At 37.5% G+C, this 144,179-nt stretch overlaps 3 protein-coding genes across 4 annotated transcripts; 2 read left to right on the forward strand and 1 right to left on the reverse strand.

Annotated features, from left to right (window-relative positions):
* Positions 1–8,797: 8,797 nt before the first annotated feature.
* Positions 8,798–73,469, forward strand: ERR (estrogen-related receptor). 2 transcript variants are annotated; one of them, XM_089237606.1, is made up of 9 exons: positions 8,798–9,113; positions 60,560–60,877; positions 61,822–62,077; positions 63,665–63,781; positions 65,615–65,719; positions 65,833–65,994; positions 66,216–66,300; positions 70,551–70,744; positions 72,463–73,469. In XM_089237606.1, the coding sequence occupies exons 2-9, from the start codon at positions 60,683–60,685 to the stop codon at positions 72,714–72,716; spliced, it is 1,368 nt and encodes a 455-aa protein (XP_089093732.1). In that variant the 5' UTR covers positions 8,798–9,113; positions 60,560–60,682; the 3' UTR covers positions 72,717–73,469. The 2 variants fall into 2 exon arrangements, with proteins under 2 accessions (XP_089093732.1, XP_089093733.1); XM_089237607.1 differs by lacking the exon at positions 8,798–9,113 and adding an exon at positions 51,117–51,507 and having other exon boundaries at positions 72,463–73,039.
* Positions 73,470–96,964: 23,495 nt separating this feature from the next.
* Positions 96,965–108,111, reverse strand: LOC149080919 (inositol-tetrakisphosphate 1-kinase-like). The gene is made up of 10 exons (XM_089237608.1): positions 107,680–108,111; positions 105,760–105,784; positions 104,795–104,902; positions 103,979–104,096; positions 102,855–102,950; positions 101,607–101,650; positions 100,702–100,861; positions 98,951–99,018; positions 97,931–98,099; positions 96,965–97,623 (listed from the first exon to the last, which is right to left on the reverse strand). Exons 1-10 carry the CDS (start codon positions 107,766–107,768, stop codon positions 97,097–97,099), a joined length of 1,404 nt encoding a protein of 467 aa, XP_089093734.1. The 5' UTR covers positions 107,769–108,111; the 3' UTR covers positions 96,965–97,096.
* Positions 108,112–109,395: 1,284 nt separating this feature from the next.
* On the forward strand, positions 109,396–127,175 carry LOC149080920 (integrin-linked kinase-associated serine/threonine phosphatase 2C-like). The gene is made up of 8 exons (XM_089237609.1): positions 109,396–109,568; positions 111,550–111,726; positions 112,699–112,816; positions 113,658–113,764; positions 119,286–119,467; positions 121,611–121,732; positions 122,788–122,989; positions 125,042–127,175. Exons 1-8 carry the CDS (start codon positions 109,538–109,540, stop codon positions 125,177–125,179), a joined length of 1,077 nt encoding a protein of 358 aa, XP_089093735.1. The 5' UTR covers positions 109,396–109,537; the 3' UTR covers positions 125,180–127,175.
* Positions 127,176–144,179: the final 17,004 nt, after the last annotated feature.

Genomic DNA, 144,179 nt, shown 5'->3' on the forward strand with positions numbered 1-144,179 from the left:
ACCACTTAAAAAGCCGCTTTGCCCGGGGACCCATGATGCTCTTAAGACTGCACTGTCATGAGAATAAACTTCTAGGAAGACCACGTGAATCCTTTTCCCGATCGAGTTCTGTATAAAGAACTAAGGTAATACATAAACTAAGGTAACACTATACTAGGTAATACTAAGGTAATAAATAAATCAAGGTAACACTATACTAGGTAATACTAAGGTAATACATAAATCAAGGTAACACTATACTAGGTAATACTAAGGTAATACATAAATCAAGGTAACACTATACTAGGTAATACTAAGGTAATTCTATAACTAGGTAAAACGATCAAGTTCTAGGATGATCGAGAGAATTTAGTCTTTGGAAGATCGTTTTAATCAAGTTCTATAGCGATGAGAATTTTTGTTTTCGAAGACCAACGGGAATAGAAGGGAACACGGAAGCAGGGCCATGTGAACAAAATATGACAAGTTAACACGGCCACAACTAGATGCTCGATCAGCCGAACAAACAGGGCCGTCTTTAGAGCATCATGGGCCCCCGGGCCAAGTGATTTTTCTGAGGCCCTGCCTGGCAAATTCTCAAAAATTTCAAACGGCTAGCATTTTTGTGAGAACCCGGGACGTGCCCGGGTAGGCCCATGCGTTAAGACGGCACTGCGGACAAATACGGTTTTTAATGCCCCTGTTAATGTTGAAGAATAGGTAAAATTTGAAATTTACGCCCCTCCCCCGATCCAGTGCCCGGGGCAACAGCCCCACCTGCTCCCCCCTAGTTGTGGCTCCGATGAAGGACCGGAATCAGTATCGAAATGAAGATTGATCTAAAGTTGGCTTCTCGGAGACTTAAGAAGGAGGGAGGGGAGAGAGGAGACGGAGAATTAGAATGGATCACGGTACGAATTTCGAAACTGTTTACGGGGCAGCATGTCGCTAAAGAGGAGCCCAATAAAGCACGTGAAATTGCGCCAAGCGATTTGAAGATATGGCCTTGCGATAACAATGTGCGTACTAAACTTTAGGTGCAGGTCCAGCACTTTTAGATTCAGAACGGTAGTGGCCATCCAAGTATGCAAACAAGAACGAAAGTGGCCAGCGAACGAGAATGAAATTTGCTGTCCAGGTTTTCGAACGATAGTGACCGTGATTGAAATTGTTATCTCGACCCGGAAACAACGGAAATGGCAGTCTTTTCAGTTTCGGACTATAATGCGGTTCCTTATAACCGCAAATAAACTGGGTGACGTTGCTGCAGCGAATTGTTGGTTGCCGTGGGGCTTCATTTCTTTAAAACTAAGTGAAAATGCCTTAAATTTTTGTTACCCCTTTAAATGAAGGTTGATCTGAAGTTGGTTTCTCGGCAACTAAGGAGGGGGGAAGGACGGAGCATTAGAATGGATCATGATACAAACTTCGAAACTACTTACGGGGGCAGAGTGTCACTAAAGAGGAATGCAAGAAAACAAATTTCGCTAAGCGATTTGAAGTTGTCGATTGTATTAAAACAAGCCGCTGTTGGACTTGCGCTAACAATACGTATTGAACTTTAAGTGAAAGCCCGACACTTTTAGATTCAGAGCGATAGTGGGCCATTCAGGGCCCGCCAACAAGACCGGAAGTGGCTGACTGGGAATGTACATCCAGGCCCACAATACGAGAGAAAGTGGCCGCTCGGAAACAAGGTTGCTGACCAGGCCTTTTAAACTAATACGCGGCATTACCAAACCGCATATAAGCTCAGGTTTATTCAGTGTATTTGATATAGGAAATGGTATACCTTTGTCACGGCAAATTATGGGTTACCGTGGGGTTTCGTTTCTTTGAATTAGAACGAATATGCCTTGAGTTTTTGTTTCGAGCAACCCTCCTCCAAATGAAGATTGATCTGAAGTTAGCTTCTCAACCAGTTTTCTGCCTGGGATCTCGTTTTTCAGGGATCTCGCACCTAAAATGCATTGACTCGTCCATCATCGCCACCAACCACAAGGTGTAGGCCTACACGAGAATCATACCCTACCTATCAGGAGATGTGTACATAGCAGAAAGACCACGAGAACCATAACCTATCAGTCTACTAACAAGGCATTAATAGGGGGAGGGACCACGAGATGTCGTTCCACAAATAACGGGTAACTCATCATTTTTGTCACAACGCGGTCATTTTCTGCACACGAGGGCTAATTAGACCGGGACCTACAATTTATTGCCGATTCCGAACGGCAGCCTCATTTTTTATACTGATCGAGAGGTTGGTGCGCTAACCCTTAGATGTCAGACTCCAGGGCCGCAACTAGGGGGAGCAAGCGGTTCTCGTGCCCCGGGAGCTGGACCACGGCGGTCGCAAAATTTATTATCAAACCTCTCCTTCAACATTACAAGGAGGCGCCAAAATGCGCACTTGCCCCGGGTGATTAAGCATCTAGTGGCGGCCCTGTCAGACTCCCTACGGTAGCAATCTTCTGTGATCATGTCGCCGTTTCTGTTGTACCCCTGCGTTCGGAAAGTTTCTGACAAGGACGAACCCCGGGTATTGAACTCGCGACACCTCTAAACATCTTTTGGTACTTTAGGCGAGTATCTCATCGACCTGGGCTACCGCGCCCACAGGTAGCGGGAGCAGACGGGTTTGGTTTCCCAGGCGCCAGACCAGAAGGGGGAGTGAAAATTTTACTCATTAATTTCTCTTTAACATTATAGCGGTGTCAAAATGCGTAAATGTCACCCCCCCCCCCGGCAAACCAAACATCTAGTTGCGGCTCTGCTACTAGGGTTATCTTAGGGGGGGTGGTGGCATATGAGGTTTCGCACCCGGGCAGCAGGTGAGCTAGAGAAGTGTTTCTTAACCTTTTTTTGCCCGTGGCCCCCTTTGAACCATATTTTTTTTCTCGCGGCTCCCCTGTCTTACCCAGAGTTTTCGGGGTAATCCTTTATACGTATTCAATTGATTTTTTCAGTGAATTTATACTGAACGAAAATTTTGCAAATAAGATTGGCCTCCAGACCACTGGCCTAGGATTTATTGAGCTCCCCACTAGTCGGAGTTCTATTCGGGGGCCGTCTCAACATCATGGGCGCCTTAGGCAAAGTGATGCTATGGTAGTCCCATACTTAGCTGGAAATAAACACCCTACATATTTCCAACTTATTTTCAAAATTTATTGTACTATGCAAAATATCATAAGTTGGGGTCACTTATGAGACCCCCGGGCATGTCCCCTCACAAGAGTGGGAGTGACAGAGCTGCAGCCCGGGGTCTAATATGGCTTGCATCATTTTTTCGTTTTTCACACTATAAATTTAATATGGAGGAGGGGTCCGTGAAAAATGTAGCCGGAGGCCTGTGAAAAACCCCATCCTAGGCAACCTGCTCTGAAATGTAGGTGGTGAGGCCCCGGATAGGTGCATGCCCTAAGACGGCCCTGGTTTTATGTGTGGTTTTGTTAAATTCTGTAAGTGTATAATGATTGATATAAAAACTTTATTTCTTCACACCATAATTTTTCTTCTCAGCTCTCTGCAGCCCTCCAAATCACCTGTCATGACCCATTTCTCCATTTTCTTCCGTGGCCCCCTTGAAATATCTAAGTACCACTAGGGGGCCATATGGCCCCCGGTTGAGAACCACTGAGCTAGAGCCTCCCATGCTTACACTTCACGAGCTAACATTAGGGGTTGTTTAAGTGTTCCCGATCATGTCAATTTACATAATAAATAGTTGATTGCAAGGATGAAAATACAGGAGGATTGGAGTGCCCCGTAAGTCAGTGCCGTCTTAAGAGCATCATGGGCCCCCCGGGCCAAGTGATTTTTTTGAGGCCCTACCCGGGAAATTCTTGAAAATTTCAACCAAATCTCATTTTTGTGAAGCCCCCTTATCTCATGAGGCCTCCGTGCCGTCCCCGGGTGGGGCCCATTCCTTAAGACGGCACTGATGTAAAAATTTTTTTTTATATAACCAAGTCCCCCCCCCCCCCCGTTCCGCATTCTATAGCGGGGTCCAATTGGTTGTGATCTCTCACAGGCACAAATGACAGATTTTCTTATTTTTTATAGTGCGAAAAAAAAAAAATCTGTAAGACTCCCCTCCAAGCTGGAGCCCTGACCGCCTCACCCTTCTGTAGGCCATGCAACATATAAGAATTTAAATTGAGCGCTGGTACTTCAGATTTGTTACGGAGGAAACCCTTTTTCGTCTTAACGCAACGGCCAACCCGATCACGGCCCAGGGCCGTCTTAACAGCAACATAGGTCCCCCGGGCCAAGTGATATTTTTGAGGCCCTACCAGGCAAATTCTCGAAAATTTCCACCAAATCTCCCTTTTATGAGGCCCCCGGGCCGTGCTAAGGTGCACCCATGCCTTAAGACGGCACTGTCACGGCCCAGACGTCTCAAGTGCAGAGATCCCCCTCCAGGTGAAGTGATTTTTTGGGGCAACTATCTAGCTGAAAGTGTCTGCCAACCAATTCACACGCTTACTTATTCCCTAAATTATTAAATCATAATGCTGCATTTAATAAGAACAAGTTCCTTCTATTTATGCACTTTCCGGACCCCCCCCCCCCAGCACCCATGTTCAGGTTGCTCCCAGTGCCATCTTAACACATGGGTCTACCCGGGCACCGTGCCAGGAGGGCCTCGAAAAATAAGAACTGATCTAAATTCGTGAGATTTCGCCATGTAGGAACTCGGAAAAATCACTTGACCTGAGGTCCACACACACACACGATGCTCTTAAGACGGCCCTGGTTGGCCCACGTCTTAAGACGACATCGCGGGCCTCGTGAAAATAAAATCAGATTAAAATTTTCGAGAGTAAGCATTTAAATAGATAGGCTTGATGACCAGCTTCACGAGTGTATTCAACTAACAGCCCGTTTGTTGATTTTTTGAATTCAAATATCTAGGCGAATATTCCACTTAGTAACGTGATGATTTTTTAGCTTCAGTAGAGAAAAGGCAACAACTTTCTCTCTAATTGGGTGTTTTAGGACAGAGTCCATATAAAAATTTAGATTTTTATTACAGAACGACACACTGTATTTTCACTCAAAAGTAGTACAGGGTGATTTTTGAACACATTTTAAGCATTTTTAAATTTGGACCATTCCTGTACAGCCAATGGTTGATGAGATAAAGCGGGGGGGGGGGGGTTCTTAACCTTTTTCAGGCGTGACTCAAAAACAAGATCAACTTCACGAACTATGGGACTGTTTGTTTTTCGAAATTAGTGAAGCCAGTAACCCAATAAGTGAAGTTGTACGACTCATTTAGGAAGCACCTGCGAGTCAAGTTTGGGCCGTGACCCATAGCTCGAAAATCCCTGGTTACAAGTGGATTTGTACGATCCATCTCGAAATCCCTGCGAATCAAATTCGGATCGTGACCCATAGCTGAAGAATGTCTGGCTGCAAGTGGATTTGTACGACCCATCTCGGAAGCCCCTGCGAATCAAATTCGGATCGTGACCCATAGCTCAAGAATCACTGGCTACATGTGGATTTGAACGACCCATCTCGGAAGCCCCTGCAAATCAAATTCGGATCGTGACCCATAGCTTAAGAACCCCTGGCTGCAAATGGATTTGTACGACCCATCTCGGAAACCCCTGCGAATCAAATTCGGATCGTGACCCATAGCTCAAGAATGCCTGGCTGCAAGTGGATTTGTACGACCCATCTCGGAAGCCCCTGCGAATTAAATTCGGATCGTGACCCATAGCTCAAGAATCACTGGCTACATGTGGATTTGAACGATCCATCTCGAAAGCCCCCCGTTTGGTCGCTACCCATAGGTTAAGAATTCCTGGGATAAAGGCCGAATGAGGACTTACAGGACACACTGCATACAGGCAGGGCCGTCTTAAGAGCATCATGGGGCCCCCGGGCCGAGTGATATTTCTCAGACTCCACCAGGCAAATTCTTGAAAATTTCAACCAGATCTCATTTTTGTGAGGCCCCCGGGCCGTGTCCGGGTGGGCCCATGCCTTAAGACGGCACTGCATACAGGGCCATCTAAACCAGTGTTGCTCTAGCGCCAGGTCCCGGCATCAGTTAAACCGGGCATGAGTGGTTCACCATTTTATTTTTTCCCGTTTATATCTCCATCAGTCATGTGTATGACCGGGCTTTCCACTCACAAGACAAAATCAACCGGGTCGAGGGCTTCCAAACGTTGATAACCACTGGTCTAAACAGTATCAAAAGTCATCCGGTACATTTAGCGGATGTGTAATCTGCCTCGGCTACGGGATCCCGTATTTTGAATATGTGAATTTGCGTATAGTTTTGAATTAAATGATTTTGATCTCTCAGCTCTGGGATCAGTAAACCCACCACCTCAAAACCCGGCACCACCTGGCACAGTGACTAGAAGACACTAGTCCGTGTTACCATTGCCACGACGCTGTTAAGTGTAAGTGGCTGAGCAACTGACCTCCAATGATGCGAGAGATATTCGAGAACACAAAGGGTTCTCGACTCAACCAGCCAGGAGGTCAAGAAACTCGGTACCGCGCTGATCCACAGAGCTGAGTCCCATCTAAAAGGGAGGACAACGAGCCACAAAAATGTCAAACGAAAACATTGGGACATCCCTCCAAAGCTCTCTAACCATGTCAATCCCCACAAGCAAGCCCAAGAAACTGTTATACTTACTTCAGTCTAAGTTAGACCTCAAAGAGAGAAGCCTTTCCTTGGAGGCCAGACCGCACGCGTCTTACCGGAGTGAAATCTGCAATTCGAATGATCTTCAACAGACGTTTCAATACTACAGTTAGCATTGTAAGATATATATTTGTTGAATAACATTGTTGCTGTCACCAGCGGGCTATAGCCCTATGTGGCAAGTTCCAAGAGGCGGAAAATTAGGATCACAAACACTTTTTTTTGTGTGTTAATTTATATTTATTTAGGCCCAAAAATTTTAAGCTCGGGGCTTAGTGGGCTATAAGTATACCCAGGGCGGAAAGTTCCGAGGGGCTGAAAATTTTCACTAAAGTGTGGTCAAGAAAATTAGCAAATTGGGAAAAGGGTGGCAAACTTTTATTACAGGTGGCCAAACCATACTAAACAGCAAGGATTTAGGTCAGTGAGTGGCCAAACGAGTTACCTAGAGGATTTGCAAGCATAAGTAACCAAAACAGTAAAGACCAAGAGAGAGCAAGGTCAGTGAATGGCTGAAAGAGTGACCTAGAGTGTTTGCGACCAAAATAATGAGCAAGCATGTGAGTGACCAAGACAGTTTTCCAGCATGTGAGTGACCAAGACAGTTTTCGAGCATGTGACTGACCAAGACAGTTTTCGTGCATGTGAGTGACCATGAGGTTGTGGAAAGAAAGGGGAGGGGACTCTCAGAAAAATTTGTTTGGCCCGGGGGCCTATGATGGTGTTGAGACGACTCTGGGCTCAAATCATGGAAATTGAGTGAAATCTCCATCCAAAAACTGAGCATTAACGTACTTGCTCACATTCAACTTTGTTTTTCTGTTTTTCTGGCACCCTCAGTGCCGCAACTAAAAATGAAAATTCACTCTGTCGCTTGCGGGGGGGGGGGGGGGGGCGGCTGCATCCATTTTGGCACCCCTTTCCCGTAATTTTTAACGGAAAAAGAATGAAATCAGCGCCCTCAGTAGGTCCAGCGCCAGGAGCACCCCCTACTAACACTAAACTATAAATATTTATATTTAGTGTGCGTGAAATACAATATATTTAGTGTGGTGTTGTCCCTACTCCCTTGGTTGAGGGGTCCTGTCAACTTTTTGATAAAGATCTTCAACTATACAATAAAATGCTCCCAAAATTTCAGTATTTTTTTTACCGGATGGTGGATCCTGGGGGAAAAATATGCATTTAAAAAAATATATGTACAATTTGATCATTTTTTGTGGTGCCCTTTTTATCAGGATGCCCTAAGCACGTGCTTATTTTGCTTAATGGCCAATTCGGCCCTAAGGGTGGGGTTGACCGGCATCCGAGAGAATGCTTATTGTTTTTCACCCTATAAATTCATTATATAAGGGCCCATGAAAAGTCTAACCTGGGTGCCTACTAAAGATCGCAGCCTAGGAGCAGGGCTGTCTTAAGAGCATCATGGACAACCGGGCTAAAAGTGATTTTTCTGAGGCCCTACCAGGCAAATTCTTGAAAATTTCAAATTTCAACCAGATCTCATTTTTGTCAAGCCCCCTTTCTCTTGAAGCCCCAGCCCGGGTAGACCCATGCCTTAAGATGGCACTGCCTAGGGGTTCTGCTACAGGAGAGGGGACGGGGCATGAACTCACATATGCAAGGTCTCCTCCCCCAGACTTTGGCAGGCCCGAAAGCCAGACTTTTCATGTCTCTCCATAATTAATTAATAGCGTGAAAAAAAACTAAAAAATAACGAGAATCGTCCCGGCCCCAGCGCTGGAGCCCAATCAATCCCATCCTTGTGCCTGAGTACGCATACGGGAGCGCCAAAAACACGGAAAAATTAGGAATATGTCCCGTAAAATATGGTACATATGGTCAGTCATATATAGCGCAGTCCTGCTTTAGGCTGTAGTTTGAAAATCAATATTTCTTTCTAACAACTAAAAATCAGGTGATCTGACATCCGTTATATTCATATTTAACTGTTTGCAAATATGTTTTTCTTTTGAAAAATCTCAATTATGCCAATAATATAGAGATCAGATTGTTGTAAAATTGTCCAATCATTCTACAGCTCATATTCACCAGAAAGAAACCGTTCTTCAATATCCAGCTTCTGATTCGTCAGTCGCTGGATCGCACACGCTACAGAAACGGCTCGTTCCTATACCCAGTGTTGCCGAGAGACAGAGAGAGAAGTGAGGAAGAAGAAGAAGACGAGCAATTGTTAATTTTTTCTTCAATGGTCGTAGAAGTGGGTCAGTGGTTTCTCTCTCTGTGTTGTATGTAGTAGTATTCTCTGTTGAGCTTTCTTTTTCCTTTTTTTCTTTTTTTAAATTTTAATTGCTGTCCCACCGGAGATTATTGTTGACTTTATATTGTTGGCTTTCTCTTTCTCTGGCATTGTTTGTTGTGTTTCGATAATGGAGTGGACTTTAAAGTGACGTACAATCGGGGGTCGATCCATGCGTTTTTGTTTACGATGCCGGTAAGAAATTAGTTGTTTTTTTTTTACTTTAAAGAGAGGGGGAAAAAAATTGTTTTTTTATTTTACTTTTCTCATTCAAACAATCAAATTTGTTATATACTGGATTATTTATTATGTATAATTATTATAATTATATTTGATAATTTTTTTCCCCCTAACTAATGTGTACTAGCCGATATTTTTTCGCTAATCCCCTTCCTTTAACAAAACATTAAAGCTCCAATGGAAACGGTAATCGCGTGTGTGTATAACGATATTACTCACCGGACCCGGCGTACTTCCCGTACTGCGTATAATCCGTATATAACGATCAATTCCGTTATAAAGGTACTTTCCACACAGGCTCTTGAGCGTCGTTGTATAGAAGGTGCAATTTGTATTAATGTGAAAAGAAAGTGGTGTTTCAGTTGAGATATTTTCCAAGTCCCTCGTTATTATTGTGTATAGATTTACTTGAGAAGCTGATTATATGGCCATTAGTAAATCAATTTAACCCTCCGTGGTGTCCTGTGTATAGGTTATGGTGAAAACTCGAAGACTGGGGGAAAACCTAGGTTTTACTGGTAAGACCTATGTTTTACCAGGAAGCTCAAAATACGTTTATAAACATTTTTGTTTCAGACTTTTATCAAGTCAAAGCGTGTTTTCAATGAAGCGATTAACACATTATGAACTTATTAAAAATGTGTTTCGTTCCTGCCACTGAAAGATAATTAATTAACTATCAAATTAACCAACCACCTTTAACTCATTAGTTCTTTATGCTAAACAATTATACTTAATGATAAGTACTATTTATCATTGAGTATACCTGGTAAAAGTTCAAAATGAAAGTATAGGGCTATATATTTCAGGCTTTTACCAACTCTCGTTTTACCAGTCTTTGGACTTTTACCATAACATGTATACGGATATCACAGCAGGGTTTAAGCTGGATAAAAAATTACTTTCACAGAAAAGCGAAAATGGGGGGGGGGGAACCTTTAGCAAAATGCTACAATGCTAATATAATGATTGATGGTTGGATGTCTACTCGTTTCGTACCTCCTGTATGCATTTTTGCGAAAGTGCTATTACTTCTTTCACATTCTACGATTTTCTTTTGCATTTTGCAAAAAATGCAACCATAGCTTAAACCCTGATACACAGTAAGTACATGGTCGAAAAACATTTTTTTTCATCACACTGATCATGGCCCACTGCTGTGTCTCTATGAAGAGATATAGGTAGAAGAAGATCTGGCACTGTGCTTGAGGCTGTGTTTGTATGTGTTATGAACCTAACGTGAAGTTTGTTTCTGTGTAATGCTTGTTATGTGTAGTTATGCCATCAGTTTTTCTAACTGAGTGATGAGTAATGATTGAATAATTTTACCGTTGGGGAGGGGTGATCTCCCATTCACATTTTGAAGTTGGGAACCACACACAGAAAATCAACTTCAGCTGAGCACCACTGTGGTGACGCTGGGCTTCAAACCTGGGTCATTGTGATGCAGACTTGCATCACACATAGACAAAACTCTACTCTAATTAACCCTAGAATACTAACTCAACGTCTCCGAAACGTAGTAGGTAATATAGGTAACATGCAGTTTTTATTTTAGGGTTAATTGTGAATTGCTGGGTGGATGTATTGTTTCAATAAAAAATATTTCTTTCTTTCAACCAGAGCACAACTCATGTCTATCGCCATGGGCAACTTACTAGCTAGTGAGTTGTGCCGGAAGTGTGAGTGTGTGGTGTATACCTAACAGAGTCAGAGTACCTATATAGTGTTGTCTGGTTTTTCACTGCTGCCATCAATATTTCAGAAATGAAGTGTGGTGATTGAATATTTTACCATTTGTAGGCATGGTAACTCTCTGTGGTGAGACTTTGCAATGGGGGAGATCAGCTCGCACTCATGCCTCAAAGTTGGGAATCTCAGAAAACCAACTTTAGCCGACTGCCATTGATACTGGTGGGCTGAAATTGGACATTGAAGGACCGTACACATCCTGCTTACCATCTTAGAGAGATATCAAAACGTTCTCGGGAGGATGGGTGTATACGGAAGTTCATTGCTTTATGTGAAAATAACAAACAATAATATTTCATATATACGCAATGAGAGGAAGAATAAATATTGTGATCGTAACATCGTCCACAGTTAATCAGTCTGTGATCGTATCATTATCCTTATATGTAGATAATTGCTCAATAATCTTGTCTTGTATATGATAGAATTTGGAATTGAATTTATCCGATCTAGAATGTACCAATCTCATTGATTTTCAGTATAACCAATCACGATGTAATAGGATAGCAACATTGTCGTTTATATGGCTGGTGCTTCCATTTCACACCCTCCCAGTAGTGGATGAAACAGCTGACGCTTGTCTTCTTGGGCGGGAAGTGGGGTAAAATGAAAAATGTGCAAACAGAACCAATTTACATCTGTTTAAAAAAAAAAAAAAATTCAATGTTTTAATCGGGATGAACCATAAATATCTTTCGGCTGTTAAAAATGTTTACTCTGTTTTTATTTGAACAAGAGTGAAGTAAACTACAAATTGATGTAATCAGAGGATTCAATCAACAATAATCGATGTATGCTGTGAAACTTCCTAATATATTTTGATCTACACCAGTGTTTTTTGACCAACGGTCTGCGAAGAGATTTGAAAGTTTGATTCTAATTTAATAACAAATGCATACAACTAACTTAATATTAGTGCCGTATATACTCATGTATGAGCCGACCTCTAAAAACCAGCGCAGTTTAAGGGAAAAAGAATTTGTATATTTCCATGCAATAAAAGTTAGAATGAAAAATGATTTAAACTTCTAATCTATTTCTTCTGATTCCCCAAGCTCTACTTTTAAAAAAAAAAACCAAGGCATCAATATGGTGTAGCACCTTTGTTTTCATCTTTGATTGTGCTGTCATCCCCATCCATCGCTTTCAAAGATGTCGTCCTCGGTTCTGTCCATCGCGTTACTAATACAACACTTTTTTAAAGGATTTGATGGTAATTTCGGTAGAAACACAATTGTTCCATGCCTCGTGAACCCACTGGCACACTAGGCCATTGTCAGGTTTCTTTAAAGCACTGCTTTTTGTTGTTTTTCTTCAGAACTCATCCATTCGGTCCATAAACTCCTCAAATAATCGTTAAAAGACTTGGTGATGCTCACATTTACAGATTGTAAAATTGACATTAGTCCAATCGGGGATCAAAGCAAACCATGTTTTTGCTTTAGTTTCAACATCATCGGTTCTATGGGGTTTGAACATAGCTACGAAAACCACTATACTGATTAGTGATGCTGTGTGAAGCAGTTCAATGACAGTGCAGAGCTTTGAGCTAGCCCTGCTTAGGAAATGTAGTTATATGATTTGCTAAAGTTGGGATAGATATTTTCTCATTAAAAACTGACCCGTGTCAATAAGCTGTCCCCACAATTGAGGAACAAATTTTTCAACAAAAAATTCCACATATATAAGAGTATATGGATTCGAATGAAAAATCAGACCCAGATAACGACATCCCTAACCAGATAACATCACTAAAAACTTGTGCCCAAGACTAGATACACACTCACATACACAAATTTTTAGGCGCCAAAACATTTTTCTACCCGAAGGAAAAGGTCCAAAAATAAGGCTTTTTTTGACTGCCTCAAAGGAGAATGTTCTCCATTGAGCCCTCAGCCGATTTGAAATGTTCTGCAGTAAAATTTTCCTCAATAGTGTTTCCTATGCTTCCCTTAAAATTCTTTGAGATTGTTCTGCAATTTGCATCACAGTTTATGGCATATTCTGCTTTAGGGGTCCTTCTGCAATAAATTCTAATAAAAATTGTGGTACACTATCGTCCCCCCCCCCCCCATATGCTAGAAGCATGAATGTACAAATTTTCAAAACTCTGGGAATGACGTTTGCGTTTGATGTTTACTCTACCATGATGTTACTCTATGAGTGTAATTTACCCAAAATGCTTTGTAACATGCTTTCCAATAGGGAGTTAAACATTTGCATTTCAGGCAAAACTTCAAGGCATAGCAGGAAGGGGAGACTTTAAGGGTCTGGTCCCTCTTCGAATGAAATTTTTGGCTACTGACCTGATAAGAGATCCAACTAGTCGATAAACCCAAAAAGTGACACATTCATGATGCATTCATGTTTCTGGCATAAGAGGGACATTATTGTTATTTCTGTAATATCATGAATGTTTTTGAGCTTGAAACCAAGAAAGCTATAGTACTATCCCTTTAATCATCTTTAGAATAATTTCATCACAAAATTAACAATATTACAGCATTAGAATTAAAATAATAAAAGTCACTGGCCACCGACCAGTGAATGCAAGAACCCACTGGTCCACTAAACGATGCTCTGAATAATAATTCATTTTCTCCTAAATATATTGCAAGTGTTATTCATATATTACAAGTATTACTTTAAATATATTACATGTATTACTTAGAAGAATGTGTGTGAGATATACCACCAAAGGGTGCAAAATGCCATAAAAATCAATTAGAACTGCAGTAAATCATTCGCTGTATCTGTGATTCTCACATAGGAGATTCTTTCGTGATTGATGTATCATTGTGGAAGGAGGTGAGACAAAAGTTTCCACTACTGGTCCCGCAGACCGCCACAATTTTTTTCTCTGTGGTCCAATTGTTTAATCATTCGCGTTGGACCAGAGGACCACCAATGATTTCGAATGCTGTAATAGGACTATGAACATAACAAATGTGTGATAAAATACAGCAAAACCTGTCTAAGATGGACACTGTATGAGACAGAAACCTGTCTTGAACAGAGCAGAGAAATAGTCTAATGCAGTGTTTCCGAAAGTAGGCAATGGAATGGTCCAGGCAGGGGGGCGATAGAAACTACAAGGATAACACATAGAATCTTATGGGTTCGCTTGAGTCGGGGGGGGGGGTGATGAGAGAAATATTTCTGCAGAAGGAGGCGTTGGAACAAAAAGTTTGGGAAACTATGATCTAGTGAATAATTAATACTTTTATGGAAAATCTCTTTAAAATGGAAACTGCCTAATGCGGAAACAGAAGGCATATTTGGTCTATTTTCAGAAAAAAACCTTTGAATGGGGAAAAAATTAAGTCATACTGATCCCCTTTTTTTGTTAGGGAATTCTTTTACTTCTTGGAAAAACGATGATGAACTTATTATTCTATCTGAACTGGTTCTGTATGTAAGGGATTGGGTTTAGATGGAAGCAGATTTTGCTATCGAAAATTTAGAAAAATCTTGTTTAGCATTTCATTTATGATGAAAGCGATGACTTTTGTTAGAAAAATGTTGATAATTTCCATTTAAGCTAGTTCGGGAGTAAAATAGGGGAGGGACACTGAATTATTATTCACAATTTAAGAGATACCATTTTTTTAGCATTTCATTTAGCTTAAAGATGGTCATTAGAGCCAAGTCATGGATTTGAACACAAAACTGCAGGTCATAGTTTTCTTTGAGGAAAAAAGTGTTAATGCCTCGGATCAGAATATGATGAAAACCACAAAGCATCATATACAGAAACCTGTGACGTACATCACAGAACAATGTGGAAGAATTTTAAGAAGGGTGCGGAAGACACTATCACCGAAATTTTTACTGTAGAACATTTCCAGTCAGCCAGGGGCTCATTACAGAACAATGCAAAACATTCTGCTTCAGGACTGAAAACTGTGGCATACTCCACAGAACAGTTTATGTAGGAAAATATTATTGTGGAAACATTTTCAGTCAACTTGGAGATTTTTGTAGAACAAAGCTGCTCATTGTGGAAACATTTTTGATGGTAAAGCGCAAGATCTCCTTAACCTTAGAATACTGACTAAAAAAAAGCTGATGAAGACTACTACTTAACCGAACATGTACCTCGTACACATTCCTTTTCGGAATTTCTAACGAATCGACACATGCCGGAATGCGTGTTCTGAGTGTATGCTTGGCCCTAACATATTTATGTTGTTGAGTTGCGCTTGTTTCGTGTTCATGCTGCCATCTGGCTTCCATTTTCTGAAGCAAGGATGGAAATGCTTGAATTTTCATGTTTAGTGAGTACCGTGTTGTAGGCCTGCCTGCTCTCTGCAGAGAGACATTTTCAAATGGGAGATCGGCTCACAGTCGTGCCTTGAAGCTGGAAAACCGCAGAAAACCAACTTCAGCCGACCACCACTGTGCCGTCAACAGGGTTCGAACCTGGATCCTCGGGACGAGAGTCCAGCACGATGCCCACACAACCTCACAGCGGCGGCTGATAAAGACTGCATGTTAACTGCCTCTATGCCTCTGACACGTAGAGTTAATATTCTAGGGTTAACTACAGTTCGCCCTGCTTATTTGGGTAATGGATAAATGAATATCACACATACAAACTTTTAGTAATGAAACCTACTGGAACTGATATTGATCCCATAGAGGCAATATTAAAGTTCCCTGTTCATTAGAGTAATGACTGACTTACTAACCGAAATGGCGACCTAGTCCATATTCCAAGGAATTTCCGGTCCATATTCCTAACTGCCAGGTCAAATAATAATTCCACTGAATAATGTCATAAAGGCATTGGCCACTTTTATGTTATATGTAATAAAAACAGAAAAAGGTAAACTGAAATATTGTAAACGAGTGGAAAATATTTCTCATGTCAATCATTAAAAAAAAAATTCTGGTAAACTGGAAGAATATCTAAAGAAATAGAAACTCAGAAAGAGAATGGAAAAAAACGTAGCTTTGGCAATGTCTAGATCAAGTTGAACTGGAATGATTTTATGATTAAAGCGTATCAAAGGTTCCGTGATCGTGTTAAAAAGTAGAGGAAATTGCGAAAAGTTTTCAAAAAAGTTTTCTTTTTTTAAAGTTGAAGGGATGTTTATTTAGATGTAAGCAAAGGAATAATAGAATGTTTGAGACATTGTATATGGAAACTGATTACATGGACATTGGAGAATCAGTTCAGTGGACAATAACGTTGTGATAAATTTGTGTTCAGAAAACAGGGAATCCAGTTCTCATTGAGCACAACCCAGAGGGCATTTTCAAACATTATTTAAAAGGGGACTGTTGCTGAAAAAAAAGAGAAAGTTAATTTAATTTTGAAGAAATTTTTCTCATTTTAATTCTTAAAGATGATAAATAAGCAAAACGAAGATCGTGTGACATTGTTTCTATGTGCAAATAAATAAGGAAATAAAAGTTACAGCCTATATATTTTAATTTGCAGTGTGTGTGAGAGTGACTACCCTCCTCCTTTCATACATCCAATCTGAATACCTTCAGATGACAAGTAACATTGAAAAAATGAGCTCATACAACTATTCTTCAATATGAAAACATGGTGTGTGTGTGTGGGGGGGGGGGGGAGAGAGAGAGAGAGAGATTGGGGTTTTTTTATAAACAGTGGCGAAATAATTTTAGATTTATATTTTCATTTCTTCTTGATGTGAACTTAATTTTTTTGTTGCAAAATTACACTACTGGTTTTTCATTAACTATCAATTTATATTAATGGTATAAAATAGCAATTCATGGGTTTCCCCACTTGATTAGATATTGTGTGCTGGAATTGTGGATTTTGTTTTTCATTTAAGCAAGACTGACTGAATATGCCATTCAGGTTGCTTTTGGGTGCGTTGCCAATAGGGTTGGCAAAAAAACCCGGGTTTTTGTGAATATGCTGTTTGCAATGTTACATGTCAATGTACATATCAAATAATAAATATAAAACTAGTTTGTATACATATAATTAGATGTATATACTTTGTAATTAATATTTTAATATCATGCTAAGTAAATTTTGATATCAAATAAGTATTAGTGAGATTGAGCTACTTTTATAATGCCAAATCTTCATTTGTTTACAACGTTTCTGAACTTTTCTGTACTTTGCATATATTATGGCAACATTGTCTCTTCTCTCATGCCAAAAAATCTTTGTATTCAGCCAGTAATTTATTTACTAATTTCTTTAGAAAGATTGTTTTGCTAAAGACTATGGTGGGGGGGAGTTTGCAGTCTAACAAACAATTTTTAGCTAAAAAACCCAGTGCGTTTTTGTGGGTGGGCTTGTACTTTATACAGTGGATACCACTTATAAAATTTTTAAAAAAACAATTGTGAAAAACACATAATTAGGAAAATGCTATAAACTGGAAGTGTTAATGAGAATTTGTTGGAGTCATGGGAACATGAAAATAAGTTATATTAAGCAGGAAAATGTTCTCTAAATGGGAACATTATAAGTGGAATCGACTGTATATGTTAAAGAATAAAATTTGCTTCCCTCATGCAAAGAAATTGTATTCAATTGGCATAAAATGCAGTGAAAAAAAATAGTAAAGGGACCGGTGGAACTTATATACTGTTACAGATGGAATATATTAAGACTCAAAAGTGCACCAGAATCCGGGAGTAATATTGTTGTATAGGTGATTATTGTTACATCAGTTGTTATATCACATAGGCTTTTCGTGTAACATGACATGTTTCTTAAGCAAAAGGCTTGAGGGAAATACAAACCATACTGATGCCAACTCCCTCAGATGCTCATTCTATTAATTTTGGGGGGGGGGGATGTATGAAATGTAGAATTGAACAAATTCTTTTTTCACAATCGATATTGCAAAAGCTTTTTTAAATTCCAGGGTAGTATTGATCTCCTACCCATCTCTGCTTTTGAGTCAAAAAAATGCTTCAATTAAAGATGCAAAATTTCTTCAATGTAATTTATAGGCTAGCTATGAATTTTTTAAAATCTTATGAATATCAATTAGAATCTCTTATGAATCACAACAGGGATCGATAGTTAAATATTAAAAAGTAATAAAAACATAATGTTTTTTATTTTCATACTTGGTGAAAGATAAAGTTGAGATCAATGTTATTGCATGGCTATTCAACTCATAAGTAGGTCCAGAGCATATATTTTTAGAAATAATTTTTTCAGCTTATCTCCATGTATATTCAAGAATTTGAAAACAAAGAATTCAGTTTTTAAAATTAATGATGTGGGGTAAAACTCCAAATTCCTATATTTCCACTGTGAAATATGCACTTTTAACATTGATTTCTGAGGCAATCATTCTGAGCTTATCCAACAAGGTGATGCGGATGATTATTATGTGAATAGGCTCATAGGATTTTCAATTAATTTCTATATAGGTTATAAAAAAATTAAGGCTAAAAAAGGTTTTGTCGTTTTGCTAAAGACTATAAATAAGTGAGATTTGTGCGCTAACATACGATTTTCAGCTAAACCCACTTTCTAGCAAAACCCATTTTCTATCAATGTAGGTGGGCCTGTACTTTGTATACAGTGACAATTTATTCTTCCGTGCAAAGAAATCACATTAAGCTATATAACATTAATTTCTATTTTAAAAAATAACTAAGACTTAAAATTAAAAGGTAAAGTTGTTTTGCTAATGATAAATGTAAGTGGGATTTTATATGCTAACAAGTGATTTTAGCAAATGCCCACTTTTGAGCAAAAACCTGACAGGTTTTTGTAGGTGGGCCTATAGAAATACCTGTCCGGGTTTTTCTGGGCAGGCCTCATGGCCACCTGGAATTTTTCAAGCCCAGTTTACTAGTGGTAAAAGATTTAAAATAAAAATATTTCTTAAGACGTTTCCGAAATACCCATACATCATGGTGATTTTTTTTTTTTTTTGTTGAACTTGTCAATAAATGTACATTTTAAATGAATATGATTAATTACTAGCTATAATACCCAGCATTGCCCGGGTTTTCTTTAATTATTGGCAGAATTAAATAAGTGACAAACCATTGTAAAGGCATATGCATGTCTGAAATGCATTATTTGAGAACCACAGTAACCAAAGTAAACATTCCAAAAGTTATTGTCGAGTTGTGAATCCTTGTTGCTCAACAGTTTTTACCCATTTCATGCATTTGCCCATCTCTGACAAACTTTTTAGTAGCCTATCGTTCAAGTCAAGTCCCATTTGGTATATGTACACAAAATTTGGCGATGATAGATTTAAAATTATAGATTTGTATAGAAAACAGACACACACATACAGAAAATCAGTTTTATGTATGTAGATTTCTTTGTCTGGTGAATGATGATTGAAAAAAATACACTTAAAAATTTCTAATTCCTTTCCTCCAAAATTACTTTCCCTTTTCCGATTTGCATGAAATCCATTGGTTGTATTTAGAATCAGACAAATTCTTCTCTAGGCTTCTATCTAAAAAATAGCACATTTTGATGTTTTGCATTTCAATTATGAAAACCAATTTAATTTGTTGATTATACAAATACAAGGCCACAACAGGCAAAATGCCCAACGAGGTGGCTTGCAGTTATAAGCCCATACGCTGAAAAGATTTAAAAGTTATGAATTACAATTGAAAATTGTAAATTTTCTGTAAAAGTTGATCTTATTTTCAAAAAGGGAACATTTCCACTATTAATAAATTTACTGTAAAAGTGAAAAAAAAAAAAAATTTTTCTCTCGAATGGACTGCTTTATAAAATTGCCCAACAATTTGAGAATAGTAAAAGAATATTTAAAAACTATGTTTCTTGATCAACATTCATTTTTACTGTCCTTTCATGAGTAACACAAGAAAGCCTATCATTCTACGGTGGAACCTCCTACAATGGGTACTCCCATTAGCAGACATTTTTTTGAATTGCGGCCATGGTACTCAATGTATTTTACTATTTTATTAACAGACGCTCCTCATTAGCACGGTGCTGGACCTAAGAGGAGGGGGGGGGGGCAACTGCACTGGTCAGCAATTTTAGGTGATTATAAAAAATCATCAAATTTTATAGTTGTAGGGATAACAAAAATTCTAGTTACGGCCATGCATTAGCATACAAAATTTTTGGTCCCTTGGTCATCCATTGCTGAGAAGTTCTACATTTAGTATTAATTTTCCCTGTTCAAATTAATTTGAGTTGTAATTATTTATGGGTTTTTACCAGTGAACAATTATTTTATCATTACAAATGGTTATGGTCAGTGCTTGGGAAATATTTGGTCACATGATTGAAGTATGTGATTACTAAATTTAAATGAGAGATATTTTGGGTGGACAAATATATCAACAGAAGTAATTAGGACAGTGATTCCCAAATAATGTCACTGCAGCTTAGGGCACTGAAATTGTGTGATTTAAAATAGAGAAAGGATTCATGAGATATTCAAAATGATAATCTGATTCTCAAACATACACAAAGGTACATTGGTCTTGCATTTGAATCAGGTTTGTCTTTTTTTTTTAACTTTTTGGCAACATCGAAATGCTTATTTCATTCTGGGGGGGGGGGGGTGGTTACAAATGTAAAAAGTCTGGGAATTCTGAATTTGGATGAAGTCCAAGTTTGTGATAATTCATTTGTATGATTGAGGGAGATGGATGGACGGCTTTTTCTGAGCCCAATATACCAAGGAAACATATTTTCTGGATTTACTGCGGAAGTGAATTCCGAAAGAAAAGTCAACTGGTTTCTGCCGGGGACTCAAACCCAGGCCCTCTTGTATTCCGGGCAAGCATGCTACGATCTACACCACTGGAGACACAATTCTGACTTTTCTTTCCAAGTTCATCTTGGCATTAAATCCAGAAAATATGTGTTTCCTTCATCTATATGATTGCCTTTTTCCTCCTAAAACATTAATGACTAGATAACTTTCTTTACCTTTTTTTTGATAATTATAACCGTTTTAAAAGCTTAATTACATATATGTTTCCGAAAAATAAATAAAAAATGATTATTACTCTGAGAGGCAAAACCCTGTCAAAGGCGTGTCACACAAACCAGAATATATACTTGTGAAAAACTGTTGAGTAGTTTAGCTTTAAAAGTAATCACCTAGCCTACATTTTATAAATGCTTATTAATTACATTTTTTAAGTTAAATAATCAAGTTTGGGGCAGGGCTTGACAAATCAAAAAAAATATTTAGGCGCCAGTGTAGTTTCCGAGGAGCCGAATATGATTTTTCCTCATGAAAAAGTCTTAAATAATTTTTTTTCGATTTTTCTGCTTAATGGTCTCTTCTTATGTTGAAAGACAGACACATACACTGCAATGAAATCAGAAAATTTTGTTCAATCTTGTTACTGTAATTTAGTAATCACTTGCAGAAAATTTTCGGAGCCACTGCTACAGTCACATCCCGTTATAACGAACTGCGAGAGACCCGATAATTCACTTCGTTATAAAGGAATTTCAGGTTTTTCCATTGTTCTTATGTAAACTTATTTAGAGGATTAGAAAAGTGTTCGTTAAAACGAGATTTTCGCTATAACAGTATTCGTTAAAACGATATTCCATTGTAGTTTTCTAGTTGCCATGACGAGCTGGCGCCTGGGATTTGTCAAATCCCAAATTTTAGGACCCTGTAGGTTGAAATTAAATCAGAAAGTAATTTAATGTCATTGTAATTTAATTCAAGAAAAGAAAAGGTCATAAATTTTTTTTAAAATAATTTGTGATTTAATTTAAAATTAATCATTTTGTGCAATTTGTCTGTTGTGATTTCTTAAAATTCTATTTGAAAAAATTCTTTATGTAATTTATCGGGTAAATTCATTTTAAGATGAAACACACAAATATGAGGTATAAAAAAGAATTTAAGAAATTGCTACAGAAAGTGGTGTTCCATGCTATGAAGATTTCTCTGTTATTATTGTACCAGAAATGTAAATGGTTCCGGTTCCAAATACTCCGAGTGCCGGGATTTTCTTTCCTTTCTCTCCCACAGAGCGTTCATTTACCCAAACTCGTCTAGTAGAACATGATCATAACTGGAAGTGTTTATAAATAAAACATGCTCGGAGCTCTTGATCGATCTCGGGAGAGACTTGCAGGTGGATTCTGTCGAAAATAGATTTTTTCCAAGGCCTAAGTACGAACCTATATTCAAAAATATAGTATATTGTTTTTTTTCCCTCCCCTTCTCTCCCAAGTGCTTGGCCTTTGTACGCTGTTAGCATTAAATAAATAATAATAAAAAAAAAAAATTAACACACAAGCGTCTTTAAAAGTTATTTTCGAATGATCAGAGGATGGCACCTTATCTCCCAGAAAGTCTCTCAACTATAGGCACCGTTATTGTAGCTCTTGGCAAGGCTGCTGAGAGTTTTACTTCTTTTTTTATTATATTGGTGGGAGGGGAAAAGCTCCATACCGAAAGTAAGTTGGCAGTCTTTATCTTTCTCACAGAAAGGAGGAATTAATCGTTTGGCCAAGAGAATTTTTCCCCCCCACAAGTGTGTATTGCTTACGGTGCAGTTGGAAAATGTGAAAGGGGAAGATGGAAAAAAAACCTGTTGAGTGGCATTCTGTATTTTAGATTGACAGCTATTGTCTTTAGTGGCGTTCTTACTTTATAATTTGACATATTTTTTTCCTTTCTCATCACACAAGTTGATGGCCGAATGGTTAGAGAACTTATTTTTCTGGTTTAGGTACCCGCTCGGCGCGGGTACATAAAGGATCTATAGAAATCTGCTGTATACAAAGAGTCCCGCTAATAATAATTCATACTAGACTTGAACACGCTTGAGATCTTGGAAAATAGAATTCAAAAGCTTTGACCACCTTGAAGTTTTTCATTGAACACAGTGTCTTTACATATTCATTTAATTTTCTACTGCGTCTTGTATGTTGTTTTTCAATGATAATGTCAGCGTTCTTCTACTCGATCAAATTTAATCTTTTGCACTTTCCCGCATTTAATTCATTGTCTTTTTAGACAATTGGAGCCAACCATCAAAATCTCCGATACATCTACAAACTCGGATAAGCACAATGCTAATTCTGAAATGAAACCTGAATGTTATGTTTAATTCAAGAGTCGATCTCCGAGAGTGGGAATAGGAAATGGAATGTACGTATTGGGCACTCTAAGGTGGTTCAGTGAGCACTACTGTGCTCGCGAGTTATAGATACAAAATGCCTGGTTAAAACATGTACATAGGTTTTTTACTGGTGCTTTGCAGTATCGAAACGTTGTAAATTTTTTCATGGGTGTTGTCTATACCGTTGTCCATCATCACCATGAAGATATTGACAAATGTATTGAAATTGAATTCAGTTCTTGACAATGTGTGTGCGTGTATTTGGTGGTGGTTGTGTAGGAATGCAAAGTAATTCAATATATATATTCCTGACCCGGTTTTCAGGGACTGTACTCCTAGATTAGTCCTAGTCTCTAGACTTTAGCTATAAGGGGAAAGGGGGTGTTCAGAAAACAAAGGAAATTTGTTTTATGCTCGTTTAACTTCTGTATGCACCTTCATTTAGTGGGACCGTTGGCTTCAATACAAGATTCGTACGAATGTCTGGCTTTGTGAAACCGAAATCCTCGCACTTTGTGTAAAAAAAAAAAAAAATGAATAAATTAAGCCATTTAAATTTTCACTATTGAATAGAAATGAAAGAAACTGTCAGCACACCTATTCCGAACAGCCGGCACCGAAATAGTTTTTCCGGAAGTCGTAGATAACTTCATTGGAAATTGTTCAAGCGAGAGTTTATTGTTGTCTGGTGCACTGTTTAGGAACTATTATCATTGCACTACACGATTGTTCAGATCTACATCTGAAGGTAGGGGTTGTTGGCAGCGGTGTTTGAAAAATCTCTGCTTAACGGCGAAAAATGACTGTTAAGGATTTTGAAGATTTTCATTTTGAATATTATTTAGAAAAAAATTTAACATCGATTTTGATAGGTATTCGATTTTTATAGCTCAAGAATATAAGACAGTGTTTTTCGAAGTGTTTGGTTATATCTATGCGTTCCTGTTTCTATCTTCTTAGCCTTTCTGTGGCAGACTATTCTGGGGAGCCGCGGACACATGTTGGCAAGGGAACTGCGGGAGACAGTTTGAGAACCGCTGATATAAGATACAAATAAGGTTATTCAAAAAAGAAAACTTGCTATACATCATAATACTATCATAATTTACTACATCATGATTTACTATCATCACAAAGAAAACTTAGCTATTGCATCAGCGTCTTAATTGCCGATCGATTGTTGTGTAATTTCAATAAACTTGACTTCAAGATGTGGCTTTTGTTTATAGTTTGAACGGTCGTTGACTGAGCCGAAAGAAAAATTGCCCTGCACAATTTCTTCGGTGATGCCAGACTTCTTCTAATTTTGAGAAAGCTCTAAGAAAAAGTAAATAGATAAATAAAACATTTTTTTTTTAACTGAGCCAAAGTAAACAGGAAAAACTCTTACATAAAGAACAAGCGGTAGAGCAATTTCTCGTGACTCGCTTCCAGAAAACTCGGAGAATTTCTCAAATATAATAGCGAAAAATAGAGCGATTTCTCGGAATTCCGAAATAAAAAAGTTTTGTCTCCATATAAACACTGACTTTTAACGTTTTATGTCATAAGATTCTGCGGCACACCTAGAAATATATAGATATTCGAAATGCTTCAGATGAAAAAAAAAAATGTGTGTTGTTATACTGGGTGGTTGTAAATATACTGACACTACGGCAGGTAAGGAAAACTGGCTGAGTGAGGAGATATGATGTTTTTCAGGAAAGGAAAATTCATCTCTGCCCTCACGGGGACACAAACCCTTGTCTCTCGTTTGCTATACGAGTGCTCTACCAACTAAGCTATGAAGACCGATAGAATTTCCCCTCCTTGGAGCGTATGTATATGCTGAATGGCTCCGTGCAATGGACGGTGGCAACATTCTGCTAATAGCTCGCAGATGACATCAGGGCCACCACATGGCGGTATATGACGAAACACGTCACTCTCCTTTCTTAATACGACAGATACGGAAAACTGGCTGAGTGAGGAGATATCTGCCAGCTATTAGCAGAATGTCTCCACCGTCCTTTGCACGGAACCATTCAGCATATGCGTACGCTCCAAGGAGGGGAAATTCTGTCTTAATAGCTTAGTTGGTAGAGCACTCGTCCGGCAAACCAGAGACGGGTTCGTGTACCCGTGAGGGCAAAGATGAATTTTTCTTTCCTGAAACACCGACAACTCCTCACTCAGGCAGTTTTCCGTATCTGTCGTATTAACAAGGGAAAGTGACGTCTTTCGTCATACTGACACTACTCAGACGTACGTCGCGTCCGTTCTATGATGGAAGTATTTTGATGAAACTTGATATACAGTCGAATCTCGTTTTAACGAATACCGTTATAGCGAAAATATCGTTTTAACGAACACTTTTCTAATCCCTCAAATAAGTATAAATAGGAACAATGCAAACAAACTGAAATTCCTTTATAACGAAATTTCGTTATAACGAAGGGATTTCTCCGGTCTCTTGGAGTTCGTTATAACGGTATTCGACTGTATATAAGACATACCAACCTTGGGAAAAGAAAGATGTAATAAAAAAAAAAAAAAAAAAGAGTTCAATTAACCACCAGGTGAAAAAGTGGAGCATTTTTATCGCAGTATCTTTTTCTCCGTGGTCCAAATAATTTATAGCTTCAATGAAATACGTTCACCACAACGGGCGTTATATAGGTTGGAGTAGTGTCTATAATTGAAGTGACACTACTCAGCTTCATCTTCCCCCCCCCCCCCCCAGCCACCTTGTTGGGAGATTAGCTTGTTGTGGCCTCCTCAGATTATGTATTTGCACAATAAACGTATTTTTTCATTTTAAACGGCACGCTGGTCGGACATTACTGTTTCATGTGGTGTTTGGGGATCAAATCCAATCAAAACGGAAGTCATAGAAAATCAGTCGATAATTTCAGAATCATAGTTTTCATCAAAGGTAGACCGTGTAACCCCCGAAGGTTTTAAATAGGTTCGTAAGTGGTTGTAGGGGAAGGGGGGGGGTCTGTGGACTGTATTTCAGTACTTGGAAAATCTCAGAAACTAATTGGAAGGGGGGTTATTGCTTTCTTTTCCAACCAAAAAATATTATATTCTAGTGCAGGATGTTCTTAATCGCGGGTGTGAGATGGAAAAAAAATTATAACGCTTTGATTGATTATTCCGGAAAGTTGAGCTGATATGGGGAAAATTGTATTTTTTTGTAATTCTGTAGAAAATATGTATCATACCGATAATTTTGACACCTGAATTTTTTAAATTTCATTTGCAGAAATTTTTTTTGCGCAAAATTCACGTTGCAAAAGTGTTTTTTTTTTAGTTAGCGATGGAACGTGCTTTCCATTTTAAATGAGGAAAAAATATCATTAATACTCAAAATATTGTGCAGTTTGTTTACATTCGTACCTCGTGTTATTAGCATGATGCCACTTCATCTCGGATACTATCGTGAGCATTACTTAGGAAAAAATGTCAAAAAATTCAATCAAGTGTCAAACATTGTTTGTTGCTGTTTTGGCTGGAATCAATAAGTTTGGAATAATTCATTGGATCTTTTACTTCGAAATCCCGAGAGAAATTGTTTAATAAATTTTTTTTAGAGAGTTAATGCTTAAAAAACCCAAAATTGACTATCAACCATGCCAAAAAAAAAAAAAATGATTTGTACAAAAATTAATAAAAATTGATTAATAGATGGTTAATGTAATTAATTGCAAAAACTAAATTTCATAAATAAAAAACGCATTATCCAAAGGGGTGCGAAGTGGAGAAAAGGGTTAAGAAACGCTGTTCTAGTGTGTAATATGCAATTATACATTTTTCGAAAATAAATTTGTACGCAATATTTCTATAGCCGTTGTTGCTTAGCAGGGGTCTGTGGGATATTTTAGAAAAAAAGCAGAAGTAAAGGTGGAAATTTTACAAGTAACTGTGACATTGATTTTGTTTCCTCGGTGGATAAGTTCTCGTGTAATTCTCGATTTGAGAACTACTGTTCTGTCACACTTTAAAAATTCATGTTTTTGATCAACGATCATAAAAGCTATGTAAGCCTACTTTTGTTTTCATTCCCTTTATGCATTTTGTATAACTCCCATTATGAATTTAATTCAAATTTAATATAGGAACGAGGAAGCGTATACTTTGTATCTCCCGGTCGGAAGTGGGCCATAGATGATTTCCAAATCGAAAGTTTACACGCATTATTTGTTCTTTTTTTTTCCGGAACAATTATGATTATCCCTTGTTGAACAGCTTTGGCACTTTAACGTACAATTCAGGTGAGAGTTGTCTCAGAATCGCTTAGTAGCAGAAGTATTTTCAATTACCTTTTCTTTTCAGATCCATTCCAATGAATGGGAAGATTTGTTTAGTTATCTTCTTGCTGGTGAAAAAGCAAAATAGGATAAACAAAAATTAGAAACAACGCTGAGAACCGTTGCCAACCATAGAATAAGAAGAAAAAAAAGGAAAGAAATATTACTAATTTCTCCCTGTCGCGCCTAGTTTGCAGAATCCACAGAATAGACAACTTATTCACTGTCCCTTCCTCCATTAGCATAACGAATCTGGACCGGTGACGTTTATTTATTTATTCATTCATTCTAATCGTGTTTAATTCCTGTATTGTTTACTATTTCGCTTAACTCATGGCCAAGAGAGAAATTGGAGGAGAAGCAAAAGAAAGAAGTTCTTGTCTCAGAGACTGCCTGGCTGCTACTGACTCAGCCAGTGCTGTGCTGCTGCTCCTGAACTTTTATCCGAGATTCGCAGAAAGCTCTTTTAAGTTCACGTTGTTTTAATAGTTGTGGTACATGGAATTGTGCCAGTTTTGTGACTATGCTCCGCTAGAATAATTTTGCTTCTCTTCTTTTTCATGTTATTTTTTTACCTTTCAACTTATTCCTTCAGCTGGTTTCTTTCCTTTCTGGCTCAACTATGGTGAACCTGACTGACATTTTCAAATTCTCTTTATAAGCGCGCTCTCTCCACCGGGATTGTGTCAAGAGAGAAATGCAGACCTCATGGTAATGGATAATCGGATGGTTTGGTTTGAAATAGTGTTGTCTAGCCTTTTAAGTTTTCTGGGCTACGTTGGATGGGAAGCAAATGTTTTGGACCTCACGGCCCGAATAAGGACTTTTCTGAGCTATACTAAAAATATAAACAATGGATGATAAAATGAACTCTATACCGAGATAACTCCTACTGCCCAAGTCAAGTAGAATCTGGCGAGTTCTTTCCGGTTTTTCGAAGTGATTCCTTTATTGGAGGTGAAATTTTCAGATCACGGAAAATTGACCCTGTTCGGACAGGTTTTAATGCAATAATTTCCCAGTCACTAACTGAGGTGGGAAAAATTCCGATCTTTTTGAGCCAAGGGAGAATTCGGTTATCAATCACCCGATTACCAATCCTTATTTTGTTCAACGTCCTACGAAAACAGTGAGCTCAGCCTTATACTACCAATTTAAAACGAGATTTATTTCAAATTGAGATTGCTTTTGAGTATGACATAGAATGCTAGCCTTTGAATATTGGAGCGTGACAAATTCCAAGGCGCCAAGTTGTTATGGCGACTAGAAAATCGGTATTGGCACCTAAAACTTTCTATTTGTGTATAGTCGATAAATTAGGGTCTAATGATGACAAATACGTATTCTTATTCCATGACAGTGCGTTTCCCACATGGAATAGGGTCATTAAGTGTTCAAAACATTATTCAGGACGTCGTTTTTTTTGAGATCGAATCATGCTCGACTCTCGAAGAAATCTAGTTGATGCCTAAATTTCCGAAATGTCCTAGTCTAGCTGGGATAACGTCACAATGAGGTTTGACTTTTAATCCTATAACTACGCAATCAATTTCTATTCTTAGTCTCGTAGCTTAGTCTCCAGGGTAGCTTTTAGAGAGTTAATTGATTTAAGCGTATTTTTTTGAAGTAAATGTTTTTTGATACCGCTAATTTTCACGTTTTAATGGCAGATCATAGACTTTCCCGCATAAGCTCTAGAAAGAATATTCAGCTGCAAGGCTGAGATTTTTTTGTTTTGTTCTTTCCTACTCCCGTTCTGTATCGCTTATTTATCATCGCGCGGTACCTTTACTTCTTTTTTATGTATTATCTGCAGCCTTCTTTAGAGCAGTTGGAGCTTCTTATCTTGTAAGTGATACCGGTGAATAGGTTTTTTTTTTAATATATTGAAGAGGAGATGACAATAGGAAAAAAAAAACAAACCCTTCACAACGCCTTTCTTTGTGTATTTGATTCATCCATTGCGAATAGTCTTATCTGGCTGGAAAATTTTCTAGACTCTAGTTTTCTTTTTTGAAGCAGATCTAAACATGTAACCTAAACTCCCGAACGCGTATTTTCTGTGCTTTGCCAATTACTAGGTGAGTCCTAAGTTTGATATGCATCTGAAGAAGCGAATCCAGTGCCGCCCGGGAAATTAGTCTTCATCAGCATCACCTTTCATTAGGCACGTTCTTCAATTTCATGTTGTGTGAACCGGAAAGTGTTTTGGATACCTGAGTCTTTTCTCCCCCCCTTTCAGCCAGTTTATATTCAGTGGTTGAATATTTTTTTTTACCCCTCGCGCCAAACGATAACATTGTTACGCCATTGACTGTTTGATGCCGGTGCGGTGGTAGCACTATCTATTATTTCAGCCCTACCTGCTTCTTGTCAGCCTTGTGAAAGGGTATGGAACTTATTAACTGGAATGAGAGAAAAAAAATATATAGAAGTTTTCAAGGTAACTGTGTTGCCCGGTTAGTTATCACATTTGGCAGCTTTGACCGGCCGGTTTTGGCGCCCGGTCGTGTGTGTGTGTTGGCCGTATTTCATTTGTGTTTCTCTGTCTCTCGGATGTGCCGGAGAAGTGATCGTAATAGAGGGGAATTAATGAAGATAAATGGACAGTAATAAATGCACGAGTTCTTATTCGCCTCCGGAGAGAGAGAAATACTTGTTCGTGCCTTCGAGGTTAGTTAGTTTTGTGCGAAGAAATTCGGTCACTTCTGCGTTTATAGCTTTTAATGTCTTTTTTATTTTATTTTTTTACGAAAAGTTTCTTTCGCGGAAGTTCCAGCGGCCAACATGCGGAAGTTATATCTATTAACGTAAGCTTTAAAAAAAAAAAAAAAAAAGAGCACAAGTGATTCATAACGACAACGAGAATTGCTAAATGCAACGTTGGTTTGTACGTGATGGCTGTTCTTACCAATTTTTATTTATTTATCGCACATGTACATGCATTATTTATTAATAATAGGGAACAAGAAATTTGTGGTAGGATGCATATATTTTTTATGAGGAAGTGCTACAAGATTTCTTGTGGGAAATAAACGAAACTTGTGTGTGTGCATCGGTCTATCGGGAAAAAAAACCATCATATAGTAAAATCTCTCGTAAGGAAGCCTCCACACTCTTCGTGAGAAAATTGGCCCTTCGGGTGAGGTGGCCTTTTAAAAGAGGCGAACTAATGCTGTGTTTCTGAACCTTTTTTTGCCCATACCCTCCTTTGGACCCATTTTCTCGTGGCCCTGCCTTATCCAACAGTGAGGACGTTTTTCACTTATTGAATTGAAAATTTACTCAAAAACACAAAATTTTTGTGTTATAAATATAGTTATTACCCGGACTAGACGTGGAACCTGGGAGGGGGGGGGGGTGTTGATCATCCCTCCCAGATCAAACGAACCTATAAAATCAATCGACGCTAACACATTTCTCCCTGGATCGGCGCCAGACCCTGGGACTAGAGTTCAACAACGTCATGGGTTCCGGGGCAGTGATAATATTATGGGCTGAATATTATCTGGCTGAATTTCTTGACTGAAAGTAACAGCTTATATATATATATATTTATTTATTTACTTACACACTTTCTCGCGAAAAATCACGGCACCAGATCTCGCCATCTAGGTCTCCTATGAGCATGAGGGCCCAGCGGATAATGCCCGGAGGCCCCATGCATGGAAATGGCCGTGGTTATATGAGCAGGTCTGCTGGATTCTGAAAGTAGTCGTATTTTTTCTACTCCATATGAATTATAAGCTATATTTCTTCATAGCTGATTTTTTTTCATGGCTCGCTTTGGCTTTCTTAATCATCTGGTCTCGTGGCTCTTTCGCTTTATTTTCACCCGTCTCCCCCCTTTAGGATATCCCAGGACCACAGGGATGGCATATCATCGTGTCGGCACTGCTTCTAGATCAGTGTTTCTCAACTGCCTGGCCCTGACACCAGTCAAACCGGGCCGTGAATAGCTCACCGATTCATTTCTCAGCCACCTCTTTGGGCGTTTTGCCTGTTGTGGTGTGGTATTTGTATTTTTACTCATTTATACCTCATTAAGCGTGCGTATTACCGGGCCTTCTACTCATATAAAAGAAATCAACCGGGCCACGGTCTTCCAAAGATTGAGAACCACTGTTCTAGATAACTCGATTTTAGATGTTTGAGAAAAAACGTTCAAACACTCAATGAAGCGTATATTTAACATTATATTACGCAGAAACAAACAAGAATAGCTTTTCTTAGAATTGTGTTACGGATTGTAGCATATCGAAGTGCATGCGAAGACGTGTTTTTTGTAGTTACCTAAAAATCAAGAGTTTTCGAGTGATCAAGTTGTAGTACGACGATATGGTCCCAGTTTGATAACCACTGAACTAGTGTATAGCGGAGACATTCTGCACCAGAATTGCTTTCATAGAAATTTCACTGAAAATTTTCTTATTTTATTCTTCAAAAAACCCATCTAATAATTCGGTCATTTAGTTACGTTAGTTAATGACCAAAACGTTATAATTGTCCAATGCCTAACCTGTGATTCTTGTTAACTATCTTGTTGTAATTGATTATAATTAATATAGTTTATAATTTTATAACTATAGTTAACTATCTTAACTACTCTTGTTAACTTAACGGCCCACGAAGACGCATCGAAATCTGGGATCGATTTCGATACTGGGACATCCCAGCTAAAAAAAGTCTTGGGGTAAACCTAGTGTCGTTTTGATTATGTAATGAAGTAAGGTTGTTGTAATAATGCTAATATACATTCATTTAGCCTGGTGATGATGATATATTCTTATCTTATAATTAAAATGATCCCCCCCCCCCCTCCATTATAGTTTCATATTCATTGCAGGTGTCTCGTATACGTAATTGTGTAAATACGGTTGATGAATGGGTTGATGGTAATATTCCATGAACTCATTAATGCGTCGCTGCTTTTGACCACTTCGAGAAAAAAACATTAATAACAACAAGGTATTTTGTTTGTGTGACGTGCATTTAGTGGAGTAAACAGGTTTTTCGGGAGAATTTTCTACTGCTCTCTCAACTCCAAGTATTTGTGGTCGTCATCAAAATCTTTAATATTTATAACACGGGTTGCCAGGGCATGTTTGTCACCGTACTAAGTGGCGTTTGCAAAGGGTTTTTTTAAACAATTTTTTTTCCAGATTTTTGAAAAATATATGAAACGAAAACTTTCCGTATTCGCTGTAAGCAAACATTTCGGTTTGAATGAAGACTTCTGATTTCAATGAAACCTCGCTATAACGATATATACCTTTGCAACGATATATATATTTTTTCAAATCTTGTTTGGAATTACCTGTAGTCTAATATTAAACTCCTCTCGATATAACGATATCCTTTACTACGATAAACCCCTCTATAACGGTACTTCCCAAACCACTCAACTATATTACTTATATTTCACCTTCGACTGTTTTTTTTAAAATTTCTCATCAGTGTTGTACGTACGTTCGAGGGCAGTGGCGTCGAGTTATTCCACGTATTAGCAGGGGCTCACGAAGCACTCGCGATTGGGGGGGGGGGGGCAGTGCCTAGGAGAGAAACATTTCTTCTAGAAAAATTTAGATTTCTTGAAATTCAAAAAGTAGCATCATTTATAGTTGTGTGGATTTATAACATGACTTGAATTTGAACGTTCTCAGAGGAAAATTATTGGAGAGAGTGGTCCCCCACATGAGGGAAGGTTGGCAAGGCTCTTTTACCCGGCTTTATTTTTTAACTACGAATTTACTAAATTAGGGGCCATTCAAGTATTACGTAAGCAGATTTTCAGCCATTTTTGACCCCCCCCCCCCGTCAGCAGCTTAGAATATTTCATATCTTTAAAAAGGGGTGGTTGATGGCGTAAACAAACTTCAAACACCCCCCCCCCCCGCCTCCTTGTCATCAAAAGTCAGCAAATTCGAACCCCCCCCCCTCGATGCTGACGTAATACTTGAATGACCCCTTAGCAAGGCGCGTGAAAAATCATGCCTTCCGAGCCTTTAGATTCTGGCGTAAGTTTTGGACTCCAGAATGTGAGCTTGACAAATAGGGCTTGACAAATTGCAAAAAGATCTAGGTGCCAGAATAATTTTTTAAACTCCAAACTTTTTTTTCCACAAAAATTAGGTCAAAAATAGTGTGTTGTTCTGACTTTTTCCAGGACCATAGCTACCGTGTGTTCGTTATTGACAGATACGCTGATGTAAATTCCAAAAACTTTCGTGTTGTCCTCAGATTAACCACACGTAGGAACTTTTAGACGCCAATGCTAATTTCTTAGTCGCCATGGTGACCTGGCGCCTAGGATTTGTCTAGCTCTGGTCTAATTTCTTTGTTTTAAGCCTTACTTGAAGACTACTAATGTACGTGCTGTAAAATTCGTTTAAATGTTTGAGCAGTCCCGTCTCATTTGAAGGGTCAAGGACGACAAAGAAGGTGAAATATATATACAGTCGAATCCCATTATAACGAACGCCAAGAGACCGGAAGAATCACTTCGTTTTAACGAAATTTCGTTATAAAGGAATTCCAGTTTACCTAGCATTGTTCGTATGCAAACTTATTTGGGGGATTAGAAAAGTGTTCGTTAAAACGGGGTTCGACTGTATTGAGTGTGTGTTCTGTACCCCCGTCCCTTTTCCCCGGAAAAAGTGTAAATGGCAGGCCTGTTTTTGAAGAAATTTGTTGTCACAGTCATTTGTTTATCAAGTTTGCTAACTATTCCACAGAACATAAATAATCAGGCTTTGAAAAATCGAAAAAATATTCAGGCGCCAGCCCAATTTCTTAGGAGCCAGGCATAGTATTTGGCTCAAGAAAAACGGTCCTAAATAATGTTTTCTTTTGCTTTTCCCGTGTTAAAAGACGTTGCGTGGGTGAAATCGGAAAATTTTGTGTCACCCTCTTAGAAATTAGAGCTTTACTTTTTAGAAATTTACTCCAATTTAGCAAATTTTAGCTGCGATTTTCTAGTTTCCAAGGGGACCTGGCGTTGGTCAGCCCTGACTTCACTTGCATTAGTACTAGTAAGTAGTACATTGTCAGCATTGGATAGTTTCTGTCAAGAGCCCTGACGCTGAGTTATATTCCCTTCCTCCCCGTTCACAAAATCGATGGATTTAATTTGTCCTCTGCGGAACGGTTAGCGTTTAGTCGTGTCGTCGATCCCGACACGTTCTTGTACCAAATTGAATAATTCTGCCTTGGGATATGTATTATATATTTTGTTCTGGTGCTTGTTCTCTCGCCGTACTTCCCAAACAAGTTCTAATCATAAAGCCGCTTGCGTGTCAATCACTTTTCAGTGTGCGTGTCTGAGAGAAAATTAATTAATCCACGAAAACGAATGCTTGTTTATCATGCATGTATTTATTTGGTTGGTGAGTTGCCTCGTACATCTTCCCGTAGGAACAATTTCGATCATGCCCAGCTTTGCCACTCTGATCCAAGTGAAGTAGAGGCCGGAGGTGCCGCTGAAAATTCTCTGAGGTTGTGTATGGTGCGTTTTTTCATTCGCAAAATTGCACAACGAGATGCAGAAAGCGTATCCGTTCTCTAATTTTTCTTATTGGCATCTTGGCGACCATTTCCCTTTTGTTTCTCCCTTTTTATTATCGTTATTATTGTTATTGCAACCCTTCTTTTCTTATTTTTATACTTTTTTTTTTCTCATCTTCAGCTGTGGCCTTGGCGGTGTTGGCCGCATGGTGCTCATGCCTCTGATGCATGCATGTATGTATTTCATGTGTTGTTTATATAAGTAGTGTGACTATCTTTTTTATTTTTCGCAACGTAGGAGAGATATGATGGAGGAGGAGGACTTCGAGCACACACACACGCTATTTATTATTATTTTTCTTTCTTCTTTTAAAGAAAAAAAGAAAACTTTTTCTTCTAGTATACTATATTTGAAGGCCACTGGTATGTGTGGCCTTGGCCTTGAAGCCAATCCTGGCTTTCCCTTGTCTTTCGCGTGGACGATACGAAAAAGCTGATAATGGCATGCGTGATGTTTGATGTTGGTGTTTACCAGGCCGGAGAGAAAAAAAAAAAAGACGCGGCAAGACAGTGGAATGCCCATCGCCCGGTAGATAGATAGTCAACCCCGTCGCGTTTTCAAACCGACGGTTTTCTTGGGACAATTTTTTAGCAATTATTAAGGCACGACCCGGGGAGGGGAACTCAGATGCATAAGGAGCCTCGTGATATGAGATGTTGCAAATCATGACAGATGATTTGCAACACATATGATGTTTTGGTGAAAGAAAGCATAGAAATTTAAAAGCAGGTACTTTCAGCTTATTAGGGCCCCCCAGAATATCGATTTTCCGGGGGAGGGGGCATGGTGCTGTTAAGACGACCCTGCTTGGAGCACAACTGTTCCGTTTACTTCTCATGTTTAGTCACAATTCGAGTAGGGCCAACACCACCTATAGAACAAGGCCTCCGCACGAAATTCGTGACGTCAATGAAGAAGGCCATTTCTCCTATTGCCATTGGATATACTGTAAAAAAGGTAAAGGTATCCCATACGTCGGCCTGCTATATCCAATGGCAATAGGTGAAATGGCCTTCTTCAGTGATGTCACGAGCTTCTTGCGGAGTCCTTGTTGGATAGGTGGTGTTGGTAGGGCACGATTGCATTATAACCTTGGTTCCCAAACTGTGTTCCGCGGGGGGGGGGGAAATGGTAGGGAAAACGACGTTGGATCCAGAATGTGTCTGAGAGTAGTTTCAGCATTTGTGCTCCACGCCCAAAGAGGTTTGGGAATCACCTCATTGTAGTTAGTGAAACATCGCGGCAACGATATTCAATATATCGATTAATCTCTCAACACAAAGCCTCCTAGATACTACTACCTAGTACTTCTAGGAGGCTTTGCTCAACATCCATATTTTTTTTAGATCTTGTTGGAATGGCCTTTTTTTGTTAAGCTTCCTCTCGATGGAATGATGTTCTTTACTTTGATAATGTTCTTACTTTATAACGGGTGTCAAACTCAATCGGCCCTTTGGCCATTTGCTTCAAAATTACCTCTCGGGTGGGCCGCCAATTATCAAAAATTAATAATTAGTAATTAAAAAAAAAATTAGGAAATTAAATAAAAACAAAATTATTCTACTGTAAAAATTAAAGGAAGTGAAAGATTTTTTTCCCAATAAAATTTATGATTACATTTTTTTTTTTTTTTCAATGTAAGCCTTGAAACAAAAATCAGCCAATCATTGCATTCCGTTCTCACGTATACGAGTTTGTTCATAGGAAGTTGATATTTTTCAAAGTGTGCATATTTCGATATACATATTGTTCCGGATAGTATCTCTCCCAAGCACTCGAGATGGCAAAGCACGAAGCAATTCGAAAGACAACACACATTTATTTCACAGAACAGCTGTTTAGGGGCCATTCAAGTATTACGTCAGCATCGATGGAGGGGTTTCCGATTTGCTCACTTTTGATGACGGGGGGGGGGGTGGATAATGCTTACGTCATCAACTGCCCTTTATAAAAATATGAGATTTTTAATGGCATCTTAATATGGCATCTTAATTTTGATGGCTCTTAATATGAGATTTAGCCGCTGTGGTGGTCGAGTGGTTATAGTGCCGGACTCGTGATGCGAGGATCCGGGTTCGAACCCTACAGTGGTGGTCGGCTGAAGTTGGTTTTCTGTGGTTCCCAACTTCAAGGCGCAAATGCGAGCCGATCTCCCCGTTAAAAAGTCTCGCCACAGAGAGCAACAGTCCTACAATGGTAAATCATTCAACCATAACACTTCACTCATAGTTAGAAAAACTGGGGACAGATGACAGCACTACACATAACAAGCATTACACAGAAACAAACTTTACGTCAGGTTGCACTACACGTACACGCACATTCCCGCATGTACCGATTCGTTGGGGGGTTCCGCGGGGGGGGGGGGTGCATGTGTGGTGTAGCAGTAGTAGGTAGGGCCTCCAAAAAATGGCTCGGGGATTCATGATGTTCTTAAGTCAGCCACCTCGTTGGGCAATTTGCCTGTTGTGGTGTTGTATTTGTATTTGTATCTGAAAATGAGAAAAACTTTTCGATAGTTTGTGGGTATTTGAAGTAACACCCCCCTATTGATAAGTGCCCTACAGAGCCACTTTAGTGATCTCTAAGTATTCCACGGATCCAAGTGATCTTGAAATGTGTCCGGGCCGCTTAAGTGCTCTGGAACTGTGCTACGCATCACATGAGTGATCCGTAATTATATTCCTTAGATCACACACACACACACACACACTTAAATAATCTGAGAATGTGCCGCGGGTAACTTGAGTGATGTAGAATCGCACTGGGGGGGGGGGGGGGCACGTAAGTGCTCTAAAACCACGTCACATGTCACTCAAGGGATCTCTAAATGTGTCATGGATCGCTTAAGTGTTCTGGAACTATGTCCCGGGTCATTTAAGTGTTCTGGAACTATGTCCTGGGTCATTTAAGTGATCTGAAAATGTGCCACGGGCCGCTTAAATGCTCTGGAATTGTACCACGGGACACTTGAGCGATCTGTAAATATGTCGTTTAGTTCATTTTTAAAAAATTACGTTTGAGGATCGCATCAGATAACTCCCAGGGTGTCATATTTGATCCGCGGGCCAAGGCCTTTATGCAATTAATCATTATATGGCTTAAAGGGTACGTCGCAATGAATTTATTAAAGATAAATTTTGAGTTCATAGCCTTCAAATAACATATAAATGTATTTTCTTCCGAAATTTCAATTAAAAGAATATTTTTTTGCATTAAAAAAAAAAAATTTTGATCGTGGGGAGGGGGGGGGGCACGATCCCCCCTATGCCCCTCCCCGTGTAAGTCTCTGATCCCAGCAATATGCGTTAGGATTCAGAGGGGCAGAGCTGACGACGAAATTTTGCTGACGGGGGAAAGGGGGTCAAAAATGGCTACAAAATTTGCTTACGTAATACTCCAACGGACCCTTACGTGTATTTACAAGCAGAGATTTTGACGAAACACGCTAAAAACAGAAAGTGACTTCTTTAACATAGAAGAGATCTCGTCTTCAAGAAAACTCAAAAACCAAACTCCTTGTAGTTCTCTTCTAGCGGGCGCTTTCGTACAGGTAGAAAAAAGTCGGAAAGCTTCTCGAAGGATGTTTTGGCGTCATGACATCGCCAACTTATCGGCGCTGCCGCTAAAGTGCCAAGTTTTTCGTCTATTTGGCGAGATTTTTTCAGAGATAGATGCCTAATTTTCATTTTTCCATAAGATAATGATCATTTACGGATGAGAACCATAATAAGTGACAAATAAGGACTTATTTACATAATTTTCGCAGCAATATTCTTTTTGTATTTTGCCACGACGTCAAAAATTATCTTTCCCTTTATGTGGTTCTATGGATGATAAAGTATTTCCACGAACTCCTCAGTAATGATCATATTGTCATCGCAAGCCCAAAGAAATATACCAATTTGAGCCACGTCTTGAAATCCTGAACTTTCGTGCAGCAGTATTGAAAAGCAATGTACGTGCATTTGAGGATATTCTTTTCAATTTACTCTGGAGAAACAGTGCCGTGAGATCGATTGGGGGGGGGGGGGTGCTACGAAATGTGCCGGGTATAAAATTATTTTGAACCAATGGTTTCCATCCACTATGTAGTAATAGCAATATAGGGTGCCGCTGAAGTGGCATGAGCGGAGATACAGGGGTCATGGGGGGGGGGGAAAGCCGGTTGATGTAATATATTTGCGTATATATGAATTGACATCATCGTGTGCCCCCCCCACCCTACACTTTCAAGTCTATCTCCGCCTATGCGAAGTGGTCTAAGGTCGGGAGCGTAAAGAAGTTTGGGAAACTCTGAGCTAAACCCCTACACCGTGGGTGTTTTTGGTTTTGTCTTGTTATCGGAATGAATTGGACATCTTGAGATTCGCGTCGTCCCGGATAGCCAGCCAAGCAGTTCTAATAAACCTTTTTTCCAGTAGGGAAAAAGTTCAAATGTCAAAACCAAGAGAGAGGCGTCTAGAGTCTCTCTTCATTCGTGTCTCCTTTTCCCGGAGGACAATCATCTGGAGAATCGGGAGTTTTTGGGAAGATGTGCGAAGAAGTTCAAGGGGAAGGAGGAGGAGGAGGAGGAGGGATTTCCTTTCCGAGGGATCCCTGGCCCTCCGCCAATTTCTAAAAATAGCAAAAATTTGTCTTCTTCCCACAGCAGCTGGCTGGTGGTGTGTCTGAGCACCAGACTGTGATGGAGAGAAAGTACAAGGGTTTGTTGTGTTAAAAAGACTTTCTCGGGGTGAAGGGAAGCTGAATTGATCCGCTCATGTGTGTAAGAGAACGGGTACAGAATTCAAAGGCCATACCGAGCAGAAGAAGGGGTTTCGGGGGAAAAAAAAAATCTCACCCTTTCTTTCCCGATTTCTTTTTAAAAGAAACCCCCTCTGCAACCTAGGGCCCCCTTTTCTCCTAGACAACCCTTTCCTGCCTTAGTTTCCCTCCTGTATTCCCGATATGGGACAATTCAAGGTTACGTATGAGATGAGGTTTGTAAAAAAGCTCAACGGAAAGGGTGGTGCTGTAATAGTACACTACCCTATAAGGGTTTAAATAAGGCACGCATTTGAATATCTCGTTTTTTTAAGGAAGGCTGCTTCCGGGAGTAGTTTTCTACACTGTATTTAGAAGCTTTGAATCGGGTGACATTGTACCGATGACCTCGGATGTAACGTACAGAATACTGATTCCGAGTGCATTCAAAAATTTTCAGGGTCCCCCCCCCCCCCGAGAAATCATAAGAATTAGCGGCATCGCCATTTTTCTAGAAATCCCAGCTGCAACGAGGTGTATAATTACAATATATAGATCCATAAACGCATACAGGCACTTCGAGCGGGAGGGGGCAATCACCGAGGGTGTGTAGCCGCCGCTTGAAAGTTGCAACTACTAATGCAGCTGTGGTGCGAATAGCGAATATGCCACCAATATACATTTTTGTAGTGTAGGGGAAGAGGGTGATCGCCCCCTTAGATCAGTGTTTCCTAAAATAAGCATCCATATTTTACGGAAGCCCAGGATGGCAGATTAGGGTGATCAAGAACATTAGACTTGACCGGGAGGAGTGCTGCAAAATTTGAATAGCTCACTGGCAGCTGATCCATACATCCGCCTTTGTCTCCCCCCCCCCCCCGACCTCCTGGTTACGCAGTAACGGACCAGGGGGGGGGGCGGTAGTAGCACGCACACAATATAACAGTTGTTCCCCAACACAGTGCTGTCGGATGTTTTGACTATAAATTTGGGCATTTTTCGCCCAGCGTCCTCGCAAAAAATGATACGTTCGTCAGGGTCGTTGCCAGAAATTTTTTTTCTAACGTGAACAGCCGGAATTTCGGTGGAGGGGGAGGCTGATTGTAATACATGATTCCTCAACCGTCAAACTGAACACGCTAATGGTCCGATTGCTTGTATCTCATCTTCAGTCGCAGATACAGGCTCACAGGAGAGAGAGAGAGACGCAGTCCACCCGGATTCAACGAATCAGATCGAAACCGTATTTTTATTCGTTAAATCAAGAAAAATCATTATACCGGGGTTGAGATGAACTCTAATATAATGCGCAAAGGGACTTCTATAAAAACTTCACGAGCTCGCAGTGCTTTAGCCAGGTGGTCACTTTACCAGGTCCCATTGCTATTTAGTCAGTTACCTTAGTTTTAGGTACTCGTTCCCCACAAAGCCGGATGCTGTATAAACATCACTGACGGTTGACACCACGAGATATATCGCATAATAACGATTCAGTGACTGCCTGAAAAGCGTTTCCTCGTTGCGAAGACCATTTTTACATTTCATTAAGTGTTTTCCTCTCAAGGATATGAATATTCATTAACCATAATATACTTCTTACCCCTCCTTCCCCCTCCCCCCGAAACCTCCCTATACTTTGTTTAGACGAACGATGGAGCGTCGGATCGATTAATCGAATATCTGGAAGTCACGGGATCCCGATCGCATTCGAACGAATAATCACAGCGAGAGATCGTATAAATTCATTATGCGTGCTCCGAAACATGTTTTCAATATTGATGCGCGTTAGAGAACGTTCAAGCAAATACGGAAGTTAATCTCTTTGCTCTGAATGTAACTTTAGTCGATAAAATTGCATTATCTTACGTCGAAAATGATTCCTTCTGAAATTAATAATGTGAAGGGTCTTACGGCTATTAATTGATTAGTAGTTACTGGAATCGATCTAATTTCTTGCAAATGTGTGACCGAAAAGTTTAAGTGTTAGTTCAATGCAGGGTAACTAAACGTCTTGAGCTGAACTATTTCCATTGTTATTTCTTCTTCACTTGGAGCGGTATTCGCCGATATGTGTTTCCCAAAGTGAGCAATATCTCCCCCTGGTGGACGACGGAATGATCCATGGGGCGATGGAAACTACGAGTATATCATAGGATCCTATGGGTTCATTTGAGTTGGGAAGGGATGAGAGGAAAAAAAATTCTGAAAAGGGGGAGGGGAAGGGCGTTGGAGCAAAAAGTCTGTGAAACTATGGTTTAGACCAGCGGTTCTCAACCAGTGCTCCGTGGGCACTTCCCAGGGGCTCCGCGGCCACTCGTGGATAATAAAAAAATCAATAAATTTTAAAAACAAACAAAAAAAAGAGGCCTAAAGAGTACCGCCACATAAATAATATACTAAAAGGGCTACTCGAGTAAAACCGGGCTCCGCCATAGATATTATACACTGAAAAGGACTCCGCGAGTTAGAAAGGGTTGAGAACCACTGGTTTAAACAATAGTCACAATTTTTTTGGATGTGAGATAGACCCGGATTCGTTAAAACCCCGAATTTAACCAATCCGTGTCGCTCTCCTCCTATCCGAAAATTGCGATTAAACCATGTCGGTGAATACCGCCCTTGGAGGGCATGACGTTGAGTTTACAAGAGCGCGCTTTATTGTTGAAACTGTTGTACGAACACGATGATTTTTTCCACATCACCAGCTACTCTTTGAGATTTTCTTTCTTCTAGGGGGGGGACATTCAGAAATCCTCACCATTCCTTCGTTGAGACGTTCCATAAGTTTCATAATTTTCTGATGGGTTTAGACAATTATAATCCGATAACTTAAATTATAGACACCCTGTAGGCCAGGCATCTTCAACCCCGTTGCTCGCGAGCGCCACTGTGCTCCCTGAAGCACCCAGAGTGCTCGATGCTCGTGTCCGATTTCGTGCTCGCGAGCACTTGGTGTACTTTTTTAATTGAACATCCTTTACAAATTGCATTCACGGATTGAAATTCTGATTTCATGAATTCGTATGGTCAAACTTGTCGTAAGGGGTGCTCTTCTTTTTGAGTTTGGGTACAGTCAGTGCTCGCGACGAGAACTCTGCTGTAGGCTACGCAAATTAAAATTTCTGTACAATTTCCCAATCTTTAAAGTAAATAAAATACTGTGAGATGTAGTGAAATATATTTACGAACAGCCATTTTTTTTAAAACAAGATTTCTTCCGTAACATTCCGAAAATAAAGTTCGCCGAGATATTGGTGATTGAGATTTTCGAATTCAGCCAACGCTTCTTAAAAATTCATTATTTTTAGCATTTAAATGAGTATCGCTAACAATCGCCATCCCAATGTCACGGAACAAAAATTACTTTTGGTGTACTAGAGAGAGGAGGCGCCTCCCCAAACTATTATTTTGCACTTCTTCCGGCGAAGTCAGTTTTCCGTTACATCCAGCCTTGTGGCCTTTCTCCATCGGCAATGTCAAAGGCGCCCCCTACCAATTATTATTTTACTTGCTGCTGTTTGTAGCATCTGCTAGTGTGCGGTCGTGTGGGCATCGTGCTGGACTCTCATCGTGAGGATTGAACCCCCTTTTGGGTTCACAGTGGTGAAGTCGCCATGACAGCTAAAAAAATTGGGATTAGCGCCTTAACGTTTTTATGTGAGGTTACTGAATTGGAGTCAAGAGACGACACAAAATTTTTGGAATTCACATCAGCGCACCTATCAACATGGAAGAAGGCCGCTGTCTCCTGGAAAAATTCATAGAAATATTATTTTGAACCAGTTTTTCTTTGAAAATATTTTTTTTCTGGTCCCTACATATTTTTTTTTGTGGTTTGTCAAGTCCAGACTTACATAACATGAAAATTCAAGCATTTACCATCTTCACTTCAAAATGGGGGAGGCAGGTGGCAGCACCAGCAAGAACATGAAACAAGCGCAACTCTGGCGACATGAATATGTTAGGGCAGTAGTTCTCAAACTTTGGTCACGTGCGGCTCCCTTTGCCCAATTAATGATTGATCTGCAGCTCCCCAGAACAATTCTTTAGTTATTTTCCCATGTACAAAAGAAGCACTTTAATGCATAAATATGGAACACAAATCCCCCAGCCGCGACGCACACTTTGAGAAACGCTGCGTTAGGGCAAGCATTTACACATATACGCATAACGCGTTCCTACATGTACGAATTCGTTATTCCGAAGAGAAATTCTGCAGATTAATGTGTACGAGGTGCATGATGGTTAAGAAGTGTTTGTCGCATCTCATCCGGCTTTGTTACTTTACCTTAGCGTTATTCAAGTCGCGTAGCCATCGACAACAAAATAGTCCCTTTCCCCCGTTATTATTTTACAACAGAATTGTACATTTTTATTCTGCCGCCCCCTTCAGAAATTTTTCCCATCGCCCCCAACTTGAGCCAAACCATAGGATCTGAATCCATAATAGCTTTTACCGCCCCCTGCGGCTGGGGGAATATTGCCCATTTTCGGAAACACGGTTTGTTGCATCCCATCGATCGTAATCAAGTTGGTTGAAAAGTTGCATAGCTTGTGGATTTCTTCTTTCTCACTAATAGAGAGAGAAGCCCCCCCCCCCCCGAATCAATATTTTATACGCTGCAGTTTGTTGCATCTCATCCGCATGGTTCCCACAAGGGTAGAGCTGAGGAAGTTCCAGCCTTGGGGCTCTGGACGTTTCTCGTCATTTCTTGTTTTTTACGCTAATAAATTCGCTATAGAAGGACCTGTGAGCAGGGTTGGCTCTTAGTGCTCCCCGGAGCCTTGGCACCCGAAGCGAGAATCATGACCCCCACCACAAGCAACCGAGCCACAAGCGAATATCTGTCGACCCCACCACCGCAACAGTAGTGGTCGGCTGAAGTTGATTTTCTGCTGTTCCCAACTTCAAGGCGCCAATAGGAGCCGATCTCCCCGTTAAAAAATGTCTTGCCACAGAGAGCAACGGGCCTACAACAGTTCAAATATCGAAACATCTTAATTCACTCAGAATTTGTAACATAGATGGCACCGCAAAAAAAACCACAACACTGTATACACACTCAGACTGTAAGGTACACACGCTCACACGTACGACACAACTCAATCGGTAGTAAATTGCCCATGGTGATAGACCGGAGTTGTGCTCGGTTTGAAAGAAGGAAGGCTTTCCCCTTCTGCGATAATAGAGAAATGCCCCAAGCATCTCAATTTCAGTATTATTTTACACGTTGCTGTTTGTTAAATCTCGTTACGCTTAGTTACTCTACTGTACCGTTATTAAAATTGCATAACACTTTGGCTTTCACCATCAGCAACTCATATCGGTTTGTCGTTTAACCCCCTCAACGTCAAGCCCGGACGTCGCATACCGTAGAGTGGAGGCCAACTGCATATCTTATAATTGTTAATCCATTATATTATTTCAAGATCTCTGCATGTTTTGGTATCATTCGAAAGAGGAATAATGTTGCTTTGTACAGCCATAACTACAGTCGATTCCCGTTTTAACGAATACCGCTATAGCGAAAATCTTTTAACGAAAACTTTTTTTTAATCCTCGGATAATTTACATAGGAACAATATATAAATCTGAAATTCCGTTATTACGAAATTAGAGTTTAAATTTCTTAGAGTTCGTTATAACGGGATTTGACTATTATTATATTATTTTCATTTATCATCTTTTATTGTAAAGTGATGAACGTTTTCTGCTTAATATGCTGGAATCCGAGATATTGTAAAGAGCATGTTTTATAGCCCGTTAAGCTAAGACCCTCCAATATAATCATTATTGTAAAGACCATGTATTGAATCATTATTGTAAAGACCATGTATTGAATCATTATTGTAAAGACCATGTATTGAATCATTATTGTAAAGACCATGTATTGAATCATTGTTGTAAAGACCATTGAGCTGAAACTCAGTTTCCACAACTTTTTGTTCCATCGCCCCCGTCTTCTTAAAATTTTTTTCTCCCATCGATCCCCAACTCAAGCAAGCCCATAAGATCCTATATTATGGAGCTGCTCTTAGCTGCTATCGCCCCCTCCCCCACCCGGGACCATTCCATCGCCCACTTTGGGAAACATTGAGCTAAAGCGTCCTGTATAATTGAGTTAGTAGTTCTTTGTTACAGCCACGAGTTATAAGATTTTTCACAGCGGTAGAGAAGAGAAAAATATAAATTTTTAGGTAATACAAGCGGATATCGTGTATAATATTATTGACAAGACGTTATTTTATAAACATGAAAAAATCCCAAATTAACTCAATGATTAGTTAAAAAGTTTGATTTTCTTTACTTAAACATCTGTGAAAAAACCGGTGATTCGATTTAAATTCCCCGATCTACGAGATGATATTCATTTAAAGGCAACTGACTACGTGCGGGGCACTTTTTTTTTTTGAAAATACTGTGATTTTCACAAAACAAGTGGAGTTTGATTCAAAATACTGTATGAAATGAGGAAATCCATTGAAATTTCTGAAATATCTCTAAAACTTTTTCAGATACTCTAAATTATGTCTTCGAAATTGGCTCACTTTAAGCACTTACGACAAACATTGCACAATGAAAACCACACAATTTATTTGAATAATTTCGATACTGTGTATTTCTACGGCTGTTATCTGTGCAATGAACTAGAGGTTTTAAGGTACATAAAATATTCTCTGAGATATGGCAGTTTTTTCGTGAAACAATTCGTGAATTTTCACAAAAAAAAAAATTTTCAAATTTTTTCATTCAAACAGTTGCAAAATATTAAATTCTGAACATATGGGGCCAAGATCACCTAGTTATCAGCTAACGTTATCCGGAACGCTGCTAAATGTATAATTTCATGAGGATACCTTGCATAGTTTTTGAGAAATTAGGTTTCTCGTGTGGAATAAAGTAGCGGAAAAAATGAATCTTCAAAAAAAAAAAAAAGCTTTTGAAAATTGTTTGTTGCCTTCAAAGACATTGTTGCAGATGGTTTAAATCAGTTGTTCGGGCCCGGTTGAGTATTTTTTTTCGAGTGGAAGGCCTGGTCATAAGCACGACTAGTGAGAAATGAATGGGGGGAAAAATTAAACTATGAATCACTCACGGCCCGGTTTGACTGATGCCAGGGCCCGGTGGTTGAGAAACATTGGTTTAAATGAACCATATAACTTCGTTGTTACTTATTGCATGTACAAGAACAAAATACACTGCTGGCCACCGTAAATGCAACACCCTGAAGGAAGCATGCAAATAATATGAAATTTACAACATGCATTAGCGGAGGTGAGATATGCAAATGATTAGAATTTCAGCGCAGACGCACATCACGCGCGCCTGTGGCGCCACTTCAAAGCGCTATTTAAGGCTTGGAGATTTCGACGATTTGAAGTACGGCAATTGTGTTTTTCTTGTGGTTTTTTCAAAAAGACGATCAATTTTATTCGTAGAAAACAGCGATCATCTTTTGATCAAGTATCCGAGTTCGACAGAGGAAGGATAGTGGCCTACCGAGATTGTGGATTATCTTTCAGGGAAATCGGTAGTCGTGTTGAACGAAACCAAACAACTGTAATCCGGATATGTGATCGTTTGATGCAGGAGGGTACGACGGACCGACACGTTCGATCGCATCCACCTCAGTGCACCACTTCACGTGATGACAGGCGTATTGTGCGTATGGCAGTGACGGATCGCTCAGCCACATCACGAACCATAGCACAGCACATTCAGTCTGTACCGCATCATCCAGTGTCTGCGCGTACCATTCGACGCCGTTTACAGCAGAGTGGTCTGTCCGCAAGACGTCCATTGCTTCGTCTACCCTTGACGCAGAACCACAGACGTCTCCGCCGCCAATGGTGCGATGAAAGAAGGATGTGGACGGCACAATGGAATGAAATTGTCTTTACTGACGAGTCACGCTTCTGTCTGCAACACCACGATGGTCGGATTCGAGTCTGGAGACACCGTAGAGAGAGGATGCTGAACAGCTGCGTTATGCACCGCCACACTGGTCCTGCACCGGGTATTATGGTATGGGGCGGTATTGGATATCACTCTCGCACTCCTCTAGTACGCATTGCCGGTACTTTAAAAAGCCAGCGCTATATCTCCGAGGTGTTGGAGCCAGTTGTCCTTCCTTACCTTCAGGGCTTGCCCACAGCCATATTTCAACAGGATAATGCGCGACCACACGTGGCACGCATTGTCCAAAGGTTCTTCGTCAATCGCCAGATTGAATTGCTTCCCTGGCCAGCTCGCTCTCCGGATCTTTCGCCGATAGAAAACATGTGGTCCATGGTTGCTCAACGATTGACCCAGATTACATCCCCAGCTGCCACACCAGATCAACTTTGGCAACGCGTGGAAGCTGCTTGGTCTGCTGTACCCCAAGAACACATCCAAAGTCTCTTTGAATCAATGCCGAGGCGTGTGGCAGCGGTGATCTCCAACAATGGCGGCTACTCTGGCTACTGATTTTGGCAGGAACCACACTTCACAGAAGTCTATAAATTTAATCATTTGATGCTTGGTCAACATATTATCTACAAAATAAATATTGTTGCGATATCTCTTGTCTTTCTTGGAGTTGCAATTTCGGTGGCCAGCAGTGTAGTTTTGGATTCTGCGTAAAACATTCTTTCATTTGCATAAACATTCATTTGCACGTAGTCAGTTGCCTTAAATGTCGTCCGGGTTTGAGGAGTTGAACGCGAAAATTCGCACAACTCTCGATAATCCGGCGTTATCTTCGAGCATAGAAAAAGGAAAACATGCCACTGCGTGTCTTTGCGAAGAAGGTTATATACTATTTAGATGTGCTTTTTTCAGTTAACTTCCAATAATCTGGCACACCCTGGTCTGATACATGCCGGATTAGCGAGAGTCTACCGCAGTGGTTCTCAGCTTTTTTGGAAGCCCGCGGCCCGGTTGATTTCTCTTGTGAATGGAAGGCCCGGTCACATACACAAGACTACTGAGAAAAAGATTGGGTAAAACATGAAACGGTGAACCACTCACGGGCCCAGTATGACTGATGTCGGGCCGGTACCGGGCCGCGACCCGGCGGTTGAGAAACACCAGTCTATTGTACTTGAAAAATAGTAAACCTGAACGAAATTTCGACCCCCCCCCCCGTCATTGTGCGACAACAGATGGAATTATTCATTTCATCTAAATTTTTCATCGAAAACAATTTGTGTGAAATTCGAGAACTCGTTAATAGAAAGTTGTGTATACTGTGTATTATTCTAATATTCAGCAGATATGCCCCACTTATAAGAAAAGCTATGTAGGTGAACGATGTTTACTTCAAAGGGAATAGTGGATTCTCGCTCTCTCTCACGGTTTTCAAGTATACTTACATACTAGAGTGCACGGAATAATAATAACAATAACAAAATAGAAAAAATTCATCCGACCGTGAGAAAGTGAAAGTGACGTGGAAGAAAGGGGGGGGGGCTGAGTATATCCACACACGCACACACCCTCCCTTCTCAAGCTTCCACTATATTCCACCTTTAGTTTTTTTAATACTATTATTATATTATGCTTTTTTTTTTATTGTGTGTGTGACAAGAAAGGGAAAGCGGTTGGATTCCCTCCCTCTCTCTCTCTCTCTGGGCCTTTGCGTGTGTGTACTTAAAAAAAAAAAAAACTCTCTCCTCTTCATTCCCCCAACGTTATATTCTCATTCGCCCAAAACCTGAGCTGAGCCCGAGCCGGATAATGCCGTGCATTGCTCGGCGTGCATAGTGAGAGAGAGAGAGAGAGGAATGGAGGGAAGGAGAGGGGTAGAGAAAATCAAGTTCAAGGCCATTCGGCAGTGCGTGGCGGAATTTTTTTTTATTTTACTATTATTATTCTACTCCAACTGCATGTCAGTTGTGTTCTTCAGTTCCCTCTATATACCAGTCACTCCTCCGGTTTCCATGTGTTGTTGTTTCTTCTTCTTGGGGTTGCCACATAAGAAATCTCTTTTCTTGGCTCCATTGCAAAACCTCTCTTTTTTTTTTTTTGTCTCTCCCTCCCCTTGTTCTCTTATCAATCGTTCATTTTATACGGGCTGAATTACGGACTGGGATTGGAACCCGTACCCATTAGGGTAGTGCTAACAGGGCTCTCCGGCCCGGGGCAATTGTGATCATTTTTCTTTTTCATGCTATGAATTCTCTGTAGAAGGGCCCGTGAAAAATCGGGCTCTGGGGGTCTGCCTAAGAACCCAGCCTAGGGGGCACTGCTGTTGGGATTAAGGTTTTGGTGCCCTAATCACAATACTTGGGGGGGGGACTGTTTTTTTAGCTGGGTTTTTTAAATGAAAATTAGGTGCGTCGTGTGTTTTTGTTTCGTTTCCGAGCATTCTATCGGCGCAGTCTTAACTAGTTAGGGGAAGGACGGGGGTCGTCGGAGATTTGGGTGCTCTAGCATTGGTACGAGTCCCGTCCTTATTAATATGTGCGTATTCAAGCTCATTGTTAGACTATTCTGGGGAGCCACAGATTACGTGTGTGTCTACTAGGGCAAGGGAGTCACGGAAAACGAAAGTTTGCCACTGTTTTAGGCACTTGGGAGGCCAACAGGGCCCGAGACAAATACCATCATTTTTTTTTTTTTCATATTATGAATTCACTGTAGAAGAGCCCGTGGAAAGTCCGGCCTTAGGCCCACCAGAGATCCCAACCTAGGGGTCCTGCCCCAGGATGTGGGAGCCATTATTCTAGGTCAGTGGTTCTCAACCTTTTCCAAACGGAGTCCTTTTCAGTGTATAATTTCTATGGCGAGCCCTGTTTGACTCCAGGAGCCCTTTTTTTTTTGTGTAAAAGTTTTATGGCGGAACCATTTTTTAACCATCTATCAAATTTACTGATTTATTTTATGTTCCTCGAGTCGCGCAGCGGAGCCCCCATGAAGTGAACACAGAGCCCCGGTTGAGAACCGCTGCTCTAAGTAATATCGACATGCGTGTATATGTTCGACATGGCCTTTACACCCGCTGTCGACGTAATGCTTCGTATGTAGCGATAAATCGCCATATTCTGGCTGCTCGACTCCATCATATATTGGGGGAGAGGTTCGCCGGGTTGTGGAGGAAGTGAATCTTCCCAAGAAATAATTTTTTTTCCCCAATGTTGTTGATACTTGTGACGAGAGGACTGCTATAAACCGAGGCCGGCCACCTGTTCCCAATGTAGGCCACTCGAGCAGTAGTAAGGGGCCCCTCTCTTTTTCTCCCCCTTTTTTTTTTAGCTGAATTTTCCCCTCCCTCCCAATTCCCCCCACTCCATCTCCCTTCCAAGGGGACTTTTTAAGGAAGTTGGAATATTCTCTGCTGCTCCAGAAGACTACTGACTGTCTTGTATAGAATTTTTGCAGCCCATGTCTCCCATTTTCCCACAGTCCCGATTCCATTTTTTGAAATATCACTTTCATCGCCCCCCCCCCCCTCTATTTTAGATGGGGGGCTCCCAGAACAGGGTAGTCACCTCCTCCCATTGGGTATTATTCCTAATCTTTGAATCCTAGAGTCTTCCACAGCCATTGGAATCACAGTTGTGTGTTGAAAGGGTTTTGGTGCTGGTTGGAAGAATATACAAATGTGTGTGATCATCTATTTTCCATGATAGAATTGTGCTCTCATGATGTAGAACATGATCAAGATTTTTTTGGATATTGGCCACTTCGGTCATGAAATCAAGGATTTTTTTTTTTTTTAGTTTGTGATGGTGCCAATCCTGGATAAAGCAGTTTCAATATTGTGTGTGTGTAGTGTTGTGAAGTGAATAACTGGAACAGTGCTGGTTTTGGATATGACTTATGGAATATTTCTGCCGAAACTCTCAGATACCTTCACATGCTGGAATACTGTGACTAGTGCTTTCGTAATGTTAGCGTATCTGCTGTCAGTTATTTTGGAAGAGAAGAAGTAAATGTAAAATGGTAAGGTTTAATTTTGACTGGAAAATGATTTTGTAGAAAATAGATGCAAATACATATACACAATCATTGTCCCCACATCCTGCAACAGAGCCCTAGGCTGAGATCTTTGGTGGTCCCTGTGGTCACATATTTTACAGGTCCCAATATATTGAATTTCTAGCAGTGAGAAATAGCAAAAAATGATAATCATCGTGGGGCCACTGGGCTGGAGCCCTGTCAGCGCACTCTTGTCTGGGCCATCATCTATCATATTTCACAGGTTTCCATTAATAAAGTAATTCAGTTGACCCACTCTACCCCATGGCTTAGAGAGGGGGGGGGGGGTGTGTTGTCCTCTTATGTGGTCAAGCGAAAGTGAAGTTACTTCATTGAATTTGTTTACCATGTACTGTCAGAGTGAAGGTGTGTATGAAAGGTGTGGTCGCACCGGGCCCCATGGTTTAGGGAAGGTGTCTGAGCTTCAACTGGTTTGATTCTGGAATTTTCATCAGTTCTGTTAAAAAATTTCATTGAACTCTGTGGAATTATTTCTTTCATTAATTCTGAATTTCAATTACACATAATTCTGGAATTATTTCTCTCTCATTAAATTCAGGATTTTCATAAATATTTTGGGATTTTTTTCTCTCATTAACTGTGGGTTTCCCCTCATTAATTCTGGATTTTCATCAATTCAGGGATTTCTCCTCTCATCAGTTCTGAACTTTCAGCTGTTCTGGGATTTCTACTCCTGTTAATTCTGAATTTTCATCAATTCTGGGGATTTCTTCTCTCATTAATTCTGAATTTTCATCAACTTTGTTATTGTTTCTCTCATTATTTGTGAATCTTCATTGTTGAATAGATATTTTTCAGCAGTTGTGTACATTCAGCAATAATGCGTGAATCTCTGGGTGCCCAATTCTCCTCTCCTGCAAAATATATAAAATCAGGGGATAAGGAGCCCCGAAATTATTTTTGCAGCATGCCATTACAATATAATGTTCCGATATGTTTTCAAGGAATGTTATTTACACTACATTTGAAGATTTGAAGGTGAAAATGAGCATTTAGTTGAGTGGTATTGTCTACTGAAAGGTTATCCATGTATTCAATTTGTCATTGGAATCTGGACAGAACTGAAAAAAAAAATTAGTACTGTTTACCCTCTTTACTGAAATCCACTTATCGAGAATCCAGATGTACTGAATTCAGTACCAATGGTACATTCCAGTGAAGACACTCTATTTTAATTCGCCTGCGTCTCTGGAAGCCTTGGAAATGCTTCAGAGGATTTATCAGCTTGGCTGAGAAAACAATTAGCTTATTATTCTTATACATTATGTACATAGTATTGTTAGAAAAGGTGATCCTTGGTGTAAGGTTTTAACACAAGTGGTTGAAAACCCCCTACTGTAAAGTGGTCATCCAGAGACAGGTAAGTAAATGTCAATTGCTAGTGGGGGGGGGGGGGGGGTTTGTTCAGCCAAAATTTGGTTCATTTTCTGGACCCTTCTCCAAATCCTCAATTTTCTGGATCTGAAAAACGAATCCTTCACAAAATACAAATTAATGAAACCATAAATTTCACATTTCAATAACCAGATTATTTTTGCTTTCTGAAAAAATTACTTTCACACAAAATTAATGACCATTTCCTCTCCCCCCCCCCACAAAAACCAGGACCTTACAAGAAACAGTCTGGACATTCCCCTCCCCCCCCCCCCCAAAGCTCAAAATAAATATCCTGTATAGTAGGAACCAAGTGTTTCAGGTTGTCAGCGATACTTTTTATAAATTGATGTTTTAAAAAGTATATGCAGCAAAATGCTTTGGGTCTTATAGTCTTGTTCTGCTACTATTACTACTAAAGCAACATTGCACCTCATAAACAATTTTCTGTGAAATTTCTGACAGATTGGTGCATGAGGGAGAATGCTGTGTGTGTTCGTAAGGTGCTTATGATGCCGGACGTATACTTGTATGCATTCGAAGTGCTGCCACATGCTTTCTAAATCAGTGAGATGAAAGTAGCAAATGTCTGGGTTTTGTGCTTACTATTAGTATTGTGTTTCAGATCTACCTGCTCTGTGGTTCAACTACGATTGCAGGACTGTAGCAATAGCTTTTACATTTTATGTCAAGGAAGAGAGTGATTCATAATATATGACGACTATCTCTCAGAGTATGCGTATTCATTAACAGATCAAACATCTTTTACTCTAGTGTTTGTGGTCCATGATGCCTGCATTGTCCAGTGCTCCACTTCAAATCAAGTCTGGCCCTGTGTATTCATTTGATATTTTTATTGCATTGCAGAGTAATTTAATAAGACTTGACAAACCCGAGATGTCAGGTCGTCATGGCAACTAAAAAATTGGTATTGGCACCTGACAAATTTTAGTTATTAAATAAACTGGAGTGTAAAAATGGCACAAAATCTTTTGAATCTATATTCAGCATATCTATCCATGAAAGCGGATCACTATATCATGAAAAAGTCGGACGAAACATTATTTTAAACCTGTTTTTTGTAGAAAATTTCTTTTGGCTCCTAAAGAATTGTTCTGATGCCTAGACTTTTTTTGGTGATCTGTCGAGCCCTGATTTAAAATAATCTTTGTGTCTAGCTTAGGTAGTTGGGGGCTCCCTCTGTACTTACTTATCTGGAGGAGGACTTTTTGTACTCGGAACATTAAAATATGATCATATTGTATGAAGTGTCCAGCTGAATTTTCACGCCAATCATCACATTAGAATTACTGTCATAGAACCCGATTAACTCATATCTATCTCAGAATTTTTTTCTCGATGAACCTTCAATTCTTTTTCTAAGGGTTTTTGAATCATTTTGTGCAAAATGGAAGGATTCAGTTAATACAAAATACATTGAAAGAGAAAAAGGCCAGTGTTTTCAAAGCACGCATCCTTTCAGTGCAAGACTCTTAGCATGAAAGTGAACAGTCTGGACATTCTAGGAGCGTATTTTTTCCATGTGCATATATGCACAAATGAGCTGACCAAATTACAAATGACTGGGGACATCTAAAAATTTTACTGGGTTGTGGCAGCAACAATTTTAGTAGACTGAAGCTGGTGTTAGTTGTGTTAAATAAAACTATCTTTTTTCAGTACCCCTCATCTTCCAGTAGATTTTCATTTAGACAATTTTAAAACTGTTCGTTTCAGCCTTCAATCAGTTTTTCTCTTTGTTTATAGCGTTCTTTGGTGGTTTAATAAAATTATTTTTAAATTTGGGACAGAATCTGTAACGAATCAAACAATTTTCCAAAGAAACCTATGGAAATCACATTTCAGCTAACAAACATGATTCCAGAATAAATCATCTACTTGAGCTGAGGTATCTCATCACAAGAAAATTTTTGGATGTGTGGTATATAACAGTTTCAGGAAAGTTGGAAATGCTTTAAAGTACAACCCTGTGTGACAGCCAATTTTGCATTGACTTGTTATGGGGATGAACCTCGTAGCATACTGAGGCAGGTCTGGTGACACCTGACAAAAAATAATATCATTGCGCAGTCGTCTCCCTGCAGATTTAACATGATACTTACATAACACAAAAATTAAGAATTGCATATAAGATCTAGGCCATCTTAACACATAGAACCCATTTAGTCATGACCCCTAGACCATGTTTGGCTTACATGTATCTGTGCTATAATGTTTGAAAGTATGAAAGTATTTAAACTGTTACTGTATTAAACAGCACTGTACTCCAGCTAAGTATGCCCCCACTGGAGAACATTGCTTTGCCCGGAGAGCCAATGAAGTTAAGGCAACTGGTCCTACTTAGAACCCGCACAAGAAAAAAAGCTCATGGGACTCTGGTTGAAAAATTTTTGTTTCCCATGAATTTGCTGAATTTAATAAGTTTTAAAGAGTCTTGTTGCCCCTGTATAAGACAAGGAGCCCCCCCCCCCCCCAAGAAGGGCCTGAATTGGGGGCATGGGTAAAAGTAAGGTTAAGAAACACTGTTTTTATCTGTTTGGAGATTTTCAGGCTCTCACCTCCTACTAAAGAGAAGGTTGTAACCACCCCCTTTAAATAAAAGTGTTAGTAGAAAAAAAAGAAAAGAAAAGTGGGTCAGGTCAGGTGGTTGTGTTTATGTCTGGTGTTGGGAGTTAGGGGGGGGGTCTATGGGTTGATACTTCCCTCCTGGGTTTTGTTTGCTAAGTGAATCAAAGGGCCTTTGTGGTATTCCTGACCCAGTATCCAGTTTCTTTAGGGGGATTGTTTTCTTTTTCCTCTGTCCCCTGATGATATATGGACCTATATATATGTATATACTCAGATATATCTGAGGGACTGTCCAGTTTACTGCCAGTGCAAGAATCCATGCAAGTTCAGTGGTGGAGTTTGCAAACTATAATGTGTTTGTCACCCGTGTGCTGTGAAGAGTGCTGTATATTTGTCTGTTCAGGAATTGGTTGGAATTAGAAATGCTGCTCATGGCTAAACTGTAGGTATTTGATGATTTCATTACCATGTATAGTGAAATTATTGTTGTTCGGTGGATTGTAGATATATTTTGTTGCTCATTATGTAGGATTCCCAGTGACCTGGAAAGTCAGGGTATGAAAAATTGTTAAGAAAATGTAAAATACAGTGAAAATCCTATACAACGTTATTTTCTATAACAGCAGTTCCCAACCTTTATTGACTCGCAGAGCTTTTTTAGTATATAATATCTATGACAGAGCCCGTATCGTATCGCCACATTTTATTTTCCTTAAGCAGCTGCAGAGCCCTTGGAAGTGCACATGGTGCACCAGGTGAGAACCGCTGCTCTATAGCAATAATCACCATAACATATACGCAGTAAAACCCCTCTTTTGCGGACACTGGCGGGACAAAAAAATTTGATCATAAACAGAAGGGTGACCACATTAGAGGGGGGTTCCTGTTGAAACTGTAAAAAGCAAGGGTGGAGATACTGGGGGGGGGGCAGCATCAGAGGGGGAGTCGACTGATCTAATGTATATGAGTATATATGAATTAACTATCATCATCATCGTGCCCCCCTTAGACTTTCAAGTCTATCTCCGCCTATGAATATAAGATGCGTTTAAAGTCATGGGAGGAAGTACATAATTATTACACAGGTACAAAATTAGAATTACAAAAGAAATATTACTCAAATTTTATATACTGAATTTATACAAATGCCACAACAGACAAAACGGGCAATGAGGGGGCTGAAAAAATGTACCCATAAAACAATATGGATGTCAAATACGCATATCTAAACTATATCAACTATATATTTATTTCTTTCGGAAAAATTGATCAATTGATGCTTGTTGGGTTTTGTTGAGTATTCCAACTTCTTTTAACATTGGCAGCATGCGGCCTGCAGGCCAGTTATTGGCCACCCCTGGTATATATCATTGACTGAATATCCCGTGATAATTTTTACTCCATTGTTTGCATACTTCATCATTGACATTAGCATATTCACTGCATAATTTCTTAAATACCATTCGATTACGCAAACAAAAACGATCCAACCAGCTATTTGAAGCTTAGAAGTTCACGAGTCTGAGTTCTTCTGCAACTTCTTGAGCTTTTTCTTGTAGAATCAGGTCGGACACAGGTGAATTCTTGCTTCTTTTGCTGAAACAAACCAATCTTACACAACTGCGTCTATAGTAAGTCCTTCTCTCTTGGAAATTTATTTTTCCTTGTTTGAATTCCATTTTTCTCTGTTGTTTTTATTGCTAATGTTCCTTTTGCTTCAAATGGACGACTTTTATATAAAAGGAACTAAGCGCCTTTTTTAACATTTTTGAGATATACCAACACCTGAACTATTGAAAGAGGTTTTATTTTCTATTTAAATAGAACCAAGTGACACATATTGGCTGTGATGCCGTCTGTGTGCACTTGAACCAACTACCAAACTGCAGAGATAAGTGAATCGAAGATAACTTTAAATATTTTTTTCTCAGTTTCGAATTAATTATTCCCTTGTATATAAAAGCTATCCAAATATCATATCTGTGTCTTCCCGATATTGTATTCATTCGTAAGATTATGAACTTTCGTAAGATATTCGTACGATTATTTTTTTTGTCTTTGGAATCTATTCCTTTAGTCATAGAGAGAGGGAGAGGATTGCTCAAGGTGGTCATGTTAAATGGTGTGGAATTATTTAAAATGTACGAGCACAACCAGCAAACTGAAATCAGAGTTGACAAACATAACAAATCAACAAATAGCTGTAGTTTGAACCAGGGCTGGAACTGGGGGGGGGGGGCAACTGTCCCGGGCAACGAAATTGAGGGGAGCAGTAAGTTTTAGGTGGGAATAAAGAACACCATTATAAAATTATCAAAATTATCCCCACCAATTATTATTTTTAAATTGGTGGGGCAACAAAATCATGTTCGCTCCGGGCAGCGTAAGACCTAGTTTCGGTACTAGCGTGAACTACAATTTCTTAACAGACCAGACTCAAGCGTTTGTCCCCCATGCCCAGCTCTCAGGGCTGATGGTGGTATTTCAGACAGGATAGTAAACACCTTAGGAAGGTGTATTGATTTGCTTCAGTAAGTACAGACAGTAAGTAAGTAAGTGCCAGAGTGGCATGGTGGTAAGATGCTCGTCTACCATCGTGAAGGTTGTTGTCAGGGTCCCGGGTTCGAACCCAAGAGAGGATATAAATAAGATATTTTCCCAAACGAACTCGAGGCGACCACCGATAGACAGCACCTTCACTTCCAACCCATCTCACTAATGGCAGTAAATTGCAATATAGCGATATGGCCAGAGTTGGTGTTTGGTGAAGTAGTAAGTAAGACCGGACTGCTTCCGGCTCCTCACTGGATATCATTTTTCCAGAGTTTATGTCAAAGTCAGGATATCTACTCTGCAAGTCCACAAGACTGGACTTGGAAAATTTTCAGGGTTAACACACCTGATTTTTGATCTTGAGTTGATGTCAGTTGTTCGCATCTCTGCCAATTTTTTTTTTTTTTTTTTTGGTGTCTCGAATAGTTTTCTAGTTTTGCTTACCTAAAAGGAAAGTTTGCTCATCAAGATTACTGTCAGTGACCTTCGATGATTGCGCAAGGAAATCTGCTACTGCTAATTCCATAAAGGGTTTTGAAATCAATCATGTGACCCGTGTGTTTGAAGAGGTTTTGTGTTTGTGTCTTGAAAATACATTGCTTTTGTCAAATCAGAAATTATTATTTTTTCTACATTAACTGCAATTTCGTCAATCGGAACAGATATCAAAAATATACTAGTTTTTTCATCTCGTTGCGGACCAGCTGTTGGCCACCCAGATGTAAGCTATTGCAAGCAAAAAGGCTAAATTTCTCCTGAACTACAGTTGATACGATTCATTGTAGACTCTTTTGAAAGCTATTGCCAGGGCCGGACTTGAGTAGGTGTGAAGGATGCAGTCACACCGGCTTGCTAAATTTTAGGGGCTACAAAATGGGGTAAAAATAATTTGATTACATTTGACTATAACTTTTTATCAAAGCAATAGTTTAAAATTAAGTCCAAGACATTTAAAATTCAGACATTGAACTATCTGGCCCATGGTTTTAACAGAACTCTTCCCCCCCCCCCGCCCCCCGTAAGACAAGAAAACTGTGCAAATAGATCTGCTGCCCCGGCACTGGAGCAGGGTGGAAGATGCTAAATTCTTTAAAAATTATTCAAAATTATGCGTGGGGAGGGGGCAAATACATGTTTTCTCCTCTGAATGAGCATCTAGTTGCAGCTCCCAACCTTTAAGTGCCTACAGGCACATTTGCAATTTTTTTGGGGGGGGCATTGGGCACTGTCGCCCAAATTTATTATCGAATGGTTTTATTTAATGATCATGAAAGCGGTTTAATAGTCCTTCTTGGGTGCAATGTAATCCTGTGATGACGTCATGTTTTTCATGATCACTGGAGTGTAAACAGGATTTTCTCAAGGGAGGGGGCGAGACAAATCACATTTTTTTCTCTTTCCAAGAAAAGGGATTGTTTTTTTACTGCAAAAAATACATAATAATCTCGGCTAGAGGAGGGGGAATCCCAAAAAAAAAACCCTTTCCTATTTACGTATGGAAATGCACTGGGGGATTGAGAGGCGAACCCATTTTAGAAGTCTGTAAAACTGTTTTTGCATCTGGTCGCAAAATGCTTAAGCTCATCCATGGCTGTGGCAATGGACAAGTTTTTGGTAAATCGTCTGATTGTAGCTAGAAGAGTGTGTGGAATTGGCGGTTAATTAATCAGACAACAAAATTTGATTTTAACTTCGCCAATCTTTTAGCATTTGTAGCTTGTCAATAAATCCAGATATTTCTATGAAAATAGTTACCTTATAGGATTTTTTGTTTTTTCCAAATAATTGCTTAGTTTGTGCAATCTAAACCTACACGAATTACCCACCATAACTCAAAAATGGTTTGAAGTGGGACAGGGTTCTTATGGTGTTCTATGTCCTATTTGGGCTTGTCTATCACCTCCCCCCCCTTATTTGACAGATTAGGCCACGTTCACCCTGTATAAAAAACACGTTTTTCAAGTGTGCTTGGGCGCAGTAGCCCAGGTTAATAAGATATTCACCTGAAGTACCAAAGGATGTTTAGAGAGGTGTCGCGAGTTCAATACCCGGTTCATCCTTGTCAGGAACTTCCTTGATGCAGGGGAACAACCGAAACGGTGACGTGATCACAGAAAAAGATTGCTACTGCTGGGAGTCTCACATCAAGGGGTTAGCGCACCAATCTCTCAGTGAGTATAAAAAAGGCTGCTGTTCGCAATCACCAATAAATTATAGGTCCCAGTCTAATTTTAGCCCTCGTGTGCAGAAAATGACCGTGGTGTAACAAAAATGATCAAGTGTTCTTTGAAGCTCGCGTATATCACAAAAGAATAGTATGATTTTGCCATAGGATAAAAATTTAATTTGGCAAATCTATTTCACTAAGTGTGTAAATTACATTTTTATTTGTAAATTCTGCCTAAAACAATGAATATGGACGTTATCATTTAAAAAAACCCTCATATTTGACTAATTATAATTTCGATCTCTTTTCCAGGTTGTTGAAGCTTGGTGTATCAACTCGATCTGCTGTCACAGATAATCCTGGAAGGTCACATTGTTGCAGGGAAAGACGACCGGCAGATTCCAAATGCATTTCAAGTGACTACTTCTTCAACACATGGCTGGCCAGCACAGCAGTGTAATCGTGTCTCAGATCAAAACGGAAGATTCTGGTGACATCAGTAGTGAATCTATTTACGCTTCCAATTCCAGTGTCACCAATGGTGTGGCAGACTTCAGCCACAGAATAATGGGTCCTGTTGTTGGGAGCACTGAATCATCACATTGTCAGTCGCCGAATGATATGGCTTTGGTGAGTGGTTTTTTTAGTTTCTAGTTGGCTGCATTGATATACAGTCATAGGCGGAGATAGACTTGGAAGTCTGGAGGGGCACAGTCATTATTGCTGGGGGGGGGGCACGATGATGATGTCAATTAACATATACATATATATATTAGATCAGTTGACTCCACCTTTGACGCTGGGGACCCTCCGTATCTCCGCCCATGTATACAGTAAAAACATAAGAGTATCTAGGAAGCAGATTAACTAGTCTACGTTTAAGGATGCAAAGGTTCTGGGATCCATGCGAAGGTTCGGAGCCATCCTTTTTTTAAAATGCAAACATGAAGTCAAAGTTGTGATGTTTGAAATACAGTCAATCGGGCCTATAACGTTTTCTCTCTTAATATGACTAATTTTTGTGATCTCTACTCTAAGTAATTCTCATTAAGATTTTCTATTTGAAGCGTTTTCCCACTTTTTCATGATTTTTTTTGAAAAAGGCTATAAGTGGGGTCCACTCTATATCATTTAAGATAGCCTTTTTCTCAAATTTACTAATCACACATTTTTACTCACCAGTTATCTATTCCCAACCAATATACTATTCCTGTGAATGTCTTTCCTATTTATTAACTTTCAATTTTCCTAAATAATTTTTCATGTCCGTACAGGCTTTGTGAAAATGAGTGTTGGCTCATTTATATAGTATATAAATATAATATATATATATATCTATATAAATGAACCAATGTTTATATAGTATATAAATATATATTATAGTATATTATATAGTTGTATAGGGGTTTTCTTGAGAAAATGTTGCCACGTTAATTTTTGAATAAAAAAGTTGCAGAGACCTCTCAGAAATTCTAACAATGGCGTTTTAAGGTCGTTCTTAAGTAAACCATTGATACTGAACAATTTTAGTTAAACTGTAAGAACTACAGTATGTTTTCTTTCTTTCACCCTAGGAAATGTACACGAGTGATATGGTGGCTGATCAAACGCCATCCCCTCCTCTCAGTCCAGAAAGTCACCAGCAGGACATGTTCTGCTCCAGTACGATGCCTGGAGATGGCATAAGCTTAGTAGTTTCAAATTCTGATTCCAAATCTGGGGATCCTCCAAAAAGGCTCTGCCTTGTTTGCGGGGACATCGCCTCTGGTTTCCACTACGGAGTTGCATCGTGTGAAGCATGTAAAGCATTTTTTAAAAGGACTATTCAAGGTACATTTCGTTATTATCGATCAAAATTTTTCTCTGCATCCAACTGCTTATTTTTCACCTACGCTGACTCATTTTTTCTGTGAGGATATCTGTCATATGCACCAAGGGTTCTCGAACTGTGTGCCACAGTGCGCCACCAACTTCAGCAGCAGTCCTGACAAATGTTTTTGAAAAGATTCCTTGTTAAACTGCTCTGACGAGCCGTGGATAAGCGTTGATGAGGGAAAGGGGCACAGCGTGTGAAAAACTTTGAGAACCCCTGATATACTCCAATGGCATATTTAGTGGGTTAGCTTATGCAGAAGCATTCTACTATGTAGCTTAGCAGAAACGTTGATTATAATTTTTGAGGGAAAAACAAAATATTTAGCTTCATGAAGTCAACAAAACGAATAAAGAGTCCTTCAGGTTTTTTATGATTGAGTATAGGTAATATGAACTGGGATGGTTACTGTCTTCAGAGCTGTCTTAAACCACCTATTGCTTAGCAGAAAGTATATGTCCATACAGGTCCGATTCTGTGGCCAGAATATAATGCTGAATGCCTGCATGTAAATTCAAAGTATTCTGATTGGATGCTTGTGAAATAAAATCGATTGATCTATTTGAATTTTCTTGAAATTCCTACTCCAAACAAACCAGTGCATTACCATGCCTCAGGTTCAATTGAAGTGGGGAATTTTCAATAGACCAATCTAATCCAATAGCTCTATTTCACAACAAATAATCAGAGCTTCGCTTCTTACTTACATGCAGACGCTTGGGTTCATATTTCGACATTCTTTTTTATTCATTTATTTATACAATATTGTTTGGAAGAGGCCTATACAAGGGAATGTGATAGTGAAATTTGACATAGGAGACTGTTGATGTTGCACAAGAAATCAGAAACTGTTGCACAATCAATAATGTTTGATGGGAGGTTGTTCCAATCGTCTATTGTTCGAGGAAAGAAATTAAATTTAAAACAATTTGTGGGAGCAAAGATGAATTTCAATTTTTGGGAATGGTTAATTCTATTGGATAAGTATGAAGTTTTCTGAACTTAGAAAATTGGAAGTGTCGATATGAAAAAGGCTGTGAAGGATTTTGAAAAAGAAAATTAATCGAGAGATATGGTTGTAGGTAAAAAATGGTTGAATTCAGTAACGGAGCTATAGGATGACCAACAGTTTAAAATGAAGCGAGCGAGCAGACTTATTTTAAATAGATTCTAATTTGTCTATATTGGAGAGAGTATGGGGGTCCCAGATTTCACAGGCATATGAGAATACAGGAAGGATATGGATTTGGAAGCAGAGATGTCTGAGGCGACGAGTTTTTGAGGTTTTGACGAAGAAAAAAAAAAAAAAGTTTTTCGAGACACTTATGAAATACATAATCAACATGGAGGTTCTAGAGGTATAGAGGTTTCCCTCTAAATAACCAAGAGTTAAGGTATAGAGTAACCAGTCCGAGTGGGATCTCCTGTCAGCATGATAGCAGTTATATCCTCTGAGGATGACGCCCATAGCATGTGAAAACACATTAGAATTTGTGGTTTTCTTTAATATCATAAAATTTATGCATACATTAAAAATATTTCAGGAAATATTGAGTACACATGTCCGTGTGAAAATAACTGTGAAATCAACAAGAGAAGACGGAAAGCATGTCAGGCCTGTAGGTACCAGAAGTGTTTAAAAATGGGAATGCTTAAAGAAGGTGAGCATTGATGCGATTATTTTATTGTTTTTAATTTTTTAGTATTTGTGTATTTTGTAACTGGTCTTTCCGTATTTCCTAACGGGCATCGAAATAAGCCAAATAATCCTTCTTCCCCCCCCCCCCCCCCCGTTTTACAAAGAACAGCTATATTTGAATTTTGCTTGTATTTGATAGTGCCGGTGTTTGCACTGGACGCCTGCAAAAATGTGCCATAATCAGTACATGAACATGTTGCCATCATGGCGGCTTACATATGTACTGGTTATTGCAAGGGGAAAACATGATTTTATTCATTTCTAACAGAACAGGATCGGGAGCTATGTTTCTTCCACAAGATGTGAATAATCAAGTTTATGACATCTAACTTGTTTTTGTAGAGAGAATTTCAGCTGAGTACACAGTCCGCAAAGACTTGAGACCATGTTCACCAGACCCGTTACAATGAAATGATTGTTTGTGGGGGGGGGGGGGTTGAAAAGAAATGCAGGTGAAAAAAAAAATGCATTGTATTTAGGACTAAAGGAATAGCATCAGAATTATCACAGGAGAAAATTTGACTCGTGCCTATTTGGAGATGCTTACACATGCTGAAAAAAAATATATATATGCCTTATGTCAGTGGAGTGAACTTCCAGCATTTCAGGAACTTTCATGTGCCAGTTTGCCATGGGGACTAAAAAAATTGTATTAGTGCCTAAAATTACCTTTGTGTATTTACTAAATAGTGTGTGCCACACGAGAGCAGCCCAAAATGCTTGAAATTTATAGCAGCATATCTGAAAAACATGAAAGAGGGTCGCTTTGCCCTGAGAAAGTAAAAACCATTATTTTAGGCTTTTTTTTTTCTTTGGGTGAAAATATTTTTGGCGCCTAAACAATTGTAACCTTGCACCTAGATTTTTTTGAGATTTGCCTATCCCTGATTGTGAAGGTTGTAATCATTATCAGGGCTAGAAAAATCATGAAAAAAATTTAGGTGTCAGGCAGATTTTTCAGGAGAAAGGACTGGTTTCTTTCTCAAGAAAACAGTCCAAAATAATGTTTATTTGACTTTTCCAAAACTTAATTATCCCTCTGAATATTTGAAAACATACTTCAATGATATCAGAATATGTGTAACGCACATCCTTAGATTTTAATTTACCAATTGCATATAGAGAATTTTGGGTCGTTAATGCTGATTTTGTAGTCACACCGTGGCAATTTGGCTCCTGGGATTTTCCCTTCTCATTACTATGATATCATGTTATTACAGAGCGGTTTTCATACAGTGTGTGAGGCAAGCTATTTTTTGTGCACAACCAGCACACAACTGCCAGACACGCATTCAGGTTTCTATCTCTCTGAGAAATATTGGATCAAATAGAAAATATATAAAAATGAACCAATAGATAATGGGCATAACTTAAGGAACATACACAAAATGGAAATTTGAGGATGCATCAGTTAAATGCTCATGATCAGAATCAGGTAACGACTTTGATAGACATATGAGGTGAGGTAGACAATATTAAATTTAATGTAGACAATTATAAAAAGTCTAAATCTAGAAATTTCTTTAACAATGATGGAAGCCGAATCGCTGTAAAGTGGAGAAAAATCATTTTATATAAAAAATTGTTTTAATTTTTTCTTGTCATGGGGAGTGAAAGACATCTAGACAATTTTATAAGTGAAAGAATCATGGATGTATTAAAAAAAAATTACATTTAAGCCATATGTAACCAATGAACTGAGAGTGGGTGAAAGCATATACAAGCGTTGTTGGTGTTTCATTGGGGTGATTTCATAGCATGAGCTTTAAAATAAAAATAATTTTATTCCAATCAGGTGTCCGACTAGACCGAGTGAGAGGGGGCAGGCAAAAGTACAGGCGATGTCAAGAAGGGCCATACCAGCTTCCTATTACACCTTGTAAAAAGCCATCACTCGAAGGTAAGAATGAAATTATTTTCCTTGATAATGTGTGTGTATCACAGGGAAATATTTTCTATGGATTGCTTCTGCATTATTTATGGTAAAGTCATGATTATACTATTCCTTCCCAGATAACAAAATCATCACAGCATTAATCAACTGCGAACCTGAACCTCTCCATGTGCAGCCTAATCCATCTTTACCTGATAACCACTACAGAACAATGAGTATGCTCAGCGATTTAGTCGACAGAGAGCTTGTTGCAACAATCGGGTGGGCCAAGCAAATACCAGGTGATAAATTTAGCATTAAAATAAATAAACTTATGTTTTTTAAATGATTTACATAAAACAATCACAGGGTAGAGAATGCACATATCTCCTGCTATTTGTGTTGAACTGTGCTGTCTTTTGCACTTCTCTTTCATCATATTACAAAATATTCAGTTCATTGCTTAAATCACAATGCTTATTTATAGTGTTCTTTATTTAATTTCTCGCTGTTACCAAAATAGGTTTTACAGACCTCACGTTGAACGATCAGATGAAATTGTTACAGACTACATGGACTGAAATATTATCTCTTTCACTTGCATACAGGTTTGTGATCATTTTTCTTCGTATTCATTACATTGAGGTTTTAGTTCATAAATCTGCATTATATTGGAAGGTAGCTGTGTTGTAAAATGTGCCATGACAGTTTTTCCTTAAGCTTTATCGATGGTGTATTCTTTTTTGTTTTGTCTAAAAAGAATACTACTACTGATACTAAACTGCACATGCACCTCGTAAACATTCTTCGCGAGAGCTTATAATGAATTGGCTCATGCTGGAAAGTCTTGCATGTCCGTAACATATTTATGATACCAGAGCTACCTGTTTTGTGTTTGAAACGCTGTCTTCAGTCCAGGGCCATAACTTGGATTTTTGTGAGTGATTTTTCTGCCTCCACTGTAAAATTCAAAATTTTATGCCAGCAATTTTTGTTCTTTTCTAAAATTAGTCATCCAGGGTGGTTGCCCTTTGTCTCCCCTTCTTATTTCTGGCTCATCACTTGTGTTCCGTGTTGGAAGTGATATGTATGTGTTGTATATTCTATGTATAAAGAAACGCTCCCTGGTGTACCCCGCATGTTTTCCAATTCTTGGAATGTGCTTGAGAATGGTAGTGTAAAAATAGGCCATACTGTGTGGGAGTCACGTTGTCTGCACATGGGAGTGTATAGGAGAAACCCATATATACTCGCACCAGTTGAGGTTTGTCTTTTGCAAAGGGTGGCAGCAGCTCTTATCTGCTCTCACCAGTTTAAATAAACACTTAATTTCCTTCATGTTATAGAATTGCTGCAGAGTCTACATGTCATTATCTTGATTAAAATACTATGCATTAAATACCACATACGGTTACTGAGGAAATGGTGGTCCATGATATTCCATAGGATTTTCTGACTCAGATCATTGCTGAAATATATAAAAATTTCCATGAGGCCCAACGTGGGCAGCCTCGCATTCCCCAGTCAGATTTTGGCCCACCCAGCAGGTAAAAAAAATCACTGATTTAAATCAGTTTATTTCAGATATGAAAAAATATCGGTTTTAATCAAATAAAATTATTTATGCAGCTTTAAAAAGCGATTTAATTTTTTATTAAAATTATTTTAATTATTATATTTTTACATATTATTTATAGTATTAATATATATATTAAATATCAGATGCCACAGTTGTACCAATGTAGCTGACAAATGGTTACTCAAAATTCACAATGATTAAGTTATGGGATGTAAAGCTGACTTAGAAAATCAAACGGTTTGCATGTCAATCGATGGATGGACAAATATCCATAATGAACCAAACGTGTGCGTAAGTGTTACCAAACGGTGTGGTAAAGTCATCAGTGTTGATACTATTGACACATCTGGCTCATCACATACTGGAAATTATATTGCACATTTGGTTTTTAGTTCAGTGAAATCGATAGACTGACAGACGTGATCGCTGACTGCCCAGAGAGTCCATATGGGTGCAGTGCCCACATTTTAAATCTGCTAGCCAAAGATTTGGTTAAAACTGATGTAACAAAGCATGGTACAAGTACAGTATATTTAAATATTTTCACAATAATCATCTCTCAAAAGCATGGTATCATACAGAAAGTGGAAGTGCATTGATACTTCCTGTAGAGGCACAATGGAATACTTAATGTCATTCCATTCTCTTGAATATTATATTAAAATTGGTAATTTGTTATTTATTATTTGTTCTGAATTCGATAGCCAAAACTATTGATTTTGTACAAAGGAACAACTGCTCCCTGGCTGAATGGGTATTCCTAACTAGCATGTAAAAAAAGCTGTAATTAAAGATAAAAGAAGCATCGCCATCAAACAATAAAAAGGTCTTATCTTCAGCATATAAAAATAGATATGAACAATCATATTAACAGATGCACACTTTGCTGCATTTATTCTAAGCTAATCAGTGTTTATTTCTAATATGGGCATTGATGTCACAAAAGAAGAGTGAAATAAGGGTATTTAATTTATCAAACAAAACTGTGGCTCTAGGTTCCTGGCAATTACATTAAAATTTTTGGGGAAGTTGGAATCATTTCATGCCGAAAATGTTTATTTTTTAAACCCTAAGGTTGTTGATATAATGTCTGATTTTGAGTGGTCAAATAGTTTTTATAATGTTTTGGGTAAAGATGTAATTACAGAGAGAGTGATATGCGATTTTTGAACATGCTAACCACAGCCAAAGCATCGACTGCCTGTGCTGAAACGAATTTTTCTACATTTGGTGTAGTTCTTTCCAAATAGTGAAACAGATTAGGGGTAGGCAAAGCATCAAAACTAGCATTTCTAATGAAGCAAATGAACAATTATTGATTGAGAGTAAAATTATTCAATGCGATATACGTAAGATATCTATTCAAGAAATATGTTTTTTTTCCCTCTATTTTTCTTAATAAAATGTTCTGATATATCTCACAAGTATATGATTATCTTTAGTCTGCAAATATTATTAATTAGTAAATTTTATAAATTAAAATTTCTTTAATTGTATATTCTAAGAAAATATAAATTAATGACTAGCGTGTTAGTAATGCATATTTAAATACCGTATATACTCGTGTATAAGCCGAGCTTTTTTGTAGAAAAATTCGTTCCTCAAGTGGGGGGGGGGGGGTTGGCTTATACTCAGGTCAGTTTTTGGTGAGAAAATATCGACCCCCGCAATCAGTAGTAATTTTTGTAGCAGTGTTCGAGAAACCGGCATTATTGGTATGGGATATGTTCAAACCCCCACAAAACCGATAATGTCAAAGCCGAGGCAAAAAAATCTAAAACATCATTGAGAGGCTTATTGATGCTCACATCTAAAGGCTGTACAATCGACGTTAGCTTACATGGTATCAAGGCTAACGTCGATTGTATAGCCTTTAGATGTGAGCATCAATAAGCCTCTCAAAGACTATTTGGGGAATTTGTGGATCGAATGGATGAGTTCCGATGATAAAGTGGTGCCTTAAATAAAACTGACATTGGCCTGGTGGGCCAATGGGTACATGAGGCGTGGAATTCCTGTTTCCACCGAAATTCTCATCCGATCCTTCAAATAATATTGCATCAGCAATATGATGGATGGAACTGAAGATGATATCTATCCTGTTTGAAAGTGACAATGGCGATGAGACAGCCCAGATGAAGATACAAACGAAGATGCCGCACCTTATGATGATCTGATGGATTACGATGAGCTTGGAGACTCAGAAGAAATGGTTTAAAAAGTTTGAATCATTTTCTATTGTAAATTTCCACAAGCTATTCATTTTGCATGAAAATATAAGAATTTTTTTTCTCTGAAATGAACGGATTTTTTGGGAGATCGGCTTATATACGGGTTTTCAATTTATTGTGGTTTTGGTGGTCCTGAAGTGGGGGGGGGGGTCGGCTTATATACGAGTTGGCTTATACACAAGTATATATGGTATATATTTTGTTTAAAAAAAACATAATTGAAATAAAGAAAATCAACAATCCTGCCACCAAGCACTTGCATTCTCTAGGCCCATTCAAATGCAGAAAAAGTGTCCCTACCTACAGCATCTATGACCTTCTCAAAGTGTGCTTTCTATACACCCCTGGGAATGAAACATGATGGGAGAGTCTACTGATCAAACATTGAAAGCGATAGTGGTGAATGCCTGAGTTTTTGTATCATTTTGCCTGTAAAGAAAAGAATTTTTGAATGGACGACCTGCCCACATTCATGTTTCTGAGTTTGAGAACCAAACTAAAGAAATCAAACTTCAGTTGACTACCAATATTGGGTCATGAGAAACCCATCATGATGACCACATGGCTGCTCAAGAGTTGTTCATGTTTGACTAGAACACTTTAAGAAATATTGACTAGTGAGGGAATATAAGAATGACTGTAGTTGCGGCACTCATGTTGAACATATGACATTGATATGAATTGTCAGATACAATGCTTCTCTTCAGTTTTACCATATTTCCCCGCATTAGCCGGCAAGCCAAGTAGCAGCTAGGGAAACCAGCATGCCAAAAATATCAATACTTTCCCAACATGCTTGGAAATTAGTCACATATTCTGGAAAAATCTTGAATATCTTTATTCTAAAAATTGATTTAATTGGCTGAATGTATACTGTGATCTTATCAAACCTTGCTTTTCCTGGCATGTCAGGAACGAACCAGATCCCAACATTAAAAAAAGCTTCCTCAAATTTCACAGCATGCCGGTAAATACAGGGGAATACTGTGTTTGAAAAGTTTCATAATCTGTGTGTGGTTCATGAGTTGTGCCATCTGAATCATTGCAGGTCATATAGGATATCAAGTGGGGCGCCAAAGCTTGCTTTCACACCAGACTTCCTCATGGACGAGCAGCAGGCTTCGGAATGTCAAGCCACTGAGTTGTTTTCTTACTGTGTTCGGCTAGTCAAGAGGCTCGATTTCTTAAACATAGCGAAAGAGGAATACCTGGCATTGAAGGCCCTTTCTCTTACAAATGCTGGTAAGTCAGATGATATATCAATTGAAAAAAAACAACCACGATACAACTTTATTTGTTCAGAAATAACAAAAATATTTGTTAGTCAACAGTTTATAAGTTTAATTTGTTTTAGACTGTGTGTGTGTGTGTGTGTGGCGCGCGCGCGCGCTTACATACAGTGATCTTTCATTTATGTTTCTCTCAGTTATAAGACAATTTTGTCCACTCCCAGCCAAAGGAATAGGAAAATAATGCTATTTCATGTTCATTTATATGACTTCATTTATGCAACGTACCTTTTGGTTATGAGTTTCGGAAAATTTATTCTTCTTCTAAAAAGACTATCAATGAAGAAGCTATTGTGATAGGAATTTCAACGAAAAAGGATTAGTTGAATTGATGTCATGAAAGAGAATGGCAGTAGCGGTAAGAAGCTGCAACCATTGGGGAGTGATTTAACTTGATGGGTGGTTTGCTTTCACTTGAGACTACATTTTGAGTTCACAGACTAATTCCACTCTGTATTAGCTTCACAATGTGAGTTTCGAAATGGGTAATTGAAAGCAGTGTGGGAACCAACTACCTATTGTTGACAACATTGGCTCTCTGGTTGGCTTTGACCGACCTTTATACAAGAGGGGAAAAATTCAATGTATTAAAATATTATATGGTAAAACAAAAGACTATAGAACATTCCTCTGACATCAATCAGGGGAAATTCAGCACAAATTAACGTCCGCTTTGCCTGCCAAGGGCCTTAGGAAGAATATTACAATGGGTAGCAATAGAGAGAAAAAACAAGGAAATTATACCGTGATTAAATTATATGCAAGGACAAAAACATCTCAAAGAAGGGGGGGGGGGGGGACAAAGCGAGAGAGCATGAATATGAGGCAAAACTTCTGTGAGGATACAAACATGACCGTCTTAAGAGCATCATGGGCCCCTGATCCGAGTGATTTTTCCGAGGCTCTACCTGGCAAATTCTTGAGAAATTCAACTACTCATTTTCCTGAGGTCACTCTTCTCTTGAGGCCCCTGGGCCATATGCTAAGATGGCACTTTACAGAAAACAATCGCTGCCATTCATGAGTGCATTCGAAAACCAACTACCTATATTGTTGACGACCTTGACTCTGGTTGGCTTTGACCGAATCCCCACATCAGTTATCAATTTCATTCAAAGTGAATGAACAAAAGTTTGCAAAAAACTGAGTTATAGGAGAACTATAAAATATTTTGATGAAAATGTAAAATCACAGCAGTGAGAAGAGTGTCAGAAGATGATTTTACAATTGCCGTGGGATTTTTTTTTTTTAAAACTATAAAAGTGCTGGAAACTTTTTGCGATTACTTGTAAAGACGGGTTTTTAGGATTAATTGCAATAAAAACAATCTTCATTACTTTGCAAAAAAAGACTTGTGCATCAAAGTTAATGTTGTAATCGCTGAGTATATAGTACGTTTATATGATTTCGAAGAGGAGAAATACTATTTTCCTATATCTGTTTTAAGAATAAGGCCAATACCTATATTTTACTTTAATGTACTTGCATTTGTGTATAGATATTTTCAAGTGTTTTTCTTTATTCTCACTTAATGCCGCTCTCACTTACATATTTTTTTTTTCTTGTTTAGTTGCACCAAAGCATAAGTGCGAGATCACTGTAGTATCAAGTTGTTTTACAAATGACAGTAGTCAAATTTCAAGAATCTTATAGCTTTTTTTTTTCTTGCAGATATTCAGCTCGAAGATTCAGCGTCAGTTTGTAAACTCAGAGATGCCATTACAAATGGACTACAGGACTGTGTAGCGATTTTACGCACATCCAATTGTATTCAGCATCTGAATCAACTGCTCCTGTGCTTGCCTTTGCTCAGGCAACTGGACGGACAAGTCCGTATGTTTTGGAACGGTGTCCGGCGGGAAGGCAAAGTACCGATGAAAAAACTCTTCATAGAGATGTTAGAGTGCGATGTGCCATTATTTTGAAAGAGGGGGAAAAAGTGGGAAAAAAATCATTGCGTGTCTTTGTATAACTTGCATTTCTTCTGTATCCTGCCAATTTGTGGAGATCTTTTTGTTGAGACAGAGGGAGGATAGAGAATTGTTGTTGTATGGAACGAACTGTAGAAAAGACGTCACAGCGGAAAAGTACAGGTATAACACGATATGTAATACATACCCAACGAAAAGCCATCATACTGCCAGAGAAAGAGCGAATTGGGCGGAAAGAAATCAGGAGGATGGAATTATGTTGGTTGTATTCAGTGTTTGGTGCTGCTGTTATGCTGTGTGAGGAATATGGATCGTAGAAGAAGAAGAAAACAAATAAAGATAGGAAATTATAAAGAAGAAAATATATTTTTTCATAGAGAGGCGAAATGTATACAAATACAAAGCTGTTTTTCTTTTTTGCTTCAGTTTTTTTTTTCCTCATTCATATTGGTACAATCGACTGTAGTGTAATTTTTGAATGTGTAAAAGTTGTCGTTATTTATTCCCGAGCTGAATGTGGGATGAGTAGACTATAGAAGAAATTGCTTTCTCAAAACCATCTTTGGTTAACTTCTCAGACAGAGCCATAACGGTGATTCTTGGGGGGGGGGGGGAGGAAGGAAAAACAGCTGCTCCCCTCTACATTTTTTTCATCCCTCTAGTTCTGATCATGTACACAAACACTTTTATTTTTCTAATTTACTCCATAGTATTTTTAGACTGAATACGGTTATGAGAATGTTCTACACCGGGGGGGTGCACAACCATTTCAGTCCGGGGGGGGGGGGGGGGCAGAAACTGGAATATATAAGGTCCCCATGAAATACGAGCCTATTTTATTGGACATTTCCCATAATTTTGGCTGTCCCAACTTCTCTATGGAATGTCCTGTTTTTCCCAATTTTCAATAAATTTCACTTGAATTAATATTTTTTTACTGAATATTTAAGGTTTGTAATTATGAATAATATGATGGTAATTGAAATGTTAAGAATAATTATCGTAATTAATTATAGCGATAAATATATTAATTTCACATATTTGTCAAACACTTGTGTTTTTTTTTTTTGGTGTTTTGAGGGAGTTTTAGCAGATCTATATTTCTCGTCACTGGCAATTTCAACAATATTTGACAACTTTACTCACCTTCGATAATTTTTTCAAACTATAATTAGCAACTTTATTTGCCTTTGACAATTTCTTTGGCTGTAACTAGCAACCCTACAATTCTCCTTGACAATTTTGTTGACTATTATCAATAACTTTACTTCCCTTTGACAATTTTTCTAGCAATAATTGGCAATGGCCCGTATGGATCCCGATTTTCCATATTTTTAAATGAAAGGAATATGGTGTCTTTTAACTACTAATACTTTTTTTACCGGAACACCTTTCGCGGGATGGATGAAATCCCTTGGTGGGCCGCATTTAGCCTGTGGATCAGAGGTTGTGCACCACCCCTTTTTTACTGAAAGGCCAGTCGTGGTCCACGCTCTGTTCCTGGGGGATGTAAGCCATTTACCCGGAGGAGTTGGACCATGCTGGACCCCTTTTTTACTGGAAATGACTATTTAAAATGCTTCCAAATTTTATTTATTGCAAAATATATATCTTTTTTCGTTCGAACATTATGGTGATGTGTTTTGAGAGAGCAATTTCCATGTCTGTATTCATAGTGAACTTACACATTTGAAATCCATCTGTAGTTTGTCGATTAGGTTTTACTTCCGGAGAGTGATTACAGTTTTCGATCACTGTTAATGAATTCCGCCATTTGTTTTTCTTTCACTGTAGTAAGCAAATAGCATCAGAATATGTACATGTAACATATATATATTTCAAAACACTGTGTTATGTAGATAAGGGGCATTTAAAATGTCCTCTCAAGTGTCATTTTCTTTTGGTAGCAGTTTTGTTTCTTTTGTAGAAATCGAAGCTTCATAGGGAGTAGAATCGAAGACGTTTTTTTCATGCATGTTGTATATGGAATAGATTAATGTAGAAAAAGGTTGAAAGAATCATATTAATTTTGTGTATAGATTTATTTCTCACGTTTTTGTATTTAAAAAAAAATGAATAACGGTAACTTTGATGCTATAGGGGGTTGACATGGATATTGATTTTCATGCTTAGCCTAGTTGAGGAGGGTTTTCTTTTTTCGGCCAATTTTGTGTGTTTGTAGGTTGTCCAGTTATATTTTTTTTTTCGACATTCGTCTGTTTAGTGCTTATTTATTTATCTTGTCGTAATTTCAAATTGGGAATCATTTATTTTATTATACTTCAAAAAATACTCTATTTTTCATGTATGTCACGCTTCAGAAATACTCGATACATTTTTTTAAAATCAACATTTATGGTTATGTGATCAATCAGCTATGTCACAAACAACTTTGGCTTGAAATGAAAGGGTTTTTTATATGTGTACTGTGATTTCCTGTTTGTAATCAGTAGATTGTGCATTTACACAGGGCTGTCTTATGCCCCCCCCCCCCCCGAGCAAAATGATTTTTTCCTGAGGACCCTTCCTACATCACCAGAAATCCCTGCCAAGGCTGCAACTTTGAAAAGAAAACACTCTGCCACTTGGAGTCAGTATCAATTTTGACACCACCACACACACCACCATCATTTTAAAAGGTGAAATAGTAAACCCAGAGCACTAGACCCCTTGCCCTCCTGCACTACCCTGATTGCTGCTTACCAATTTATGTGCTTAATCTCGAAAATATTGATTGGATCATTGTTATCATGAAGCCCAAGTGTTAAGACGACCCTGCATAGTGAGACATTGCAGCCAAATCTCCCAAATTTCCACCTGGTTTCCTGGACTTAAAAAAATCTCTTTTGGGGAGAAAAGACATTCTTGAAAAATCTACTTGGGGAAAAAAGTTGGGGTCAATTCCACTCCCCCCCCCCCCCAATACGACGTGCCATTCATAATATTGATTCCCACCATTGTACCAAATCACTATCTTTCTGATGTGTTTTTGTTATTAGTCCAAAATTGATGATTGGGGGGAGCAGGTGGGTCTGGTGCTACGGGTGCAGGACCAGAGAGGAGGTAAATTTCACACTTTAATCTCTTCAACATTACAATGGGGGGGGGGGCAAAATGCATGCTTGTCCCAGCTGACAAAGCATCTAGTTACAGCCTTGATCAAAGACGATGAATGTCTCATTTTATTATCAGCAGTGGAAGAATTTCAGATTTCTGTAATAATTTTGTTGTATAACATCTGGTGTCTCTTCAGTTTTTGACATAATTTCATAACATGTTGAAGCGATACTGAAATTCACAATAATTTCTGTCACCAATCAATTGTTTCTTGTAAAATAAAATACAGTAAAACATGTCAGTTTGGACACTTCTATATACTGGAAACCTCCCTTACATCTGACATTTTTGAATGGACCATAATCCTATAACCAATGTCCACAATACTTCACCTAGCGTGGACATATTTTAATGGAACGATAGGTGTCCAACACATAGGTTTTACTGTACTATGGTAATCAGAATGAATTGATTTCATTTGTTAAATACTGTTAACGAGAACGTACAAATACTGATATTCTGAGTTGGTGTCATACTATTTTTGTTCAGAAGAAATGCAAGTTCCGAGAAAAAAAAAAGAGTGCTTGATGGCACTTCATCAGTTTATTTTCTATGCATACAGAATACATGTATATTATCCGTTGTATCGAGTGACAAAAATTTTGATTTCTCATCATTTTGTTTTCCTCACGATTTGGGATTGATTTTTTTCGTCGTCATCATATGTTTTTATACATAAATATATAAAAAAGATGAAATATTTTTGTATTGCTCTCGACTCACTGACAATCTGACGATTCTTTTTTCATTGTTAATCGATTCGCATGCATTTTATTTGGATGCTATTGTGTAATTGTATTGCTAAATCAATATGTATGATTCCGGAATGCACTGATACGACATTGCATTTATGACTTGCAATTTATTTCACTTGTTGATATGGTGTTCTTCTGAACGATATCTTTTCAAGTGCATGCTAGTAACTCTTTGACATTGTCATATGGATGATTTTGTTAAAGATGAGGTTTGGAAAGTTGCCGCAGTTTGGAAAAGAGAATTGTGTAAATGAGATAGATAGCTATCGATGTTGAACGTTTATTTCAGTCTTAATGAGAATTGTCTTTTAATCATTTAGTACAATTTAAATACGAGCAAAGTTTTTTACAGCCATGACCCGATTAATTTATCTCGACCGACAATGTTCAATTGGCTATGAATTATGTACAGGGTGTCAAAAGTTTGTTAAAATTTAAAAAAATGAGAATATTATGGTTTACACAAATGGGATCAGGGACAGGTGTGAATTTTAAATTAAATAGAGGAAAAATACTTCCAAAATCATATATGGATGGTACTTCAGTTACGCAATATTCAAAGCTGACTTATGCAAATAAGGCTATCAGTAAAGTGGATGTGTGTGTGTGTGTGCATTCTTCATTTGATGCTTGCAGCCTGATTTGTATAATCTGCTTCATGTATTGCAGTGGTTTTTAACCAGGGTCCACAGATTCTTAGGGGTCCTTGGAGAAGTTTCAGGGGGGAGGGGGTTCTGTGAGATTTGGATGAGAAAACATTTTATTGTTTTTACATTATGTGCTGAATATTATTCAGTTAAGGGGGGTGTGGGACCTTCAACTTATTTGCAAGTCTACACCCTTCGCCTTATTGATACAAAAGGTCTCCCTCCAATATGTTGCATGTCAGCGCCATCTATTACCTTTTGAAACCAACTTTTTTTAGAAATTATTATAAAAATCCTATACCTCTTTCTGATCCCATTCGTGCCAATCGAATTTTTTTTCCCCATCATTTGTTCCTTTAATAACACTAGACAACAAAGTTTTGAAATTTTTTCCATGTCCTGAATAAAACCAGCTGATTCCTATGTAATTTGGTGTGCTGAACACAAATCTGACCATGAAAAAAGCTGGATTGGCTCTAATTTTCTTTGTAATTGCACATTTAAGACGTATGTAGTAGTACAATACAAATACATTAAAACAATGGGGGAAAAATGATGAATATGCAAAATAAATAAATATATAGACACACAATATTATTATACATTAAAACAAAAATACATGAAATGCAAATATATTTACGGCACTAAAGTTCATTCTTAACATGGCAATATCTCTGATAAAAAAAAAAGCAATATAACTTTTCCATGGTAATATTTGTGTTCAGCAGGTCAAAACCATTCGAAATTGTGTATTTCCATCCTGGTCACAAATTCATTGTTGTCGAGTGTAATTAAATTTTAATGTCTTAACTAACTCTTCATGCACCTGGTAGTTGAATCTGATTAAAACAAAAACTTCGTATTGTTCAAAATGTGTTTGATCTCACCTGAGATTTTTTTTTTTAAGTTCATTAGATTGCATAAAAGTTTTGACATGATGTTGACCAAGTGGTTCCGCCACTAGTCCCATTGTATGCACTCGAGTGGTGCAGTGGTATAATGCTCGTCTTCCACTATGAAGGTTATTGTCAAGGTGTACGAGTTTGAATCTGGGCAAGAACGTCAGAAACAAGTTCTTTACCTGCCACGTCTGGGGTGACCACCGATAGATGGCGCCTTCATTTCCCACCCAACTCAACTGTTCGGAAATTGCCGTATGATGATGTATGACCAGAGTTGGTGTGCTGTAAAGTAGCCCTATGACATTTCGTCATAATAGGGTCTGACTGTGTTTACTTTGCTCTAAAAACAAATTTTAAAATAGATTGTGATTCGCAATAATCTTCTGATATTATATAGCGGATTGAAAAAATTGTTCATGTTATTCAGTATTTGTCACTGTATTGTTTTTGGAAATTTTTATAAATTTGTGCGAATATATCATAGTCATGAAATTATCGCTTTACTGAAATAACGTGAAATTTTTTTTTCCTGTTTTGGAAATCAATGGAAAATGTGATCTATAGTTAATATCAGGGCTTCACAAATCAAAAAATATATAAAAAAAATGGTATTGCCGCTTAAAATTATTTTATAGTGTTATTGGAGTCTGAAAAAACGACGCCTCTCCAAATTGGAGTCAGTGAAAATGATAATTAATACCAAATTCGAATTCACATGAGATACAGCATGAATAACTATACCAACATGGATTTGAAGGTCTCGAAATAGTAATAAAAATGCTTATTTCTTTGCCATTTCTGTTGAAGAAAATAGCATTTTGGCATCTGAAGTGTGTGGCGTGGCTTTTTTTATATTTGTCAAGCCCTGGTTAATGTATGTGTGATGCTACAACAACAGAAATTTCTGTCTATGCAAATTTCCTTATAGAGTTATTGCATGAATTGCGATACGAACGAATGATGTAAAAGCTTGTTTAAAAAAAAAAAATCAAATATGTTGTTTATATGTATAGTTATCAGAATTTTAGGAAATCTTAAAGCTTGTGCAGTGATAAAAGGATAGACGACAATGCAAACGAAACTAATGTTGGTTGTTATAACGATAAATTATTATTACGCATATTTTATAGAAAAACTTGTTTTTTGGGATTTAAGAGAAGAACGGAATATTGATTACTTCCCCCTCCCCCTTTTTAATGGTTGTTTAATATGATAAATTTAGTAACTATCTCTGTGTGTGTATAAAATCTAAATCGGTGTGGTTTCTCTCTTTCCGAAAAAGCAGAATGTGTTAAATCTTTTGATTCCAAAAAAAAAAAAAAAAAAGAATTGACAATGTGATGGTGAAGAACGGCAGGTTTAGCAACAAATATGGCACAGAAGATGATGATGTTAGATCTTGTTATAGCTTCCTCTGAGCATAAGACGGGCAGACGGTAGCTTCGGTCTAGCATAGGTTTCGACGGAAATTCCTGCCATTATAGCGTGTTAGTGTCTTAAAAGGAAAAAACAGCCAAAAAATTATTATAAATAACTAGATATCACATTCATGTATAGTAAGAAAAGGAGATATAACAGTTACATATATATATATAAATACATGTATGAAAATGAAAGACGCGCTCGTAATTATCATACGTATATAAGAGAACCCGTACTTTGTTGATGTTTAGATGTACAGCTCAATTATATTAAAGAAAACATAGATCCTTCATCTAAAACGTCGTTTAGGTGAGGTACTTACGGTACATTTATTTAGTGTTGGTGTTTAGGTGGAAAAAAGTTTAAATAATTTGTCTCTGAAACATGAGTCTGCGGGATGTTTAAATGCATGTGTTCGAAGCTTTGATAACTTTGATTCTTAAAAAAAATGGAAGAGAGTTTGTAGTGGCACTAGTTACGAATTAGGATCAACTCGTAACAAACTTGCAATAGTACAGTTTTAGTTGGTTTAGGGGTATTATAGGGGTGCACACAAACTCCGGCTCGGGAGCCAAAAGTGTCCCATCCGGCCCAAGATCAGTAGCGATTTATTCTGTGTGGCTCAAGGACTGAAAACGTTGTGCATCCCTGGTTTAGGGGGGTAAGCAAAGATCATTTAATTCGTTGTCAGATTTTTTTTTTGTTTCACATGAATTTATTGAGTAACTGTATGAGAGGTATAGCAATATTTTTTTTCATTGCCATTATTTATGTGTATGAGATGTCTTCAACCTGTTTGTAGCGAGCCCAATTTCAATATCAACTCGTTGTCCTCACAGGTTTAGTTGGTCATCAATTCTCTCTAGATGATTTACCCGGGTCACCATCTGGTGGCTTGTTGAAGCATAGAAGACTGCCCGATTTCACTTGTGAAGTGTCTTTAAGAATAAAAATTCGGTCCCTCTCAATTTTAGCGTTATGCTAATTCGAGTTTAAGTGTATATTAGAGACGTTATAAAATTGCTCTTCATCTGATGAGCACAGATGGTGCTGTATGCTAATACTAATCGCACCTGGTACACATTCATCAGATGAACTAATGTGCTGGAAAGCGCTGTTTATTTGTGTTGCTCAGGACTTGAAAGAGGTTGAATATTCTCCTCTTATGCAACAAAACATCTTAGGCTGGTCATCCACTGGCAGTGATTTTAAGTGATATGCCATTGGTGTGCAGTTGTCCATATTCAAAAGACCAATCTCATCGCACAGAAAGTAAAAGAATGTATGAACAACATCAGCAGATGAATTAGGAATCATGGTGACTCCGCTTAGCTTGGGATTTTTGTGTCTTGTATTATCTGTGCATGCGTAGAATGGTGTGTACTTTTTTTTGTGTCATCGCTCTATCTCTCCCTGCAGATGAGTCTACTTCTTTCCTTGTCTGCGTGAGCATGAAAGTTCAAAATTTGATAATTACCGTTCATGGGTTATGACAATAATTAGTAACCAATTAAATATATTGTTATTTATTTATTTACAATGAGAATACCGTCTCTGAGTTTGTACCAGATGTCTCATTGAGTATGGACTTGATAAATTTTCTCAAAAATGTTAGTTTTCTAATATATCCTTAAGATCATGCAGATGAGTGTGCTCGCTAAATAGAGTGCTATTGCGAATCAAATAGCGTCTAAAGATCACTTTCAGTGGACATAATTAGACTCAATGTTGTCGCTTTCAGTGGATGACTGGCCTTATAGTAATAACACCCGAACCACAGCTCTTTAACCCAGAATCTCCTAAACACTTGGAAGACTTGGTATAGAAAAATTACATTGAACGTTTGGTGAAATTATATAGGACTCTGCACAATAAAACTCCACGCCACCTATGAAACAAGATACAAAGATTTTAAAATTTCAGGGTTCTCACACTGTACAATACTCTCACAACAGGAAGAATCTGCAGTCAAAACAGAGAAAAATGTATTTCAAAATAATTTTTGCGGCTGAATGATTGTGGTATTAAAAAAAATGATTATATCAAGTAATAATAATTAACAAAAAAGAGTGGAATCACAAATCCTCGCTTTTCTCCAGAAACAGTACAGTTGTAAATTCATAGAACAATTCCGATTGAATTGGATTATCTACTCTTACATGGTTGTGCATTAAAATCGGCAATAAAAGCCAAAGTTATGTACCTGAATAATTACGCATGAAGTTTTATCAGGAATGGCTTAACCAACATGAACTCGATCGATCGTAACACGATACAATTTAGTGTCTGACCTGAATCAGATTGATCAATTAGATAATAGAAGAGAATTTGATAATTTTACTGCAAACTGTACAAACTTGAACTCTATGCATGGGGTTTTTGTAGACAATGTGGCGTTACCAAGGAATATTGCACATAGAACTATAAAAGTCAAAGATGTCTGTTTATCAAAATTTTCGCAATAGTCGTCTCCTCATCTACAAAACATCAATCTTAACCATAAAATAAAAATAAAACAGCTAATGCTGTGATTCGAAAAAGAAAAGAAAATGTATCCGCTGGAAACAGTCAATTTGGTTATCAAATTCATTATAGTATGTTAACTCGGATAATTATCCGTATAACGACTGTAATATTTTCATTTGGAATACAGAGTCCACAGTCTTTTTACAAGATGAAAAAAATTGAAGGAAATGGTAATCGAAATGTTTGTATGAAATTTTTTTCCCCAAATACACTTTTATACAATGAATGTCAATGTCAAAACAAAAGTACAAGCAAACAATGTATATTGTGTATATGAAAAATGTATACTTCATTACAATAATCTATGTTTTTTCCCCCCCTAAAATACTGAATAATTTATAATTATGATGTTACGTGATGTATATAAATTATTTCTGTGTGCGAATTTTTTCCCCCCCCTTCTACAAAGTTGTCCAATTGTTGTCTTTTTGAAAATGAAGAATTGGTTTTGATCGAAAGAAAAATTATTATTCAACTATAGAATTACCTCATTCATTTTTATCGTATTATTTCACACGATATGTTATGCATTTATTGTTAAATGTATGAGCAATATGTATTTGTTAAGCCTCTAATCGACAGAGGTTCCTCGATGCAAAAACATGGTCAATGTATGGGAGGGAAAAATGGTGCTGTTTTTTTTTTCTTCAAATATTTTGCCTTTGCATGAAAGTGTTTATAATAATACTAAAAATGTTATTAACTGTGCTAATAGATGATAGCCATACAAATAATTTAAGTATCGTGATATACAAAGCTCAAGATTGATAGCTAATGTTGCTTGATAAAAAAAAAAAAGATGTATGTAAAAAACAGCAAGCTGTCTTCAACAATCTGCAAATTAATTAGCTGATGTAATCATTGTACTAAAATTGGTAAGCTGTCATAATCTGCAAAATTGGTAAGTTAACAATCTGAGGGTGGGAGAGATATCAGTAAAGCTGTCATAATTAACTTACAATCTATGAAAACCAGGTATCCCAATAAATCTATAATATTAGTAATCTGGTGTAAACAATCTACGAAATCGGTAAACTGCCATGATCAATATGCTCCTTATCCCTCTGTGGGGGGGGGGGCAGGATATATCTGGTTCCTTATGTCATAATCAATCTCCAAAATTAGTAAGCTTGTGTATGGAATGACTGCAAACAAAATGAATATAGAATCATAATCTGTAAAATTAGTAGACTGTTGTGATCAATCTGCAAAATTAATGTGATGTGATCAATTCGTTAAAAACAGTAAGCTGTCGTATAAGTAGTCCACGGAATTAACAAGTTGACATAATTTATAAAAACACTAAGCTGCTGTAATTGGCAAAATCGTTAAGCCAATGTAATCAATCTACAAAAACTACTTGTCACAATCAATCTACTATATTAACAATCTTGCATAAGTAAATCAAGAAAACAGTAAAGCTGCTAAAATCTACTAAATTGGTAAGCTGATGTGAGCAATTTACAAAAAATGTAAACTGACATGAATAATTTATGAAAAAAAAAATAAGCTTGACATAATCTGCGTAATTGAAAAGGTGATGCAATCAATCTACAAATAAAAGTAAACTGTCATAGCCAATCTATAAAGCTGACACGAATAATTTATGAAAATAGTAAGTTGGTGCGATCGGTTTACAAAAAGAAAGTAAGCCGTTGTAACCATTTACAAAATTAACAATCTCATACGAGTAAATTATGAAAATAGTAAGCTGTCATAATCTGGGAAATTGGTAAGCTGATGTGAGCAATTCACAAGAAATATAAGCTGAGGATGAATAATTTATGAAAACAGTAAGCTGTCATAATCTGCAAAATTTGTAAGCTGTCGTAATCACTCAACAAAACTAACAAGCTTTTGCATATATATATAAAATAAGAAAACATGAAGCTGCTGTTAACAATCTGTATAATTAGTAAGCTGCCATAATAAGCAAAATTAGTAAGAACATGTGGTGAGATTGGAATTAGCTGTTGTAATCTGTGAAAACAGTCTTTATGACGAAGTGAAGCCACAGAATATATTCAAGTTATTTTCACACCAATATACAACATGGCATAAGCTTTGAACAGACACATTCGTGAATTGCCTTACTTGGCTCTAAATACTATCGGAACGATCATTATTGTTATTGTTTTCACACTGTCATGCAAAGGCAATCATATCATAGCAGGTCATCAAAATGAATCAAAGTATACAACGAGTTAATATAACCTATCTCTGGTTCTAAGTGCTCTTAATAAATAATGGGTTGTAACACATTTGTTGTATTGCAATAACAAAAGATAAAAGAATATTCAGCGTTTGGAGAAGGAAGAAAAAAAAATTATCGATGTTACAAATTTTTTATATGCAAAAAATAATTAATTGCATTTTTTTTCAGTGTCTTATTGAAGCGTGGTTTCCTAAAAAAATAGTGTATTTTCCCGAAATTTTTTTCCTTTATCTGTAATTTCCTTTTTTTTCCCCCCCAATGCTTTTACGAGAAATGGTTAATTTCTTTCACATATTCATCGACCATACATAAAAATATATATATGTGTGTGTGCATGTGGAAAAAAAAAAATTTGTAGAGTTACCAGCACAATACAATTGATGCCATCCAGAATTTTATTTTGTAAATAAACTTATAAATGTTGTGTACCCGTGAATATGAAAAGTCGTTAATTTTTTTGCAGTTTTTTTCTCATTATCTCCAATGCGGTTTTCGTGTGTTTTCTAGTTTTACCACAAAAATAGTGAGTGGTTTTGGAATATGTTATCCAGAGTTGAACATGCCCTCATTTTTATGTAATTTTAAGCATCCTTATTTTCGTTTCCAGAATTATTTCTTTCTAAAAAAAAATGGCGCTGCAAAACATAGGTATCTTCATCAGTGTGTGTTTATATATATTTTTTTCACCGATATTTACACACTTTGACCAATCACTGTTATAATACTGATACATAAATATCATGGTTGAAATTAGGAGACAAAAATTTGCCTCCAATCAGGACAAACTATTCTAGTAATAGCCGTATGATTGTACTAGTATGAAGACAGTCCGAAAACAGCTTTGAAAGAGGAGAAATCAACATCTGTTACGATAATACGTTCGGTTAACAACAGCTAATGCTGCGTACCGAAAAAGGGGTTATCCAGCACCGTCTCAAAAGTGTCATGGGTTCCTGAGCATCTCAAAATATGAGGCCACAGCATATGAAGCATAGAATGAGCTTGTTTATTAGTTTTTCTTTCCTTCTTTTTCAGCAATTTTCAAATATCTCAGCGAATATTACTTTTAAAAACCTGGGATATTTTTTTTGTTGGGCTCAAAAGGGACAGCACAACAACTTTCTAATTACCGTATTTTAACGTGAATGAGAATCCCCACCCTTTTGTCAAAAATGGAGTCCCAAAAATAGGAAGGGGTTCCTTATCATAGGTGGAGTCCACTAATCTAATGTATATATATGAATTGGCGTCACCATCATCGTCCCCCCCCCCCAGACATTCAAGTCTATCTCCACCTACGTGTTCCTTATACACAATAAAATACAAGTGTTTGAGGATGGTGACCAAATAAAAAGTTTTTGTTTAAATTTCAGTAAATATACATCGCTTGCAATATGAATGGTGTGTCTGAGGTCTACGTGTTTTCTAATTGGATCAATGCTTTGCAAGTTTTTCAGGATAAAGATTATGTACCCTTGTACGGTAAATGTAAAAATAGCTGGCGATTTATGCATAGTCACCGATTTATTACATTTGCCATAACATATATATATATACGGTAAATGTAATGACTTATTATATAACCATTATAACGATTGTTCACAATCAGAGAGAAAGTTTTCGTTAAAACCGACTTCTCGTTGTATATTAACTTTAGTGTTTTGCTGTGTAAAAACACTGAGAAAAAAAATAGGTGGGGGAAGGAAACAAACTACACAGTGAATCCCACTTATGGCATTTTCTCCCGCTTAGTACGACTTATTTTCATGATCCCAACTCTTACGAATACTCATCAAGCATGTTAGAATGTTCTCCCACTTATGTTTTTTAAAAGCAGGCTTGACTGTAGGTAAATGTACTATTCTTTTTTATTTTGAACTACTTTTGCTGAAATAAAAGACCTGTTTGTGTTCTGTCCTGTGTCCAGTATTGGACGATTCCTAGAATGGGAGGAAGGATATTTTTAAATCAAAAAATCATGTCAAAACCAGAGGTTGTGTCCAGCACCTCCTAGAGATAGGTCTCTGCACTGTTTGCCATAAACGTCATTCAGACTACCTAGCAAGTTAGCCACATTTTGAAACACAGCATCCTATTTCGTTTCTTCTTATTTTGGCGTCGAATCTTCCAGATTGGCTCAGAAATACCGCATAGTGATTGGATGTGGGGCATAGAAATCGCCAATTCTGAGGCCGATCATTTCTTTTCCTCACAACGATGATACTGGCACAAGCAGGGAATTTTTTTTCCCCTGAATATTCTGAGGAAAAATTGACTACTTACTGACGTCACAAGCAGACTGCGGAGACCTTCTATCTCTAGGTGCTGGTTATGCTCCAACTGTATAGATATACAGCGAGTTCCTGGAAAGGAAAACACTTTTTTTTTTTCCCGGAAACTCTGCTGACGTTATATAAATGTGTTCGGATTTTCATTCATAAATAACTTGCAAGTGAAAATATTTTTTCTATCTATAATGTTAGCTTTTTCAAATTACTTGTAATAGCGAGATTCTCATTAAAGCCGTGCTCATATAAAACAGACTTTTATTGTACTAAAAATGATTCTGTTTAGGGTTTTTTGTTATTGTCACGGCGGCGCCATCTTTTGAAAACGCATGTAAGTGATGTTACCAAGGTGTTGCACGTGTCCTTATTTTTGAGTTTTGAAATCTGGTAATTAGTCAAATGATGTGTTTGCAGCTGTGCTATAATTTATCTCTATGGAACTAGTTGTGGATGCGCGTGTTTTTTGGTAATGCTGGGATCTAGTGAAATTGTGGCGAGACTTTAATAGTCAAGCTTACTTGCATCTCAGAGTTGCAAAAGTACTACAAATTGAGTTCTATTGGAAAATAAGGTTGCCAGACTATTTCACAGAAGTTCAGTGTCTGACAAAAAGCAATTCAGGTCTTTTTAGTTTGTCCCGTAATTTTTGGAGAATTCATATCTTATTTTCCATTACAGATGATTCAGCTACTGGCACTAGTATAGAGAAAAATAGTTTTCTGTAAAAATGTGCCTAGTAAATATAGTCTTCCAAGCATGAGATAAGACTTGACCACATTGTGCCATGTTGGACAATTCTATTCTTTTGTGGAAGGAGAAGCCAAACGAGAAAGCTTAGCTGCTTGAGTGGTTTTTGATCGTTTTACCTAAAGCCATGCTAATAACAGAGCGAAGAGTTAAGTACGAGTTAAAAGAATTGCCACCAGGAAGAAAAAAATGCATGGGGTGGAAGAAGACATACCTGCACACAGCAAAGAAGATAGAGAAAATGACCGGAGGGGTTCTGAGAGAAATGTAAGAGAGTAATGAGCCCATCAGCAGATTCAGGCAAAAACAAACAGGCTCAAGTCACGGCTCTCGTTGAGTGGCCTTTTTATAGAGTACATGCAGTGTAGAGCAAAACAATTATATTGTTTTCATCGCTAGTCTTTATTATATGCTCCCGTACCTTATGGTCCGGGGCTACACTGTGTCACTTAGGCATCTAGAAAGGAAGGCAGTTTCATTGTCCATCAATCTTGGAATAAAAACTGGTTTTGTCGCTCCGAGTGGTGTCTAATCATTATGTGGAAAAAACAGTGCAGAGAACAGTAATTGGCTATAATGATAATACTAACATCAAACTTCACTCAAAGATGGCGGATAAATCAGCCGGGATTTCAAGCCCTAGTTTTAACGAAAATAGAATCGCCTAACATGACATAGCTAAATCTTGTCTTGAGAGCTTGGAAAACTATACCACAATAGTATTGAAAGCTAATGTAGTGGCGGAAAAATCTCAACAGATATTCATGTGATTATGCATGACATCTACCTTGGAAGTTAATTACTTGGTGACAAAATGTGTCTCATATTTCAATTTATCCAATCTGGCGACAGGGTTTTTGCACAAAACTTGATTACTTGTGAAAATTAGGCTGTCTCTGATGATCATCAGAAAGGACTGTAGTGGGATTTCCCTAAAAAACCGAAAAATAAACACAAGACATTTATTCCGATATAATTTATTATGTACGTATCTACACACTTTACACAAACATCACTACTAGATGTATCAAACATATGAAGAAACTTCCACTAGAGAGTACTGAAAATTACAAAATGTATACAGAAAAAGAAGAGCTATCGAACATGTCATTCTTGGTGTAAAAGTAATAGAAAAGAAAAAAAGCATGAAAATTTATACAATAAATGCAAAATACCTCGAAACCGAAGGCTGCTATAACAAAATAGTATGTATTAACTCGTAATAAAAAAAGAAAGACTATGTTGCTATGCGACAAAAACAATCTAATCAATGAAATACCAGAAAAATGAGCAGAACAAAAATTTAAATAATGCCAAATTCAGGAAAAACTACAAATTTAGCACTTTTAATTATTTGTAGTAATTCCTGTTGCTTGGATAAAACTTCCATTCTCGGTCACCAGCATGAACGAACCTACGTGCATGCATACATACAGTGGTAATGACAAGCTTGTTCTTTGTCATGAATCAGTTCTTGTCTAAGAGTCGACACTATTTCAAATAGCACCATTAGTAACAAATGTTAATTTTTTGAGCCTCTCATTGCTACCCAATTCAGTTCCCGCAGGCTCCATGACCAGTTTGAACCCGATGGTCAGCTGAAGTTGGGGGGTTTTCTGCGGTAGAGGCGCGAATGCGAGCCGATCTCCCCTTTGAAAAGTCTCGCCAAAGAGAGCAACAGACCTACAATGGTACAAATATATTCGATCATTACACTTCACTTCTGAAATATAGATGATAGCACTGAAAAATCAGGTACGCACTTACACTTCCGGCAACACTCACTTAGTGGTAAATTATCCATGGTGATAGACCGGAGTTGTGCTTGGTTTGAAAGACAAGGCTCCATGACCAGAGGCAGATTTATGGTTTTGCCGCCTGTGGGCTACACAAACTTTTTCTGTCCCATTCTAGTGATATATTCTTGAGCACTCATTCTTTGAATTCGCCTTCCAACCCCTTATAAATTTGCCTGTCAAAGCCATAGCAAGGGTGGGTCCAGGGGGTTTGATTTTTTATGAAATAACATGGTTGATATTATAGCGTTATTTAATAAATAGAATCTCATTTCCTCTCTCCAAAATAAATTCCTGGCTACGACACTGACACCTGTGCCTTTGAGGCCGGGATTATACTATAAAAGTTTGATATAAAACTTGAAAAACAAAATGGGTATTAATTGATTACATTCGTTTGAATGTAAACAATACGCTTATTGGTTGTATTTTTGAACTTTTACAAAAGAACTTTTATAGTGTAATTCCTGTCTTAGTCACTCTTTTGGCCATTCACATACTTTAGGTCAATGTTTCTCAACCTTTTTGTGAAAACAAGGACCAGTAAAATGCCTGAAGAAACAATTTGATGAACCACTTGTGTCCCGTATTATGGGATATTCCTGAAATTTTCATTGTTCCGATATTTTTTTATATGTTTATCCTTTTTTTTAATGATTCTTATTTGAACTTGTAATATTTGCTAATGTCGTGAATATGCACACCAGCGTTTTCATATAAAGCTGCATATTATGATAATTATATGCATAGCAGAAGTTATATATATTCAATACTTTGTTTCGTTTTATTTGTCAGGTTTTTTTGTCCTCAATTTTTTTTGGAATTTTAATTGCGATTGCGCCTACCTTTGCCAATGGTTCTTTGATGACAATTGGCGATGCCCTGTATATTTTATGATCCCAATTTACCGTATTGTTCTCAATGCATTATGGCCATATGACCATTTGAATACTTCTTTTGTAAAATACATTTTTGATTACTACAATTTGTAGCAGCCTTTTATTTCCACACCCTTCAGCAATTCTAGCAGTAGGCCTAAATTAGCAAATTGCATTAAACCATTAAATTGCAATTTTTAGCAAAATTGAGTGGTCCACTGTATTTAGATCATAATTTCCTGCATTCTTCTCTGATGTATGGTGAATCTAAGTGTGTATGAAGGTATATTATTTGAACCCATCAATCACAACGGGTGAATAATTTCATCAAGTCCGCTTGCTGTGGACCACTTATGCCATAGTTCCAGAACATAGGTTGAGAAACGCTGATCTAGGTCACTCACTGACCTAATCCCTAGCTTTCTAGGCAGAGGCAAATTTATGGTTTCATTACCTGTGGGTTTTGTCATAATTTTTGCTGTCCTTCTCTCATTCTAATTTTTTTTTTGACCACTCATTTTCCACCATGGGCTGTAGCCCGCCAAGCCTCCGTAAACATGCCACTGTCCATAACATTTGTTTTTGACATCTTAGAATGACTGAGTTGATTTACAACACAGATTTACATTGTTCTGCATGCACCTCAGGTGTATAAAAGCTAGGAGTGACAACAGCAACTGACGACCAGCTGTCGCGACAGCATGCCAACATCATATAAAAACTGAACGAAATTGTGATCAGTTCTCCGTATAATGTCCATCAATTTTTAACATCAGCTTTCAAAAGTCCTTTCCCATCATAGTAAAAAATTTAGTTTATTCGTTATCAAATCACCCTGCTCATGCAATCTTTAATTCACCCCCCCCCCCCCATCTGGGGTGACGCTATAATGAGGTAATCGGGGCCGAATTCAGTATATCAATAAACACAAATCTTCAGAATACCATTGAAATCAGCTTTTTCAATAATTCATGATAATAAAAACTCCCACAAACATACATCATTCAATGTTACTCTATCACTTATATCACAACAACAAGTTTTATCTCACATAATCACAATTCCTTCAATGTTATCACCAACACTGATACACGAAATTCGACATGAATGCAAAAAAGGGAACAAGCAATCTTGAATGCAAGATAAAAAAACACAGTTATACACGAATATCGAAATGTTAAGGATATTTCGAGAAATTATCTTATCATACAAACGCCGAAAATACACTAATTTTAAATCTTATCAACCATGTGAAACATGGCAATAACAATAATATTTTGGAAGAGAACCACAACAGACTTGGCACAACGATTCGGGAAAAAAACATCAATAAGTTATATATGAGATTAATTCGTTCCCAAAAAACACTAGTAACACATGAGTAATTGTATAAAATTTTTTTGCTCTAATTATAATCTTGTTGATTTGATCTCTACAATTATAATATTAATACAAAAAAATCTATTTTTACAATGATACGTTATAGAGCTCAATTCCCGATTTCTACATAGGCAAGTGCCTTAAAATTTTAACAATACTTATTCAATGGTTAACAAAAAAATTTCTGACCCAAGTTGTTGGAGGGGGAAGGGTGCAGAGCAATTCCTCATGCTGAAGTGCTGTCCTGATACAATATGGGGTATCATACGGAATCGTGGGGGGGGGGGGGTGATCGCCCCTCCCAAGAGCCAAAAAATAAGGGGGAATTATCCGTCCCATAACATACGATTCTAGGCTGAAGATGTTTGCCTCAGCTTCATTTGTAGCTGAAAATATCACCCACGCTTCATTTGGCATTGTCTCTATTCGCAGCTGAAAATATCTGCTAAGGCATTATTTGCACCCAAAGATGGTTTACACCTCGACTCGTGCATATCTGGGGGAGGGGCAATTGAACAACTAAACAATAAATCATCCCTCCCAAACATCACCCTAGATCCGTGCCTGCATGGAATGAAAGTTTCACACATGGACTGGGCCTAATTTCTGCATGGGTAAGAGGGGGGCATTTGTTAAAGAACCCTAAAATTTAAACATGATATGTATACTAATTAGCCGAACATTGTTGCCCCCAGTCACAGAGGCTTCAGCCAACAACCCCAGTGGATAAGATCTTATACGGTGGTATACTATCTATAAGGATGCCTCAGCCCAGGGCCCCTCAAAATCGAAATTAGGTCCTGCTTACGAGATAATCATGTTACAGCTTTGGCTTGTTAGAGAAACAGCTTTTATATATCAAATTATTATTTTCTCATATGTTTAAAGTTAAATATTTCCTCGCAACTTTGTGCATACTTGTGGATGGAATAACCCCCCCCCCCCCACCACTACAACTGCTTGTGAGAGGAGACACCTATTGGTTAACTCACACCACTGAATGTACATAACAATTGCTTGGATATCTGAGATGTGAAGCAAGATGTACCCGGTCCTTCAATATCTGTAGCAACTGTACAGATTTTGCTGCCCTCTTTCTGTTTCTTTTCAAATTTGTTGCCCTGGGCTATAGCATCCTTGGAAATATGAATTTGAGGATCCCTCTTTTTTTCTTCTTTTATGTACCGAGATTTAATCAAACGAGTGCAGGAATAAACAAAAATTCTACATGCCCGATGATTACGAGATAATCATAAAAATTATCTTATTGATCTTAACTGTATACACAATAATTTCAATGATCCAATTTCGTGTCGTTTGATATACATCCTTACATAATGGGAAAATGGTCTGAATTACAATTTTTGTCTCCGATTATTTTTCTGACAATTTTTTTTATCATTAATAACTAGTTGTAATGAATTCGTTTGATGACGATTATATTTTTCTGCATTCCATTTCGATGTGGTAATCTTGATTAAGAATCTCATAATCCCTGATTTCCGGTTCTCCTTTCATCTCAACTAGTTTGAATAACTAGAGTTTTTTAAGCGCTACTGTAATATTCGTAATATCACAAATGTATCTATTAATCTCATGAAATGATAATTTCACAAACCAACTACCTTATTTGACCATCCACAGAACTCTAAGCCATGGAAGTAGAGCAAGAGCATGTTTCCCCCATCCTTTGTGTCAATGAGACGAAAGCCATGCATCCCTTCGCATGACGGTATTCAGTACATAATAGTGTAAAAACAATAAACTAATTATCTTATCATGGATCCCCTGAAACCTTTCGAAGAACCTCCAAGGGATCCGTAGATACCTGGTTAAGAACCACTGATTTGATGTAGAGGCAATTTTCAAAAAAATTCAATAACCACCACAAGATCCCAATTTTATGATCTCACTTAAAGGCAGGCAGTGCAAGACAGTGTTGGCAGTGTTGCTTGATGTTCGAGGGCGGAACCCCTCTCAAAGGGCAGTTAGATGCTTGTCTAAAAATTTAGCTACTTTTAGTATGAAATGTAATTTATTGTACATACTTGACTGAAATCGAAACCTATTTTTCCAGTTCTTTTATCAAGAATATTCAATATAGTCTCTACTTCACAAAATTTTTTGTCTAAACTCTTCAATTTTGACTAAAATTTATTCTTTATACTGAACATTTCTTTCCTCTATATCAGCAGTCTTTTTTGTCCCATCACCCCCATGCAATCTAACTCATAGGATCCTATGTTATACCCGTAGCTTCTACCGTCCCCTGGACTGAAACTTTCCATCGCCTCCAAGAGTGAGTTAACGCCCATGTTGGGAATCACTGTTCTACATTGAATTTTTTTGGTGAAACGAAGTTAGTTCGTTATATGTAGGCTCTGCAGTATCAGTCCTTTCTTTGTGGGAGTAAATTGCAGCTGATTAAAAATTCAATTAAAATTATTTCTTCAAACATTGTATAAAGAGCGTAGAATTATATTTCATTGCAAGAGCGAAAAGATAAACACAGAAAGCTCATACAAGTATATATAAAAAAGAACTAGAAAATAATAAAGTTAGACATGCTAAGATGTGTAAGATATCAATCCGCATCAATCCAGGCAAATCACAAATATGTACCAAATTCTGTTAACTAACAACGAAGACACATGTTTTTGCCCCCCCCACAAATATAGTCCTCCAAGGACAAGAATGGACTTTCATACATTATGTGACATTCAATGATTCTATTCTTATTTTCTGATATGGCAATTATGAACCAGTTTAGCGGCTGCTTCCGGGCAGTTTTGCCATTTTACAAATTGACTCGCAGTGCTGAGGGCAGGGTTGGTAAGAAAAACTGGGGTTTTTTTTGTTTTAAATAGCATTTACATTAAAAACAATAAAATTTCTGAAAAATCATTCAAACTTCTAATAACTAATTAAAATAAAATGTTTATTAATGTAATTAACACTATTGCCATATATTAATTAATCCATAAGTATTTCTCACATTTTAACAAAACCAACTTTTGCGGAATAATTATTTTATAGCTTGACAAGGAATTATTTTGTGTTTGAAAAATTTTAATGCTTTTATCAACTATATAATAAAGATGTTTTCTCCAGTTACATTCAATAAGCGTAATTAGGAAGGCTATTTTGCAAAAACTGATAAAAACTAGCAAATACAATGTGTTTAATGAAGCATAATTAATGCAGATCAATTAGCAATGATTTGCGATACGCAGGGTGATTATAATTAAAGTTCCAATTTTAAAACACTGCAACATAAGAACCACTGGTCAGAATGACTTTTGAAAATTTGCATGAATATTTCTGAAGCAAAGGAATTTTGTGTGGACACTTTAAATGTAAAATAAAAGATGCTGCACTCATCAAGTATATGGAAAATTCGCTCACAGAATGGAAATGATAGCCAGTCAGGGCAAAATGATAACTCAATTATCACAGCACGATTTCATAAATTCACGGAAAATATGAAAATAAAGTTAAACAAACAACTATAACTTACACAAGAAATGGCGCTATCCACCAGTTCTGGACAAATCGAAAAAAAAAAAAATTAGGCGCCAGCCAAATTTGTTGGGAGCGAAGCATGTTTTTTCCCTTAAGAAAAGCAGTCCTAAATAATGGGTTTTTTTTACTTTACCAGGACTTCGATCCATTCCCATGTTGGAAGACACATTATTACGAAACCAAAAAAAATTTGTATTTACTTACACTTCATTTTAATAATGATGCATATAAAATTTTAGGCACCAGAACTGATTTTCTAGTCGCCATGGCAATCTAGCACCTGGAATTTTTCCAGCCCTGCTATCCACACACTGATGCTGTTAAGTGCTGAAATGATGTGGTTGCACAAAATAGACATTATACCACTGGCCATAAGTACACCATCTACTCGTAAATTTTAAAGTATCTTTGGAAAAATCCAAATCTTTGGCGAAAGAAAAAAAATGAACATTTTCTATTGCGATCAGGAATATCCAAGGCATTCTGATAAGTGGTTCTTATTGTATAGTGTTTTGGAATCAGAATTTTAATTGTAATAACTAATAACCTTGATTAACTGGGGGGAGGGGTGAATATTAAACATGGTGGTGATATATAGTATGAGATGTGCCGCTTCTAAGAAAATGAAAATGCCTGTGAGGCAATGCAACTACTAGTACACTGGTCTTTGTCCTTTAGGGGCAGCTGGTGTCTTTTTGGATTATAAGACCACCTGCCCTTGGCACGATAGTGAAATCACTACTGTAGCTGCTGCTTTATGAAGGAGAAAGGAACAAAAGCACCACCACCACATATTTAAAAGTGAGTGTGATACAATCCTCACTCACGACTTTGCTTAAGATAGAGCATCAGAATGTAGCCCAAAGTTAGAAAATGTGGCAAGAATGAGAAATTTTAGTGCTGAATGTAACTTTAATTAACTATGATACTTTATATGAAAAAAATATGCATATTCAGGCTACTTTTATGAGATTTAAAAAAAAACCACTTGGTTTAAACTAAACAACCCTGGCCGAGGGCACAGCAAAACTGACTTTGTGATACAAACTGATCTGTGTCAAGAAAGCATACCCTGTATCGTTCCAATTTTAGTATATGTACTGCCGAAGCAAGTACAAGACAGCATACTAGCAACCCTAGAGAATTCTCCCTTGTTTTGCCCCACAACAAAAATGCACTCACTTTCCGATGTGGTGTTTCAAAGTCTATTTTTTTCCCCCGAGATGGCATTTCAAGGCCCAGTCTGGAAATCAGATTGTTGACCAAAATATAACAATGGAATCATTTTAATATTCAGGGCTTGACAAATAGAAAAAAATTTTAGGCGGCAGTCAAATTGAGCCAAGAATGGCTTTAATCCCATGAAAAACAGTTCTAAATAATGTTTTTTCAACTTTTGCGGGACTTTATATCATTTTCCTATGTTAGAAGACACTGTCATGAAATCAGAAAATTTTGTCATTCATAGCAAATGGCATAGCTTCATTTAGCCATCACATACACAGAAGATTTTAGACAGCAATACAAATTTTGTAGTCGTCATGGCAGTCTGGGATTTGTAAAGCCCTGTAAATATCGGATAGAGTTCGCAAAAAAATATTTTAGTAATGTTCACAACACGTTGATTGAGATTCGTTGTAATTTGTTTTCCCCTCTTTTTTTAATCTAGGCTACCTTGAAAGAAATAGCAGATAGATATCGATAATTAAGGATTCCATTGATACCACATTAAAAACGTCTTTAAATCAATGTACAGAACAGCATCAATAAGTACCAAAATCATTGAATCAAAGTTGTTCGACTGCATTTGTTTGTTCATCTATTTCTCAAACATGTAGGTTCAAAGTTAAAGGAAATTAACTAAACATGCAGAGTAAAATACAATCTACACCTATTCAATTACATTCATACGAAATCTATACAATTTCAACAATTTTTTTTATGGAATAGAGACACTGACCCTGTAATAACCTTGGAGGCAGCTTGAATAAATAATGGCCTTAAATGACGAATTACGTTACTGATAAATACTGTAATCAGACAGTTGAGACTATAAAAAAGAAAATAGCAAATGAAAAATCATAAAAATTAAACACATTAAAAATGTATATATAAGTGTATATGTAAAAACCATCTAAACATTAAACGTTTAAGAAGTAAAGTGGAGAAACACATTGCTCTAGCCACTCCCCTCAGATGTGGTCTGCAACCTGTGGTGCCTGGAATGCTGACGCTTGGATATTTTCAGGACAGTGGCCTTTTTTTTCTTTTCGTCACACGAATCCGAGGTCTCGATGCCGGAATCATCTTGGGTACTGTCCTGGAACTGACTCGTCATGAAGAAAGTCAGAGCATTTCTGTCTTTCTCTTTGGCGTTCAGAAGCTCGATTGCTGGAGAGAGCTCATCCGGTGCGCTCGTCGTCACGAGCTGCGGACTTTCATTTGGCAGTGGGCCATCACGGGAACTGGTGGATATCGAACAGCAGGATTCGTACCCGATCAAATCCATGTATTTCTTGGTGGGTGAAGGCAGTGCAGAATCCACGGCTTCTTCTTCATTGTGATTCGTTTTCTTGAATGGATAAGGTGCCCTCTTCGTCATGGTGGGCTTGAATGAGATTTCTTTCGACCCTCTCTGGTGCAGGAGGATACGTTGTAGGACAAAGTCGCAATACAATTGAAGAAAGTCACTGACACCATCGTATCCTATTGAGCAGTTGATGGGGGGAGAAATCAAAATTTCAAAATGATAGTTTTCAAAATATAAGATAGAGGCAATATGTGTTTGCAACTAACATAAAAGTATCACAGCACAGTTGTGTTAAAAAATGAGGGACAAATCAACTACAAATAGAGCACCATATGTAGGAATAACAACAATAATTCTCTGCAGGATCTTATTATCATTGAAAAAATAAATGCCAATCTGGCCAAATGCCTAATAATATGGGCCCCAGATATATACACTAGGGAGTCTACTGTACATCAAGAAACAAATACAAAATGAACTCACCGGGAAAAGCATTAACATCAAAGATGGCGTACTGTCCAGTAACATTGTCTATAATAAGATCAATTCCAACAAGGGCCATCTTCAATGTGTGGCAAAGAGACTGAATTACATGATCCACTTTTTTCTTTTCAAGAGGGATAGTTGGAGTTTTAAGTTCATCTTCATCCAACTATGAAAAAGAAATTAAGTGAAATTCTCAAGAAACTAAAAAACTTTGGAAATAACAAATAAACTTATTTCCTGATGAGTTATCGGTTGAAAAAAAAAAACAGTAGATATACTACTTATCAGAATAACATATAATGCTATCATTCATGTGTTATTTTTGCAAAGTAAATATTCTTTGTATTGACTGAATGTATTGTCAGAGAAAAACCTTCATTATATAATTATAAGGATTATATAAACCGAAATCCCGATAACGGGATTAATATTCTAACGGGATATCCTGTATTATAAATATGTAATACATATATATTATATATTTATAATTATCTATGGTTTATACATACTTTCCTCTTTAAAATTTTTTTTTAATACGTTTCGAAGATAAGGTTGAACAGGACTTGTTGTTTTGGAGAAAATTCATGATCTTAGTTTAAAAGGGAAAAAAAAACACCTTTCAGAATTGTGTGCAATAAGTTGTTGAAAAAGGATCAGAGTGAAATGCAGCAACACAATTGAACATTTTGCAACCAGTTTTGTGTAAAAGAAAAAATGGAACTGTCTTGCTTTTCACATGAAAAAAGGCATATGGTCATATCTGTCATGATCAATTTGGATGTTTACATAAATTTGAAATTTCTTTTCCTTTCCCAACCTGTGGTTACTTTGAGCATCACGGCCATTGAGGAAGGGCTTATATTTATTTTTCTCCATCAGATAAAGACAAGTTAACATGCTTTATCAGGAAAAGAGGTTAAATAAACCATCAAACATATGTGAAAATATATTCAGGATCTATCAACGCAAACATAGAAAGAAAAAAAATAGGAAATTTAATAAGGAATTCTAACTTACAGATGTCAGGTCTGATGCACAGTTAGCTTTGGAAACAAGATGACTATTGAAGAATATAGTTTTTTGATCTGAAGAAAAAGATTCCATACACAATTAATACAAATACAATAAAATTAAAAATGTATTGTGAAGTATAAAATGTTGTACACAATTTATTAATGAGGTTTCATTACCTCATAACTTAAGACTCTCTTCACTCATAATTAATACCTTTCCTTGTGCGGCTATGTCAAGGAATGTCTGCAAGAACCCTGTGCCCTCACTTAGTGAAATTGAAGTGCAGAATTCTGACCCAAACTGTTACACTTTAAATGCTCGAAAGCATGGAAGGAAATTGAATCCTGTCTCAAAGTGTTATGTGCCATGAAAGGCAGTCACATATATAGGAATCATTTCATTTTACTTATATAATTGTTAAAAATTCTTCAGTGGTACTTTACGATTCAATAATAATTTTGTTCATCATGATTTTTATTCGAAAGTTATGAGGTAATAAAACTAGAACAGTAATTTATGCACACCCTGTAAATTATATGAAACAATTAAATGTATATTGGGATATCGCTAGCTTCCATGAAGCTTTAAAAAATATATATACAGTAGAATCTCTATTATTTAACATAATTCGTACCCAGAATCAGTAGGTTCGGAAAAAATGATTAAAAAATTTTTATATTGAAACCAGTACGAGATTAATTATTTATTTATTGCATATTAAATTTGTTAAATACATCATAGAGAAATATAGCACTAGACGAAATACTTTTTTGTTCAAAGATTAGGCTAATAAGATAAATGCTGTCTTTCAAAAAATAATCCAAGTTCCGAGAAAATACATTTGCTGAAAATGCATTATTCAGCTACTGGCAAGAAGAGAAAAAGACAATAAGCACATGAACTTCATCAAATCAAAAGCTACAATGATTTTCAGGCTTTTAAAACACACCGAACGCAACTTATAAGAAAAAATTTTTTACACTGTGTTTGTGTGTATTGCCCCCCCCCCCCACACTTTGATGTTGAAAGAAATTTTGCAGTGAAATCACAAAATTTTGTGCTTTCTTTTGACATCAAATTAGCTATTGCATGTAGAACATTTTATGCACTAATACCAATTTTTTAGTTGCCATGGTGAACTGAATCAAATTTGATATACAAGATTCCCATGATATAAGTAGCTTCTGGGAATGAATAAATCTCATAAATTTTGGTATTCACTTTAACGTGATGAATTTATTTTCGATTGCAATAACAATAATAACAGAACAATCCATTCAGTACTACCCTTATTACTACTTAAAATGTAATTTCACATCAAATATACAAGAAACTTGGGGCAAATGGTTCGATAGTCAATATATTGTTCCAAGGGTGCACAAACTTTTCAGTCGACAGGGCAGATATGTGAGATAGCTGCCACTCTGGGGGTAAGCAACTGGTATATCTATCGTGTCATATGGATTGATATTTTTTTAAAAATTCTTTAGTAGGGCTGCTTTTGGCCTGTGATGTGGAAGTTGTGCACCTCTGATTAATTCACTCAAACATAAATGGTTGTATATAAGATACAGTAAGAAGGAAAAACAAATCAATACATAACAATATACTAAAGTGAAACAAAATTAAACACAATCACTAAAATGAAATAAAAATTACATAATGTTTGCTGTTATAAAACAGTTTCAAATTGAGCTCAAAGGAAATCAATTACCATAACGAGAAACATACATAGACTAAATAATTAAACATACTGCCAGCAGAGAAGTTTTTCAGGGAAGGCCTCTCCATGATGTAATACTCGTTCCCAAGAACAAATATCTTGTATAGGACAGCGTTATGATTAATGAATTGCTGCACAACGCAAGGTGGAGAAATGTCCATCAAACCTTCAGTGTTGAAGACGACACACATCTATCAAGAAAATCATTGTAAAATAAGACCTTTTCTATTGAGTGAAAGAAAATTTACGAAAATTCACACACTATGGTAAGATAGGAGGTGGTGATTTCCTATATAGTAATTCGGAATATAGCAATTTCACACTTATAATCTGCTGCATAAGAGTGTTTCAGAACAAAACAATGAAAATGTAGAAAGCAGCTATGGTTATTACATAGCAGGGGTCCTTTATATTTCACATAAACCTGAAGAACCAGTTGCATTACCATCAATATTATGCAATTTCAAATCCTTCCCAAAAGATGGAGATGCAAATGGAAATCTACAGTCCCACAATCCTACACAGGATACATCAATGCAATCTCGCAGCATAAAGGAACAGCATAAAATACATTACTAAACATCAATTAGCACTAAAAACGAGTAGAGAAAATTTTAAAATGCTGTGGTCCATTGAATGTTGTGTTTGACCAAAGGATGTAAAGTAAGTTTTTATTGGTCCCCTTGTGTACGTGGAGTATATATTCTGTTTCTTTTCTCTTATGCAGACATTAATTCCTTTCCAACCCAATACATTAAAATCAAAACCATGCAATGGTCTGAATCATATGAATTATTAGAATTTCAAAACATTTAGAAAGGAGAAAAAATTCATTCAAGGGAGTGGGAAAGAAAACGTACTATATTAAAGGTGCATAAATTTCACATTAAAAAAGTAAGAAAAAAAAGAGGGATAAATATTTAATTTTTGTTATACCTGGTGTGCTAAACTTGAACCATGTGCAAAAGTTGGCTTGCAAACTGAAATGAAAGTTAATAAAATCAAGTATGTACACAATACATAATTCTCTGATCTGCATACAATGGTTCAAATATTCTTGAATCTATCAGGCCTGTTCATTGCTGAAAAATATTATCCAAAAACATGGCGTTTTGACATGAGTAAATTAAAATTCAAATAATATAATTCTTTTGAAACTTTTTTTTCTCTAAGGGGCTCATAAATCGAGAATATTAGATGCAATTCACCACTTGGTTAGCACATTTAAAGTATTTTTTTTAAACATATTATTAAAAGACATAGTAATGGGGTACATGCCCACAGCACAAAAAATGATTCAACATATTTGATTGAGCGCATCAAGACTGTGTACCACTTAATAGTGACTGTGGTTTTCAACCTATAGATCAAGGTATAATATTAAAAATCTAAACGTTTTTGTCATCATTAAGAGTATGGAAAGTATCAAGAAGTTCAGATTGCAATTACGTTAACGGAAATATATTTTCTTGATAGCATAAGAATATGAAGAAAAATTTGTAATGCAGTTTTGTAACGGATGATCATGAACTGTTTCTGTAAATCAGGCTTTGAACATGGTCAGGAAATTCTGCAGTGATGCGGATTCCAGGATAGTGGAATGAAGTAGCAGCTACGGTCAATTGTTGATTATAAATTAAAATTTAGGAAATTGTTCATAATCGATAATATTTCAATAACTAATAATTATTATTGTATGTGAATGTTGGTAATTAAGTTGCAATTTGTAGTCATTTCACAGATATAAGATAGATTAATTGGATAATTCAAACTTTTTTCCAGTGTCTTTGCACTTGGAATCAACCAAGTTAGAACTGTATTTACATATAATTCACTACATAACAATACTCCATAAAAATTTCTCAAAGAACACAGAGTGGGGCTTAAAACAAATTTATTTGCCAAGGGCCTCAAATTGTGAGAAATGGGCTGAAAATCAGACAGTATTTTAAGAGGTAAAATCATTTCAATTTCAATGGCTTTCGAAAAAAGAAAGGATATAAAATTTATACAAGCTGTTAGAAATAGCTGTCTTAGAAATAGTCTACATCAATACATATTGTTATCATTAAGAGTTTGATTTGCTAAACAAAATTAAGAAATACATTTTATATAGGAACTAGGATGAAAAAACATTGCCCTTATACAGCGAAAACACTATATTTTAATTTTTTGGCAACTTACCACAAGGGAATCCCACACCAGCAGCTTCCATTTTCGAGACGTTTTCAGCTACATTATTTGATGTCAATTCCACAAACACTGGTACAAATGCTCCTCCTGAGAAAAAAATATATATTAAAAACCCACCATCTCATTCTAAAAATTTGCAGAACAGCCATGTTGATAAAGTTGTATGAGTAAATTTGATTGAATGTAAAATCAAAACTAACTTTCTGTATGTTTGCCACATCACTTTCGGGAACCAGACTAATTTGAATTGAATTCAAAGATTTAAAGTTTTGAGAGATAATAATTCTCTCTCATAAATTAATGATTAGATAGTTTGTACATAAATTGGACAAAACTGGTACAGCCTTTGTTAAGACTAAGACTGGTCGTCCACTGAAAGCTAATATGAGCGACAGCAAGTTGCGTAAGACTACTATAGCAGTCTTGCACATGACTTCCTATTGCTCGTGGATGACCAGCTTTATTTTGTGTTTATGTTCAAATATTTAACGTCTACAGAGTGATTAAAATTATGGCAATACAAACACCTAATTTGCTTGTTTTTATGTTATTAACAAATGAAAATGTAATAAAAATGATTTTAAAACTAATTAAAAAATTGATTATTTTATCAGAAGATGAATATCCCACCATACGAGGAGAAAATTTTTTAAACATAAATTAATTTTATTAAACAAATTATTAGATCAAAAACAAAAAGATGCATTCATTTTACAATCGCCTATGATGTAAGGTTCCTGTCAACCCTGAAGGGGGGGGGGGGGTCCTACCCATGCCGATGAGAGCATGAGAAAGGTCAAAGATTTAAGATGACTGGATAACTATGCGATACCAGGAACTGAAAGAATAAAGACCCAGAGGAATGCCAAAAGATGCTGGTAGAGGAAAAAAAGACATTTGAGAGAGAGTGTTACTGAAAGGAGGTCGGCTCAAAAAAGTACAGCTTGTTCTTAAAATGTGAAAATAATGTAAAAGCCCTGTATATAGACTAACCAGAACATAATTAAAAGAAAATGCGGTTAATAAAATTAAAAGAATGATGATTATATATATTTTGGCTTACAGCACCGACACAGAATAATAAGTTAAATGATGCTGAATGTACAGACACTCACCAGCAGCTCTGAAAACCTCATCCAGTATTGTATACTGGCTGTAACGATTCGCGAGTCGCAATCCATTCATTGCCACAGATTCAATTATGGCTGTTTCAGGGTGCTTCTTTGCATATTCCTAAGAAAAAAAAAATGAAATTCATTAATTTAAGAGAAAAATTATTTTTTAAAAAGCGGTTTATAGTGACAAGAAATGATCTTTAAAAACATGAGTAAAGATGAGAAAGAAAAGTAATTAAAGGTATTTCTTGTTAAAACAACATAGAAAATATAACTTGATATTATCAAAATTTGTCAAACCAAAAATTAAAAAAAAAAAAGATTGCTCCCTTTGTCAATAAATTTTATTTCGAAATAAAATTAACTTCTCTTCCGCTTTAAACTTATTTCAAAATAATTCTTGTAATCTATTTATATAAGTTTTAAAAACTTTAAAATCACATTAATTGAAATCTTTTGCAAATCACAGTCCTAAGAAAATTCTCATTATGAGGTAATTTCACCAAAAATAGAGAAAGGCAATGGAAGAAAAAAAAAATTGCATTCTATAAAATAAACAAAATTTATAATTTTTATTTCATTATTTAAAGAAAAAAGAACATTTTCAATTATTTTCAAAATTTTAAATTTTCAATGATTATTCTTACTAAGGATACTTCTGAATACAATCTATACCCTGGCCCATCCTCTCCCAAACAATTCTCCCCAACCCCCCAAAAAAAAATGTTTGAGCTCTAATTCTGGTTTGCCACTCGCCCAAAAGAGCTACCCTTGATTTTTATCTTGTATTTTAAAATCAATGATATTGCCACTTACGTCAATTTCTTTGAAAATAGGTAAATCTGGGTCTTTCTCAGTTTTAATCACAGGATGAACAATAGCAGAGAAAGGACCTTGCTCTTCCAGAGGCTTGTCAGCTTGCAGCTGAAAGAAAAGAAAACCAGATTAAATGTCGCTTTCTATCAGGAGAGTTATAAATGTTCAACACAATCGTATTAGAAAATTTTCAATTACTACATGTCAATATTATAATTCAACTTTTAAGTAACATCTGCTTTTACTATGAAGGTAATAGCGGATGAGCACTGCCATCTGGTGACAGCATCAACAGTATGAGCTTTGGCCCGAGTCAGGTTTGACTGTGCATGCACGGCCCGTTCAGCTCTAAGGAAAGAGGATTTGTTGCCTTCGTATTCTAGTGGTCTAGGGCAGTGGTTCTCAACCTTTGGGAGTCTGCGGCCTGGTAAATCTCTTTTGCGTAAGTGAAAGGCCAGGTCATACACACAACTAACAAGAAATTAATGAGAAAAATGAAACTTCGAATCACTCACGGCCCGGTGTGACCAGTGTTAGAGCCCGCCATTGAGAAACACTAGTCTAGGGCACTCACCTGGCAAAGTAAGAAAATGTGGGTTCGATTCCAAGCAAGGACAGTTGAATTTTCTTTCTTGGATTCTTATCAGTCAACTGTCGAAACCTTTGCAGTAATAGTGGAGAGGTAACATCATATTTGAATATCTGTTTTACTGAATTCTACAAACATTTCTTAAAAAATATTTGATAAATATTTATGATCAGAAGAACCAAACAGTGGAAATTCACCTCATTTCTGAGATAATTAGAAGTTATTGGTACTATAAAAATATAAGATTCATTTTTCAGGCTTCCCTTTCATCAAGATTTCAACAAAATCTCTCGCAAGAACTTGGTGTCCAGCCCTAACACTGAGCTAAATGAAAGATTGAATTGCAATTTAAAGCAAGAATAAATTTTGCACTCACCTTAACAAATTCCATCCCGCAAGCTCTGAAACAAAACAAAAAAATGAAAACTGATAAAGAAGCAATTTCAAAGCGAGAAATCTTCGCGTTATTGAGTATAACAAAATTGCAATAAATATTGCATGAATCTAACTTAAACTAATCTTCTTTTAGGAGCCTCCTGTGACTGGAGCACCCAAAAAAATTTTTGGTGAATTCCTAACGTATGGCATGCCACTGTTTGATGACAGTTTCTTTAAACTACCAGACCTGATTTGGTGCTACTTGCTAACGTCACAGCAGGATGACAAAAAAAGTACCCAATGATGTTTGAAAACTACTTGGCAACATACCATTGTTTTGACATAGTTGAACATTTAACAAGAAAAAGTTAAACCAAGTTTTATTGGGAATTAATCGAATTTTTTACATACTCAGATATATCGGATTTACAATGACAAAAGAAATTCAGTGGATCTTGCCTTATCCAAAATAAAAGGGTTTGAACCTAATTGTAAAGCAAGAAATTTTGGGTACAACTAATTCAATTTCAATATTAAGTAAATGTTGCGAGACTCAAAATTGATAAAAGGAGAATTTTAATTGACCTAAGGCACCCTGCTTCTAGGAACAGGCGTTTGTTTCATTTTTCTCTTGTTTATGAGGATTTCTGACAAGCCAGCTGACCCTCAATGCCAGTTAGGTGGGTATACAGAGTTATACTAGGTTTTAACTGTCACTATTATCCATTTATTGTTAGAATTACTCTTTGTAGGTCATAAAATAATCAGTGACATATTTTTAAACTTCTCGCAGGAATACAGATTATTACATTCAGAAGCGACCTGTGGTTGCTTAAGACAGGCTTTGCAACCTGTGGGGCTATACAAATTTTGCCACCTTTTGTTTCGTTCTAGTCTGATTTTCCTTCCCCAAGCAGCAATTTCCCCGAATTTGCCACCCTGGGGGATAATCTCTCAGCCCCCTACAAGCACGCCTCTGGGCCATTCTTTTGGTCACTCTTTTAGTTGCTCACTAACCTAGTCCTATGCTCATACACTGTTTGGATCATTCCAATGCTTACGCACACTCTAGGTCCCTGTTTTTGTCACTCACACATTCTATGGGTCAACTTTTTGATCACTCACATGCTTGCACACGCTCCAGGTCACTCTTTCTGATCACTTCCTTAGTCATTCTTTTTTTGTCACACATTATTAGTCATTCAATAAACCTGGTTTCATGCCCTCTAGGTCATTCTTTTGGTCACTCCCATGTACACTGTTTTGGTCCTCTCACCGGCTTGCAAAGTCTTCATGCCGCTCTTTGGGCCGCACAATGACCTGGTAATTTGCTCTCTAGGTCATTCTTTGGGTGCACACTGACATGGTACCTTGCTCTCTAGGTCACTGTAGCTAACTTTCTAGGCTATTCCTTTTTTAACACACACTCTCCAAACATAAATAAGTTACAATCATAACAATATATGAAAGACACCGCACCAGGGGTCTGGAAGATCCCTGAATAGATCCATACTGAAATTTGAATTATGGGATCAAAAAAGAAAAAAAGACCCAGCAGACGACGGATTTCATGTATAAGCGACGACTCCGCTTACAGCTGACGAACATAACACTCCAAAATAATTACATTAACAAGGTAGCCATGTTGTAAACAAATTCTGGGTTGGGAAATCTTCTCCCTTGGTTATACAGTGCCATATGACCATGAAACCTAGTCCCTCCCGACATAGAGGTGGATTCATAGCTTTTACCCAATACAAAAATTTTGCCACCCTTCTCCTAATTTTGTTGACCACTCTCTCCTCAAATTTGCAGGGTTCCCCCCCCCCAAACTTACCGCCCTGTGCAAAGTGAACACCCCTCCGATTGCAGTCATTGATAGGAGTCAATTTTCAAAATAATAGAAAATCATATTCACCTTCCCGTGTTGTAGAGCTCATCTCCGTGTTTTTGATTCTTCTTCTCGCTCCATAAATAACCCACGCGATTTACAGCTTGACTCGTCATTTTTCCTACCCCGCCGAACTATTTGATTCCTGACGTAAACGGGACGCTGTTTGAAGCAAAGTGTTGTTTTGTTGTTGCTAAATGAGAGCAATTTTGATTACCAACGCCCATATAGAGTTACACGTCCAACGCTGAGGAAATGACGATTAATAATAACCCGACACATACATGTAGTTTCGGCAGCAGCGATTTTAAAACAAGGAGCAGCTCGTTCCCATTTCCTCTCTCAAGGCCTTCTGTAAGTAAAATAATCAAAAAATAAGGTAAACACAATACGCAACATGGACATAAGCTATTAATGGCACCCACGCGATTTCGAAACGTATTGACACAAGAAGAAGAAGAAAAAAAAAAGTTACGTATACGTACATACAATACACCGGAGAGAAGAGAAAGAAAGAAAGAGGAAAGAAAAACAACAACAACAAACCTCCATTTACATGAGCGAGACGGTTTTGATTTTTTTGTTTTCCTCTTCCACTCAGCTGGATATCTAGTGCGATGGCCATATGTACCGTAAAGCCGGGTTTTCCTAGGAATAGGTTTCTTGCGCCGAGTGAACCAAATTAGACCATTTCGCGCCGGCAGAAACGTGTTACATAATTACGCGTGATTATTGTGATTTCCTAGCGTGGCGCATCAGATCAAGGCGGCTGTATTATAGTATATGGCCTTGACATCAGCTACTCTGTCGTCTGCATGCTCCGGTTTGAAAGGAAGGGAAAGAAAACACACAAGAGAGAGTGAAGAGAATATCGGCAAAACCGCGGCGCACGAGGCATTGGACTCCTCTAGAAGCAGTCGGCCAATCACGCCCGACGTAAAGCGCTGTCGTGAGCCGTATTGCGCTCTGTAGGAAAACCGTCGTACTGCTTTTCTTATTGGTAAGTGGATGGCTTGTCGCGCTGGGCGAATCACGTTGCGCGCGGCACAGGAAACCTGCTCCTAGGAAAAAGCCGGGTTTTCTTAGGAATAGGTTTGTTGCGCAGCGTGAACCGAATTAGACTATTTCGCGCCGACTGAAACGAGTTACATAATCACGCTACGCGTTTGTGTTTTCCTCCCTAGCGAGGCGAATCAGATCAGGGCGGCTATATAAAGTATATGGCTTTGGCATTAGCTGCTCTGTCATCTGCATGCTCGGGTTTGAAGGGAAGGAAAAGAAAACACACAAGAGTGAAGAGAATATCAGCAAAACTGCTGCGCACGACGCATTTGACTCCTCCAGAATAAGTCAGCCAATAACGCCCAACGTAAAGCGCTGTCATGAGCCGTATTGCGCTCTGTAGGAAAACAGTCATGCTGATTTTCTTACTGGTGAGTGGACGGCGTGTCGCGCTGGGCGAATCACGTTTCGGGCGGCACAGGAAACCTACTCCTAGGAAAACCCGGCTTAATCAAGAATCAAACTTTTTTTCCCAACCCGTGGTAGATTTCTTTCCCTAAGATCCATGTAGAGAATAAGAACATTGTTCCTCAATTTGATTCGTTTAACAGAGGAGGGAATTCTTTCCTTCATTTGTTCTATCGATAATTGACAACTTTTTTTCTGCATCGTCAGGGAGTGGTCATAGCAGCCTACAGCCCTGTATAACCTAGGATATAAGATTTTCCCAACCCAGAATTTGTTTACAACATGGCTACCTTGTTAATGTAATTATATCGCGGAGTGTATGTTCGTCAGCTGTAAGCGGAGTCGTCGCTTATACATGAAATCAATCGTCTGCTGGGTCTTTTTTCTTTTTTGATCCCATAATTCAAATTTCATTATGGATCTGTTCGGGGATCTTCCAGACCCAGGTACCATATCTTTCATATATTGTTATGATTGTAACTTATTTATATGAAATGCAGCTAGCTGAATCAGAAAGCAGCCATGATTCCCGGAATGCATGTAGAGAGGGCCTGAGTGACTTCCAGACCAGAATTGAATGGTTCCGTCGGTATCTAGCCTTTACAGGCTGTCTTCCGACTCGGGGAAATTTATAGGCTGTCTTCCAGACGACAGAAAAATTCAACCAAAATAAGCTTTTCGGTTGCATTTGCTCAAACGTAACCAATAATCTTATTAGTTGCATTTGTCAAGTTTTATAAAAGAACTTTTCTAAAACCTTTATATCGTAATCCCGTCCTTACAGCTTACTTTGATTATTTGAAGAAAGAATTGAGGACGGGAGCCAAAAATATTGACTAAATGTAAAAATGGCTGTACTAAAGTTAAGACCCATTTCCATGTGGTAAGTGATTAAGTTGGTAACTAAATTTTAAGTTGCCAGGTACGTTACAATGTATGTAGACGATAAGGGCTGTTTACATGGGTTTAGATGGTAAGTGATTTAGTAATTTAGTGAAATAAAAACTGTTCAATTTTTTCTGATTAAGTAGACCTATTTGCATGCGCCAGTGGGCACGACCTGCCGCTCTTGGAGGGGGTCTTTTTGCTCTCTTACGGAGGGGTTTATTTTGAACTCAAGTGTGAACTTGTGTATGCTCCGTCGTCTCCTACCGTTTCGCTGGAATTCCGCGGAAAAATAGGATGGTGGAGTGGCCGGAGAACACAACTTTCAAATTTGTTGATGAATATCTTCGCCATTAATGTTTGTTGAACTATAGAAATGAAAACCTTAACAAACAAGCTAAAAATTATCGATGTTGGAAATAGTGGAAGCTGTGGAATATTCAGTCGACGTGCTGCCAGGAGTTGAAAAAAAAAAAATTGAAGATTCAAAAAATATATCGGGTGGAGGATTTATTATATATTAAAAACTGGATGGGGGGTGGAATATATCTCTCATCCGGAACGAATTTGATGTTATCCATTGTAAAAATACATAATCAAATATTTAACAAAGATATCATCTCATTAAATTAAAAAAAAAAAAAATTCAAATTTTTATGTTTAATGAATCTTTATTATTTAATTTTCAAACGCCAAGAATCTTCTCCCATAATCTTTTCGGCTTACATAATTTATCTCCTCTTTAACTTCGATTAAAATATCATATAATCGATATTTACATCAGTCTATGATATGTTCTGTATTCATTTCTTTTCCCCTCTTGTATAAGTGAAAGTGAATAAATGTATTTTCTTCTTAAAAAATCACAGTATTTGTACGTTCTACCGAATCATCTTCATCCATTGCTGCAGAAGCTATGAGCTTTAAAAAAACATCTCTCAGAATGCCAGATATATGAAAAATCATTACTATTATTCTCCTGTGCGCTGCCTCTCTCCCCATCTGTTGATTCGAGTTGAATGTAGCGCGCATGCACCAATTGCGCTCAATAGAAAATGGCTCTTAGAGAGAAGGAGGTAATTTGAAGGTCTTCAACTAATGACAAACACTTATGGCCCTATATCCTGCTGCAGGGTTCTAGGGCTAGAATCTTAGGCAACCCCCTCCTCAGTCAGATTTTTACGGGGTCCCTCATAGTGAATTTATACTGTAAAAAACAAAAAAATGATGTGAATCCTAACCCCCAGGTAGCAGTCCTGTTACCGCCCCCACACTTGCGGGGCCATGACCACACATGTTATAATGTACAATTACAACCATGTAAGTTAAATTGAACAATTACAGTTAAATTTTTTCTCACTTGCATGTTTGTTTATGGTTAAAACTCACCAACTCAGATGCTGCAAAGATTGTGTGCTCTATAACCTATAAGTATCAAAACTCCTCAAAGAAGGAAATTCTATTTATGTAAAATTGTTCACTGAAATTATTATTATTCACTTTGCTTTTTTTTGGTTCGATCATTTTTTATTATTTATGTAGGAAACAACGATGACACTAAAAATCAAGTTCAGCAGGGTAAGATGCAAGAGAGCAACGGAAGTGAAATCATTTCGAGTCCTCTTTCTTCTGCCTCTGAAGGAGAACAACAAAAGAATTTCAAGAGAAAATTTAATGATGATTGCGGCGATACTCAAGAGACAAAGAAATCTGCCAAAAGTAATTCTATCTACAATTTTAAAAATAGCGGCAACAGCGTCCATCACTACTACTACTACTAAACCACACATGTACCTCGTCCATATTCCTCTGCGGAACCTCTAACGAATTAGTACATGCGAGAATGTGCGTGTACGTGTAGTGAAACCTGACGTGAAGTTTGTTTCTGTGTAATGCTTGTTGTGTGTAGTGCTGCCATCTGCCACCAGTTTTTCTAACTATGAGTGAGTGTCCATCACTGTATAGTGCTGACCATGCTGAAGAAAAGAAGCGTGCCTGCGGGATGGAGGGAGGTCACGTATGTTTCACTGCTTGAACAATGTGGGCACGCGATCAGATCATATCGTCCAGTTATTGTTGAGGGGGTGTGACAGTTAATGGCAGACACTTTCTCCACAATTTAAAAATAATTAAAACATATTTATTATACAATTAAAGATGCAAAATCTATGTAAACAGGGCAATACATCAGATCACGTGACGTTTAAGTATCGCAAGTGACCTTCCTTCATTGCGCATGCTCCTTCTCTTTAGTGTGGACAGTATCATCCAGTAGTGGACACTGCTGCCACACAATAAATGTCTATAAAGACCATAATTCTCATGTTTGTTTCTGTAATGATATAGTCAAATTTCAGCGTTGCATCACCTTTGGTGACAAAATTAAAACAACTTCATAAGCAAGGTGAATTAATGATAAGTGATTAATAAGCTAGGTGAATTCAAAATAACATTTGTGAGGTTATAGTTTTGTCGATGGTAGGTGGCGATGGGAGATTGTTGATGTTTTTGCTACACAAAGACGTGAGCTGCAATGTGAAAAATGTTTGTTTCATTTCTTTGATTAAAATGTATCTTTGATGTTATGTTTCATCATTTGAAGCTCATACTATGTACAAATATTCACTGTTGATTTTCAGTTTCGTGAGTTATCATTAAATGTATAATCTTTCGTCTTTTCCCGATTTCCAGCTTGCGTTCAACTCCAAGGATTTGTAGCCGAAAGGAAAGGAGAGCGGGAAGAGATGCAAGATTGTCATGTAATCCTTGATGATTTTAAGAAGGCTGTATCTCCTTTACTGTCTCTACCGTAAGCGATTCTTCTCTCCACATAATTTTCCCAGTATCTATTTGATCTTGTGATGATCAGTTCTCGCATATCCAATTAATATAGTCAAACTGTGATGATGAGTTGTAAAGTAGAAGCGAGAAAGAAAACTTCAGTACTAGTCGGATATCAAGATTACCTTTGGCATGCTTTTTTCCAAATTGGCACAATGTAGAGGGTAGTTGATGGTAACCTGATGCTGCTATTCATGTTCGTGGTTTAAGCAGCAAGGATTGAACTACCAAAACACATGTAAGAATTGGCAGGTTTTTTGGATCACATATATTGGCAGTCCTCCAGATAACCGACCAGTACCAAAAAATTTAATATCTTGAATAGTAGGGGAGTTATTGCACAGCTACATGCATCTTCTTATCATTACGTTTTTCGATACTAAATTGATGATTGCCCTTGTAGGATGTTTTTTACACATACTTGTTTTCAAATAGAAAAAAAAATATCTTATACAGTGGCAATTTCAGTAATTGGAATCTAAATCTGATATAGTGCTAATCCTGCTTATCATAAGATGCTTTCAGTGAACAATTTTTCTATTTAAGGTTTTTCCTATGGCTTGAGTCATAATTTGATATAGCACCAAACCCATTGTGGAACCTAAATTCTTTGGAACGGATGATGACATTAAATCGGGCTTCAAGTGTATTTCTTTACCAAAATGAAGAAATTATCATTTTACATTTGTGAGGCTATCCTTTTGTGTCAGTTCATTGTTTGTTTGTTAAAAATTTAATTAGGTAGGTTTAATATTATCATTTTCTGTTGAATTGAATTCTAAAATTTGTATCCCGGTTCTATGTTGCAGACACAGGATGTCCTTGTATGCAGTTTTTGATGGCCATGGAGGAGCCAGAGCATCAAAATATGCAGCTGCGAATCTTCACTTGAATTTGGGCAATGCATTATTGAAGGGTATCAACCGCAATTCCAGTCTGAAATTAATTTAAATCCATTTTGGCACTTTATCAAAATAAGGTCAGTTCTTAAAGATAAAAATAACCATAAAAAAAGTCTCTGTCGTAAAACGCTGATGTAGTAAAGTCCATGCTAACCGATCCCATTAATCTATGTCAGTGCTCTTCTCAATTAGCCCTCACTAATCCTGGCTGCGATTTTTGAAAGCAGCATCCACATATATCCACATTTAACAAAAAAACTTATTAATGTAAGTACTGTTTTTTCCTTTTAAATATTCATGCTATCATCATAACAAAACATCATTAGACCTTCACCTCAATGAATTTTTTTTAACCACAGAAAATTTGATCTCATGTGAAAACTGACTAATTTTTATTGGTTGTTTTTCACATAAGTCCAACATTTAAACATTTACAATCTACATTTTCATCAGGTAGTTATATCCAGAATGTAAATGAATATAAACGCATCTTTTCTTATTTTTTCTTTATTTCATCTATCATAATTTCATCATTTATAATTACGGTCTTCAGTCTTGCAAAAAATATAGCTGTATAAATGTACAAAATTGTTTCCGTTATGGGTAAATGAATGAATCATGACTATCAGCATTGATGAGTGTGTGGTTGCTCATGTTAGTTCGAAAAACTGAATAACTCGTGTTTTTTTTTGGTGAATTTCAAACTATTTCGGATGAGACTAGGCTTATTGATTTTTAGAGTTCTCGTTGATGAGAGGCGTGGATTTTCTAAGTATGGCTCTCCTGCTGCCAAGAAAGCTAATAAAATTCTCAGTTTCATGCTTAAAATAGTCTCATCTTAATTCACTGTAATCATCCTCCCTCTTTTCTGCGGTTTAAATTGTCCTGATCTGGAGTATGCCAGGGCTTGAGAAATTGAAAAATATTTTGGCGCCAGCCCAATTTCTTAGCGGCCAAGCATGGAATTTTGCTCAAGAAAAACGGTCCTAAACATGTTTTCTTTCATTTTTCCTCATGTTCTAACATGAAGCATAGTGAAATCAGAAAATTTTGTCTCACCCTTAGACTCCAGTTTAAAAATTTACTCCAATTTAGCAACCACATTTAGAAAATTTTAGGGACCAGTACCAATTTTCTAGTCATCATGACAACCTGGCACTTGTCCAGTCCTGGGGTATGCAGTAAATTTTTGGAGATCAAATCTTCAGAAGATTTAATTGAGTGAGTGCAAAATAGAGCCAATAGGTCACTAGGAGGTATGCAGATCTTGAACAATTAAGAAAGACAATTCTTTGGATACATTATTCTTCAGTAATATGTGTCGGAGAGATATGATAAAAGTACAGGGTGGTTTGGAACTTCACTGACAAACTTCTAGGGGCGGTCGCACAAAATCAAGACAAATTACTTTTGCAATGGAACCTTGGGTTGAAACACGATTATTTGGTTGGAAATGACGTTAGCAATGGAAGAAGCCTCAAGCAATCTGCAACATTTGGCTATAATGGACCCGTGGAATTGTCTGCATGCTCCCTGGACCTGAATCCACTGGATTACTTCTTCTGAGACCACCTGAAAGCATTAGTGTACAACAGTGGACTCAATGGAATAACTTGTTGCTGCTGACAAAATTAACTTGACATCAGGCTTCTGTGAGCACACACACAGGCTCGCTATTCCTTCATTCACTGTGTCAGTAGTGCAACAGTGCCCTCGGATGCCACTTTGAGCAGCTGGTGTGAGTGCTCATATAACCTGTTACATTGGTATGTTTTACTTTCTCTGATAACTGAGACATGCCAATGTTTCTGTAGTTAATTTTCTGATTGAATAAATGTATTTCCACCTAAGGTTCTGTACCACCATAGATGTGGCCCCAAGAAATTATTGCTATTCAGAACTGCATGACGATAAAAATTATTAATTTACTCATCTGAATCCATTAATTGCCACTTCTCCAGATCTTGGTAAATTGAACGATTAATTTATTAAAAACAACTTCAGAACAAACTGATTAACATGTTAAAAATTATATAACTTAAAACGGATAACGGGGGATGCATAAGATTAAAAGTAAAAAGTTGAATGCATGCCAGGAGCCAGTCGTCAAATGCATTTTTATTCAACACTAGTGGTAACTTCACATCAATACAATCAACATAATATAAGGTATATGATGATGTTACAGCAACACCTACAATTCCATTGTAAAAATTATTTGTCTTGACGTATACGATCACCCTGAGAAGTTTGGTTATGGAGTTTTGGACCACCCTGTGCATAAGATTTTCAATGGGATGGATATGATGTATCTTGAGATATTGATACACTGTCAATCTAGTGCTTTGACAAACTAATCAACTAGAAAGTTTGAAACTCAAAACTTTGACGTATTTACTTTAATTCTTAAACTGCTCCCATCCAGAATAGATAGATGGTGAGCTTATAAAAGGCTGCTGAATCATTTTTTTATGATTTACAATACAGGGGAGAAAAAAAAATCCTCGTCTATATAAAAAGATATCATTGTTTGTAGCTTACCTAATCCCATTTCTCATATATGGTCCCAAAATTACATTTCATTTCTTATGTCATACTATAGAATGATCAGATATCCTGTCGATTTGTTTGTGGGTCTGATAGAATTCTGGAATTAGAGATTGCCCCCCCCCCCGCGGTTGAATTTTACACACTCATGCTTTGCATACAACCAGCAATTTAGGGCACTAAAGCTGTCCTTCACTGTCTGTGGTTTCTTGTATCTGAGGAAAGACCTGGAACTAATTACCTGCATCATTGCTCTGTATAATATTTGATTCCTGAAAAAGATATTTCTGTAAAATACATATTAATTTATCTATTTTTTTTCTTCTCACATATGTGGAATTTTTTGAATAACTGTGGATATATGCCCAAACACCAAAATAAAGTTTCCTGATAACCAAAAGTAATTTTCAATTGAGGAAGTCTTAAATTTAAAAAAAAGTTCCTTAGTGCCATTACATTTTTGCAAGTTATGTACTATTTTTGTTTTGTGTGTGTTTTTGTCATTGTATGAATCTGTGCTATTTCTCATGTGGTTTTTTACTTTTTGAATCCTGCCAAGAAAACAATTTAGTTCTGTGCTGGGACGGGAAATTTTTTTTTTTTTAGTAAAAAAAAAATTGAACATTTTTAGTCTCAACATGCTCGTTAATATATTTTCTGTAAATTTTACCACAATAGTGTATGAGTTGTCGTCATGAGATTTACATCTGCAGATACTCATTTTTATATCTGCTATATCCGTGCACACATTAATTGCTTATTGATTATCCATTGCCTTAGTTTTAATTCACCAGATCGCTTTTTAAAATGGTTGGAACCACCTGTCTAGGAGATATTAGTACATGAAGCACTATTAATTTTGTGTCACAGTCTTCTCTCCCAGTATCCCATTTCTGCTTTCACGTTGAAATTTAGTAAAGTGTTTGGTAGCTCAAGTCAGTAAAGTATATATCTGCTTATTGCACCAGTGTATGTCTAGCTGTTTGTGTTCAGTAAGTTCATAACTAGCTCAGTCATTGCCATGTCCTTCGTTTGAGTAGAAATGCCCAATCTCTCAAAAGAGACTAACACTTCCATTTCCTTCTGGAAAAGATACATAGCTCTGTCTGCTCGTGAAAGGTCAGTTTATTGTGATTGTTTGCCCAAAAGATATTACTTGTTATGGACAGTAAAATTCCCTTCGAATACCTGGCCAAAAAGTTTGTTCTGGAGGGTTTGGAAGATTTTTTTTAACAGTGAAAAATAACTACTTATGAGCTTTGAATGAACAAATAATTTATTTTTTCTTGTTCACACATCTGTCAGGCTCTTCAACAAGATGGCTTCAACCTATTACTGAGGACAAAAAAAGAAGAAAGTGATAAGCATCTCCTACTGTTTCCCGACAATTTACAGAAGTTTATTTTGCATTGTTATCAGGATCGGCTGTTGTACTGAAATGACATAAGATTCAATAATATGAGCATTTATATGCAGGGTGTCCTGTAAGTGCTAATGTTGCCTTTATCTCATCAACTGTTTGTCATAGAGGTATAGTTTCAATTAAAAAAATGTTCAAAAGGCGTTCAACAATTACTCTGTGCCAGTTTTGATAGTGCGCCCGAGTGGCGCAGTGGTAAAGATGCTCGTCTTCCACTATGAAGGTTACCATCAAGGTCCATGGGTTCGAATCCGGGCATATAACATTAGAAGCAAGTTCTTTACCTACCGAGCCTAGGGCGACCACCTATGGATGGAGCCTTCATTGCCCACCCAACTCCACTGGTTGGAAATGGCCATATGGCGATATATGACCGGAGTTGGTGTGCAGTGTAGTAGTATTAGTTTTGATAGTGAAAATGCAGTGTGTAACGAAATAAAAAAGTCTAAATTTCAGTTAGAGGGTTGTTGCCCTGTTTCTTCTGAGGCCAGTAAAGTAAATTTCAAGTTACCAAGTGTGATATTTACTGAGGTATTCAAATTCAAATATCGGAAAAAGCTGATAAAGAACAGCATAAATGAGGGAAAGGATTGTTGTTTGTTAGTTTTTGCTGTGCTTTCATAACTTTTCTCCGATTTTTAAATTAAAATATCTTAGCGAATATTGTACATGGAATTTTTCTGTTGGCCTCAGAAGATACAGAGCAATAACTTTCTAATTGGAAGTTAGAGGACAAAGGGGACTATTTAAAAATTTAGATTTTTTTATTTTGTAACACTATTTCCACTCTCAAAACTGGCACAGGGTAATTTTTAAATGCCTTTTGAACATTTTTTAATTTGGAATCATATATTTATATGTATGGTTGATGAGATAGAGGCTTCATTAGCACTTACAGAATACCGTGTGTATGCAATTATCATTTACTACTAAAAATGGAGCTGTAGTTTGTAATGTTGATGAAAGCATTTTTCAGTTTCACCTTGTTGAAGAAAGCTATCTGCAGTGAAAAAATAAATACAGTATTTCTTAACATATCTGTTGTGGTGCTTATGCCTTTAAAAACAATATGGGAGGATTGCTACTCTTACTCAGACACTACACCTATGTTAATTTTTTGCAAAAATCACAATCATCAGGAAATTGGCCATAAACATTCAATATAGCATTCAAACATACACAAATTAAATTGCATTTCAACTATTCTGAAAAAATAGTCGTTTACGTGAATATTTAATTTTACTCTGAGAATATACAATGATATAGACGTATGTTCATGCTGCAGCACATACCTTAAATGAACATTTTCTGTATATGCTTTTTTTTAAATTGTGGCACTCATGTCCATGCAAGGGATAGGCCAAGAAATATGGTGCTCCTGATACTTATTCTTTTAATAAAATTTCTCCACTTCATGACTATAAATCAACAATTTCGGTGTCCATAAAATCATATATAACAATATTAATCTCTGGTCCCATACTTGAAAAAAAATGTGGTTGTTAAGTTTGTATATATATATATATATATATATATATTTGGAACTTTGTTTTTTAATCTCTTTATAGTGGAAGAACAGCAGATCGAGAGGGAGATGAAACGCGTCATCTTAGAAGCATTCAAAAAGACAGATGAATCATTTCTGAAGGAAGCGAGAAGTGCGAAGCCATCTTGGAAAGATGGGACAACAGCAATAGTTGTGTTAGGAATCGACAACAGTTTATATATTTCTAATTTAGGCGATAGTAAGGTAAAGTTTGCTCATCAGAAGATATCCTATAATCATGTAAAATGCATTTTGTTAATCCCTGATAAGGTATAGAATAGTTGGTCTTACATAGTTCTTTTACTTTTGAAAAATTTCAAAGACCATTATTTTTGGAAGAAACGCTGCAATTACTGTGTCACTCGTACAAAAAATTGCCTAATAAGTTCTGAAAATGGTGACATAAATTATATCACACTGACTTATGAATTTAGTAGTAAATGTTTCTTTTTTGATGGTGTAAAGTTCCTATATAGCTTTTATTGCTCAAATTTTTTTTTTTTTTTTGGAGAGGGGGGGGGGGGAGGGACTAACTATGCATGTGTCACATTGGCAAAAGAGCAGCATACCTCAGAATATAATCAATCTCTAAACATATGAATGTAGGACTTGACGAATTGAGAAAAGGATTTTGGCATCAACTATCAGCAATCAGTTTTAGGTGTTCAATTTTGTGAAAGCCAAACATTTTCCATGTGTTGTGGGTATTGAGGTTTTGTAAGTTCATACGCACACCAACTTTAATTCCAAAAATATTTTGTTGCTCTTTGGACTACGATTCAACCACTCACTTAGGGGGCCGTTCAAGTATTACATCATCATCGATGGGGGGGTTCCGATTTGCTGACTTTTGATGACAAGGGGGAGGGGGGGTTGAATAATGCTTACGTCATCAACCACCCTTTATGAAAATATGTGTTGGATTCAGAGGGGCAGAGCCGATGACGAAATTTTGCCTTCTCTCTTCCTCAGACGAGATACCGTCCATGAGCTCTTGCTGGTGCGTGCAAAAGAGATCCATAATTTGATTTGATGACTTTTTATTTTATGACAAGGGGGGGGGGAGTTTGGATAATGCTTACGTCATCAACCACCCTTTATGAAAATATGAAGTATTTTTAATGGCATTTTACTCTGTGAGCGAAAAACGAGAAAACCTTTCGATAGTTTGTGGGCACTTGAAGTAACATCCCCCCCCCCCACTATTGATAAGTGCCCTACAGAGCCACTTTAGTGATCTGTAAATTTTTTGTGGATCCAAGTGATCTGGAAATGTGTCCGGGCCTCTTAAGTGCTCTGGAACTGCGCCACGCATCACTCAAGTGATCCGTAGTTATATACCGCGGATCACACTTAAATAGTCTGAGAATATGCCGCGGGTAACTTGAGTGATGTAGAACCGCACTGGGGGCCACTTAAGTGTTCTAAAACTATGTTACATGTCACTCAAGGGATCTCTAATTTGTCACGGATCGCTTAAGTGTTTTGGAACTGTGTCGCCGGTCATTTAAGTTATCTGAAAATGTGCCACGGGCCACTTAAATGTTCTGTAATTGTACCACGGGACACAAGCTATCCCTAAATGTGTCACTTAGTTCATTTTTACAAAATTTGGTTTGAGGAAGGCAGGCCACATCAGATAACCCCCAGGGCCATATTTGCTTCGCGGGCCAAGTGCCTTTATGCGATTTGTCACTATATGGCTTAAAGGGTGTCACAATGAATTTATTAAAGGTATAAATTTTGAGTTCATAGCCTTTTTAAATAACATTGAAATTAACAGAAATTTAAATTTATTATAATAACAATAAAGGAATTTTTTCCTGAAATTTCAATTTAAAAAATATTTTTTTGCATTAAAAAAATAATTTTTTTTGATCGTGGGGGGGGGGGCGGCATGAGCCCCCTATTACCCCCCCCTCCCCCCCCCCCCCACCAAAATTGTCTCTGATCCCACCAAAATGTGTTAGGATTCAGACTGAAGACAGCAGAGCTGATGACGAAATTTTGCTGACAAGGGGGTCAGAGTTTTGCTTACTTTTGCTAACAGGAGTGGGGGGGGGGTACAAAATGGCTAAAAATTTGCTTACGTAATACTTGAACGGCTCCCTTACCAGGGCCTTTTCCTCATAAGTTAGAACCCTGGGCAAACTCAAGTTTTGAGGGAGAGCCCTCTATATCTACAACATTGTATCATCTCCTATCAAGAAGTCACGATTTATAAAAATGTTCCAAATGAAAATACCTTTGCTGTTTTGCAATGCTTACCTGATTGTATTAATATTTTGAAACCATAATATACATGCATGTTTGCCCTAATTTGTTTTTTTTTTCTTTTCCCATACAGGCTATACTTTGTCGATATAACAAGGAGTCAAAGAAACCAGTGGCTATTCCATTGAGTAAGGACCATTCCCCTACGGAATACACAGAGAGGATGCGTATTCAAAAAGCTGGTGGATACGTAAGGTACTGCTATTTTGTAAGAGGATTCATTTCCAATTTTTTTTCAAGTAATGTAAATGCACTAGAACTCTTTGACCTACTACTTCCTTTTCCTTGTGGAGTGATTCAAATTATTGGAAAAAATTTTATTCAAAATCAATTTTAAACCAATATTGAACGAATGAGCATGAAATGTACCAGAAAAAAGTTTCAATCTAATTTTTGTCAGCATCTATTAATGTCAAGGGGAAATTCACAAACATGAAATTGTAACTACCACAATTTCCTCCTTATAAATCCAAGGCAGAGTATAATCTGCACATGCAAGTTTTCTACTTACAGAAAGAAAATTCAGCATACAATCCACAGCAGCATTTAATCCGCAAATGAGATTGTATCATGGAAGCTTGAGTTCATGAAAATTATGTGTGAAATGTTGGAACACTTCTGATCTTCAATTTAAATTTGCATGAAACAATGTAAGATACCCTTTATATCTTAGGTTTAGAAGTTCAATAGAAATTTTGATCACCAATAATCATGTTTTTTCAGAAAACAAATGTCAATAATTCTACTTACTCCTGTGTAAGCTATCTGTTATCTTTAAAAATATATATGGATTTATTTTCATTTCATCTTTGAGGGTAAATGTATAGATAATCAATATTAAAAAATTGAAATGTTAGTTTCTAACAATCAACTATTGTTTTTACTTGGTGCAAACTTGAACAATTAGTTTTGAATGAGAAAGATGTTCAAAGAAATGGCATATTGTTTGTGACTAGCGGAGTAGTTTATAAAAATGTGTGTTCGTAAAATCAAGCGTTGACTGTATGATCTGCAGATTATAGGCAGGAAATAACTATAGCTAAAAGTTCAGATTTTCAATGATCATACTTTTGATTATTGAAGTAGTGCCGCTATGTCTGATTATATATTTTTTTTATATTTAATTTTAAATCTTGACTTAAATGTAGTTGAAGGGATTATAAGTAAGTTTCAAAGATTAGGACTCATAATTTTTGAAATTATATGAATTTGTATAATACGAGATATTTTATATTGATTTTTTTTCAAAGGGAAGGCAGAGTCATGGGCATATTGGAAGTTTCAAGGTCTATTGGCGATGGTCAGTATAAAGCATTAGGTGTCACGTGCGTACCGGATGTGAAACGTTGTCAGCTTACTGAAAATGATCACTTCGTGCTCTTAGCTTGTGATGGACTGTGGAAAGTGTTCACTTCTGAAGAGGTTTTGCAAATCGTTACAAGCTCTTTGAAGGTAGGGGTCTTGACGTGTCTCAAGTTATCCTCTTTATTAAATTGAATGTGCTCAGCACATTTAACATATATATATCGTATCATGCATTTTGGTAATGTTCTCATTAACACAGTTCAGTCACATGAATAAGACAGCCTCCTAATTATGACATCAACTGTGTTTAGCTGAAGAAATAAAACATGTAACACTAGCTGGCCTGGTGTGAATAGAACGTGAGATATAAGCATTCGAAAAATGTATTTAATACTGTCGCAGGTTGAACAAAGTTCATCAGATTTCCACAAAAGGGGGATGATCTAGTTGAGCACCACAGTATTTCCAGAACTGGGCAGTTTGTGGAATATTTTCACATGCTGTTGCAACTTGGCAATCAGACTACTTGGATCCACTGAGGTGGGAACAGTGAAACACATTCACCATGGATGCGAGAAGGGAATATTCACTCAATTAGGCTTGAGGATTGATCGACCAGAGCTAGACTGATTTCCAAATATTTTACATCTCCAAATTTTTTTTTAATTACACAAATACGAGATATGTACATATACACAACATCTATACAATATACAAACACATATAACACACACTTTTGGCCTCAAGGGACATGAATGTCCTTCCAGCAGGTCTATAAGGGTTTCTCTGTTGATATTTTTTTTAGCAACAGCCTATTATGGTTTGGGTTGGTTGATAATTGTTCAATATAAAGTTTATTTTATTTTTGTATTTATGAAACAAAGAAATTTTACATACAGATGGGTTATTATACTATGTTGTTGTAATATAAATTCTAGACTGGTATTCATAGAAAATGTGAATATATTGTTATTGGATCTTATGTTATTATTTGTATGATTGATTGCATGGTATAGATTCATTATTTTTGGAGCGGTGTATCTATAACTCTTTTGGAATAACGTGTTATTTGTTTTCGGCACTTGATATAAGTTATTCAATCTAGATGTTCTATTTTGTTTCATTTGTAACCAATTATTGTTTAAGAATGAAAATTTTATTATTCTATAAACATAGTTTTGTCTTATAGTTAGCTTATGACATTCTGTGCTGTTGGTGTTTATTGTGGTATTTGTTATTTGTGATCTCTCTCTCTCTTATTTTGTTATATATATTATCTAGTTTTTGTATATTTCTTTGATATGCACCTCCCAAAGCAGTGATTCTATATGCTACTATTGAATATATCCAAGCATAAAATAAATCTTTCAGAAAGTTGCTGTCTATTGTGTCTCAGTCTATATTGCTGCATATATTCTTAATTTTTTAATTATTTTTTCACACTGTGAGTTCCATTTTAAATCATCTTGCATTATTATTCTTAGGTAGTTGTATTCATGTACTCTTTCAATTTTTTGACGGTTACATTGTAAAATATGTTGACACAGACAAATGAACATGAATTTTTATACTTAAATTTGTCAAACTGTTTATGTTTCTTGTTTTAAGCAAATGTATTTAGTTTTCTGTATGTTTGGTTTTAGTTTATTTTTCTTATGCCAGGTACTGATTTTGAATAGGTCTTCAACTTTTTTTATTAAATTTGTAATTGCAGTGTCTTCAACATACAGTATTGTATCGTCTGTGAATGAGATTAGTTTACCATTTATGTGAAGGTTGAATATGTCATTTATGTAAATGAGGGACAATATCGGGCCAAGAACAGATCCCTGAGGAACACCTTTTTTTACTTCTAAGAATGTACTTATTTCTTCACCTATTTTAACTGATTGTTTCCTATTAGAGTAAATCCTATCCTAATATGATTAAATAATATCCTCTACATTTATGAAGTTTCAACATGGGGGAGGGGCATTAGGATTTCAGTGATGCTTTGGCTGGGCATGACCTAAAAAAGGTTGGGAACCCCACTGCTTTAGATTTTTCTACCTTTTCATTAACTTCACATTTGTAGATTTGAATAAAGTGAACAATCAAGGGTAGTTTTCCCCTAACAATGCTGAATGTTTTTCTTTGACTGCCCGTAGATTATTTCCAAGTTACATAAACGCTGACTATACCTTTTTGTTCTGTTTGCAGGATAGAACTAGAGGCCAGATACCAGATAACATATGTTATGAGACTGCGTGTAACAGGCTAGTGAGTGAAGCAATAAGACGGCAAAGCGGTGATAATGTGACTGTAGCCATTGCATCCATCAAGCAGGTCCAAGGATGAAAAACAAACGAACAATAAATATGCTTGTAAAAAAGTATCTGGGCACACCTTAATGATGAAAAGGACCATTGAGGACTTGAAACCATCTGACTATTTCTTGTCATGTTAAACACAATTATTTTTTTCTTCTTCCATGTTATTGTGTTTCATATCAAAATCCATGTGAATGAGTAGTTTGTTAGATTAGTGATTTGTAAAAAAAATGTTGCTGCAAGGAGTTTCTAAGGGATGTGTTTCCAAATGAAGAGTATATGAGGATGAAAATGTGTGTAATGAATGGCTATTGCATACGCAAAGGGTCGTAAATCCTCTGTGACCAAGGTATCAGATAAGTGCCAGTTGAAGACACCATATTGAACATTGAATTTTTGTTATGCTACGTGAAATGGTGAGTATCTTCGAAACATGCAGCAATGAATTAATGCAAGGCCATTGAAATTATGGTGTTGTTTACTAAAATTACCTTTGTAATATTACATTTTTAACCAGTTTATTATACCTATTCACAGTTACTTACTGAACAGCATAGTTTTTTTTTCAGTTTGTTATGATAAGTGGGGGGAGGGGGGATCGCTGAATTTTACTGTCTTTTATGCTAGAATGGTACTTACTACTGAAGCTGTTCTATTGTAAATTAAATCAATATACATCTGATTTAACTGACTTCATTGAGCTGCCCTCTAGAGTGAAAAATTGTTATTATTTGTCAGACCTTGTTATAAGGTCACCTCAGAGGAATTGGCAAATTCGAAATCAAAAAGGTGGGTGATGTTGGGAAGGAATAGAATATAATGACATAATGCAGTACAGCTAAGTGTAGGTGCAGATCTGGGGGTGGGGAGAACCATAATGTCTCCCAAGACTCTAAAATACGTCTACCCTTTAAAATATGGGGTGATCCAATAAACCTACACAATAAGTTGTCCATCCCGATACATCATCTTGAATCTGAGCTTGTATAAATGGCAATGTTATAAAAGAAATATTTCTTGTAAGATTTAAGCATGAAACCGGACAAATTTGGCTCAAAAAACATTTTTATTACATCAGTGACATTTTTTTCCAAAATTAATGGGGGGTGGTGTACAGTTTAAATTCTTGCAGAAGTTCACCAAAAGTGAAGCCTTTGTTTTACTTTAGAATAGAGAAAAGAGAGAGGGAAAAAGACATGAATGTTCTTTTGTTGATGACCAAAGACAGTTGTCTTTGATCATCCACCAACCTTCCTCTTTGTTTGCTGTATTTAATTGTCAAATAATCTTCAATTCTCTTCATTTTTTTCCGGGGGGGGGGGGGGGAGAGTAAGATAGCAAAGGCAAATGCGAAAAACTCTCCTCTCTCCGTCCATTGGGTTACCGTGAATTTTACAAATAAAGGGGATGATATGCTGGTTTTTCCAACTAAACTAGAAAGAGTCAGGGCCATAGCTACAATTTCTCAGGAAAGCCAAACTCAATTTCCCCCCACCTCTTAAAAAGAAGCTTTTGTAACACGCTTTTTACATTACGTTGAAGTGAAAAAAAAACTTTCATTTTTTTTCACTTTTTCACTTTTTTTGTTTCTGAAATTTGCCGCCATGAGCATGCATTATCTCTCCCTCCCCTCTGTTTTTGCCTTGTGATGAGTTATGATATTTGCGGGAAGAGAATTATTATCTTAGCCATTTTATGAACCCTATGAGTATGAATTTTTCTCACTACATCGCATGGCCACATTGGTATGTATATGTTTGTATAAGATGTGGAAAAAATTTTATTTTCATAATACTCTACCTGCACTTTACATTTACTTTGACAAGAACTTATATCTTCCTTCTCAAAACAAAATTCCATTTCCTATTTTTCTGAATTGACGAGAAGGTTCTCACAGGTGTATAAAAAAAGACCCTGTCATCTGTTCTTATAGAAATAAGAGCCTTTTATGCTGTCATAGATAATGTTTGTCATTCACTGTTATGAATTTATAATAAAACAGGAGCTACAAAATCTGAATCTAACATCATAGTTTCTGTCTTGCTGATGAGGTGTATGCGTTTTAGATGTATTTTTATAAAAAAAAGTTGTGTTTATAGATCCGTACCCCCATGCTGTAGCAAGATTTTTTCATTGACGGGAAGCCGGCTTATGGCTCCCATAAAAAACTTTTTTTATGAGGGCTGAAAATTTTGCTTTTGTTTCTGTTGGGATTGGCATTACCAGCGTCAGGTCTGGATTAACATGAAGCAAAATAAGCACGTGCTTAGGGCCAGGGTCATCTTTAGAGCGTCATGGGCCCCCGGGCCAAGTGATTTTTCTGAGGCTCTACCTGGCAAATTCTCGAAAAATTCAACTACTTCTCATTTTTCTGAGGCCCCTATTCTGTTGAGGTGCCCGGGGGGACCCATGCGTTAAGACGACACTGCTTAGGGCATCTGTACAAAAGGGGCACCACAAAAATATATCAAATGGTATTTTTTTTAAATGTACAATTTTTTTTTTAACATCGATCATCCGATAGAAGATTCTAAAATTTTAAGAACACTTAATTGTGTAGTTGAAGATCATTATCACAAGGATTGCACAAAAGATGAGGAACTAATAATATTGCAAAATGGACTTCACATTATTGCTGAGTTTTTCGATTAGCTTTTCACAATTTTCATAAAGTACGACCAGGGCTGTCTTAACATTATCATACACCCACACACAAAGCAATTTTTCTGAGAGATGCACTGCAACCTAGCTAAAAGTTCCTACCTACCTGTTTCCATATTTATTCTTGAAAATCAGAACCAGATCTAATTGTCACTTGACACCCTGGAGAAGTGCCCAGATGGGCCCCCGTGCAGTAAACCAAGTTCTACTAAATAAGGACATGATTTTTGTGGGTCATTAGTGGATCAACTGTGTAATTTGATCTATAGAAGTAAAAGAAATGCTACCAGGTGTAAATTACAAACTTGAGAATGTATCTGAAAGAAAAAATACCCAATACATTATAACGGTGATTCATCAGAAATAAGATACCTATTGGCAGGGCCGCAACTGAATACTTGGTTAGCCGGAGTAACGGCGCATTTAGGCACCCCCTCGTAATGTTGAAGGATAGGTTAAATGGTTAAATTTGTGCCTCCTTTTGTGATAAGGCTGGGGTACCAGACCACCCCCCACTACTACTTCACCAACTCTGGCCATATCGCTATATTGCAATTTACTGCCATTAGTGAGATGGGTTGGAAGTGAAGGTGCTGTCTATCGGTGGTCGCCTCGAGTTCGTTTGGGAAAATATCTTATCCTCCCTTGGGTTCGAACCCGGGACCCTGACAACAACCTTCACGATGGTAGACGAGCATCTTACCACCATGCCACTCGGGCACACCCCCGTCCCCCACTAGTTGCGGCCATTCTGAGATTCAATGGTTTCTCCTTGGAATGTTGTTATACAGCCTTTATCTCATCAACCGTTCGTCGTAGTGGTATGGTTCTGAGATTTTAAAAATTCTCAAAATGTGACCAGAAATCATTCTATACGAGTTTTGAGGATGAAAATACGATGTACACAAAATAAAAATAAAAATTTGAATACGACCCCCCCCCCCCCGTCCTCTAACTCCAATTAGACAAATGTTGCTCTTTCTCTTCTCAGCTCAACAAATTACATGTTTTTAACTGCATTATTAACCACCGAGATATTTAAATTCAAAAAACGGCGACAGGTCCGAGCTTAGGAGAATTTCGCGGCGCAATGAAAAAAAAAAAAATTTTGCGGCCCCTCTAAAAATTTTTTTATGTAGTTGCTCCCCGACTTACAAACTTTTCTAGTTACGAACATAAATCTTGTAGGGAAATTTTTTTTCTTCAGAAAGAACATATTTTATTACACTAATTTTTTCATCATTTCAGGAACGCGTTGATAGTCGAGATCGTAATCAAATACGATCCATTGAGAGGAAATGGCATTTAAATTAATTTCAAAAATTCATAAATTATTAATAATTAGCGTGGTCCCCCCTGCTGACACTTCACTGTGGCTCGAATCATATAGGACAGACGTAAATTTTTGTCATGCTTTTGAAGCGCTTCATTATCTCTTTATCAAATATACGTTGCAATTCGATAACTTTGATAATTTTTCGAATTTTTTATTGCTGTTAAAGTAAAGGAATCTAGTACTGGAATTCCATGACCCCTTACAAGGGTGGGGCCGACAGGCAGGATCGTCTTGAGAGCATCATGGGCCCCCGAGCCAAGGGATTTTTTGGAGGCCCTACCTGAAAAATTCTCGAAAAATTCAACTACGTTTCGTTTTTCTGAGGCACCTCTTCTCTTGAAGGCCCTTCAGGCACGGGCCTGGAGGGGGGCAGGTGTTAAGACGGCACTGCCTAAGGTTCACACCAGGCGTCCTCTTCTTTCAGTTTCGAATCTGGTAACCCTATCTGATGACCACATAATTTATATTTTCACTTATTTGTTCGATCATCCATATTGTCGGAATGTTTTTGTGGAAAGAAAAAATTATTTTTTCTACATTAAATCGATTATTGCAAATGTACAATTTTTGTTACCGAAATTTTCGTCTCAAAAAAATTTTATGCTAAAAAATAACGCACTCCCTCTCTCTTTTTCCATCATCGCTCGAGTTGACTGAAATTTCGAGATTAGATGGCAGCACCAACAGTATATAAATCAAGCCTCAGAATTTCTGTCGTCTGCTTCTCCCCAGGTTCCTTGTTTTGGATGTCTCCTTGTGTCCTGAAAAAATTACTGAACTGGCAGTTTAAACCTTCAGTTCTGTTTGTGAGCTTAGCTTGTAAGGAACCGGATAAACCGTCTGTCGTCTGCTCATTAAGAGGTTCTTCGTTTTGGACGTCTCCTTATGCTCAAATAAAATAACCGAACTTTTAGTTTGAATTTCCAGTTCAGTTTATGAGCTTTGTTTATATGGAACTGAGCAGAATGAAGAATATAGTTTTTTACTCTGAACTTCATCACCACCACATGAGTCATTTTTAAATTTGAGGTTAGATGGCAGCACATTACTATAAAGTGGAGGCTAGAAAAATTCACTTTTTACGATCTTACCTGTCGTCAGCTTGTGTCAAAGCTGCTTGAAAGATAACTAGCGGCTAAAAATCCGACATTCCCTAGTGAACTCGGCCAATCACAGAGGAGCGGGAATGAGTTACTCTCGAACCGTAAATTTAGCGGCGTAAACACTGTAAGAGAAGTGTAAACAACAGATTGAAACCTTCCGAGCCGGAGAAAAGTTAAAATAGTTCCAGAAGGAAGTGGTTGGGCCGTAACTATAGACCGTTCAAGTATTATTACTTAAGCAAAATTTTATGGGTTTTTACCCCTCCCCAACCCCACTTTTCAGCAAAATCAAGTAAACTGGACCAAAACCTTCTAGATTAGTACCGTTATTAACCAAGGGGGCTTCGGCTGCCCTCCCCATTCTCGAGAGATACGCGGGTGGGGGATATAATGATATATTGTATAATGGGTGACCCCAAGTGACCTCCAAGAGATAAAAATTGAATTTAAATTCAAATAATAAAATAATTTTAATGAAATATCGTATAATAATATCTGTACTGTTTTCATTAATTTCTGTAAATTTAAAATGTTTTTTGAAAGGTTGTGATGAGAGGAAATATTTTACCCTGTACCCCCCCCCCCCTTTAAAGGTAGGTCCTGAGTAAGGCCCCCCCCCCCGAGCCCTCTTTACTTCTCTTGTTGATCTGAAGCAACCTAGTAGAATAGATCGGGATTTCAGGACATTGCACTGCTGAGGTGAGCACCTCTACCAATCAACAAAACAACCATCAATTGCCATTGCGCTTTATAATATTTTACTAACATCTTTTGCCAGCAAAACTAAAAAAATAACTTTTTGATTCCTTAATAGTGAATGTACATTTTGAATGCCCAGAAGAGCATCGATCAAGTTGGTTTCAAAACCCCTTTCATCTAAACCAGTGTTTCTTAACCTTTTTCAGCTCATGGCCCCCCCCCCCCCCCCATGGATCACACTTCGTTCTCGTGGCCCCCTGTCCTATCCAGGGCCCCCTCTACCCTCATCCAAGAGTGAGATACTCTCTATTTTTTATTATGAATGAAATTTTAATAAATCAGATCAATCTCTGGAATCCTGGCTAGGCACGGATTCAAATGGTGGATTATCATCTCTCCCAGGAGTCAAATTATATTGTAAAAAACGGTCTGTGTGAAATACAGGACGATTCAACGAACATGCACGATAAATCGATCCTACCAACACATCAACCGTTGTTCTGGCGGCCCTCCATACTTAGCTTTAAGTAACATCTTACATATGAAAATCATAGCAGCAGATCCCATATAGTGCAGTCCCCCTTCCTCCATTATAGACATGAAGATCCGGGTCATGCCCACATAGACCCAAGGGTTAAGACGCCCCCTTCTATGGACGAATCTGATGGATTCTGAAAGTAGTAATATTTTTCAACTATGTTTCACTTATAGGGCTTTTTTCTTCACAGCTCTCTATGACTCCTTTCGCCACCTGTCGTGGATCACCTTTCTTCTGATTTTCTCCCTTGGCCCCCCCCCCCCAGAATATCCCAGGACTGCAAGGGGGCCATAAGGCCCCTGGTTGAGAACCACTGATCTAAACAATAATCTTCAATGCATGGTTTGCTGAGCTGTTTACTAATATGTGTAGCATATCTAAGTGCCCCGTGAGTTTCATTTCATTAAAATGTCAAATGTGGTCAAAATCTGGTCCAAGTACTGATGCATCATTTTCCAAATCACATATCAATGCTTTGATTAAAAGGATGAAAAATGATTCTATTAAAAATCTATATCAGTGCGATGAATGCTCAATTAACAGGAAATTTTTGATAATTATGTCTTTAGTAATATGAGATACTGTATTAAATTTGGTTGGAAATGAAGACAGGGCTGCAACTGGGGGGAAGACAGGCGGGTCTGGTGCCCTGGGTGCTGAACCAGAAGGGGCGCCAAAATTCCAGCTTGGCCTGGGTGACAAAGTATCTAGTTGCAGCTCTGAATGAGGATACAGTACTGTATGAAGAAATTCGCTCCAGAATCACTTTTGTTTGTTGAAACACAATTTCCCATAAGTTTCTATGGGATATTGTTTGATTTATTCCAGGTATGGCTCAAAATTTAAAATACCAAGTTTGTTTTTTAAAATACCAAGGAATGTTATAAAGACAATAAAAACTGACCAAACGCTAAAATGAATAGCTTTGAGAGCTATAAATGAGAATTTATAGGAGTATAAGATACAGATCTTTTTATTTTAAACTATGCACACAAACACCAGCTTTATTCTGCTTAAGCCAGTGTTAACACAGTCGAGTGTGTAGGTGTCCCCCATCCATTTGTGTTTTGGTACATCTGGGGAAAAGATTACAAAAAAGGGGATGTGAGTAAATCAATGGTCAAGTCACATTCTGACAATGATTAGCTTAAATTCATCTCATGATGCAGCTGATTTATGTCATTGCTTGCATTTCTATCAAAGAAAATGTTCATTAATCACATCCGTTAGCCAAGGCAGAAAAACTATGAAAGAAAAAATTGTTAGCCAAGGTACTGTAGTTATATATCCTCGATAAACTAATATATTCAATTTTCTTCAAACCCGATTTGAAGAAAGCCACGGCAATATGTTCTCATCCAAATGCTTAGATAATCTTCATTCCAATCCCTTCCTTCCTTGCTATTAAAAGCAAATATAAAACCCTATTTTTCCCTATTGGTGCTTACGTAATATTTGAACGGTTGTGAGAATAATAGAAATGTAGAAATGCACAAATAATTATACACAGTGAGAGGGAAAAAATTTTTGAACACGAAATTTTTTATTAAGCCATATGTTATTGAATGACGTTTAACATAAATAAACAAAGTTGCACACACTATGTCATAGTCCCAAAGGCAATTAGGAATAAACACGATTTTATATATTTTGAAATTAAAATTTTTTTTTTAATTGCTGCTTGTATTTCCATAGATTGAAAATGCTATTTTTCATAGTATTCTGTAATACTGTGCAGATGTACGTGGTGTTTTGAATTTTTATACATTATAGAATAAGCAATTTCCTGATATAGCAGAGAGGATCAGACCATCAAAATCAATATGAGATCAGACATTCTATAACATTGAAGATAAACATATATGTACAATAGATAAACAGATATAAACTGTAGAATAAACAATTATTCTAACAGCCGAGCGGATAAGGCCATCAGTAAGACATTACAGACATGATTTTACAATATTAAAAATAAACATGATCATGAATTAAATTTTTTTTTAAATATTATAGACCGTGTTGCTCTGCCCAAAGAGACCCTTTTTACCCTTTCAGTGGCAATCCTGAGACATCTTGTCAAACCTGATCTGCTTTATTTCTGTCACCCCGAAATATTTTGTCTCCTATTAAAATGCAGTGAAACTGTTTTTACAATAAAATGTTTTCCATTCCCCTCCAACCAATCAACTGTTAGTGGGCAGAGTTAGCTATTGTTCTAGGTTAGATAAGAAGAAGAAGCGAGAAAAAAAAGAGAAATATATGCTCAATATACAAATAATACAAAAAGGGTTCTCTTCATAGAAAGCCACACACATAATGGCAAAGTTTTGCAATTCCAAATGTGGCAATTTCAAATGCTGATCAGGAAAATTTCAAAAAACCACTTAAAGGGTTAAATGGGAGTTTGGCTTAGATTTGCACCTTAAAATTGAAAAACCAACTTGAGCTGACCATCCCAAACAATGGGGCTAAAACAACTTTTAATAACTTACCATTAATCATGAGCTAATCCCAAAATATTGGTCTGAGGATGTGTTGTATCCACAGTGTGTACCAAGTCAAGAAAAACCTTAAGGGTTGTGGAAATGATTAGTTTTCTAAATTCAAAAGTCATAAGCTTGTCACAAAAGTTCAGCGATACAAGCAGAAATTGTAGTGAACCACTTTGAAAGTGCTCGCAAAATGTTAATGAATTTAGACAGCTTTATTTTGTTTTCGGTTCCTTTTTTATTCCCACATTGAATAAAGCATGGAAACGTCATGCGCGAAGAGACTTAGACATTGTAAATTCTATTTTATTTCATCCCAAAGATTTCTTTAATTCTATTGATTCATATTTAAAAGGGGTTGACAGAAATTAAACATATAGTTAATTACAGGAAAGCATAAGTGTACATAGAATTTTCTCAAGGAGAGGATTTTCAGATTTTTTATCCTTCTTTGCAGGAAAGTATACTTACTGTAGAAAATATAATTACAAGAAAATGTATTTAATATGCAGGAAAAATAAGAACAGAAAGGTACATGTAATGTAGGAAAAGTAATTACAGGAAAATACACAATGTAGGAAAAATTACAGGAAAATGTACTTTTAATGCAGGAAAAATAAAAACAGAATTATACACAATGTAGAAAAAATAATTATAAAAGAAAAATCAATTAACCTCAAATACATGAACCCAAACCAACAGGAAATTGATGAAAAAAAGAGAACTATGTAGAAAATATTGATGGAAAAAAATAACGATGAGAGCCAGAAAGAAATGAGAAAAGAGCGCAGAATATTACAAAATTACGGAGAACGCGCTTGCGCATTGTAAGTTCCGAACAGTTTCCGAAGTATTGTACACGAAGTAACGACCGGTTCGAGAGTAACTCACTCCCGCTCCTCTGTGATTGGCCAAGTTCACCAGGGAATGTCGGATTTTTAGCCGCTAGTTAAAGTGGAGGCTAGAAAAATTCACTTTTTACGATCTTACCTGTCGTCAGCTTCTGCTTGAAAGATAATGTGCTCTTAATGCAGCTTTGGCTTGTGTGGAGCTGGAGGTCCTTTGTTTTGGATGTCTCTGGGTCTTGAAAAAATTACTGAACTGGAAGTTTGATCTTTCAGGTCAGTTTATGAGCAAAGCTAAATGAGGAATTTAGTTTTTTACACCTGAGTTTCGTGAACACCACATAAGGCCCTTCTGATTTTGAAAGTATATAGAAGCACCAACAATATTTTTAAAACTGAATGTCTTAAACCAGTGATTCCCAACGTGGGCGTTAACGGCCCCCTTGGGGGCGATGGAAAGTTTCAGGGGAGAGGTAGAAGCTATGGATATAACATAGGATCCTATGAGTTAGATTGCTTTGGGGGGCGATGGGAGAAAAAAAAATTTCTGAAGAAGGGGGAGATGGGACAAAAAAGGTTGGGAAACTATGTCTTAAACTATTAAATTAATTTTGATTCCCTTAAAATTGTTAGTGGCATTGTGAATTCGCAGCAAATGCTACAAGGCAAAAAAACCCCAAAAAAACTGCTATTGGCGGACGGCGTTACGAGTCACCCGGTATATACGGGACTCATTACTTCCTGGATACAATATCTATAGGACGTATTGCCCTAGTCGGGAAGACTGGATGCATTTATCACACCCACGTGCTGCAGCAGGGATCGCTAGGCTAGGATCTTTGTTGGGAGGCCTTAGAAGACAGAGTTTTCACTGGTCCCTCGATAAAGAATTTATAATATGAAAAAAAAAAAAATTGCAAGAAACTAGGCTGAAGCCTTTCAGCCCCCACAGAGGCCGTGCGACCTGTGCAGCCACCTGGGGCACCTCCTCTAGGAAAGGGTGCCAAATCAGAGTTGGAAGGAAAAAAAAAATTTGTTGAGCTGAGAAACGTCATCGGGGGCTCCAAAAATAGATTGACAAAAGTTCTTTTAGAACTTGAAAAATGCAACTAATAAGCGTATCGGTTTCATTCTTGGCTCTTACAATTTCAACCAGATCTCATTTCACGACCCCTGTGCTGTGCCCGGGTGGGCCCCATGCGTTAAGACCACACTGGATTTGGGCCCCTTCAGGGCCGAAGCGGGAGGGGGCGGCAGACTCCCCCCTTCGGGGATCTCCCCCCCCCCCCCCCGAAATGTGAGAAAATGACCGAAAAAGGGGAAAAGATGGCCAAATCTATTGTTCTATCACTTTGGTTCCCGAAATGGAAGTGGTCCCCCCTCAAAACAAAATTTCTGGCTAAGGCCTTGAAGCACAGGGACGGTTCTATTATCATACTTTCGTTTTTTTACCACCATAAATTCACTTTAGAGGAGCCCGTAAAAGATCTCAGCCTAGGGATCCTGCTGCAAGGTGTTGGCGAGGAGGAGGGCACCGATTTTTCCACTGGACAAGTGGGACAATGTGACACGGACAAGTGTGACTTCAATTCTTGCTTTGTGGCTATCATTGGTCCGTTTATATCGAAAAAAGTGGGGCTCTTAAAAACCACCACATAGTTTTATATACAGAAAAACATGCCGGGGGTCTCATAATTTTTCTGGCCTCCAAATTAAAACCAAAAATATTCAACCTCAGTGGAAGCCAGTAATTTATTTTGGAAGGGGCAATGCTGTGTTAACGCATGGGCCCACCAGTGCACGGCCCAGAGGGCCCTCAAGTACAAAAGGAGCCTCGTGATAATGAGATCTGGTTACGATTTTCAGTAGTTTTGAAAGCGGGTATTTCTAGCTTGGTGAGAGAGGGCGGCAGAAAAATCACTTTTCCAGTGCGGGCCTATGGTGCACTTAAGAGGGCCCTGTGGGAGGAGGGGGGGTGTAACCAAAGGATAGAACAACAAACTTTTGATCATGTTATCCCATCTCTATCGGCCAGGGGCGTAGCCACAAATTTCGTTCGGGGCGACCTCTTCCAATTCGGGGGTTGGGATCTAAGTGATGGAACAATAGATTTGGCCATCTTTTTCCCTTTTTTCGGTAATTTTCTCACATTTCGGGGGGGGGGAAGGGAGGGCAGACCCTCAAGTCCCCCCCCCCCCTCGCTACGCCCTTGCCATCGGCCATTTTCCTCGCATTTCGGGTAGAGGAAATCCCCCCTCTTTTGACTGTGGTCTTAGTAGTTGACTTCAATTCCTGCTTTGTGGCTATCATTGGTCCGTTTATATCGAAAAAAGTGGGGGCTCTTAAAAACCACCACATAGTTTTATATACAGAAAAACATGCCAACCAATACATTCTAAAAACGACAACGTTATGATCAGGGCCATTGCCCGAAATGCCCGGGGAATGTAAAAATTTTGACGAGGCATGTGTGTATTTTTTCCACACAACCACGTGACCTATTCTTGCATAAAAAGTATTTATTCGTGAATGTAAATTTTTGTGGATTTGTCCAGGTCTCTTTTTTTTTATTATCTATTCACATATTCAGAAAAGAAACCATAATCGCTGCTCTTAACCAGGGACGGTTCTTTGGCCGTGGGACCTGCGTGGCTGCATGGGGCATCGCCAGGTGTGGATCCAGGTCGATGTGTCGGGAGAAGCGAATTGTGTAAGTTCGTTGGATCGTCCCGTATTTTACGGGTCTGGAAAATTTTCCAATATTATTCGGTTCTTACTTACCGCCCCACCCCTGGATCCGTTCCTGAGCAAAGGCAGACATCTTCAGCTGCTGCGAATGGGACAGAGGTGAATATCCTCAGCTGCGAATGGAGTAGAGGCAGAAATATTCAGCTGGGAAAGAAGCTGAGACAGACATCTTAAACTGCGAAATGAGTGGGGGCAGAAATATTCAGCTCCGAAATGAGTGGAGGCAGAAATATTCAGCTCCGAAATGAGTGGAGGCAGAAATATTCAGCTCCGAAATGAGTGGAGGCAGAAATATTCAGCTCCGAAATGAGTGGAGGCAGAAATATTCAGCTCCGAAATGAATGGAGGCAGAAATATTCAGCTCCGAAATGAGTGGAGGCAGAAATATTCAGTCCCGAATGGAGCGGAGGTACAGGCATCTTCAGCTGCGAATAAAGCCGAGGCAGAGATCTTCCGCTGTGAATGGGGAACGAAGGCAGGTACAGGGCAATACCTTTTAAAGCCGGCTCTAGAAGGTGTTGTACAGGGTCGTTTTTACCACCTGAGGGCTATAAAAATTTTGCCGCCCCCTCCCATTTCAGTGTAACTTTTTAACCCCCCCCCCTCCACCCCTCCCATGCCATTACTAATAAATCATAAGCAGACAAAAGAGATCGCATTCATTATATTGCAGCGCCTAAATTTTACTTTTCTGTCTTGTATTCGTATCCTATTCCGATCCATAATGATTAACATACAACGGGGAGTGCTCAACCTCCGGCCGCAAGCCAAATGTGGCCCACCGAGGGGTTCCTGAAGAGAGTTATCAATACACACAACGCGATAGCTACACCAGCTTCTTGCTTACGAGTGGGCTATCTGGCCCGTGCACTTGAAAGATTTGTGCACCTCTGCTATATGACAACGAAGGCCATGAACTCCGTAGAGTTCCAGAAGAGCTAACATAAAGGGCTTTGAGTACATTAAATGGAAAAATGTCGTGGAAGTTTTAATTATACAGTTGTAAGTAGCTTTACCGAAAATTTGATCATAAATTATTTTATGGTAGTAATCCTGCGTTTATAACCAAATGTACTTCTATGATACTGTATGCAATTCATAAAAATGTGGGTTCTGCCAAGTTGCACATTTGTTCCTTTTTTTTGTTTTCAGGAAAATGTCACATGAGGAGAGCTGTCCTAATAAGACCAGTAAACGGAATCGCGTGACCCCACTTACCATTCTGTACCGTGATTTCTTTATATTCCAATCAGGGACTGCAAACGGACCAGCTTCATCTCATTTCGGTTCCCAAACAAGTTTAAAAAAATCGTATTGTAATCGAATTCATCCATTCGATTTATAGCCACTTTCAACACTGTTTCTATCTGTGTTTACCTCTAGCCTGTTTCTTCAGATGGTCAACCATAACGCAAAGACTTCCACCAAAGCCCCGACCGGCGCCAATAAGAGAAGCTTTGTTGCATATGATTCTTTTTATTGTCCTGTCTTAAGACCCCTACACATGCTCAGTTATACCTGTAGTGTGCAGGTATAACTGAACGGTTCGGTACATCCACACTACTCAGTTATACCTGTGCAGGCGAAGTCTCTGGAACCGCTTCTAGGTGATCTGTGGGGGATATTTTCATTCTTCGATCTCTTTCTTCGCGTCTGTCAGTCTCTCAGTCAGATAAGTGTAGTTAATAAACCATTTCTGAATTCTTCGCACACATGGTAAATAACACTCCCCAGTATATATACTAAGTAGCTGCAATAATATACTAACTAGTACTAAAACTCCCCAGTTAAATAGATACTGGATTCTTTTATTCATTTACTTATCCGTTAAGCCCATACAACACGTATTGAAAAAATGAATGAAATTTTCTCATCAGTTGATATGAGAAGATTATTATCAAACATTTTGCTTCATATTTTAGTTCGCTAGATCTAAGTCTTTTTTGTTTGGCCCGGAAATTGTAATTAATGAAATAAATCAGGGGTTCTTAACCCTTTTGTGTTTCACGGACCCTTTGTGCCAATAAAATAAAGGTGATGGTATAACACCGTTAATAATATAAAAAGACCACCAATAATATTCAGTATATAGGCTATGCAAAAACAATGAGTTGATCAGTGTCGAAACTAGTGGGGCGCAGGGGGGGGGGGCAACTGCCCCGGGTGGCAAAATTTAGGGGGGGGCGGCAATTTTACGTAGGAACAAAGAACACCGTTTTAAAATGATCGAACTCTAAAGTTAGAAGGGGCGACAAAAATCCTAGTTACGGCCCTAGAGTTAATTGTTTTTCACATCCTAGGTCACGGACTTCCCTGGTTTAGAACCCCTTCTACAAATAATCAATAAAAAATTAATTGCCATAGTACATTATTTGAATATAGAGTTCATATGTGTTTTGGTATTATAATTTCGGGAAAATTTAATAAAAGTAGACTGATTTCAGGAAAAAGTTACTCCATTAGGGAAATTTCTTCCAATCCAAAACAAATTACTCAGTTACCATTGTTCAGCTTCGTTATCAGTAGTAAAGGAGAGGGAAGATAGAAGGACAGAATATATAAAGGGAAAAAAACTGCGCAGTTATACCTGATGGCTCTTATACCTCTTATACCCTCAGGTGTACGCAGTTATACCTGATACACATGCTCAGTTTATACCTGCGCAGGCTATACCAAATCGAAAAACCATTCCCTTCAGGTCGCCTGTGCAGGTCAACTGACAGCCCCTACACACGCTCAGTTAGGCCTGCACAATTGACCTGTACAGGCATAACTGCGCAGGTATAACTGAGCGTGTGTAGGCACGACCACCTAGATAACCTGGTTATATAGAAGGTCGTGGTGTAGGGGCCTTTACTCATCCTACAGCAGGAAATCCCTCATTATTTTTTTCTCTTCGTATTCAAAAAACCTGAACGAAATAGAATGTTCTGTCTTTGGGGGCGTTCAAGTATTACGTCAGCAAATTTTTAGCCATTCTTGATCTCCCCCCCCCCCCGCCAGCAAAAGTCAGTGAAACTTTGACCCCCCCCTTGCCCCTTGTCAGCAAAATTTCGTCATCTCTGCCCCCTACCTCCTAACACATATTGGTGGGATCAGAGAGGTACGCGGGATCTTGTCGTCGTCCCTGTCACCCCCAACGATCAAAAATTTATTTTTTAATGCAAAAAATATTGTTTTTTCAAAATTAAAACTTTGAAAGAAAATACCTTTATATGTGTTATTATAATTTTTGTTAGCAATACTATTTGAAGGCTAATAGAGAGAAAGAAAGAGAGAGAGAGCTCTGAAGACTTTTTATTATATTTTACCTTAATTATCTGACCCTGTGTCAGGACCCAGTCATAGTGAGAAGCGGCCTTTGTACGGCAAGTTTGATATACGTATGTCTGAAATCAGGATGATCTGGATCAGTGATTCCTAACCGGGAAGGGGGGGGGGCGGCCCAGGATATTTCAGGAGGTCCATGGAGGAAAATATCGCAAAAGGGGAGGGGGTGCTGATAGGGGGACCATGAAGAAATTTATTAAAAGGGTGACCAAAGAAATTTAATTTCAAAACAAACTGCATAGAATATTTTTTTTCGCAATTTTCCCCCTATTTAAGTAACATTAACATAAAGATTTGATTGATTTTTCCGTCTGTCATCGCCCCCCCCCCTCCCCAACTCAAGTGAACCCATAGGATCGTGCGGTAAATCCATAGCTTCCCTATCGCCCCCACTGGACCATTACATCGCCCATCAGGGAACGATATTGCCCACTTTGGGAAACACTGTTTTAGATGATCGACACAACGATCTCGATTGTGGAAAATTTTTCGCTTACGAGCCAGCTCTTTGCGCCATGCTGCGGCGGGGTTTTTTTTTTTTTTTAATTTAAGAAAAAAATTGGAAAAAATGAAGAAAAGCAATTGAAAAAATTGGAAATTTTTTTTTTTTTTAAAAATGAAGAAAAAAAAAATTCAGAAAAGTTGAAAAAAAAATGGAAAAATTGAAGAAAAAAATGTAAAAGAAAAGAAAGTTGGAAAATTGAAAAAAATTGCACTAGGATTCCCCCCCCCCCCCGCGACGATGAAAAATTTATTTCTTAATGCAAAAAATAGTTTTAATTGAAATTTCGGAAGACAATACCTTTATATGCTGATCAATAATTTATATTATAATCAATTTCTGTTACTTTCAATGTTATTTGAAGTCTATGAACGCAAAATTTATCTTTAATAAATTCTTTGCGATCCACCCTCTAAGCCATACAATGATAAATCGCATAAAGGCCCTTGGCCCGCGGCGGATCAAATATGGCCCGGGGGGTTATCTGATGCGGCCTGCCCTCCTCAAACCTAATTTTGTAAAAAAAAAATGAACTAAGCGGCACATCTACAGATCGCTTGAGTGTCCCGTGGTACAATTCCAGAACATTTAAGCGGCCCGTGGCACATTTTCAGATGTGAACAATGATCACATCAACACTTAAATGACTTAATGATCACTTAAATGACCGGGGATACAGTTCCAGATCCGTGACACATTTAGAGATCCCTTGAGTGACATGTGACGTAGTTTTAGAGCACTTAAGTGGTCCCCAGTGGGGTTTTACATCACCCATGTTACCAGCGGCACGTTCTCAGATTATTTAAGTGATCCGCGGCATATAATTATGGATCACTTGAGTGATGTGAGGCACAGTTCTAGATCACTTAAGCGGCCCGAACACATTTCCAGATCACTTGGATCCGTGAAACATTTAAAGATCACTAAAGTGGTTCTGTAGGGCATTCATCAATAGTGGGGAATGTTATTTCAAGTGCCCACACAAACTATCGAAAGGTTTTTTTTTTACCGTTTTTGTCGCACCGAATGAGATGCCGTTAAAAATATTTCATATTTTCATAAAGGGTGGTTGATGACGTAAGCAAAATCCAAACCCCCTCTCTCCCCTTGTCATCAAAAGTCAGCAAATCGGCTGCCCCCCCCCCCATCGATGATGACGCAATACTTGAACGGCCCCTAAGGGACAACGTCATTATTTGAACTGCAAAGGGAAAAAGTTTTCTACTGGACCCTGTGGAAATCGCCAAGGAAATGTTGATCAACGTTGGTTCTATGCGCAGTGGGAGGAAGGAAAGAAATGTGTGTAGATGTTCTTTTAAGTTTTAGTTTTGGTTCTAGATTGAACTCAAACCTTGCATTAAACGTCCTTCGGATTTGCTGAAAAAACTCACTTGCAAATATTACTTGCGACTTGCGCACGCGAAAATTTAGTCAGCTGAGGTGAGTCATTCTTACACATTTTATTCTCTATTACGATCTCGCGAACTTTTGATGAGAAAAAAAAAATTCACGAGTTTAATTTACGATAAATTACGATTATTTTTCTGAAATAAAAGATGTTAGAAGTTTTTGTACCTGCCAACTATATAACTTATTCAATTCTCAATTGAAAGATATTTTGAGAAGTGAATTCATCGATTTCCTAATATTTAAGGTCATGATATCAATAGGCGATTTGATAACTCAGAGGCCTTAAAGGGCCCTTTCAAACGAGCACTGACGATGCGGACGAATCGCCCGCATCTTTAGTTCGAAATTCGTGCATAAAAACTGTTTTTTCGTAATTTTTGTAATTATTTTTATCCTTCGCCCCTGATTCAGTGCACATAGGCAGCCTAGAGGCATTCTTTGGTGGTGTAATCTAGAGCCACATAGAATATGGGAATAAAGATGTCTTCATTCCGATCCTCACAAGTAGTCGATGGGAGAAAATGTCCTCAAATATTTTCAAAAGATTTTGAAAAAAAAAATATCCGTCTTTTCGGAAAAATATGGAAGAAAAATTCCAAAAACATCAAATGTTCGAAAAATCTAATCCAAAAACATCCAAAACATTCGATGTTCCAAAAAAAAAAAATTCAGGAGATATCAAAGAATTTGCAAGTAGTAAAAAAGGGGAGGGGTAGAGACTTTCAAAATGCCTGCGCTTAGAAATATTCACATCACAATTCTGTCTTAGCCCGGGATTACACTATTGAAAAATGCAACCAACTATTGATTGTATTGTATTACACTATTGAAAAATGCAACCAATAGGCGGATCAGTTAATTTCTCTCGAATGTAACAGATGTGTTTATTGGTTACATTTTTCAAGTTTTATAAAATAACTTTCATAAACCTTTTAGAGTGAAATCCCATCCTTAGATTAGTCTCACTTCTGAAATATAAAATTTCATTTTTTTTTCAGTTTATAGACTGAATATCGAGTAAAATATACATGGTAGGTATCGGAAGGATTTCACTCTAAAAGGTTTATGAAAGTTGTTTTATAAAACTTGAAAAAAGCAACTAATAAATTGCAAATGCAACCGATAAATTTATTAGTTGCTTTTTTAAAAGAATTATTATAAAATTTTTATAGTGTAATCCGGACTTAAGGCCGGGATTATACTATAAAGTTTTATAAAAGATCTTTTATAAAAGTTGAAAAATTCAACCAATAGGCGCACCGGTTGCATTCAAGCAAATGCAGCCGGTGATCTTAATGGTTGAATTTTTCGCGTTTTATCAAAGAGCTTTTACAAAACTTTTATAGTGTAATCCCGGCCTAAGACAG

Source organism: Pholcus phalangioides, unplaced genomic scaffold (genome assembly GCF_987345545.1).
Source record: "Pholcus phalangioides strain wild (caught in Gottingen) unplaced genomic scaffold, Ppha-v1.0 ptg000010l_1, whole genome shotgun sequence".
Taxonomy (NCBI): Eukaryota; Metazoa; Arthropoda; class Arachnida; order Araneae; family Pholcidae; genus Pholcus; species Pholcus phalangioides.

Coding starts and splice junctions, on each gene's coding strand:
- ERR (XM_089237606.1), top strand. CDS start 60,683: ATGGCTGGCCAGCACAGCAGTGTAATCGTGTCTCAGATCAAAACGGAA. Junction 60,878..61,821: donor CGCCGAATGATATGGCTTTG/GTGAGTGGTTTT, acceptor CTTTCACCCTAG/GAAATGTACACGAGTGATAT. Junction 65,995..66,215: donor GTGGGCCAAGCAAATACCAG/GTGATAAATTTA, acceptor TTACCAAAATAG/GTTTTACAGACCTCACGTTG.
- LOC149080919 (XM_089237608.1), bottom strand. CDS start 107,768: ATGACGAGTCAAGCTGTAAATCGCGTGGGTTATTTATGGAGCGAGAAG. Junction 105,785..107,679: donor GAGCTCTACAACACGGGAAG/GTGAATATGATT, acceptor GTTTTGTTTCAG/AGCTTGCGGGATGGAATTTG. Junction 99,019..100,701: donor GAAAAACTTCTCTGCTGGCA/GTATGTTTAATT, acceptor CTTTTTCTTCAG/ATCAAAAAACTATATTCTTC.
- LOC149080920 (XM_089237609.1), top strand. CDS start 109,538: ATGGATCTGTTCGGGGATCTTCCAGACCCAG. Junction 111,727..112,698: donor GACAAAGAAATCTGCCAAAA/GTAATTCTATCT, acceptor CCCGATTTCCAG/CTTGCGTTCAACTCCAAGGA. Junction 122,990..125,041: donor TCGTTACAAGCTCTTTGAAG/GTAGGGGTCTTG, acceptor TTCTGTTTGCAG/GATAGAACTAGAGGCCAGAT.